Source organism: Dendrobates tinctorius, unplaced genomic scaffold, assembly GCF_039654945.1.
Source record: "Dendrobates tinctorius isolate UK_male_01 unplaced genomic scaffold, ASM3965494v1 ptg000158l, whole genome shotgun sequence".
NCBI lineage: Eukaryota > Metazoa > Chordata > Amphibia > Anura > Dendrobatidae > Dendrobates > Dendrobates tinctorius.
The window spans coordinates 36755027-36895000 of NW_027361825.1; the positions used below are offsets into that span (position 1 = coordinate 36755027).

A 139974-nucleotide genomic window follows, 5' to 3' on the forward strand; every position below is an offset into this window, starting at 1 on the left:
CCAAAAATACCCGGATGACCAGCCAATGCAGAGCAATGAACTTCAGACATCACTCTCTTCTTCCACTGGTCAGGAACATACAACTTTCCACTGGGGCAACGCTCAGGTTTGTCCTCCTGGAACTCTTGCAGAGCAAGTCTCAAATCGGGCGAGATGGCAGAAAGAACTACCCCTTCGCCTAAGATGGTAGCAGGCTTGGTCACCACAGGAGAATCAGCAAAGAAACTCCTAGAGAGGGCGTCTGCCTTGACATTCTTAGTTCCAGGAAGGAAAGAGACCACAAAATCAAAACGTGTAAAAAACAAGGCCCACCTAGCCTGTCTAGGGTTCAAGCGTTTAGCCGACTCTAGGTAAATCAAATTTTTGTGGTCAGTGAGGACCACAACTTGATGTTTGGCTCCCTCCAACCAATGTCTCCACTCCTCAAATGCCCATTACATGGCCAACAGTTCCCGATTCCCCACATCATAGTTACGTTCAGATGAAGAGAACTTTCGGGAAAAGAAAGCACAGGGATTCATTTTAGATGTTACCGGATCCTTTTGGGACAACACTGCTCCTGCACCAATCTCAGAAGCATCCACCTCTACCTGAAACGGGAGTGAGACATCAGGTTGCCGCAGAATCGGGACGGAGGTAAATCTACGCTTCAGCTCCTGAAAGGAAGCGACCGCCTCCGGAGACCAATTCAACACATCCGCACCCTTCCTGGTCAGGTCAGTCAATGGTTTGGCAATACTAGAAAATTTTGCTATAAATTTCCGATAAAAATTAGCAAAACCCAAAAACTTCTGGAGGGCCTTCAAAGAAGTGGGCTGAACCCAATCATAAATGGCCTGTACCTTGGCCGGGTCCATTTCAATAGTTGACGGAGACAAAATAAATCCCAAAAAAGAAATCCTCTGTACTCCAAAAAGGCATTTTGATCCTTTGACATACAGAGAATTCTCTCTCAAGATCCGGAACACAGTCCGAATATGTTCCACATGAGCATCCCAATCCTTGGAGAAGATCAAAATATCGTCCAGATAGATAATCAAAAATTTATCGACAAAGTCTCGGAACATATCGTGCATGAAGCACTGGAAGACAGAAGGGGCATTAGTGAGCCCAAAAGGCATCACCAGGTACTCAAAATGTCCCTCCGGAGTATTAAACGCCGTCTTCCATTCATCCCCCTGCTTAATGCGGATAAGATTATACGCCCCCCTGAGGTCAAGCTTGGTAAACCAGCAAGCACCTCTGACTCTAGAGAATAGATCCGAAATCAGGGGTAACGGATACTGATATTTAATAGTAATTTTATTGAGGGCACGATAATCAATACAAGGCCTTAAAGAACTATCCTTCTTGGCCACAAAAAAAAAACCGGCACCTAAGAGTGAAGAGGATGGTCTAATATGACCCTTCTCCAACACCTCCTTAATATAGGACCGCATAGCCTCGTGCTCGGGTACAGATAAATTGAAGAGCCGACCCTTAGGAAATTTATACCCCGGGCTTAGTTCAATAGCACAGTCATAACTCCTATGAGGAGGCAAGGACGCAGACTCATTCTCACTAAATACATCATAGTAGTCCGCCAAATAGTCAGGAACCTCATGCGACTGAGGAGAGGTGGAAAAAACCGGAGCCTCACTAAAGGTACACCAGCAACCCCAACTCACCACAGACACAGACTTCCAATCCAAAACTGGATTATGAATCTGCAACCAGGGAAACCCCAGAACAACGGCATCATGCAGACCATGCAACACCAAAAATCTGCAATTTTCTTGGTGGTCTGGGGCGACCCGCATGACCAACTGGGTCCAAAACTGAGGTTTATTTTTAGCCAGAGGGGTAGCATCAATCCCCCTCAAAGGGATAGGCGTCTGTAGAGGTGTCAACGGAAATCCACAACGTTTAGCAAAATCCAAGTCCATTAGGTTTAGCGCTGCTCCCGAATCCACAAAAGCCTTGGCGGAAAATGTGGACAGGGAACAGATCAGAGTAATCGCCAAAAGAAACTTAGGCTGAACCCCACCAACAGAAAACGTGTGTGCAAAGCGTTTCTCACGTTTAGGACAAACAGAAATAATATGTGAGGCATCTCCACAGAAAAAACACAGCTTATTGCGCCTTCTGAATTCCTGACGTTGCGCCTTAGACAAAGCTCTATCACATTGCATAGGTTCAGACGTCTGTTCAACCAGTGGCAACACCTCTCGTGTAATCCTGCGTTCACGTAAACGCCGATCAACCTGAATGGCTAAAGACATAGAATCGTCCAGACCAGAGGGAACAGGAAATCCCACCATAGTATCTTTTACGGCTTCTGACAAACCCTTCCGAAAGAGAGCAGCCAAGGCACTATCATTCCAGGTAGTAAGGACCGCCCACTTTCGGAACTTTTGACAGTACAACTCTGCAGATTCTCGACCCTGGTTCAATGCTAACAGGGTCTTTTCAGCCTGATCAATAGCATTAGGTTCGTCGTACAGCAACCCCAAGGCTTTAAAAAATGCGTTCACATTAGTCAGAATAGGGTCATCTGGTTTCAAAGAAAACGCCCAATCCTGGGGATCGCCGCGCAGTAAAGAAATGACAATTTTAACCTGCTGCGCGGGGCTCCCTGACGAGTTAGGCTTCAAAGCAAAAAATAATTTACAATTATTTTTGAAACTCAAAAATTTAGATCGATCCCCAAAAAATACATCAGGTGTGGGGATCTTTGGTTCAACCGCATGTGAACGAGCAAGATAGGCGGAAATTCCTCGCACTTCAGCAGCGAGCTGCTCCACACGATCAGACACTTGCTTTATCTCCATTGAGAGAAAAAAAAATTCCCCCTACGGCCTCAGAGATATAGAGGAAAGAATATACACACTCTTTTTTTTTTTTTTTAAACACAATTCTTTCCTGCTATTGAGTACCCCAGGATCTGCGGTTTGGCGGGTGATTCTGTTATGATTGAGTCACCGTTGGAGGCAAAAACAGAAATGCTAGCTAAGTCCAGAAAACCAGAGAAGTTGGCAACTATCAGATTGCAGACCCCTGAACCTATCAACACAACTAGCAGTAGCCGTGGGGGGTTCCTACGATGACCTAGACCCCTCGATCACAGCCGGAGAGATACATAGGCCTAAAGAAGGAAAGGGGAAATCTACCTGCCCCAGAGCAGACCCCAAAGCAATAGGCAGCCCCCCACATATAATGACGGTGAAGCAAGATGAAAACACTTAGGCTGGTTTCACATTAGCGCATTTTCAGCGCGCGCACGGCCGGGGGTAGCTCCGCCCCCGAGCCGGCTCTCTGCCCGGCGTGCCCGCCCCTTGCTTGTAGCGCCGCCTACTAGCGGACAGCGGCGCCTGCGATCGGCGCACCCTATCTTTAGCATAGGGTGCGCAGATCGTGCGCAGGCCGTGCGCTAGTTGCGCTTTGACCTGCGCTGCGCACTTTTGACGGTGCGCCGTGCGCGCCAAAATCCGAAAAGTTTGATTTTGGCGCGCACGGCGCACCGTCAAAAGTGCGCAGCACAGGTCAAAGCGCAACTAGCGCACGGCCTGCGCACGATCTGCGCACCCTATGCTAAAGATAGGGTGCGCCGATCGCAGGCGCCGCTGTCCGCTAGTAGGCGGCGCTACAAGCAAGGGGCGGGCACGCCGGGCAGAGAGCCGGCTCGGGGGCGGAGCCACCCCCGGCCGTGCGCGCGCTGAAAATGCGCTAATGTGAAACCGGCCTTACACAGACAGAAAGACAGGCTGAGCAAAGACGGGGCCCAAAAACTACCTAGATAGGAACGGATAGGAAGGCTGCTGTCTGCAATCTGCCAAAACCCTATGAAAGACAAAAGCCAACAAGCTGATATAAAAATGGCCCTGAAGCAACTAAGCTTCAAAAACTAAATCAGCACTCAGGTACTTTCAGAAGACAGAGCTAACGGAAGACTGCACACTCCAGCAGGGAGTGGCAGAATCCAAAAAGCAAGAAAAACAAAAACAAATCTTAAATGCAAAAAGGCAAAACAGAAAACTTAGCTTTAGGAGAGCAGGAATCAGACTGGTGTCCAAGAGTCCACAGAGAAATCACCCGCAGGGCAGAAAGGGCGTAGGCTGCCTTAAATCCAGTCAGTGACTCCACTCAGCCAATCGTCTTCATTAGTCCCAGGTGCCTGATAATCAGGCTCACTACCTTCCTTCACTAGAATAGGGAGTTCACCAGGCCTCAGTGACGGAGGGGAAAATGAACTCACAACAGTACCCCCCCCTTGAGGAGGGGTCACTGAACCCTCAACAACGCTACCAGGGCGATCAGGGTGAGCCCGATGAAAGGCACGCACCAATCTTTTGGCATGAATATCAGAGGCAGAGACCCAGGAATTATCCTCCTGACCATAACCCTTCCACTTAACCAAATACTGGAGTCTCCGTCTAGCCAGACGGGAATCCAGAATTTTCTCTACCTCATATTCCAAGTTACCTTTAACCAATACAGGGTCCGGATGTGCCACCTCAGGCACAACTGGCTCAACAAACCTCTTCAACAAGGACTTATGGAACACATTATGGATCTTAAATGTGACAGGAAGAGCCAAACGAAAAGAGACCGGATTAATAATCGTCTTCATTAGTCCCAGGTGCCTGATAATCAGGCTCACTACCTTCCTTCACTAGAATAGGGAGTTCACCAGGCCTCAGTGACGGAGGGGAAAATGAACTCACAACACATCCCCGTGCCAGCTACATCTACACTGCCCTGGGACTGCAGCTCCACCTGTGGGGAGCTTTACCATCTAAGCTGCACCTACCATCAGTCCCAGTGGATCTGTATGCAGCGTTGGCCTAAAACCATATTTGCCAAACACCACGGGTGGCGTCACGAACTATCCTACCATTAACTACATCTCCCCATTGCTTGGGCGCCCAGGGCCACGGGCCAGGTCACCGCTGCTGTGACACATCCCCCTGACCCCGGCCCGGTACCGAGTACCCCACAGCCCTGGGAGGGCGACTCAATAAACTCTCACAGTGATCAAAATAAAAGAAGTAAATCACCGCCACCCTTATCACCCCCATAGGCAGGCACATGTAATAAAATAAAGAAAATATTTTATTTTTCAGTTAGGGCTAGGGTTAGGGCTAGGGTTGGAATTAGGGTTAGGGTTGGAATGAGGGTTAGGGTTAGAAATAGGGTTAGGGTTGGTATTAGGGTTAGGGTTGGAATTAGGGTTAGGGTTGGAATTAAGGTTAGAATGAAATTAGGTTTGGAATTAGGGTTAGGGTTGGAATTAGGGTTAGGAATAGGTTTAGGGGTGGGTTGGGGTTGGGATTAGGGAAAGGCTTGTGGTTAGGGTTAGGGGTTTATTGGGGTTAGGGTTGTGGGTAGGGTTATGATTAGGGTTAGGGGTGTGTTGGGGTTAGGATTGGAGCTAGAATTGAGGGGTTTCCTCTGTTTAGGCACATCAGGGGGTCTCCAAATGCGACATGGAGCTACCATTTATTCCAGCCAATTTTGCGTTCAAAAAGTCAAACAGTGCTCCCTCCATTCCGAGCCCCAACGTGTGCCCAAACAGTGGTTTACCCCCACATATGGGGTATTAGCGTACTCAGGAAAAATTGCACAACAACTTTGTGGGTCTAATTTCTCCTGTTTCCCTTGGGAAAATAAAAAATAGGGGGCTAAAAAATTATTTTTGTGGAAAAAAAATGATTTTTTATTTCCACGCCTGGGCGTTCTAAAATTCTGTGAAGCACTTGGGGGTTCAAAGTGCTCACCACACATCTAGATAAGTTCCTTGGGCGGTCTAGTTTCCAAAATGAGGTTACTTGTGGGGGGTTTCCACTGTTTAGGCACATCAGGGGCTCTGCAAACGTAACATGACACCCACAGACCATTCCATCAAGTCGGCATTTCAAAACGTCACTACTTCCCTTCCGAGCCCCGACGTGTGCCCAAACATTGGTTTATCCCCACATATGGAGTACTATCGTACTCGAGACAAACTGGACAACAACTTTTGGGGTCGAATTTATCCTGTTACCCTTGTTAAAATAAAATATTGTGGCCTAAATAATAATTTTTTGAGGAAAAAAAAATATTTTTTATTTTCATGGCTCTGCGTTATAAACTGCTGTGAAGCAACTGGGGGTTCAAAATGCTCACCACACATCTAGATAAGTTCCTTGGGGGGGTCTAGTTTCCAGAATGGGGTCACTTGAGGGTTTCTACTGTTTAGGTACATCAGGGGCTTTGCAAGCGTAACATGACACCCGCAGACCTTTCCATCAAGTCAGCATTTCAAAACGTCACTACTTCCCTTCCAAGCCCCGACGTGTGCCCAAACAGTGGTTCCCCCCACATATGGGGTACCAGCGTACTCAGGACAAACTGGACAACAACTTTTGGGGTCCAATTTCTCCTGTTACCAATGTGAAAATAAAGATTAGTGGGCTAAAAAATCATTTTGTGAGGAAAAAAACATTTTTTTATTTTCACGACTCTGCGTTGTAAACTTCTGTGAAGCACCTGGAGGTTCAAAGTGCTCACTATGCATCTAGATAAGTTCCTTAGGGGTCTAGTTTCCAAAATGGGGTCATTTGTGGGGGAGCACCAAAGCTTAGGCACACTGGGGCTCTCCAAACAAGACATGGTGTCCGCTAACGATTGGAGCTAATTTTCCATTCAAAAAGTCAAATGGCGCTCCTTCCCTTCTGAGCCCTGATGTGCGCCCAAACAGTGGTTCCCCCCCACATACGGGGTACCAGCGTACTCCGGACAAACTGGAAAACAACTTTTGTGGTTCAATTTATCCTGTTTCCCTTGGGAAAATAAAAATTAGCTTGCTAAAATATAATTTTTGAAGAAACAAAATGATTTTTTATTTTCTCTGCTTTGTGTTATAATCTTCTGTGAAGCACTTGGGGGTTCAAAGTGCTCACCACACATCTAGATAAGTTCCTTTGGGGGTCTAGTTTCCAAAATGGGACTCTCCAAACACGACATGGCAACCGCTAAATATTCCAGCATATTTTCCATTCAAAAAGTCAAATGGTGCTCCTTCCATTCTGAGCCCTGCCGTGCACCCAAACAGTGGTTTATGACCACATATGAGCTATCGATGTACTCAGGAGAAATTGTCCAACAAATTTTAGGTTCCATTTTACCCTGTGGCCCACATGAAAATGAAAAAAACTGAGGCTAAAAGAAAATTTTTGTGAAAAAAAAAGTACTTTTTTTTTTACGGATCAATTTGTGAAGCACCTGGGGGTTCAAAGTGTTCACTATGCATCTAGATAAGTTCCTTGGAGGGTCTAGTTTCCAAAATGGGGTCACTTGTGGGGGCGCTCCAATGTTTAGGCACACAGGGACTCTCCAAACGCGACATGGCAACCGCTAAATATTCCAGCATATTTTCCATTCAAAAAGTCAAATGGTGCTCCTTCCATTCTGAGCTCTGCCGTGCGCCCAAACAGTGGTTTATGACCACATATGAGGCATCGGTGCATTCAGGAGAAATTGCCCAACAAATTTTAGGATCCATTTTATCCTGTTGCCCATGTGAAAATGAAAAAATTGATGCTAAAAGAAAATTTTTGTTGGAAAAATTAAAATATCCATTTTTTACTTCCATGTTGCTTTAGTCCCTATGAAGAACCTGAAGGGTTAATAATCTTCTTGACTGTAGTTTTGAGTAGCTTGAGGGGTGCAGTTTTTAGAATGGTGTCACTTTTGGGTATTTTCTGCCATATAGACCCCTCAAAGTGACTTCAAATGTAAGGTGGTCCCTAAAAAAAATGGTTTTGTAAATGTTGTTGTAAAAATGAGAAATCGCTGGTCAACTTTTATCCCTTATAACGTCCTAACAAAAAAAAATTTTGTTTCCAAAATTGTGCTGATGAAAAGTAGACATGTGGGAAATGTTACAGTCATATGTTAAAGTTTGGGCACCCCTATTAATGTTAACCTTTTTTCTTTATAACAATTTTGGTTTTTGCAACAGCTAGTTCAGTTTCATATATCTAATAACTAATGGACTCAGTTATATTTCTGGATTCAAAGTTGTCTCAGAGATTTAACCTGTCAGTTTCCACTGTGAGGAACATAGTAGGGAAATGGAAGAACACAGGTACAGTTCTTGTTAAGCCCAGAAGTGGCAGGCCAAGAAAAATATCAGAAAGGCAGAGAAGAAGAATGGAGAGAACAGTCAAGGACAATCCACAGACCACCTCCAAAGACCTGCAGCATCATCTTGCTGCAGATGGTGTCACTGTGCATCGGTCAACAATACAGCGCACTTTGCACAAGGAGAAGCTGTATGGGAGAGTGATGCGAAAGAAGCCGTTTCTGCAAGCACGCCACAAACCTAGTCGCCTGAGGTTTGCAAAAGCACATTTGGACAAGCCAGTTACATTTTGGAAGAAGGTCCTGTGGACTGATGAAACAAAGATTGAGTTGTTTGGTCATACAAAAAGGCGTTATGCATGGAGGCTAAAAAACACAGCATTCCAAGAAAAACACTTGCTACCCACAGTAACATTTGGTGGAGGTTCCATCATGCTTTGGGGCTGTGTGGCCAATGCCGGCACCGGGAATCTTGTTAAGGTTGAGGGTCGCATGGATTCAACTCAGTATCAGCAGATTCTTGACAATAATGTGCAAGAATCAGTAACGAAGTTGAAGTTACGCAGGGGATGGATATTTCAGCAAGACAATGATCCAAAACACCGCTCCAAATCTACTCAGGCATTCATGCAGAGGAACAATTACAATGTTCTGGAATGGCCTTAGGCTATGTGCACACGCTGCGGATTCTGCTGCGGATCCACAGCGGTTTTGGTACTGCGGATCCGCTGCAGTTCCGCAGACAGTGTACATTGCCATGTAAGCCTATGGGTTTGCAAAGCCGCTGTACACACGCTGCGGAAAAAAACGTGTGGAAAAACACCTTTTTTTTCCGCAGCATGTCAATTTTTTTAGCGGTTCTGCAGCGGTTTTGCACCCATTGACTTTCATTGAGTCACTGTATTCCGCAGCAAAACCGCAGATGAAAAAAATGCGGTTTTTGCTGCGGTTTGGGGTGTCGAAACCGCTGTAGAAGGAAGTGATGTCAGCGGGAGGAAGAGGAAGTGTGTGGGCGGAGTGTAGTATAGGGAAGAAGACGTCGCCATGGAATACCGTCACATGGACATTGACGTGGGGCGTCTGATAGATTTGGTATGTATGTTTGTGTGTACGTCTGTCTGTGTGTGTGTCTGTCTGTGCGTCAGTCGGTGTGCGTCCTGTGTGTCCATGCGACGGTAGGCCCCCTATTGTGCTCAATCGCCGCATGGGACTGCTGCTCCCATCCGCCTATAGGATGGGAGAGTAGTCCCTGGGGCGACTGAGCACAAAGTGTTAAAACATGTACTGTAACAAAACACAAACATGACATACAACATACAATACATGTATACATGACAGACATGACATACAACATAGAATACATACTCACCACATACAGCACATCTTGGTCCCCGAAGCCCTCGATCACCTAGGGAAAAAATAAAATAAAAAAGCACCAAAATACTCCCTGTCCACAGAAATCCCAAAAACGAGTGCCCGCGGCGATCTCTGCTGTCCTCGGGCGATACACAAGCAGGAGCGGTGCTCCTGCAGTGTATCGCCGAGTTTCCCGGAGTTCTGCCGCTCTGGGACCTCGCTTTCCGGCTCTGAGCTGCGTGAGAAAATTCCCACGCAGGAATGCCGTAAAGTGAGAGTACCGGAGTCAATGAACTCCGGTAAACTCTGGCGCATGCACAGTACACACTGGAGGAGCTTAGCTCCTGTCAGTGTGTTTGTGCAGCCATGGAGAATGGTCACATCTGCTGATGTGACTGTTCTCCATGGCAGATCGTCGTGCGACACTCGTTTAATGGACTACGACGGAACGGTAGGTATATAATTGTTTTTTTATTTTTTATTTTTCTCTAGGTGATCGAGGGCATCGAATTGGATTGAGAGTACAATAAAATATTGTCAAAAACCATGTTTTTTATTTCATTAAAAATATTTTTTTTTTGTGTCTGTTTTTTTTCAAACTTTTTTTATATAGGCTTAATAATGGATCGGCGTCTTATTGACGCTTCTCCATTATTAACCGTGGTTAATGTCACCTGTCAATCCAAGGTGGCATTAACCCCTTTATTACCCCACCTCCCGACGCCGCAGAGAGGGAGTGGGAAGAGAGGGGCTAAGTGCCAGAATTGGCGCTTCTTATAGATGCGCAATTTCAGGGGCGGCTGCGGGGTGATATTTGCTTTGCAGCCGGGGGGGGCAATATCCATGACCCCTTCCTAGGCTATGAATATCAGCCCGCAGCTGTCTGCGTAGCCTTTCTGGCCCTAAAAAATGGGGGACCCCCACGTCAAATTTTTTTTGGGGGTCCCCCTTTTTTTTAGAGCCAGAAAGGCTACGCAGACAGCTGCGGGCTGATATTCATAGCCTGGGAAAGGGGACATGGATATTAACCCCTTCCCAGGTTGGAAATATCAGCTCGCAGTTGTCTGCCTAGCCTTTCTGGCCCCAAAATATGGGGGACCCCCACGTCATTTTTTTTTTTTTTTGAGGTCCCCCTTTTTTTTAGAGCCAGAAAGGCTACGCAGACTGCTGCGGGCTGATATTCATAGCCTGGGAAAGGGGACATGGATATTAACCCCTTCCCAGGTTGGAAAGATCAGCTCGCAGTTGTCTGCTTAGCCTTTCTGGCCCAAAAATATGGGGGACCCCCACGTCATTTTTTTTGGGGTCCCCCTTTTTATTTAAAGGCAGAAAGGCTGCGCAGACAGCTGTGGCCTGATATGTACCACCTGGGAAAGGGGACATGAATATTAACCCCTTCCCAGATTGTACATATCAGGCGGCAGATTTCTGCTTAGCTTATCTGGCTCTAAGAAAAGGGGCACAAATAACAAAAGAATGACGTGGGGGTCCCCCATATTTTAGGGCCAGAAAGCCTATGCAGACCGCTGCGGCCTGATTTGTACAACCTGAGAAATGGGGTTAATATCCAGGTCCCCTTTCTCAGGTGGTACATATCAGGCCGGACCCCCACGTAATTATTTTGTTTTTTGCGGCCCTTTTTTTAGAGCCAGATAAGGTACGGGAAAGGGGACCTGGATATTAACCCTTTCCCAGGTAGGACATATCAGGCCGCAGCTGTCTAAAAGCAAGGGCCTCAAATAACAAAAGAATGACGTGGGGGTCCCCCCATATTTTAGGGCCAGAAAGCCTATGCAGACCGCTGCAGCATGATATGTACTACCTGGGCAAGGGGTTAATATCCATGTCCCCTTTCCCAGGCTAGGGATATTATGCCGCAGCTTTCAGCATAGCCTTTCTGACCCTTAAATATGAGGGGAACCCACGTCAAAATAATTTTTTTTTGGCCTACACTTTAACTTCATAAAGCTCAATGTGTTTGTATGTATGTGTGTGTGTATGTCCGGGATTGCCATCTGCACCGTCGCAGCTACAGCCACATAATTTAGCACAGTCACACGTCTGGACCCTGAGAGCGTCATAGGCTATGCTATAAGCTCATATTTAAACCCCTCAAGTTCAAATTCACCAACCAATTTTGACATTGATAATCAAACTGGGCTCTTTCCTTTCTGACCTCTGCATTTCTCCCATATAGTGATTTACACCACATATGAGGTATTCATGTACTCCATGCAAATTACCCAAAAAATTGCTTGGCTAAATTGTCCCTTTTGTGTTTGTAATGTGTACGAACATCAGGTTTGCACAAACGCAAACCTAACACCTGCATAACATTGCATTACAAAATGTCACTACTTCCCTCCCGAACCATGATGTGTGGCCATTAGGGTTACTTTAGGGTTATAAATGGCTGTATGGTTTGTGGCTGTATTATGAGTAGATTTTGAAATAGGTTTAGGAAATTAATTGTGGGTTTGATATAGTATGTAATAACATAATTCTATATATTGTAGGTCCGTGACTATCCCACAATACGGGACCAGGCCGAGGACAGTTTTAAAGATCGGTACTTTAAAGAAATCTGCTGGAACAAGATCTTTGTGGACCTGTATGGCATTCATTCCCAAGTTCCAAGCAGTTGCTAATCGGTAATTATAATGTTATTGTACACATTTGATTCCATTTGTTAAGAAAGGGATAGTGACTAAATTTATGTTTTCTTTTTCTCTTTTTGCAGAGAAAGATTTGAAGCAGAGGTGGCGGTCCATTAGGGATCGATTTCATAAATACATGGCAACCTTGCATAAAAGTGGATCTTCACCATCTATAAGGCACAATTTCCCTTTCTTTGAGGAGCTGCAGTTCCTTGTCACCAGCCGTACATTGCGGAGGTAACTATTTTTTTTTTAGGCTTATAAACTGTTGGCCATACACAGCGCTGAAACATTTCGTTTTTTGTTTTTTTTCAACAGGACTGACGGGAACATTTGTCCTGCAGAGGAAGAGTCCGAAGATGGGGCAGGTTCCTCTGGAGCTGTTGACAGATCTTCACCATCGGTAGCAACCGCTTCTGCTGGGGCCAATTCTTCATCAGCTGCTGGTCCATCTGAAGCTGCTGTCCCATCTGCAGCTGCTGTCCCATCTGCAGCTTCTGGAGTATCTGTCTCCGCAGAAGCGGTTGCTACCGAAAGGACTGCCTATCCAGTGGGAGGTGAGCCAAACAAGAAAAAACGAGAAAAACAAATTGAGGATAAAACGGTCAAAGCCGCAACAGAGACACTGGAGTTGCTCAAAAAAACAACTTCAGAGGATGTCTTTGACTTTTTGCCTTAACGATAGCTAATAAGGCTCGCTCACTGACGCCGGATAGGCAGTCTAGTCTTATGAGCCTGGAACAGATGAGTCTGACAGCTTTGGAGGACCCTGCCCCAATCGCACCATACAATCACATCCTCATGGGTCTTTTCGGACTCTTCCGGCCCACACAAGCACCCCAGCAGCCCTCAAACTTTGGACCAACCCAAAGGAATGGAGCATCAACACCAGCCCCATTAAATTCAGATCCGTCATCATATGCGTACGGATACTGCCCAGAGTATCAGTACTTATAATCTTATGTTTTGTATATACCGTTGGTTCTAGTTTAAATGTTAACATTTCTACCTCTGTTCTTTGAAAAATAGCCATATTTTGAATGCACGCTCAGCACTTTGGCAGGAGCGCTGATAATGTTGAATGCTCCAATGAGAGAAAATACTTGGTGATTACAATGACAATGTTAAAGAGGTCTCCCAACTTTCTTAAATGCCCTGTATGTATCAAAATATAAATCTATTGTATGATTGTACTCAAAAAATTTGTGATATTCACAAATATAAATTTTTTGTCCCCTAATTTATGTATCCATTTTGAATAAATGACTATGGTTTTCATGCTTTATAGCTTGTTAATAAAATTTTTTGATATGTTCTACTTTCTTGTCAGGGCTATGAGTGCATGACTATATTATGTTGGATAGGTGTGATTGTATATGTGCAAGTGACTATGTGATGGAGGATATGTGTCATGGCACTGACTTAGCTGTGTCTGCCTGTTGTGCCTCAGCCGTGCTTGCCTAATGTGTTTCCCTCCTTTCTGAGCCTCAGCCTGACCATCTAGCCAGTGCCCCATCCGTGCTCTGTGCTTTGTTGAACCCAAGCTGTCTCAGCACTGTGCATTGCGTGCCCTCTTGTTAGGCATAGGCCCTCGCCTGTACCCTGGCGTGCTGCCTACCATGCGCAGGCCCATGCCCTAGCCAGAACACTGGTGTATCCCTTATCACACTCCTTTACTTGGACCATGGTGTAAGCCCTACCACACACCCTGCCTGGAAACTTGCCTTGTACCTTGGCGTGTATTGTAACATGCACCCTGTGTTGAAATATGTCGTGCCTCCTTGCCTCAACCCTGGCTTGCCTTCCGGATGCCCGGAGCCTGCTGATCGCTGCCAGACCTCCCGAACCTGATGACTGCGGCCTGATGTCCGGAGCTGTTGGCCTCAATCTGATGTCCAGATACTGAAGATAGTTGCCAGATGTCCGGAAACCAATGCCATATAGCCCTTGTTGAAACACTTGTGTGCCACCTGGCACGTACCATGCCTTGGACCTAGTCATGCCCCTGCACTGTGTAAAGTTAAAAAACGGAACCAACCCAGTAAATTCAAAACGTAACACACCTGAAATTAAAATGTAAAAATTTTTATTACATCAAAAGACAAAGTGAGATTCAATTCAATTCAATTTTTCGTACTCTTATTCTTCTCTGCTGCTGCACCTAAAAAAAATATAGCGTTTAGTACACAACACAGTGATAAACCAAAGGCTGTGTTCACATTGCATTGGTGTGCATTTAACGCATCCATTGCATAGCGGCATTACCACTGTTACGGATGCGTGTACGCACCAATATCCTGCCATTGCTAACGCATGACATAATTTGGCTGGGTTCACATTGCATTATGGCAGTCCTTTCAACGCATGCGTTAAACTGACTGCGCTAACGCAACTTCTTTTATGATTGCATTATGCGATCGCGCTAGCAGCGACGGCCCATTGAACGCTGCAGCCCATGACAGCACATCGCTAACGCATGCCAATTCTGACATGCGTTAGCAATGCGCTTATCTACGGCAGTCTATGTGTGCGTTAATGTATACGTCGCAATGTAACTGATGCGTTAAACACACGACGCAATGTGAACCCAGCATTTGCAATGTTATGTCATTAAGTCAAGATGGAGATTGGCAGAAGAAGGGGCTGGACAAGGAAGTGACATCTTTTTTTTTTCTCCTGTCTAGTTTGTAAAAACTTTATAGGTCTCCATTCCTTCAAAAACCGCTGTCAAAACAGCAGAAAAAAACCACAGAAAGGAGAGACCAGCGGTTTCTGCCAAGAGCTGCGGTGTTTGGGCAGAAAAAATCTGCAGATAAACCTGCACTGTGTGCACATAGCCTTAATATGAATGGAAAATGGAAACCGCAGTGCAGATGGTGCGGATTTGCTGCGGTTTCAAAACCGCAGAAAGAATTGATGTCAGTTCTTTCTGCGGCTTCCGCTGCTGTTTGCCATCTCTTCCATTGTAGAGATGATAAACCGCAGGCTAATCCAGAAATCCGCAGAGCATTCAGCAGCGTGTGCACACACCCTCATACAGCAGCTGAGATTCAGGAAAATACTATGCGTCTTGGTAGAGGAGGAAAAAAAAAAGGAACTCCCTGCAGCGGGAAAAGGATAATGTCTATGGCACGGCGTCTGTATTGTATCTGTTCTCTCCCCGCCATTATTACACCCGCTGCCACGACAGCCGAACGTCGCTGACCCCACCGTACCGCAGCGTGACTGTATAGTCAGCAGCTGCTGCGCCCTCTTGGCCGGGTCATGTGACGTGTCCCTGTCGTGACGTCATTACGCCCCACCCCTGCCACATCACGACTGTCTACTTTCTCTTTTTTTTTCTACGACTCAACAAACTTTATCAACACGCCTTTTGGTTAACACGAAGCCCATGATTGGTTAAGAAGCGTGCTTACGTCACCATAGTAAGGAGGCGGTGAGGCCGCGTCAGCTAACCGGAGCCATGAACCGGGAGAGCAGCTTCAGGGCCCGTAAGTAATGGACGCGGGCTTATGGTACTGGTGGGAGGTGGAGTCTGGTTGCTATGGGACAGTGTGCAGTCTGGTTGCTATGGGCCATCATGAAGTGAGCTGCAGGGTATGAGTGTGGACGTGATAGGGGTACTGGGAGGCGAGTGCATTAGGGGCTTCAAAGACTGATGAGGGGGCTTGTGGCTGGCATTTGGGGGTCACCTCTGGCCTTGTGCACTATTGGGGTGGTCAGCTACTATTAAGGGTCTTTGTGCACACAAGGTTAACTATCTGGTGCTGTCTGTAATCTGTGCCATTTATTGACATCTCACCTGTCTGCCTGATCTGTACAGTACTACAACCGCTATAGGATGCTGCGACGATGATGGGAGTACTCCTCTATTCCCAGCACATATGTTACAGAGCATAAAGCACGGGGGCGCCTGTCAGATTGTGGGGGATATGCGGACATTGTGCTCTCCTGGTGATATTACGGAGCATAAAGCCCGGGGGGCGCCTGTCAGATTGGGGGGGATATGCGGACATTGTGCTCTCCTGGTGATATCACAGAGCATAAAGCCCGGGGGCGCCCGTCAGATTGGGGGGGGGGGATATGTGGACACCATGCTCTCCTGGTGTTACAGAGCATAAAATGGTGGGCCTCCGTCAGATTGGGTGGATACGCGGAGATCATGCGCGCCTGATGATATTACAGAGCATAAAGCTTGGGGGGGTCCGTCAGTTTGGGAGATACACAGAAATCGTGCTCTCCTGATGATGTTGCAGAGCATAAAGCCTGGGCATGCACGTCAAATTGGGGGACATGCAGGGATTGTGCTCTCCTGATGATGCTACAGAGCTTAAAGCCTGGGGATGCACGTCAAATTGGGGGACACGCTGACGTTTCACATTTGCACCATGTCACATACATAGTCCCATCATACATGCCACAAGCATCAGACCACCAGTCTTTTACTATAGGGGGAGATCCAGTTCTAAAGGGGGGTGTAATTTGTGTGTACCGCAATCCCCCATTATTACAGGAAGAAGTCCACTTATATAATGCATCAATCTGATCCCCAGAGGGACGTCATGACCTTCTCTACAGATCCCAGCTGTCATAAAGCTATATTCCCCCTCTATTACCTGACGTGTGACGTCCAGTAGGGTATAGGGCTGTGTGCACACTAAATGGATTTGCTTAAAAAAAAAATCCTTCTCGATAACCCTTCTAATGAAATTTTATTGGAAATCCACTTTATTGTTCATTTGAGGAGTTTTTGGAGATTTTTTCTTTTCCCTGAAGCAGGCTTCAAAAAAGACAGGTGGAGGAAAAAAGTGCACATTTGTGAAGGAAATCGCTCCAAACTAGGCGCTGTCCAGTCAAAAAGCAGTGAAATAAAACTTTTCAGGAAAAAGAGTTTCCTGAAGCCATTAGTTGTCTTTTTAAAAGCCTTAAAAAAAGCTCTTGTGTGCGCATAGTCCAAGGTTCCCGACACAGGCCTCAAAAAGACTACCTATAAATAAAGGATGTTCATTTATTGCTGCAAATGTTAAAAACAGATAAATGGCAGATAAATAGAAGTACTGGTATCTGAGGGACCTGCGACTCTGCACTGATGGTGAACGACAATGGATGAAGTGCTGTGTCCATGGGGCTTTTGTATTCATGATCTAAATTAAAGTTTTAGTACAAGCGGTCCATCAAAAATAAGTTAACCATATACTGTAATATACACTTTTTTTTTTTTTCCCCCAACGTGGACAAGCTATGGCAGTGATGGCGAACCTTTTAGAGACCGAGTTCACAAACTGCAATCCAAAACCCATTTATTTTTCGCAAAGTGCCCTGAATAATGAGGTTTTAGATTAGAAAGACAACTCGTACACTAGCGCTCTATAGAGCCAATATCAAAGAGCTTGTAAGTGCTGCACTCCAAGCCTAAGATACTAGCCACTGAATGCAGTGGAGGTCTGTTATTGAGAATGGAGAGGATTTTTAATCAAAAGTAAAATTGCAAAGTTGTTTGTTTTTACAACCTCTTTGCAATTGTAACCCTTTATCATGATGAGAACAAACCCTTTAAAGTAAGGATATCAAACTCAAATACACAGAGGGCCAAAGTCAAAAGCTTGCAGAAAGTTGCAGGCCAACCTGGATATTTGTTAAAAAAAAAATGTCTACAATTGAGGAAGTTTTTCCTTATCAAATAAAACTATTACCTTTGGAGTTATAGTGGAAAAATATAATATGTAAGATAACAGCATAAAAAGCATATGGCCCAATTGCCTAATTTACATTTGTAATAACAAAGGATAAAAAAACCCTTGAATAAAACAGGTAATAAAGTATGATGCACACAAAAGTGCTCCCAAACACAGTGATACCCCCACAGTGAACTCCATATGCACAGTATGATGACCCTACTCTTTCCCCCTCAGTTCCCCCAACAAAGAATGGTGACCCCATCACAATATGAATCTTCAAATGTAATCCCCACACAGTCCTCCATACAGTATAACAGGTACATAAAGTCGTCCATACAGTACAATGGCTCCACATAGTCCTCTATACAGTGTAATGGCCCCCACCTACTCCTGCATAAAGTGTAATGGGCCCCACATAGTGCTCCATGCAGTATAATGGCCCCACACGATGATCCATACTGTATAATTGCCCCACATAGTGTTTCATGCAGTGTAATGTGCCCACATAGTGCTCCATACAGTATAATGGTCTCACATTGGAAAAAATAAATACCACATGTACTCGTGTATAAGCCGACCCGAGTATAAGCCGTATGCATGGCTCCTCATCCCTGTATGCATGGCTCCTCATCCCTGTCCTGATATGTATATTCCCCATGAAAAAAGCATTAAAGAAAAAAAAAACCGTCCTACTTACTTTCCCTGCGCGCCTTCGCAGCATCTTGTTCCTGTGCCAGCAGCATCTGCTGCCAAGCAATCATGTATCCCTGCTCATCAAGGTACTGAATATTCACCTCTCTCCACGCCTATGGGAGTGGAGAGAGGTGAATATTCATTACCTTAATGAGCGAGCATCGGTGATAACCCTGTAGCTGCTGTAAACCTGCAGCTGTAACTGTGTGCCCTATAAGAGAAATGAATAATCAGTGCCAATGCAGTGAATATTCATTTATCTTAGCAAAAGGCACAGGCGTTAGCCGCAGCAGCCGGCTCTTGCCTCCTATGAACTGATGGGATGGCGCGCGTGCAGAGTAGAATCGCCACAGTGCTAGTGATTAGGGAGATGGCGAGTGGGATAAGAGTGGTGGCGGCACTAGTCTTGAGGAGATAGCGCATGTGCCCACCGGGTGCTCTGCGTGCCATAGGTTCGCCACCACTGATCTATGGCATGCAGGTGCTTATGTCTTGGCTGTAAGTTTGACACGTATGCCATAATTTTCCCAATGTAAGCGACAAACTGAATGGAAATAGTGGAAACGGAGCATACTTTGTGTAATTTGCTGATGTCAGTCCGCTGTTGGGTGCCACAGCAATATTAAAATCCTATAGTACAGCGGTCATTGAAGTCAGATCCATCTGTTAAAGAGAATTTTTGTATCAAAGCTTTTTGTAGACATATGGGAATACTGAAAAGACATCACTACAGCCGTTATCACTGCACCACCTTTCCATATGTGAATACCCGCATCTCTCCTACCGCTGTATATGCATTGGATATGTATAAGCAGTTCACCAACCTAATTTTGTCTTGTTTTTTTTAATAGCTTCAAAGCGGCGCCTTCGAGGTTCCAACCCAAATATGGCCAGTCCACATCAGTTATTCGATGACACAAGTGCCGGCCCCCCTGGACCTCACAGCATGGAGTACCACAACCATGGCTCCCCAGCTCTGGGCATCCCAACTCAAGCCTTCCTGTCAGAACCGATGTCCAACTTCGCCATGGCATATGGAAGCAGTTTGGCTACCCAGGGCAAGGAGATGGTGGACAAAAATGTGAGTACCTGGTATGGGGTGATTTATTAGGATGAGCATTTATTCTGTTGTCTTTTTTTATTTAATGCCAGGACACGATGTCTTGTGGGAAGTATTGAAGAATTTTCTAGTTGTAGATTTTTGGGGAATATGGATGATTAATGGTTTTCTTCTTTATCTTGCAGATTGACAGAATAATCCCAGTAAACAAGCTCAAGTATTATTTTGCAGTCGATACAGTGTATGTTGGAAAAAAGATCGGGCTGCTCCTCTTCCCCTACATGCATCGGGTAAGGTCGTTTTCTACCAGGGTTTTATAGGAGCCAGAGGAGGAGGCTGGCCTCTGTCCACAGTGTCGAATCTGAGGTCCACTCCACGATGGGCTAACATTGACCACAGATCTGTAGAGACTGGTGTTGTGGGGACTGGTCCATACAATTTGGCTACCATTACATATGCCAGTATGTGCCATCCCTTCTTAAATATGTCATGGTTGGTTGCTCACATGTATTTGGAACTTCAGTCACTGTGGAATCGAAGATCAGAAGACACCTATTCTGTTGCTACAGGTGGGGCCCACATCTATTAGACATTTATGGCATCTCCTGTGTTTTGTACTGTTTAGGACTGGGAGGTCAGGTACCAGCAAGACACCCCCGTAGCTCCACGATTTGATGTCAATGCACCAGACCTTTACATTCCAGGTGAGTAGTTGAAATATTGACTCAAAATTTCATAGCTATAAAATGTTTGCAAAAGGGGAAAAGTGTATCTTTATATATTGTAATGTGCGCTCTTCTTCTTGCAGTCATGGCTTTTATCACTTATATTCTGGTTGCCGGGCTGGCTCTGGGAACACAGAACAAGTGAGTAATGTGTGTGTTCTCTTTACTGTAGTGTAAAGGACATTATAATCTGTCACGGGTGGACCAGCGTTTCCAAGCATCTCTCTGGGAAAACGCCTCATGAGTATTGCCACATAAGTAAATAATTGTGGCACATGATGGCTGTATTATTCAACCATCATCTGCCTCTGAACAGCTGCGATTGGAACAGGGCACCAAACACAGTTGTTAACTTGTTAAATGCTGCTGTAATTCTCAGATGCCAGTATTTACAGTGCCTGGCTTGAGGGGTGCGCTGTTTTAAATGCCAATTGCCCCACCATCCCCCACATAGCATTCCCATGAAGCGATTGCAAAACACCAAGCTCCAGTGTGTGGCTGGTGTTCATGCGAGGCTGACTATATATAGATATAGATATTCCTACCCATTATGGCTTGATTGACATCACAAGCCTTTGTGTGAAACCCTGTGTGAGTGACATTGATGTCTACTTCTGGTGCATTCATGGTTTTCATCACTTATTGCTCAAGCCCCGGTGCATGGCTTCACTGCACATGCTTGAGGTATCGTAAATCCGTGGGATGAAATACCCTGTTGTTATCTACATCAGACAACTCATATTGGGCTGTATTCTTGAGTGACAGCCTGGAGTTATGAGCTTCACTTTTCCACCTCTACTTCAAGCTGGTAGATTGCGTATGGTGCACACAATCTTCCATTTCCCCCCTTTAATAAAGCAAAATTACTATGCAACCCTTTATGGTGGTTTGTGGGCACAAAACCTGACTTATTCAATTTTAATAGGACGTAGGAACACACTGTGTGATCATCCCCTGATCCCTTAGCCTTTGGTGCATGTTTTTGTAGTGATTACTCTCCACCACTAGGCGACATGTTAATGTTGGAAGAAAATTGTCCTCTCTGTTTTTGTGTTGTAATCCCGGCGTCTAATGTTGCTTGTCCTTTTCAGCTTTTCCCCTGAGATCCTGGGCATGCAGGCCAGCTCAGCCTTAGCCTGGCTCATAGTGGAGGTTTTTGCTGTCCTTCTCAGTCTCTACCTAGTGACTGTAAATACTGACCTCACCACAGTGGATCTTGTAGCGTTTTCAGGCTACAAATATGTGGGGTAAGTAGAAAGGTTGTGGAGCGTTTCTTGTTTTATATGTAGACTGCACAATAAGAAGTGCAGTATTCATTTGTGGGGGTAGGAGATTGCACAAGTGGCCACCCAAGAGTAAGCAGTCTGTGATGGGATAGAGCAGGGGGCTAGGAATTTTTTTTTCCTACTCTTTGATAGGCTGAAACCTACTTCCGCTGTATTCATGGTTTTGGCGCAGAACTTAACTACGGCAGAGAGAATTAAATCCAGATTCTTCCATGGAGCTTATAAATGTTCCTATTCTGATCCTTTTTAAAGGATGAACACAATCCATATAAGGAAACATGTGTAGAGGTGCCAAGCAGACCAAAATCTACGTAGTCAGGTCACATAGATAACACCTTAAGGGACACTCCTAGGTATCATGATATCGACAAAAAACAAATAGGCGTACGGAGTCCTGAGATGTACAGTAATAAAAAGGTATGAATTTATTTAAACACCCATAAATGACAATATTAACAGACTAGGATCAGGTAATGATGGCTATAGGGATCCTCCTATATAATTACATAAAGTGCTTAGTGCCAAAGTCCACATTAAGAATAAGCAAATATATATATATATATATATATATATATATATATATATATATATATATATATATATGCCAGAACAATCAAGTGCAAGTGCATACATAGAAACTGGGATATAATATATCACTCATTAATATGCTTACCCATAATGTATTAGGGCTGGACCCAAGCCACACCGCCACCGATGCTCGTTTCGCTGCACTTTCACATATATATTTGCTTATTCTTGATCCTAGTCTGTTAATATTATAATTTATGGATGTTTTGCACTTGCGTTCTTGCTATTATCTTTACTAGATCTACATTCTTAGAATAGTCCCAATTTCTAATTTATCTCAGGATGATCTCGGGAGTTCTCTCTGGCCTCCTTTTTGGGAAGACTGGATATTACATTGCCCTAAGCTGGTGTTGTGTCTCCATAGTATTTTTCATGGTAAGTGCTGATTACATCCTCTTTCCCAACATTATAAAGTAGTCCGACAATGGACATTTATTACAAATAGGTTGTGCTAAAATGTCTCCTACGTGTGGGTCTTGCTGCCAAGACCCTAGTGATGGAGAGAACTTTCCTTGCTTCTGTACCCCCTCCCCTTACCAATAGAGCAGATTTGGATGTGCATGTAAACAGCCCTATGTGGCTTTTGCTGGAATACCCCTTAATTACTACTTTGTACATTATTATTTTTCTAAATTCTATAAGCATTCCCTTCTTGTTTCGCCTACTCAGATTCGGACCTTGAGGTTAAAGATCCTGTCGGAAGCTGCAGCCGAGGGAGTTCTGGTACGTGGTGCCAGGAACCAGTTGCGTATGTACCTGACCATGGCAATCGCTGCCGTGCAGCCACTCTTCATGTACTGGCTGACGTACCACCTAGTGAGATGATCCCCCTACATATTAAAGGGTTTTCTGAAGACAAAGGTGCCATTTTGGAATTTCATCTTCAGCTTCCAACAGGCATCCTTCATTAACGATTTTTGTACTGTTTTTTTTTTTTTTTTTTTTGTGCACGGACCTCGTTGCTTGGATTATTATTTTATAGGGGTTCCTACCGCATCTCTTCCTTCAGAAACACCTCTAACTGTAACATCTCGATGACCTGGGCCACTGGATGACTTCCTCCTGAGATGATGGTGGGACCCTTGTACTTGCAGTCAGGAACAGGGAGGTACGGGCGGATCTTCAGCAACTGCTGATGACCCCATTTGTACAAAGCCCCATTTTATCTTTGTGCAGCTGCCTATTGTCTTAAGGATCCGTTAGATTTGGTGAATGAAGCCCAAAGGAAGGGCAATAAGTATTAGGAAACGGAAGCAACCAATAAAAAAGACTTCATTAGATTACGCTTTACGTTTAATCCCAAAGTCATTGACTGTCGCTTTTTGTCTGAAGAACTCTATTTATATCCTTGACTATACACACATCTGATGTGTCCGTATAATATGTACACCCTCAATATCTATGGCTCCTCGGTCCAGACACGTTCTCACCGAGAACCTGATAGAACTCCTGACCGCCCCCTGCGCTTTTCAAGTTAAATTATGATTTCACTAAAGTTTACTGAATCTACTAAAACTACAGGACATTTGCCTTATTAGCTAATTCGGCAGCTCGGGGAAGGTGTGGACGGTCCTAGTTTTTGTTTATACTTCCCCTTAGTGGTGCCTGGTCTTGCTATTATAGGATGTTGGGTCACTATATTGTCTGCGTAGAAGTCTACAGGTGTGATCTGCAATCTTGTATGACCTGGGAGTGTGGGCTTCGTAGTCTGTATCCATCATTAAAAGAAAACTTTTCAAGTGTCAAGTTTGACTTTTTTTTTTCTGCCCTCCTTTATCTTTTTAAAGTAGCATTTCCATATCTGCTATTCACAGCCTATCCAATGCTCTGAGATGGGAATACTCCTTTCAGCATTGATCCTAATGGTTGGGTGTCTTATCATCTTGACCTAACAAGATCTTAGTGGGTTAGGAACGTGCAGCACTTCTATTATTATTATTTATACAGCACCATTAATTCCATGGTGCTGTACATGAGACGGGGTTACATCAAAATACAAATATCACTTACAGTAAGCAAACGAACAATGACAGACTGATACAGAGGGAGGAGGACCCTGCCCTTGCGGTCTTGAATTCTACAGGATTATGAGGAAGGAGACAGTAGGTCGGGGGTTGCAGTAGCCCCGATGGTGTTGAGGTGGCCACTTGGTCATTACAGGTTGTAAGCTTTTTTGAAGATACGGGTTTTCAGGTTCCGTCTGAAGGATTCAAATATGGTGGATAACCGGACGTTTTGGGGCACAGAATTCCATAGGATGGGGGCTATCCGAGAGAAATCTTGGAGGCGATTGGGAGAGGAGCGAATAAGCTTGGAGGAGAGAAGGAGGTCTTGGGAGGACCGGAGATTTCAAGAAGGAAGATTAGTTCAGAAATATACGGAGAAAAAAGGTTATGGATGGCTTTGTAGGTCAGTGTTGGTAGTTTAAACTGGATACGCTGGAAAATTGGGAGCCAGTGAACAGATTTGCAAAGAAGGGAAGCAGGAGTGTAGCGAGGAGAGAGATTAATAAGTCAGGCAGCAAAGTTAAGGATGGACTGTAGGGGTGCAAGAGTGTTAGAAGGTAGGCCACAGAGGAGGATGTTGCATTAGTTGAGGCGGGAGCTGATTAGGGCATGCACAAGCATTTTGATAGAGTGTAGGTTGAGGAAAGGACTGATTCTGGAAATGTTCTTGAGGTGGAGGCGACAGATGGCAGCAAGAGCTTGGATGGGCAGAGTCAAGGTTTACTCCGAGGCAGAGGATTTCTGAAACAGGGGAAAAGTGTGATTTCATTTTTTGTGACAGATAGATCAGGTAGGGAAGATATGCGAGATGGAGGAAAGATAATTAGTTCAAATTTGTCCACATTGAGCGTGAGGAAGCAAGAGGAGAAGAAGGATATAGCTGATAGACACTCTGGAATTCTGGACAGCAGAGAGGTAGATCTGAGTGTCATCAGCATATAGATGGTACTGGAAGCCATTAAGACTTTGAGTTGTCCTAGGCAAAGGTATAGATTGAGAAGAGAAGGGGTCCTAGGACAGAGCTTAGAGGGACACCAACAGCAATGGAGAGGGGGCAAGATGAGGAGATAATGTGAGAGTAGGAAATGCTAAATGTGCAGTTGGTAAGGTATGAGGAGATCCAGGATAGGGCAAGGTCTTTGACACCAAAAGAAGAGAGGATCTGTAGTAGAAGGCAGAGGACAGGTCAAGAAGGAGTAGTATAGAGAATTGTCTTTTAGCTTTGGCTGTAAGTTAGTTGTTAGTAAGTTTGGTCAGGGCAGTTTCAGTAGAATGGTGGGGACGGAAGCCAAATTGTAGGTTGTCGAAGAGCAAGTTAGATGCAAAGTGAGAGGAAAGTTCAGCGTGGACGTGCTGCTCAAGGAGTTTTGACGCAAATGGGAGCAAAGACATGGGGCGATAGCTGGCATAGTGCTCGGGTCAAGGGATGGCTTTTTGAGGAAAGTGATTGTGGCATGTTTGAAAGCAGAGAGGAAGGTACCAGAAATTAGTGATAGGTTGAGGAGATTGGTTAGGGAATGAGATAAGTGTAGTTGTAAGTTTGGGGAGGAGATGGGATGGAGTCAAGTGCAAAAGTGGTGAGGTGTGATTTGGAGAGAAGATGAGCAAGCTCTCCTTCAGTGATTTTGGAGAGGGAAATTATGTGTTTTGGGCATTGGTCTGGCATACAAAGGGATTGCTGTGGTTGGACAACAAAGACTTGCCGTGTTTGGTCTATCTTATTTTTGAAGTGTGTGGCAAAGTCCTCCACAGAGATTGGGGAAGTCTGAGGGGGCAGTGGTGGGCGGAGGAGGGGGTTAAAAGTGTTGAACAACTGTTTGGGGTTGTGGGATAAGGAAGATACGAGAGATGTAAAGTAGGTCTGTTTAGCAGAGGTGAGAGCTGATTTGAATGTGAGTGTTGCTTGGTTGAATGAGGTGAAGTCGTCTTGTGAATGCGTTTTCTTCCAACGCCGCTCTGCAATTCTGGATAGTTGCCGAAGCTTTTTAGTGATGTTATTGTGCCAGGATTTTCTATTGATTCGTCGCACTCTGCTGTGCATGACAGGGGAGACCGAGTAGATGGCTGATGCAAGAGTGGCCTTGTAGAAACTAGTGGCAGTGTCTGTGTCTTGGAGTAAACCTATGGAGGACGGTGGTAGAATAGAGTCAGAGAGTGTGCGAGTGTCTAGATGTGCGAGGTTGCTGGACATGGGTGACAGGTGAGGAGGACAGGGATGAGAATGTGAGTAGATAGTGGAATCATTGTGGAACTACAACTCCCAATATATGCTAAGAGATGTAGTTTTACAACAGGTGGCATGCCACAGGTTGCTGACCCACAATTAAAGGGCTTTAATCATTAAGACCTATGTTCATGGAGGAGATGGGCTCATGCCTCTTCATGAATGAAGAACGCCGGACAAGCTGCATTTACATCAGTGTTTGCCTCACCACAAGTCCTACTCCAGCCCCTTTTTGACGAGTTGCAGTCTCCACATTCCCGTTCTGCAACAGCTCTGTCCACTTTGTCACAATTTTAGCACAACCACCAGTTGCACCAAAATTGTTTGACTTTTCTAAGTTTTTTTTGCGCAGGTATGCTGGCGCAAAATGTTTTAATTTTGTGTTTTTTCACTACTGTTGTGCAATAGTGATGCGCGAGCGTGTTCGGATATGGTCTTATCCAAGCATGCTCGGGTGCTAATTGAGTGTCTTCTGCTAACAAACGGACAATCCCCGTGCTGCATCTATTGAACAGCCGCGAGACATGCAGCTGCAGAGACTCATATTTTTCAGAGAGAACATATTTTTCGAGCACGACAAAGACACTTGGTTAGCACTTGAGTGTGCCCGCTCATCACTATTCTGCAATATTAGGACAATTGTTGCATGCCCTACATTATATGGACTCTGTTAGCACAACATAACTGTTCTAATCAAGCACAGTCATTCAGTACAACTTCCCACCTACTTGTTTTCCACCTACAGGTACTTCTCACAAAATTGATATCTTTAAAAATTTAATTTATTGGTGCATTTACTGAACATACAATTCAGTAGGCCACCATTTCTGATTTTAAAATCATTTTTCAAGCTGATGTTATAAAGTATTCTAATTCACTGAGATAATGACTATTGGGTTGTCATTGGCTGTACGCCATAGTCATCAACATTAACAGAAATAAACACGTGAAGTAGATCACTCTGTAATGACTCTATATAATGAGTTATACTTTTTGAATTGAAGTAACTTTACTTTTGATGATATTCTAATTTTGTGAGTAGCACCTGTAACTCTCCCCAATCTTTCTTGATTGACCTCTCTGGTATACAGGAGCCAGGGGAGGGTGGAGAGCTAGAGTTGGGCGGCTCTTTTCGCATGACTTTGGTCAGGTCAGTAGTATATGGTCGCTGGATGGGAGGCTCGTGAACCTCTTACCTTCTGGGAACCCCACTGTGGCTTTTGATTAGACAGGCTGACACAACATCATCATTGTGGCCGTCATGCGCAAGTATGTAGGGAAAATAATATTTTCATTTGGATTTCATTAAAATGTTGCACCATTTGCCTATTACAGGCTCTGTGTTTCATTTTTGGCTACAGAGTGAGCTAACGGAGATCTGTTAGTGAGCTCCTTGTGAGGGGGAGTAAGGCTGTGGCTACACAGTGACATTGGTTGCATGACTGCAATTCTGTGAATAGTTATGCAACAAAAATAATTGCATCTTGTCTGCGAGTTGCCGTGATGTGACCATTGTAGTCTTTGTTTATAGATCAGCAGAGGAGTTCAGGAAACCCTTCAGGATTTGCTCTCTGACAGATTCTCAGTGAACTCATTCAGCAGCCAGCAATATCCAAGAAGGCAAAATTCTCAGTAACAAAGAGATCAACATTTTTAATGAAACCCAAATGCAATTTTTTTTAGCCTAAGAAGCAAAAAAATTAAAAAAAAAAAAAAAACTTGTCCAAATTCTTAATCAATTCTTTATCCATTCACTGGTTTTAATTTAAAAAAAATATATAATTGCTACTATGTCTAGGTCCTGATTACAGGCAACACATGGATGCTGTATGTGGCACGGATCTCCGCAACGACTCCTGGCATCGTGCCTGACCGCTGTCTAGAGCCCAGGCTGGGAAAATGCTGCTGTATGCAATTGTCTGTCCTGGGTGGAAAAAAGAGAGCTTGTATCTCTGTAAGACCTCATTCACACATCAGTCTGTTTTTCTTGTGAAAAAAAAACCTAAGTTTCATCAGTTTTTTTTTTTTTTTTGTATGATTAGAAAGTTTTTCCACCTTGTATCTAACAGGTCGTGAAAATTGGAGCACGCTTGGACAGCATTAAAGTGCAGTCCAATTGTTTTTTTCCCCGCAGACTTGTATTGTTGATTCTGATCAAAATCATTCATGTCTTCGAGACTTTATTTGAAAAACGTGCCAAGCACTCTGTTAGTTAGCCATCCGTTTTTAATTTTTTTCATTTGTAAATGATCCGTTTTTTTTTGTTAACGTTTTTGCCAGCGGACTGCTGGATCCATTCTAACGGATGATTACTGGATATGTGAACAAAGCCTTAGTTTTTCTTGAATGAGAAACCATCGGGGGCAAAAAAAACCCTCTACTTTCTCCTATCAGTCCATGGAAAGAAGACCGCACTTGGACGACATCCAAGTTCTGTCCGACTTTTATTTTTTCATGAGTTGTTAGCTTTGCATTGCCTGTTTTCGAGCCAACGTGTCTCTGCGATTTTGTTTATTCAGCGAAAAATCATGGACATGTGAAAACGCAGACTGCACGTGAAAAACTGAGGTGTGAATGAGGCCTAATAGCCTGAAAAGTAATTTTGATTGTCACGATCCATTCTGGATTGTGACAGATAAAAGCATATGTAACCCTTTTTTTTTTTTTTTTTCCTTTAAGCTGTTTGCTTAAAGTTAGTTTTGCCCCCGGTGCCCATTAGGGTCATTACACAGTGGTGTCTTGTGTTCTAGTTTTGCCCCCGGTGGTGTCTAGCGTTATTGCACGGGAATCACTAGCAGATGTGATTACTCTGGCTCTTGTCTATAAAGGAGTGTCAGCTGCTATCACTCACTGTTGATGATATTGGTCATTTCCAACCATCCTTGGTGAAGGAAGGAGCTTGAGAGGAGTTCCTTGCAGCTTACTCTGAGTCCTCGTGTGGAAGGAGCTACAGAGTGGAGTTCCTTGCAGCTCTGACAAAGCCTTGGAGAGGTCAATCTTATATGGAATAAAATTCTTGGACTTATGTGCGCTGCTAGACAAAGTATCGAATCCAGGTTATGTAGAAAGATTAACCATTTATTTTCCAACACGTTTCAAAGTATATAACACTTCTTCCTGAGGACGAGTTTTTTGCGGCTTTGGCGCTAGTGTATGGGGATCCTGATGGCGTCGCCCTGTCGGAATCCCGACTCCGTAGGTCTAAACAGGGAGCCCGGGTTGCTGAGGAGTACTGCTCAGAGTTTAGTAGGTGGGCCGCTGACACTCAGTGGAGTGACGCTGCACTTAGGAGCCAATTTGTGCAGGGTCTGTCTTCAAAATTGCAGGATACTCTGGTGCAGTACGCCGCCCCCAGGTCGCTGGAGGCCGCCATGTCCCTTGCCATCCGGGTGGATAGACGCCCTAGGGAGAGACATACACAAAATGTGCCCCCCTGTTGTCCTCGCTAGGGAAGAGGACCCACCAGTGCGGACGGAGGAACCCAGATCGCCCGGTGTTGTTGGTACAAAAAAGGGGGTGTCTGCGGCTCGCCGTGGTTGGGGGGTTTGCTTTTCCTGTGGGAAGCTGAGCCATTTCATGGGAGCCTGCCCAGTACGTGCCAAGTCTCCAGACGAACCCATGCAAGTAGGCGTAGCTAGTTTGTGTACTGAGCTGCCTACGGTTCGGGGAGTGGTGTCTGCATGTTTTTACTGTGGGCGGACTGGTCATGTCCTGAAAGTTTGCCCAACCCGCACCAAATCATCTGTGCCGTCTCAGAAGCCGCATTCCCCTGGTCGCTTGGAGGGAGGCGACCAGGGAGTGTATATTTCCTCCATTTTGCACTCCCAAGGTAATATGTTAGCAGAGGTGTTGGCTGGCGGGGTACCGGAGGTGATATCGGTGCTTGTGGACAGCGGAGCAGCAGTCAGTCTGGTGGATGCTCGCTTTGTCCTGACTCATGGCCTGAGGTGTAGGACGCTAGCCCAACCTATAAGCGTCCAGGCCATAAAGTCTGTTCCACTGAGCCAGGGGAGCTTGACCCAAGTCGTAGAAAATATCCATCTACTTATAGGACATCCTGAGGAGTCCTTGTCATGCTACGTCTTGGAGGGAATGCCAGTACCTATCGTTTTAGGCCTCCCTTTGGAGAAAAAACACAACCCGGTAATAGATTGGCGGGCTAGGGAAGTAGTCAGCTGGGAGCAGTCGTGTGAGGGCTGCTGCCTAGGGGCTACGGTCTCTGCCGTCTCTACAAGCGTCCCCTTCCTCTCCTGCGGAAGCAGGAGAGTGGGGGCAAGTCTCAACCCTCGCCATTAGGCAACCCTGGGATTCGCAGACCTCGTTGTGGAAGGGGTTGGAGGGTGGTGTACCCCTTGGTGAATTGCGGGGGTGTGAGTGTGGTGACACGGGGATGCTTCTGTTGTAAGTTCCAGTAAGAGTTCACCGAATTGTGACAAACGAATGTGTGGCAATAAACGTTCAGGTCCGGGGGAGGATGTCTCAGCTATACGTAATTCATAGAGCTTACAGAACTCCTGATAGACTGTTCAAGATGGGTTTGAGGTCCGATTCCGAGTGTCCACGATGTTCGCAGGAACGGGCAGACATGCTGCACTTGCTGTGGCATTGCCCTAGATTGTCTACGTACTGGACAGTCGTATTGAGTCGGATTGAACTGATATATAGGTGTGCAATCCCCAGAGACTCTTTGGTTTGTATATTAGGGTATGTAGAGGAATTAGTAGCGGTATCCATGGTCAAACTGGCGATTGCTAGACTGTTGTTCATAGCAAGGAAGTTAATCGCTCGGTTCTGGATCAGAGAAGAGCCTCCGACTAGACGAGACTTTCTTACGCAGGTGGAGCATATAATTTCATTGGAAAAAAGTATTTATACTAAGAGAAATAAACTCGATGTATTTCATAAGATATGGCAGCCATGGGTAGAATGGAGTTAGATTTGTGGGGATGATGTATTATGATATAGATGTTCATAATAAACAATTATATATGGATGTGGGAAAGAGTATCGGAATAGAAAAGAGGAAGACACTGAAGGGGTCTCGGAGTGGGGGGGGGGGTTTGTTCATAAAAAATTTGATTATATGTGAACAACTGCTTCATGTCATATGATATAATTGTTATCATTTAATAAAATTTTATCTGATTTAAAAAAAAAAAAAAACGTTCAGGTCCGGGCCTGTGTGTGAACGAGCATGTATGAGTGGCCACCAAAAAAAACATCCAGTGGAAGTGTGTTGCGGAGTCTTGTTAGCTCAAGTTACCCCCAAACATGCACATACTCAACTCGTTCCCCAGGTCGGCGCTTTGGAGATGTGTGGTGCCTCCAGAACATACATTGCCAATACCAGCGGTGCTCGTTTGTCATAAACCTGAAGTTCAGGTACTGTCTGGGGTGAACTCTGGATCTGGGAGTCACCTCTGTAGGTGATTCCCTGATGAGGAGCGGTTTTGAGGGTCCAGAGGCCCCTCATTGAGGGAGGGTACTGTCACGATCCATTCTGGATTGTGACAGATAAAAGCATACGCAACCTTTTTTTTTTTTTTCCTTTAAGCTGTTTGCTTAAAGTTAGTTTTGCCCCCGGTGGCCATTAGGGTCATTACACAGTGGTGTCTTTTGTTCTAGTTTGCCCCCGGTGGTGGCTAGCATTATTGCACGGGAATCACTAGCAGGTGTGATTACTCTGGCTCTTGTCTGTAAAGGAGTGTCGCAGCTCTCACTCACTGTTGATGATATTGGTAATTTCCAACCATCCTTGGTGAAGGAAGGAGATTGAGAGGAGTTCCTTGCAGCTTACTCAGAGTCCTGGTGTGGAAGGAGCTACAGAGTGGAGTTCCTTGCAGCTCTGACAAAGCCTTGGAGAAGTACCAGCTATTCTGGAGGAAAGCTGTACTCAGGTGCTGGGCTCTGTTGCTGGGAGCGATAGCAACAGAGCAAAGCTAAGTGGTGTTTTCCCTGTTTGTGTATTTTTCCTTTGTGTATTAGTGCAGCGGTGGGATTAGTCTCTGCACCATCCAGCTCACTAGTAAGGGATAGGTGCAGGGTGAGCTAAGGTTTAAAGGTATCCTGCTCGGTGACAGGTGAGGAGCCTGTATAGGGAATGTGAGGAGTGCAGGGACACAGGCTCAAGGGAGTGCAGGAGGTCTGCACGTCCCCATTCCCTAGAGCAGGGACCACCGTTGTAAGGGTATGTGCACACACTGCAGATTCACCTGCGGGTTTTTTCCTGCGGAACCGCAGGTAAAACCGCAGGTAAAGTGACCTGCGGTTTTGCCCTGCGGTTTGACACCTGGACAATGGAATAGGTGGCAAACCGCAGCAGAATCCGCAGAAACAATTGACATGCTGCGGAAAAAAAACTGTAGCTTTTCCGCAGGTAAAAAAACGCAGCGTGAGCACTGCGGTTTTTAAAACCCATAGGCTAACATGGTAAAGTACCATGTTTGCGGAAATGCTGCAGATGCCTAACTGTTTTCCCCGGTGTTCCCCTTACTCTGTAAATTCGCCCTGCTGGAGGCAGTGTATCCAGCTACACATGTAATTATTGAAATTCGCCCTGCTGGAAGCGGTGTATCCAGGGTCACGAGTGTCTTAGAAATTCGCCCTGCTGGAGGCGGGGTATCCAGTCACACGTGACATCAGTGAGGTTTCTTTGGATTAACCTTGGTCTACTAGAAATGTTATAATGCAGCACTATCCTGATCTAATCATGTACAGTGGGATCGGTGTATCTGGCCTGGTAGCCCATAATTACTAGTTTGCGACCAAGGTTAATTTCCCAGGGGTTCTGACCTCATTAGCACAAGGTAGGGTTCAGGTTTGTTATGTGAGGTGTTATGGAAGCAGCCTGGGAATACTGCTGATCTTTAGATAATAGTGGAAATTGTGCAGAGACTTCAAACAAGCCCCCTGGGGAAAGTATGGGAACAGGTATCTGCACGAAGGAGCCCGAGGACATGTCCACAAATCCTGGCGCAGCTGAGTCATCGCCTTACTGCAAAAAGTACTCATGCAAGGACTAGCTTGCTGTGACTGCCGTTTTGCTCTTTTGGGTGTATGATGGGGGATCCCATCTGCTCCTGAATCCGGGCCGTGCAGTGCTGTGCTTTACCTGTAGTGCTAAAGAGGAAATGTGTGATAGGTGCAAGAGTCGCTGGAGATACCCGCTTATCTGCAAGAGTTTCCGAAGCCCCTAAGCCCGGTGATCCCGGCCCCCACTACTGTACTGCAGCTGGAGGGTCCGAACTCTTAAATCTCGAGGTAGCCATTTAGTTATATCTTTGAGCCCTGCAGGTTGGGGCGCACACACAAGACTGTATATGATGCAATAATCAGTATATTAGACGTTTCCTATGCTTTGAGGTACATTATATAAAACTTTATTGACGCCTCGGCTCTCAGGATATAGGATGACACCCAGTGCATTCCTGGCGGCTGAGACGCTGAATTATAAATTATTTTCGGATCAGTACAGTGAGTTTTGCTGGAGTAAGAAAACATAAAATATTTTTATTAATGTTTCTTCTCAGACTTTTCTTTTTTGTCTTTTTTCACTTTCTTATCTTTGGGTTTTTTCTCCTTATGTAATTTCTTTTCCTTCTTCTTATGCTCATGGCCTTCCCCGTGTGACTGTAGAGAGGGAACACACAGGTTAGGAGTGAATGTTGCGTACTGGATATACTGCGGTAATACATGTGGAATAGATTTTCTGCATCAATTCCTCCTAATTGTCAAGATCTCTGCTTGCTGTCATTACAGGTTTATTTACAAAAATATTACAAGTTCTCCCCTTAGAAGAGAAGTTGCTGATGATCTCTGGGGTCCAACTGCTGGTACATCCCAGTATTCTGGGAACCCTGGAACCAGGCTTTGCAGAGCCCCATCTGGAATGGAGCATATGTGTGATTGCTCGGCCTCCGTTGCATTAATTTTCCATGGGACCTGCTGGAAATCGTGGAGCACTGTACTCTGTTTTTCCGACAGTCCCATAGACTATGAATGGAGCAGGGGTCGATCGTGCAGATTATAAGACCGTTTGGGAATCTAAAGTTAAAGGATAATGGATGTCTTTAAGTGCATTTTATTGTTTAAAGGATTTGTATCAAGATTGTAAGTCACTCCCTATCCATAGGGTAGGGGATAACTTCCTGATTGCTAGGTGTCCGGCTGCACGGACCCCTACGAATTCCAAGAACAGAGCAGATGTTGATCATGAGAATCTGTGCTGCGCTCCATCTCCAGCAGTCCCATTGACATTGACTGTAGCAAACGTGCGCAAACTCAACCTCCTCTTTATTCAGAGCCCTGTTCTAGGTATTCCTAAGGAGTCCCAATAAATAATCCCCAATACCAGGGGTGGGGAACCTCGATGACCTTTTATCAGGCCCCCGAGCAGATTCTCAGGGACCGCATTCTTGGGCAGGGAGCTGTATTTTGATTGCCACAATCTCATTAATTTCTCTTTGCTCTGTTTGCACACCCTGCCCTATACTATGGGCAGGTGTTATCTTTTCATCCTGATTTAAGCTTTTTTTTGTCACATTTTTGTAAAGCAATTTATAATTGGATTTCAAGAAAAATATTGAATTGTTTAGCTGCTAAAGCCTGTATGCATTAACATACCTAACAGATTCTCAAAAAAAGTAGAACTTTTGATATGGTCATAAATAAGTTCAGGAGAAGAAATGGTTGCAAACCCTGTCATCAAATAAGCTTTCTGTGGGATTTACTAATGACTTATTCTGAAGTCTGCCATGTACAGTGATACATAGAGGCTGTGGAAGACAAGCAATACAATTTGTTTTTTCAAAAGGCTATATAGGTAAAAATATATGCATTTAGGTTTTAAAAAAAACAAAACAAAAAAAAACTCCCGAAGTTTCTATCTTGGTTACGGCAATAGGGAGCAGTGTATCAAAAAATGTTAGTACTGGATATATTATGAAATAAAACTGGACAGAATTCTAGACCTGCTTAGATTATAGATGACATTAATCCTGACGATAGGCATGAGGCCTGTTTTATATACTATCATGAGACCTGTTTTCCTTATGGCCAAATTATGGCAGTCGAAGGGTATGTGCACATGACGCCACCTTCAGGTGGATTTCTATTGAAAAAGTGCCAAAATAATGAGCATCATGCACAGCAATGTTGAAACAACTCACTGTGCACTTTTCCTGTATTTTACCCATTTTAGACTCCGAAAGCCATGATGCGGCTAACAAAAGTGACCGACCGCTCCATTCTTCTGGTGGCTTCGACTTGGAAGCTGCCACTATGCTATATAGGAAATAAAAAATAATAATGGCACAGAAGGCATCCAAAAGAAGTTTTGAGGAAAACCGCACCAACATTTTCCTTAAGCTTCTTATGCATCAAAAACACTGCAAGTACGCCAGTGTCTTAAAGGCGCCATGTGCACGTACCCCAAAGCAATCCATGTATTAACACATCTCCTTTGGGTACCCTCTTACCTTTCCTTTTTCGCAGTCACTTCCACTTGAGCTGCTGGAATCACTGGAGTCACTGGAATGGCCGTGCTCGCCCTATGAAGACAAAATCCTAGAATATCACCCTATGTTGTTACGTATATATGGCTGCAATTCCAGGACCATCTATCAGTCGCTGTACCTTGTGGCCTCCTCCATGGCCATGGTCTCCATGCTTATGGCCGTGCTTCACGTCACCATGTCCATGCTTTTTAGCTTCCTCGACTTTCTTTTGGTCGACTGCTACAAAGAGATAATGTAATATTATTTTAACTGATCAATCCTAACCAATTACATAGAGGGAAATATATAACTTCTTTACGTATGTGGAACATTCCTGTAAAACGCAGCTTTGCCTGTTCGTTCGAGGGTGTCATGGAAATTATTTACTGTGCAATAGCAGCAGGTTAGATATGGGTATCACTTCTTAAGATAAAGGGTGCAGAGATCGGCCATTTGTGGCTTCTTTTCAAGAAGAGCTGACAGATATTGATATGCGCTGGTCTGATCTGTAAGACGGGTCAAATTAGTGTGAGCTGCACCATGGGTCTGCGTGGATGAATGGCTTTGGTGCAACGGGCATGCAAGTTATTGGATCAGTGTGCGGTCCTTTGTTCACATGGACACCACACTGACCGAAAATACCGCCATCCGGACCCATATTATGCACCATATTTAAGTATTTCAGACACTTTGTGATGCTTGTGGTAAGTGGCTTTTTTCAGTATCTGGCATAAAACTCCTAAAAACGTTGCAGAATTTTAGACCAATTTGTACATTTTTATGATCGTCCCAGCCAGCTCTGCCAAAGTTGGCCAAGCTCACCCTACAAATTGATCGTAATTTATGCTGAAAAGTAGCTTAAACAACACCAGAAATGCTCTGGTGCACGTCGGTGGAAAGATACACCAAATTGACTGAAGAGCCGCCACACACCTGAATATGTGCATCTGCACTCCAGTGCTTCTTTCCTTAAGACTGCTGTGCAAAATGCCTGAGACTGACATGTAATATGTCTAAAGGGCATGTCACACTAAGCAATATCGCTAGCAATATCGCTATAACTTGTGACGTTATAGCGATATTGCTAGCAAGATCGCTGTGTGTGATACTTACCTACAACCCGCTCCCCCGCTGGTTATCGCTGATCGCGCGAGAACGTCCTGGACTGTTTCTCGTCATCAGCTTCCTGCGACGCTTCCTGCTGTGACGACGAGCGACGCGTGGAGCCGGGCGGGAGGACGCAGGATCGCCTCGTCTGACAGGTAAGTAGCGACCCCCGTCCCCAGCGATGTCGCTGGTGAGATCTGCCTGAGTGGCAGCTCACTAGCGACCACTTAGCGATGTACCAGCGATCCTGACCGTGTCATATCTCTGGTCGGGATCGCTGGTACATCGCTAAGTGTGACAGTACCCTTAGACTGTCATGCAAAATTCCCAAGACTGACCCTTAGACTGTCATGCAAAATGCCCAAGACTGGACCCTTAGACTGTCATGCAAAATGCCCAAGACTGGACCCTTAGACTGTCATGCAAAACGCCCAAGACTGGACCCTTAGACTGTCGTGCAAAATGCCCAAGACTGACCCAAAGATTGGCGTGCAAAACGCCCAAGACTGACCCTTAGACTGTCATGCAAAACGCCCAAGACTGACCCTTAGACTGTCGTGCAAAACGCCCAAGACTGACCCTTAGACTGTCGTGCAAAACGCCCAAGACTGACCCTTAGACTGTCGTGCAAAACGCCCAAGACTGACCCTTAGACTGTCGTGCAAAACTCCCAAGACTGACCCTTAGACTGTCGTGCAAAACTCCCAAGACTGACCCTTAGACTGTCGTGCAAAACTCCCAAGACTGACCCTTAGACTGTCGTGCAAAACGCCCAAGACTGACCCTTAGACTGTCGTGCAAAACGCCCAAGACTGACCCTTAGACTGTCGTGCAAAACGCCCAAGACTGACCATTAGACTGTCGTGCAAAACGCCCAAGACTGACCCAAAGATTGGTGTGCAAAACGCCCAAGACTGACCCAAAGACTGTCATATGAAAAGCTAGTCTTAAATTCCCCCTACAGGTGTGTGCAAACGCTGCGGATTCTGCTGCGGATCCGCAGCAGTTTCTGCTGTGGTGTAAAGTACCATTAAAATCAATGAAAAATGAAAACCGCTGCATGTCACTTCTTTGTGCAGATTCCGCTGTGGTTTGGTACCTGCCCCATGACAGGTGTCAAACCGCAGGGGAAAACCGCAGGCTAAACTGCAGAAAGTCTGCAGATAAACCGCAGATCTTTTGACCTGCGGATTTACCTGGGGTTTTAGACAAATCCGAGCGGAAAAATCCGCAGGACAATCCACAGTGTGTGCGCACACCTTAAAAGTTCACTGCCTACATATTAGGATTAGTAAATTCCTATGAGCCCCATGCACACCCTCTGGAGTAAGGAGTGTTCTCCTGTCATTTGCCCACATCACCCACCCTTTTTAACACTTATGTGTTCACCCAGCCCTACCTATTAGCCTCTAATCTAGCAATGATTATCTTCCAGGAAAACAACTGGGGGGGGGGAGGGGAGGAGGGCAGACAGAATACAGTTTTCTCTACACTCAAGATATCACTATAATTCCACTTTTGTTATATGGGAGTCATTATCTTTGGCATGTCTTGTGTTAAATTTATCACCGTCATAAAAGCATAAACATATTCAAAGTTCACGTTTCTGTCTAATTAAAGGAGTAAAGAAGCAGAAGTACCACACACAACCTGCTGATCAGAGTGGCGCTGTTTCTTTAGGAGATGCATGCATCTTTTCTAATTGCAAAAAAAAAATTTATTTAATAACAATATGACAGGGGTGCTAAAAGTTGAGAAATGAAGATTTTTTTTTTTTTATCTGAACAGATTCAAGATTTAGAGATAATTAATGTTTCTCTCTTTTTGACCTAAAATGTTTTCTGGTACAGAACGCCAACTCCTTGCAAAGTGTAACATTCTGGATGCCTGTAGCCACCTCCAGGTGGGGAATGTATGAGCTACAGTAACTGCATTGGAATGGACGCTATAACACAACAGTATGCCATAAGCTCTAAAGGGCCCCCTAGTGGTGGCTGCAGACGCACAGAATTTAATTGTTTGTTTCTATGTCCTGCAAAAAATTTGGAGCTCTGTATCAGATGAAAAAGCTAAGGAAATATTAAAAAAGAATTTTGAACATGGGCAGAACAGTGGCTCAGTGGTTAACACTGTAATTTTGCAGTGCTGGGGTTCTGGCTTCAAATCCCACCAAGGACAACATCTGCAAGGAGTTTGTATGTTCTCCCCGTGTTTGCGTGGGTTTCTCCCGGGTTCTCCAGTTTCCTCCCACACTCCAAAGACATACTGATAGGGAATGTAGATTATGAGCCCCAATGGGGACAGTGCTGATAATGTCTGTAAAGCGCTGTGAAATATGATAATTTTATATAAGCAATGCCAAATAATAAAAACAATGCATGTAGCCATCACTAGGGGGAACGTATGAGCTAACTGCATTAGCCTCTATAATACAACTTTATGCCATAAGCTCGAACGCTCACCCTAGTGGTGGCCACGGACAGAAAGAATTTAAATTATTTGTCTCTGTGTCCTGCAGAGAATCGAGTTCTGTATCAGATAAAAGAAACTCTGCACCAACTAAGGATATATTAAAAAATTAGTGGTGGCGTCCTTTTTCTTATTTCACTCCATCCTAAAAGGCAGATGGGAACAGAGCCTACCGCACGTATACATTATGCAGTACTGCTTCCCGGAGCGATCAGTGGATCTGGTGCATACTATAAGGTGTCTCTTACCTGCAGACAGATTGAAGTCCATTACTTGTGTGTAGCTCTGAGCGGTGGCACGGATACACAGCGCTAGGTGTGTCCTGGACTCTTTATCCTCTACTGCCTGGAGGAGGTGACTTGATGAAGAATGGAGGCGGCATCCATCCTGGCTAAAAATATCAGCTTACAGACCGAGTGTTGTGCAGCGCTGCCAGGCTAAATATTCTTGCTGGAGGGAACCTTGAATTATCTGGTTCTGGGGCATCATGAGGCTTGGAGCTGTGTACACAAGCTTGGGCTGGATAGTCCTGCCTGGCCGTGTGTTTATTTCTGTGCAAAAATAGCAAAGAAAAATCACATAATTTGGCCTAAAATAAGAGACGCATACTAGGGCAGCACTCCGCCACACTGTAGGCCGTTCTTGGCCGTAAGCGAAGTACACCATAGGTGTAATATGAAGTTTGGAGGGGATATTTTTTCTCAATAATCAAGTGGCATAAGACACTTAGTAACTTTCAGTATGTTTCTTCTAAATATTACAACTTTTATTGTAGCTCAGAGCTGCATTTACAAATCCTGTATACTTCAGAGCTGAAATCTTACAGCATTCACTGTCGGCTCAGTGTCAGGATAGAACTTCCTCTACTGAATCTGCCCTTTAAAATGTAGGAAAAACGGACTGAGTTTCACCCAAGTTTGGTCCGAGTGTCATCAGTTTTTCTCAGACATAAATAAAAAAAATTCCCTCTTCTTTTCGTATGTAGCAGTCTGCGAATCAGACTGCACTCAGATGCCATTCGAGTGCGGTCCTACTTTTTTTTCATGGACCCATAGACTTGCATTGCCGATTTTGATCCGACACTCGAATGAAAATCGGACATGTCTAAGCAAATATGAACTGATGATTACGTCCACAGAAAATCATGGATGTGTGAATGACCCCATTTACAATTGTAGTTGAGTGCTAGCCGTAAAAAACAAGGATAGTGTGCGAAAACGGACGTAGGAATGAGGCCGAACTCTCCACCTGCATGAGCAGAGCCGACTGGAGACAAACTTTTTGACTCTTTCAGATGACACTAGAAAAATTGTGACTTTAGCTGTGAAGTGGAGTGAGTAAAGGCTCTAACTGAGGATGAGTCCAAGATTTGTAAAATCAATGTAACAAATTTTGAATGAAACAATTTTGCAGGTAAAAATATATTTAAATTTACTTACATTAGTATATTACAGAATTTACTAAAAAATGCCACCTCTGAAAGCTGCCCCGATCTTCAGCTCCTGGGAGCTCTTCTTATGGTTTGTGTAGAGGGGGCTGGCTGACAACTGTCACAGCCGATGGGTAAATATACAAGGTGGCTGGCTTACCTATGGAAATGAGCAGTTGGCTAGTCTGGCCACATTCTGACACAGGAAACGCTGTCCTGTGTCTGAAACAAACCTGAAGAGGAGCATGTGGGGATCGGAACTTCTAAGCTGAAATTGAGGAACGTACATTGGTACGTTTGCGTAATTTACTAATTTAACCTCTTCCTAATATCTGCCATATGTGTACGATGCATTTCAAGTTCTACTGTATGCAGCTGGCTCAGGAGCGGAGCCTGCTCCACACATGGTGGGTAACGGTTGTGTATACATCCTCCCATATAGATGCAGCTAGGAGGCCATCAGTGTGCCTTTTCAAGTTTTTCAAAGACCTATAGAATTGCATTGGTGACTTTGATCCATGAGTTGGATCAATAATGGATTTTTTCCATTTTGTTTCATTCTGCAAAAAACACAGCTCCGTAGACTATAATGGGTACATGCTGTATCCATGGAAATAGATGTTTAAATAAGGTCCAGGCTGGTTTACAGTCCATGCTTGGATGCGGATACATGGCCTGACCGCCGAGTCTCTGACCTCAGTTCGAGCGCTTTTTTGGTCATATTTACATGGACCATTAACTGGGAACGAGCGGTATTCGACCCTTTCTTACAGTGCTGTACAAATTAATTGGGACAAAGCCTTTTTAAGTAAAATCATAAGTTGGTTACCAGCCAGTGATTCAAACCAGTTTTAACTGCTTTGAACAGGCACTCACACCTGATCAAAGCAGTTAAAACTGGTTTGAATCACTGACTGGTAACCAACTTACAATTTTGCTTAAAAAAAATGCTTTGTCCCAATTAATTTGCACAGCACTGTACTTTCGACTCTGCAAAAACTCTTACTGTTTCTCTTATTCATTCCCATCTGAACTATTGTAACTCTCTACTAATCGGTCTCCCTCTTACCAAACTCTCCCCTCTCTAATCTGTTCTGAATGCTGCAGCCAGGTCATATTCCTCACCAATCGTTACACCGATGCCTCTACCTTGTGCCAGTCATTACACTGGCTACCCATCCACTCCAGAATTCAGTATAAACTTATTACCCTCACCCACAAAGCACTCCCTACATCTCCTCCCTCGTCTCAGTCTACCACCCTACCCATGCCCTCCGTTCTGCTGATGACCTGAGGTTAACATCCTCAATCAGAAACTCCCACTCCCGTCTCCAAGACTATACACGTGCTGCGCCAATTCTTTGGAATGCACTACCTGGGATAATTCGATTAATCCCTAATCCCCACAGTTTTAAGAGTGCCCTAAAAACGCATTTGTTCAGACTGGCCTACCGTCTCAACGCATTAACCCAAATATCCCTGTGTGGCCCATTCAAAATGTTTTACCATAACCAGGTTCCCTGCATCATGTTCTCATATGCTTTATGCATTTAATAGCCCTCTGTGTCTGTACTGTTAACTGGTTCATGCAGCATCACAGGAAAACCCGATTCTTAAACTATGGCTGGTCCGAACAAGGAAAGCAATTGTTACCTTTGGTGCCTCCCCTTTTTCCTCATAGACTGTAAGCTTGCGAGCAGGACCCTCATTCCTCTTGGTATCTGTTATGATCTATGTGATTATTGTTATGCTGTAATGTCTATCGTCTGTACAAGTCCCCTCTGAAATGTAAAGTGCTGCGGAATATGTCGGCGCTATAGAAATAAAATTATTATTATTATATAGACTCGTTCTCCGATTCTCGCTCAGTCTAAATGTCCCTTTAAGTTTGGGTTATAAAACTATATTTCTACGTGTGGAGCTGTTGATATCTGATCAGGTCACACCCTTACATCGGGGCTTGTCAAATATTCATGGCTATTGTGTAAGTGCGAGCAAACAGTGACTCACGTCTCATCTCAGTAAGCTGTCACCAGTCACTGACCTTTCTTCTGTCCCGGCTACAGCGGGAAGAGCGTACAGTCCAAAGCTACAGCAGACACACCTTCCGGAAGTGGCTGCTACCTTAGGGCGTATTCACACTGCATTCCCATGTATGTCGGAGGGCTTCCCGAACTATCCCTCTGATGAATGACTCTTAGGTTACCTGTGTAGAAAAACTCAAAAATACATACCTTGTCTCTATACTTTATTTTTGTAACTTGTCTAGTGCAACCAATTACATTATTCCATAAAGCAAAAAAAAAAAAAGTACGTAATTGGATGGGTATAGGTAATGAGCTACAAATATATTTATGTCATAGAGAAAAATGAAAATCCATAAAGACATCTCTGGAGAGGGGACATATCACCCTCACATTGAATATATGGGGTTAATTATAACTGGGGAAGTGAGAGAGAACTTACACCTCAACCTACATTGTAGTAGGGACCTCCTGCAGTGACCAGGTGATTACAGCAAAGATCTGCTCTGAGAGCCAGACACTAAACCTGGGATTTGCTAAATCAAAGGCAGAGAAGTACACTTATGAGACAAGAGCTTCCTCTGTTCCACTGGTTCCCAGACTTTCTCCATCGTTTTGATATTTATGGTAGATATATTTTTGGCGCTGTAGAGATGGGAACCTGGAGCATTCACTCACATCATCGTAAGGCCTTTCTAATCCCTCCAACTTAATATCGCCCAATAGATGATGCTATTCATGCCATATTTCATCTCCATAACAAATCACAATAGGATATATATATAGTGTGTGTGTGTGTGTGTATATATATATATATATATATATATATATATATACACACACAGGTCCATCAGAGGTGTGTATTTAGGAGGTTCTGATTTTGTGGGATGCTTTTGTCATAATTTTTGCAAATTCTGATATAGCCCTGAAATTAGAGATGTTTTTTTAATAACCGGGGTAAATACTTTTTTAGACTCCATCATGCAGCAGATCCAGATGCGGTTCCGATAGTCACTGCTTCCTGACCTCACCAGGACAGAAATCTTGATGCAAACACAGAAATGACCAAAGCCTCATTATTTAAAAAGGGTTATTCTCAAAACCATAAAATTAAAAACAAGCTATTTTGCAATATATTAGTTTTAAAATATCTTTTCTATTCCTAAGAGGGATTTTTAAATCTATTGTGTGTTGCTTTTTTGCCAAGTTTACGGCTAACGCTGCAGTCTTATCAGAGGTGGTCGGTCTCCAAGGCAAGAAGTGAAACCCTTGCAAGCTCTTTGCTTTAAGCGCTGCTTAATCCGTTTAGTTTCTGTGCTGCTGTGAAGCTGCAGAGGAAAGGAGCTTTTTCGTGCAGCATCAGAGAATGCACAGTCCAGAACAGTGGCTCAACCATGGTGCTGGTCCGAACTGTAAATTATTACGGAGGGTACTGCTGTCCGGCAAGCTGGAAGAGGAGAGACAAGGGAGCGGTGCGCTTCTGATGAATGATCTTGCAACAACCCATTTAGTGGCCACTAGCCGTAAAGATGTGGCCAGGTATGAGCCTGCTCCTTATTGGGCAGCTGACAGTTACCTGGAACAGCAGTGATCGGACTTGCTGATGACAATCACTGACAGTGCCATTTAAATGGTTTGATTGAAAGCAAATCTACACTACAGCGAAGCAATCACAAGGTGCAGATGGGTAGCCATTAGTGATGAGTGAGTATACTCGTTGCTCGGATTTTCCCGAGCGTGCTCGGGTGTCCTCCGAGTATTCTGGCATGCTCGGGGATTTAAATTTCGTCGTCTCATCTGCATGATTTGCGACTTGAGAAAAAAAACTCAGCAAACAACAAGGTATCATTTATATTAAAAGTCAAATATCGTATCACATAGAATCACATATTGATACCCCAAATAATGGACAGAATAGAGGACTGATCGCTATATTACACAAGAACAACAACCAAGCAGAAAAAACGATCAGCAAGTCCAAAATAATCAAAATATGTAAATATTTTATTGAATAAATTACAAATATAATAGCAGGTACAGGGCGATAAACACCAAAGTGCTATGTGCAGTTCACAAACAAACAAACTGGACACAGGTGTGCTGCCTCAAATAACAAAAGCAATCCTTTTTTTTATGTAGAAAGTGGCAAATCACCACTTAAATTGGTATAATTCATATTTAGTCATTCCCTCAAATATGGTATCATAAGAAAGAAATTTATAATATCGCCCAAGCAGCAGTCATTAAGGCATAATGGCCGTATAGTATTACCAGGGATAAAGACATATAGCTCCCAGTACATACCCAGTTAGAATGGCCAAGCCACGAGGGAGATAACAGAGAGGGAATGAAGACAGCAGCACACCGGCGTCACCCCGACGCGCGTTTCGGTGAGCCTTCGTCAGGGGGATAACGCAAGTGAGTGTGACGAGTTTAAGAAGGAAATCGGAACCAATCGGCGAAGAACCAGAACTGATGAAGGTTGCTAAGGCAACCACCACAATGGATGCTCTCACTGTCTCAACCCAGGATGCACTGGGAGATCTCAACACAGCGCAAACACTGGGGAGACAGGAGGAGACAAACCGAGGGGGGGAGCCCATAAATAAGATGATGCCAAAGTTGACGCATGCGCCGTCATGCATACATCAACGCCGGCCGGCGTCCACGTCAGGGGAGGCGGTGCCAGTGCACATATCATGTGACCTGACGTCAGCCGCCCACAAAGACACCGAGAGCCGGCGGGCATGGAGGAAATAAAGCTCCTAAAAAAATGATGACAGGATTTTGTTTTGTTTTTTTTCTCACTATTTCACCCCACTTGGATTTTTTAACTGTTTTTTTCAGTACATTATATATAAATGATATTTATATGTTAATTTGTAATTTAGGTTTGATTGACGTTCCAGAAAAAAGAGGGTGAAATAAATTTTATGTCTGCATATAAATAACGTATATATATATATATATATTATTTTATTTACGTTCCCTATTGCTGTCCCTCAGGGAACTTGAACCTGAAGTAATGTAATATTGCAGTGTGTGGTAAAATTACCGGATGGGCTTTACATGGGGGGGAAAATTGAACATGGGGCAAAGCGGCTTTATGTTATAGGGTCAGGTCATGTGACGACAGCAGGCTAGCTGAGGTGACGTGTGCGGAGACTCCCGCTGACGTCACTGGCTGGCGCTACAGTTGGACGGAGGGGATGACGTCAGTGCGGAGAGGGGCGGAGCTAAACGCGGAAGAGTGAATCCAAACACGGCAGTGTCCTCAGCTGGGGCCCAGGAGCGGTATTCCCGGGGGCCCCTGCAGCCTGGTGAGCGGTATATCCAGGTATATATACTGTGTGCTGTGACGTAATGTGGGGTCCTCGGTATTTCCTGCTGCACACCTGTACGTGCGGTTCAGTGATCGACCATTGGGGGATTGATTAGCCTGGCCTGTGTAGTGGACAATGGTGGGGGATACAGATGTCCGGAGGGTGGAAGTAATTAGGGGGTGTCTGAGGCTAAGCGTTATATATATAAATCTCAATCATATAATTAACTCTTCAATGGGCCATAACTTTTTTTATTTTTCAGTTCAAGGTGTGTTTTATTTTTGTGGGAAAAATTTTATTTTTTTCTGTAATTTTTTAAAAGAGGTTTCATTTAATTTTTTTCTAAGTTTTAGTGTTTCTTTTTCTTTTTGTTATTGTTCAGTTCCATAAGGGGGATTTAACCCCTTAGTGACCACCGATACGCATTAAAAAGGCGGCCCGCTAAGGGTATTTATTCCCTTACTGCTAAAACAGCTTTCGGGAATAAGGCTGTAGTGCCCCCCCAAGGTTGGAAAATCTCCGGGGTCTGGGCTACCGAGGGTAGCGGAGACCCTGGAGAGCATGATCAGGGCCGGATTTTCCAGCGTCCAATCACTTGATCGCCGTTATTCACTGAAAAAAAGATAAAACTTGTGCGCACTGTTACAATGATTTCTCACTTCTGGCATGATATACATGTCAGAGGAGAGGGAAATGATGCCCCCCAAGACCGTCCGGTACCTCCATCATTCTCTCAGACCCTCCTGATCCAGACCCGGCGTCATCTTCCTGGAATGAAAAATGGCGGGTGCAGTGCACCTCCCGAGATCTGCTGGCTGGTACCCGGCAACAAAAGGGAATTTTTCCTATTCCTTTTGATCACGGTGATGGGGTCTATCACAGTGATCAAAATAAAAAAAATTATCAAATTCCCCCCTTGTCACCCCTTTAGTTAGCTAAAAATAAATACTTTTTTTTTTCCATTCTTTGCAGTTGGGGTTAGTGTGTTAAGGTTGGGGTTAGGGGTGTGTTGGAGTTAGAATTTTTTTTTTTTTCTTTTTCAAACGTAGAAAAAGAAATGACAGTATGACGACTAGTGTTGAGCGCAAATGCTCGCTACTCAGGTATGCACAGATCATCGCTGTTCACTGTATGGTTGCTTTTGGCTGTCTGACAGCCACAAAACATGCGGGGGCAGGGACTCTGACATGTCACTAGAGCACCCGCGATATTTGGTGCATACCCGAGCACCCAATGCAGGCTGGAGTAGCGAGCACTTGCGCTCAACACTAATGATGACCTAATGTTATCAAATTCTGTGTCGTGCCTGTGGGTTCAAAATGTTCACTATACGCCTGGATAAAATCTTTGAGGAGTCTAGTTTCTAAAATGGTGACACTAGTGGGGTGGTTTCCACTGTTTAGGCACATCAGGGGCTCTCCAAACGCGAGATTCCAGCAAATTTTACATTCAAAAAGTCAAATGGCGCGCCGTCCCTTCTGAGCTCTGCTGTGCACCTAAATAGTAGATTTGCCCCACAATTAAGGTATCGGTGTATTCAAGATAAGTTGCACAACATATTTTGGGGTCCTGTTTCTCCTGTTACCCTTGTGAAAATAAAAAAAGCTTGGATCTAAAGTAAATTTTTTGCGAAAAATTATCGTAAATTTTCATTTTTTTTCCTTCCACATTGCTTCAGTTCCTGTGAAGCACCTGAGGGTTAATAAACTTCTTGAATGTGGTTTTGAGCACCTTGAGGGGTGCAGTTTTTAGGAGAGGCTCCTGAGGAAGCCACACGTTAGTGGCACACTCGTTGGGTATCCTGCCCTGTCATGTGCGTTGACCTTCTTTTTGAACCAGTTCACCACACTTGTGTCTTGACATACACCATTGGCATCTTAACCAGTTGTATGTAGGTATTGCCCTTTTCTCATCTTATAAGTGGTCCCTTCTAGCACAACTAAGGCCGGGGTCACACTGGCGAGGAATACGGGCGAGTGAGAGGCGCTAAAAGCACGCATTAGACACGGACCAATGATTCTCTATGGGGTCCCTCCCAACAGCCGTATATTTCTCATCCGTATTCTACGCTCCGTGCCAATCGCAGCATGCTGCGATTGTCAGCGTACTACGGCCGTAGTACGCCAATGCAAGTCTATGAGTGCGCAAAAAATACGGATTACACACGGACCACACATGTGACTTGCGAGAAATACGCACCCGGTGTCTTTTAGCAAAGCCGGCAATTCAGTGCGCTATACAGTAATCTCACACTGACAGGTTTAATAAAGAAACGAAGGAATAGATATATACACATAGAATACATATATATATAAATATATATATATGCATTCTATGAGTATATATCTATTCTTTCATTTCTTTATTAAAACTGTCATAGGGCTCCATTATATGTCCATTTTGCAAGCCTGCGAGAAAATCTCGCCATACGGATTACATACAGATGCTGACATGCGCAAAATACGCGACCACACCTTGCTTACGGATGACATACGGAGCACTGTTTAGGGGTCATTCATCCGTATTACGCCTGTAAACTACGGACCGTATTTTGCGCAGGTTAGTGTGACCCCGGCCTAATACTTTCATGTGCAAACCTTGTTTTCCAGCAAATTCCCAGTGCACATGCTCGTTCAAGTGAATGTTACTTCTCCATTCACTAGCGTTACATATTTTATGTTTAATATCTTGCATGTTATTATTTTTGGGCATCTGAGCAGTGCAACCTTGTTATTGCCAATGCTGGGTACATTATCCCATGGTGGGAACTTCTGGGCATGGTGAACAGTACAGCTTTCATGTATTGTATATATCATCTAAGTTACCTGGGTCATACTTATTATTTATTGAGGTCATTTAAACTGTAAAGCGCTGCGGAATATGTTAGCGCTATATAAAGATTATCATTATTATTTTTATATGCTGCCTGACAGGGCTTGTCACCCTATTTTGGGTGATTGTTTGGAGTCATGTTATTGACTTTTTAATTGTTTTTTTTTAACCTTTTTGTGTAGTTCGCATCAATAAAAAAATACTTATTATTTCTGATGATCCCGCTATGTATAGCATGTCTTTTGTCTGTTTTGTGTACTAGTGTTTTCACTTGCTACAGGTGATACCATAGTTATTTATAGTGGTGCCCTCTGACCCCTTTTACACAGTTTTTAGAATGGTGTCACTTTTGGGTATTTTCTTTCATATAGGCCCCCAAAGTCACTTCGCATGTGATTGTGGTCCCTAAAATAAAAAAAAAGGGTTTTGTACATTTTGTTGTAAAAATGAGAAATCGCTGGTCAACTTTTAACCCTTTTAACTTCCTAGCAAAAAAAAAAGTGTAAAATATTTAGCTGTAAAGTGGACATGTGGGAAATATTATTTATTAACTATTTTAGGTGACATAGTTCTCTGGTTTAAGGGCAAAAGAATTAAAAGTTTGAAAATTGTGAAATTTTCACCAAATTTCAGTTTTTTTCACAAATAAAGTCATATCGAATAAATTTTACCACTATTATAAAGTACAATGTGTCACAAAAATCATTCTTAGAATCAGCAGGATCCGTTGAAGCGTTTCAGAGTTATTGCCTTATAAAGTGACACTGGTCAGAATTGTAAAATTTGGCCTACTCATTAAGGTTAGAATTGGTTCAGTCATTAAGGGGTTAAACCTGTGATCGTCTGGTCGCTTGTACTGTATACTATATTGGTTATTGCAGTATATTTTGATAATCTGGTCTTCTTTGAAGCTCGACCTGTGGTATCAGCAGGCCCTCAGCTGCCATGTAGCCCATTGTCACCCTGCAAATTTCTGTATCAACACCCCTTCCATGATCATGTCACTTAAATGCTGCTGTCAAACATCAAGAGTGGCATTTATATAGTTAAACAGCAGCGATCACAGCTAGCTCCATTCGCTGCTGTCAGAGGCAGGTTATGGCTGTATAACACAGCTGGTGCCTGCCTTGTGTTGCGCAGGCTCGGCTCCTGAACCCGCTCCTTAGGGCTCATACTCACTTGGGAGAGACTCGCACGAGTCTAGTGTGAGACTCTCGCATGAAAACCTGGCACTGCTGCCGGCACCCGGACCGGAGCGTGCGGCGGCATAGAAATACATGTAGCCGCACTCTCCGGTCTGAATGCTTGCCGCAGTGGCAGGTTACCATGCGAGTCTCTCCCAAGTGAGTATGAGCCCTTACACCTACATCATGACGTAATAGTCGTCATTGGACAGGATGGAGTAATAAGGTATGTTAAAACAATACATAACATTAGATAGGAAGGAAGTAAAAAGGCTTTATTAGAGGTTATCTAGGTGCAAAATATTGATGGCTTATTGTTGGGATGGGTCATCAGTATTAGATTAGTGGGTGTCCGACTATAGGCACATGTTACATTAGATAAATATACCAAGTATGACTAGGACACATGGTAATAATCATTACATATAATTAGTTTAAATCCCCATGTGTCCACTCGGATTGAATATGCCTATCATCAAATATAACATATCAAACGGAAAAAAACGATGATTAAAAGGCTTTTATCATTAATGTAAGAGAAACTTTATTGTTTAGAACCACAGATAAAACATTACATATCACCAATTGGGGGATAAAGGGGAAGTAAACATACACATATGTATAATGTGATTACACATCTAAAAAGACGCACATAACCAGCACCTGAGGTATAACCTATACACTTCCAATTATATAACTATCCACAATTAACAATTTTGCTGAAAAATAGTACATCAATCTCAGAATGGACACTATAATATTATGTCCTCATATCCTACAACCAATTTAGAAAATTCATATTGAATGACTATTATATCATGCCTCCACCACCGAGAAACTAACCACTGTATATATAACGGCCATAATTACTTGTAATAATAAACCTTATATGGTGTGGTACCTAGATATAGCCACTATCCTGGCCAATCACCCGTAATGTTATCTACAATACCGCCAACAAGTGGCCACTAAACATACCGTGGTGATTATCACCAGCAATAGCCACTGTGTACGACAAATCACTTCACACCATAATGGCCATTCTCAGCAATCGCCGCCACATATATAGGTAGCGGCCCATATTAAATCAGTGATTACCGGCAGTGGTGGTCAGGAGGTGAACAGGTGCCTGGGTAGCGCGTCCGCCCCGACGCGCGTTTCGGACCTGCCTTTTTCAAGGGGCCCCTTGAAAAAGGCAGGTCCGAAACGCGCGTCGGGGCGGACGCGCTACCCAGGCACCTGTTCACCTCCTGACCACCACTGCCGGTAATCACTGATTTAATATGGGCCGCTACCTATATATGTGGCGGCGATTGCTGAGAATGGCCATTATGGTGTGAAGTGATTTGTCGTACACAGTGGCTATTGCTGGTGATAATCACCACGGTATGTTTAGTGGCCACTTGTTGGCGGTATTGTAGATAACATTACGGGTGATTGGCCAGGATAGTGGCTATATCTAGGTACCACACCATATAAGGTTTATTATTACAAGTAATTATGGCCGTTATATATACAGTGGTTAGTTTCTCGGTGGTGGAGGCATGATATAATAGTCATTCAATATGAATTTTCTAAATTGGTTGTAGGATATGAGGACATAATATTATAGTGTCCATTCTGAGATTGATGTACTATTTTTCAGCAAAATTGTTAATTGTGGATAGTTATATAATTGGAAGTGTATAGGTTATACCTCAGGTGCTGGTTATGTGCGTCTTTTTAGATGTGTAATCACATTATACATATGTGTATGTTTACTTCCCCTTTATCCCCCAATTGGTGATATGTAATGTTTTATCTGTGGTTCTAAACAATAAAGTTTCTCTTACATTAATGATAAAAGCCTTTTAATCATCGTTTTTTTCCGTTTGACATGTTACATGAGGCAAGTATTGGGGCATATGACTGCTTGGGATCCCCTCTACTAGCAGATGGTGCTTTAAAAGACTCGTCGCAGCCAGGTAGTGTAATAATATAAAGGGTTATTCCAGTAGCATGAAGTGATCTCCTATAATTTCTATATTGGTGGCGGTCCACCCACAAGCCCCTCCTCACAGATCTCTAGAATGGGGCCCATGCTCGACCAATGCTCCATTCAGTCCCTGTGGTTGGAGCCCCACCGATGTAAGAGGTATCACCTTTCCTAAAGGCTAAAAAAAATAAAGTGAAAGAAAAAAAAAGGGAAGGGGAAATATTTGGGATCTCCATGTCCATAAACATCCAGTCGGAGTCCCCCTGTATTGGGTGCAGTGCAAGGCTCGGATTACCTCTGTGCCATTGTGTCCATTGGTAACAGCAGGTCTGATTGGTGCACGTCGGACCCCACTGATTACTTTGGGGTCCGGTGGAGTTCAGGGGTACTTTCTGTTACTTTCATAGTCCAGAATACTAATCCTTCCTCCAAAACAGCCAGAAAACGTGCTGGAATTTTCTTTAAAAAAAAACCAAACAAACATCTTGAGTAGCTGTGAACATCACCTCATCCAGCAGGGAACTGCGGATGGTAACAAGCATTTCTATTCATTCTCAGCAAACAGAGATCCTTGTGTACGGAAAATGGAAAGTTGCAGTGACTTATGAAGTTATAACTATGTTACTCTTCAGTTGGGTTATGTTCACTTCACACCTCACTTTTTTCCTATTAAAAGTGGCTGTTTTTGTATTTTTGGGGTCAGATTTACCCTTGGGACAGAATGTACAGAACACAGAAATTATGCAGTGCCGACTGACCTATATTTACTTATTTTTTTTGTGCAGTAGAAATCACTTGTAAAAGGATCCAACTGGGTAGATATCCTGTTTGCATCCATTTTTTTTTTCCAAAAAATAACAGTACCTTTGAACAGATTGTGAGGCTGGAAAACTAAGAATTTCTGCAGAGTTTCTAGCTGAGTCCCATTCACTGTAATGGTGCAATATTCAGGACAAGCCTTTACTACATAGAGGCTGCAAAGCTTGACGTCCCCCGACGCCTCCAAACAGCTGATTAAAGGGGGTGATGACATTTGCATCTTGTTGATTGAAAATCAGTGCCCATATTAACAATAAGCCATCAGTATTCTTAAAGGGATCCTGTCCCCTCAGAAAATGATATTTACCGCTCCTGAAACTGCAGCTGCAGGAAGAAAATGAGCAGCATTTTGGTGACAGCTCATGGTGTGGCACATTATTTATTTATAAATATTTTTTCATATTTTATACCATTTAAAAAAAAATAAAATACAACTTTTCAGTTGTTGATTTTTTTTAATGACGCAATGCTTTTAATAATATACTGTATATATTTTTTGCTGTTTTGAGTGGTGGTGGGTGATTAGGTATACATTTTTTTTTTTTTCCCCATATTCCTTCATAATAAATTGGAGCGATGTAGAGGTATTGTTTTTTCCTATAGATGTCTGAGGGTTCTGTATTGCAGTGTAACCAAACTTTAAAAGAAAAACTTTTTATGTTATGGCCATCGCTCAGTAGTTTTGATGATGGGAATCCAGGTCCTTAGACCAGCAGTGATTGATTAAAGGGGATCAGTGATCAGATATCACAGTGAAGACTGTATGTATTATTAAATAGATCTTACACCGGTGCACTTACTATGAAAATTCAAGTTAGACTGTCTTTATGATCCTTCTATTAAATGAGCATTTTTTTGTTAGGTCCATCTACAGAGTGCGAGAGATCATGAGTAGAGTTGACTGAATTTGTTCGGATTTGGTCGCGAATCTGAATTTTCCATATTGGTGCCCTATTCATGACGAATGTATGTTTGATGATCAGTTCCGAACATATTTGGTCATTTCTACTCCCATTGACTCTAATGACGTTCGGCTGTGTTTGACGATTATTGTAAAAACAATATTTGCTGCCGATCGTATTCAGAACCGAATCCGAACAAATTTACTCAACTCTACTCATGAGTCCCAGTGTTTTCAGTCTCCATACACTCAGCCTGTTGGAGAGTTGCAGCTTGTACCGCAGCAGGAAGGAGAAGCTGTCAATCAAACTAAGTGGGTGGAGATTGATATTAAGGATTAAACAACCTTTCTGACATGGATTGTCAAAGTAAGTACACCAGCCTCATCAGATCTAAGATAACTATTTGATAATATGTTCAGCTAACAGACTGGTGTGAGGCCCCATAGAAGATCTATCAGTCTGCACACTGCTATGAGGAGGTGACGTGTGCCGTCCTGTAACTCTCTATTTTCTTGCAGGGTCTGTGGGGGTATCAGCGCCCGCTTCAGGGTGGGACGGAGGCAGGATGGTGTGTGAGTTCTTTCTCCTCTCATCGATCTGGTTCGTGGTGGTCATATTTTGGATGGAGACCATCAGTATGTGGCTATTCCTTTGCCATTTGTTCCAAGACAGAGCCATGTACCAGTGGGGAGACAGGTATGTGTAGGGGTCCACACAGGAGACTTCTTAATACTGCGCCGTGCCAGGCGAGCGCCATGTAACACTCTTCTTCTGTTTCCTATTACAGGATTTATGTCACCCACCCTGACCAGATAATGTACATAATTATAAGGTGAGCGTGGAGCCCAGAGCCTGGAGCCCTGCACCACCGCTGCTGTATTTATGCCGCTCGCAGACGGAGCTGCCGTGTGTACACATCGGGGATGAGGCATACTTATACTGGGTTTAGCAAATACTGAGCACCGTCCTATGTATACAAGTGCAGCAGAGCCGAATATGTCATTTAACTGTTTGGGGACAGCATAAGTATAGCTTTCTGGTACATGTGCAGAACAGAGGAGACATTGAAGGGGGTTGTCTAGGATTAGAACCAGCACCACTCTTATCCATGGGTTGTGTCTGCTATTGCAACTTAATATCATTCAAGTAAAAGGAGCTGAGCTGCAATACCACACACACCCTCTGGACATGGGTGGCACTGTTTCTAAAAAAGCAAACATTTTCCTACCAATGATAAACACAAATCTGCTACATCAGCATATTAATATATGTTCATTCCAGATGGAAGTCTAGAAGCTGAATCTGAGGGGCAGTAATATTCAGCCCCCACCACCATTAAGGGCGATGGACGACATCCTAGTGTTGAGATAATCCTGTTTTAGATGTATACAGATACATTTCTCCACATAGTCATTAACCTGATGTATAACATCCGGCCCCCCGCCATGCCGTCTGCCTTTACTAATGTAGCAGAACGGCTGGTGGTGCGGAGCTCACTGATACCAGCACGGTCCTGTAATAGGAGCAACTGGGGTAACAAGTCCGTTCATTAAATTTCTTTCATCCTAAATCTTCCCCCATCACCTGTGAGTGATATTATTGAGAAGTGGAAGGAAGCACAGCAACTCAGCCATGAAGTGGAGACCTCGTAACAATACAGGACAGGGGCCTGACTGCTGAGGAGCAGAGGGCAGAAAAGACACCACTGCTCTGCTGACCCCATAACTGCACAGAGTCCAGACCTCCGCTGGTATTATCATCAGCACAAACACAGCGCCCCCATCAGGAGCTTTTGTGGCCGAGCAGCTGCATTCAACCGTACATCACCAAAGACAATCCATGTGTGGATGGAGTGGTGTAAAGCCGCCACCACTGGACTCTGGAGGAAAAATGATCTGTGCAGTGACGGGACACACTTCTCTATCTGATGGAGGAGTCTTGGTTTAGTGACTGGCAGGAGAAGGCTGCCCCCTGATTGCATTATGCCCGCTGTATATTTTGGTGGAGGAGGATAATACTATGGGCTTGTTTTCCAGGGTCAGCCCCTTAGCTCCAGTGAAGGAAAATCTTTACACTTTAGCACAAGACATTTTGGAAAATTGTAGATTCCAGTGTTATTATTACGTAGACCTGCGGTAACATATGGACAGCGACACAACCTAAAAAGTTGTGTGCATATCTTTAGGTCTGCTGTACTTGCGCAACATGGTTTTGTAGACATCTGCATACATGGGAAGCTTTTCTTAAGGCCACTGCCCTACAGAGGATAAATCCTATACAATGGATCCATCTGCCACTGTCATAAAAGTGCAGTCGAGATTTTTAAAACGCAATGATGCAAAAGATGATTTTGTTCTTGTTTTGTTATTACAGAGATGATATATTTGGTGTAACCGTGACCCCCCCCCCCCCAGTGATCTGTTGTAATATATGGGGGAGCCTGGCATTAAAAGCAGAGGGCAAATAAGGCGCTACCCCAGAAAATGGCCCTTAGAGCAGTTGTCCCAGTAATCCGGAACTTTGCAGTCTATAAAGAGTTAAGCCTTTAGTATGACCTGACCCCCAGGCCAGTAGGTGATAAGCGCAGGGTTATAGATTTTATCAAACCCCTGGTAGCAAAGACCAAATCTCTTATTGGACCATTATGGTGACCTGTCTGTCCTTTAGGATTTTCTAGGAGTCAGGGATAGCCAATTATTATGTAAGATTATATCGCCCTCGGATGTCCAAAATAGATATTGCACCATGTATTCATTGGGTTGTATTTTCTCTTCCAGAGTTGATTCGATGAGGTAACAAAACCACGATGTTGCCAGGATTTACAGAGGAGATTGGCGAGTATCGGACATTTACTCATATCAAGAAGGGAAAAGATGCAATTTTAATGATCAGTATTTTGTAGATTTGCTTTTATAATGACTGTTAATAGCTGGGATCCAGGAGGTGTCGGTACAGGAGTGGTGCTGGAATGGTGGCTCTCGTTCTGTGCTTGGCAATGGACAGTCTGGGATTCTCTCCCATTAGATCTGGGGTTTGATGGTCACCTTGGCGCCTTCTTATACACAGCGGCTGAACCTTTCAGCAGAGGAAGCCGAGCTCCGGGAAACCCTCTTGGAACGGGGTCTTGGATTTTTTTTCGTTACAAGAAATGTGCTTTGCGCTAATTAAATCAATTTTCTTTTAGCGGTCTCCATTGATTTCTGGATTTTCTTCATTTTTTTTTTAAATAAATCTAATTTTCAATTAAATGTCAGTCTTTTCTTCTTTATTGTTGTGTGCAATTAGCCAATTTCATTCCCGTTTTGCTTTAAGTTAAATTGTTTGTTTCATGTATAATCTTTGTTCACTACTCCTCTGCCTACCAACCTTCTTCTCCGAGGGGGCAGTGTGCTTTTGAAGATCGACCATTCGGATCATGGTTGTGCCGCTGACCTGAACTATGTGCTCTCTGAAGGAGCAAGCATAGAAGAGCTTTCTGCTTCAGCATCGAAGGAGCACAGGGAACTTTACCCATTTAACAAGATGGGACAACACCTTTATTTTTTTTGTTTAAAGATCTATTTTGGTTAGCTAAGGGCTCATGCATATGGCCATATTAACCTCCAATTTACAAGGAGCTATGAGCCTGTATAATAACCTTGTATCTGCAGGTTAGTAGCATTATTTTACATTACAGGTTCCCTTTAATACTACACTTGCAAAATCCTAGTAGTGTGTAATGTATAAACTATTAAGATTTGACTCTGCTTTTCTGGTTTGAGTGTTCACCACGTGACTGTAATTTTGTGACTTGCGTAGAACAGCCACGGCCAAAAGTTTTAAGACTTGACGCAAACTTTGATTTTCACAAAGTTTGCTGCTTCAGTGTTTTTAAATCTTTTAGGGTGCATTCACGCAACAGTCTGAATGTCTATAAGCGTCTTGATTTTTTTATAAAACCGCACACCTTTTTTTTTTTTTTTTCTTTTTAAATCAGACAGCCCTGAGTATGGCCTATTCTTCTCCTCAACATCAGAATGGTATAGGACATGGTTGGAGTTTCATAAATCTTACTCTCAGATCTGTGATGAACACAGATGTGTGAATGGATTTGTGACACAGAGTGCTGTCCACAAAATGGACAACACTCAAACATTTCACACAGATGTCAGGAAAATATGAACATTTTCCATGGTTTTGATTACACACATAGAGCTATCAGCTGCAGCTCCTTGGTTTTTGAATGACACGCTGTCCCTCCCCCATTAGGTTGTGCAGTGTCACACTGAGCTCATGTACAGGCTCGTTGCTGCCTCCCCCTCTCCCTGTTGGAATGACCACTCACACCTCCCTCCTGCTATACAAGCTGATGTAATGTGAGACCTTGCTATGTCCGGCCCAAGCCGGAAGTAAAGACGAAGCACATGTTCTTTTGTCTAATCAAACTAGAATATAATAACGCAGATTAGGCATAGAGGCAGGAAACATATTTTTGGCATCTGCATAAATAGAGCTATCCACAGCAACATTTACTGGCTTATGTGCCCATCTGGAATTGAGAAAAGGGTTCCCGCCGTCCACTATCCCGCAGGTAGTTCTTGTTTGGGACCGATAGATACATTTGCAAGAGATAACGTGATACTTCTGTCAACACATTGTGAGCCTCGCAGCCACAGTTATGGCACTCATAAGTTTTCTAGTAACTTTCAAAAGGGGAGTACATTCCCTAGGTCCACCCACCCAGTGAAGTCAGCCAGAAGAAAGTATTAAGGCTAGGATGCCCAATTGGGAAGTTGTCTTTTTGCCAGGGGATCAGCTAGGGAAGCTGTGCGTTTTGACCTGTTACTCTGGGACGGTCCCCTCCTCCACATAGTGTGCCATTGACTGATATTCGTAAGTTTCATATTTTATTCCATTTTATTTTGTAATTGTATATACTGTATCTTGTCTCGTAACATCTTTTATATTTTTATAAACACTGCCTATATTTTCTGGAGTGAATCTATAAAGTTTACTAGTTTCATTTCCTTGCCCTATAATGTACCGCCACGACCTCCGTGCTAAAAATCATGCTACCGTGTGGGTTGGCTCCTGACCCGAAATTAATTTTAAAACAGAACGAGATGCTGGTGGCAGCAAAGTGTTCTGGGGTATTGGGGAGACCCTGGCAGTGACGGAACTGAGGCTTTGTGTGTGTATTTCCTGCCCGAGACTGGGGATATACATACTGCCCTCACTGCAGAGTGCCCAATAGCCAGTACACACAAGGTAGCTTTTCTCGCGACTACTTATCCTAGGTATAGTTCCCTGACTGTCCTAAGGGTAAGGGGGGGCCCCATGCTGCGATTGTCACAGATTTTCGGATTGGACTCGCCAATGCAAGTCTATGGGGGCGATAAAAAATCGGATTACAAACGGACCAGATATGGTATGTGAGTTGCGATAAAATCGCACCTGGTGTCCTTTACAAGAAGCCGGCAATTCATTTAGCAATACAGTAAAATCACACTGACAGGTTAAATAAAGAAACGAAAGAATAGATATTGACACATAGAATACTCTATAATATATATATATATATATATATATATATATATATATTATATTTATAATTCATGCAGTTCTTCATAGCAGAATAGCCACTGTAACATTTGCCGGCTTCTGTAAATTCATTCCCCTACCTGACATGAAATGACACATGGTTTACATATAGTTAACCATTTCATTTCATGGTTTTTTATATATATCTATCACTAGATGAGGGTTTTTGTGTAAAATGTTGGAGTTGTAGGTGTTAATTTAAGGGGTTAATTTGTTGTAAAAAATTGCAGGGAATTCCGCTGACGTCACCGAGGCTGCAGGGAGTCCCCGCAATTTTTTACAACGAATTAACCCCTTAAATTAATACCTACAACTCCAAAATTTTACAAAAAAACCCTCATCTAATTACTAGTGATAGACATAAAAAAACACATGAAACGATGTTACCATATGTAAACCATGTGTCATTTCATGTCGGGTAGGGGAATGAATTTACAAAAGCCGGCAAATGTTACAGTGGCTATTCTGCAATGAAGAACTGCATGAATTATAAATATATATATATATATATGTATTCTATGTGTCTATATCTATTCTTTCCTTTGTGTTTGAAAACCTGTCAGGGCTCCAATAGATGTCCATTTTGCAAGTCTGCAAGAAAATCTCGGCAGATGGATGTCAAACGGATGCTTACATGCGAATAAAATCGGTTCTACGCTGGAAAATCGGATCACAGACGGAGCCATGGTGAAGAAACCTTTGTGCGATTTCGGACCGTTAAAATCGGACCGATTTTTTAATCGTGTGTGACTCCAGCCTAACAAGTAATCCCTGCAAGTGTTGCGGCTGTGAAACAGCCACGAGACATGCAGCTGCGGGGACTCTGGTCATACACTGCTCAAAAAAAATAAAGGGATCACTTAAGCAACGCAATGTAACTCCAAGTCAATCACACTTCTGTGAAATCAACCTGTCCAGTAATGAAGCAACAACGAGTGTGAATCAATTTCTCCTGCTGTTGTGCAAATGGAACAGACAACAGGTATAAATAATAGGGAATTAGCAAAACAACCCCTATAAAGGAGTGGTTCTGCAGAGGGTGACTACAGACCATTACTCTGTCCTCATCCTTTTTAGCTGTTATGTTGGTCACTTTTGCATTTTTTCATTGCTGTCACCCCTCGAGGTACTGTACAGTAGCATGAGGCGGTGTCTACAACTCACAGACGTTGATATGGTAGTGCAGCTCATCCAGGATGGCACATCAATGTGAGCTGTGCAAGAAGGGTGTCTGTCAGCACAGTGTCCAGAGCATGGAGCAGATGCCAGGAGACAAGCCAGTACACCTGGAGTCATGGAGGGGGCCGTAGGAGGGCAACAACACAGCAGCACATTGGCTACCCCCTCCTTTGCACAAGGAGAAACAGGAGGAGTGCCAGAGCCCTACAAAATGACCTCCAGCAGGCCACTAACATCCATGGGTCTGCTCAAACTGTCAGAAACAGACTCCATGAGGGTGGGATGAGGGCCCGACTTCCACAACTGAGTGTTGTGCTTACAGCCCAATACCATGCAGGGCGATTGGTATTTGCCAGAGAACACAAAGATTGGCAGATTCAACATTGTGCTCTTCACTGCGGATGAGGGCAGGTTCACACTGAGCACATGTGACAGACATGACAGAGTCTGGAGAATGTTCTTCGGCCTGCAACATCCTCCAGCATGACCGGTTTGGCAGTGGGTTAGTAATGGTGTGAGGAGGCATTTTTTTTAGATGGCCGCACAGCCCTCCATGTGCTCGCCAGAGGTATCCTGACTGTTATTAGGTACTGGGATGAGAGCCTCAGACCCCTTGTGAGACCATATGCTGATGTGGTTGGGCCTGGGTTCCTTCTAATGCATGAGAATGCTAGGCCTCGTGGTTGAAGTGTGTCAACAGTTCTTGCATGATGAAGGCATTGATGCTATGGACTAGCCCGCCCGTTCCCCAGACCTGAATCTGATTGAGCACATCTGGGACATCATGTCTCGCTCCATCCGCCAACACCAAGTTGCACCACAGACTGTCCAGGAGTTGGCAGATGCTTTAATCCAGGTCTGGGAGGAGATCCCTCAAGAGACCATCTGCCGCAATATGAGGAGCATGCCCAGGTGTTGTAGGGAGGTCATACAGGCACGTGGAGGCCACACACAATACTGATCATCATTTCCTTGTCTTGAGGAGTTTCCACTGAAGTTGGATCAGCCTGTAATTTGATTTTCCACTTTGATTTTGAGTATCATTCCAAATGCAGACCTCCATTAATAATTATTAATAATTATTAAGATTGATTTCCATTGATATTTTTTTTGTTTTACTGTTCTCAACGCATTCCACTATGTTTACATTTCATTCAGAGATTTCTAGGATGTGGGATGTTAGTGTTTCCTTTATTTTTTTTGAGCAGTGTATTTTTCAAGCACGACGAAGTCACTGGATTAGCACCTGAGCATGCTCGGATAACACCTTATTCTAGCACGTTCGCTCCTCACTAATACAGACTCAATATTTACAGCATTGTCCCTTTTTAAAATAAAACAACATCGTCCTGGCAGCTGAATATCAACTTACTGATTTGATGCACTTAACTGATTTTTTTTCTGGGTTTTTAAACACAATGGGCAGAAATATTCATGAAGTTGCATCCACTTTGCTTTAGCAAAGTGTAGATTATTTGCACAAAAGAAAACTTGTGGAAGATGGTCTGAAACACCACTAAAGTACATTACTGGCAAATTGAGTAGAAGACAAAACAAGAGGCTCCATGGTAAAGTCCTGGTGATAAGAAACGGAAGAGAAGATGGAATCTGGTTTCCTGGTGGAGTTGTGCAGGTCAGGCACAACTCTGATGAGAGTAGTAGTGAACTGGTATTCCTTGTATACAGGGTCAGACTGGGGTGTCTGGGGCCCACCCAACATCTATATGCAAATATCTGTAAGCCGTTATCCCCATTATAGTGAAGCATCGACTGTAAAACATAGGCAGCTCCTGCACATCTACTGTGCATACACTATAACTGGGATGTACAATTATGATAGTTTGCAGTAGTTAGTTAACCCCTTCCTGACCTTCGCCGTACTAGTACTGCTGTGTGTGAACTGTATTTCTGCCCGCAGCAGTACTAGCATGGCGGCACGATCACCGCGGCCTCACGCTGAGCGCCTCGGTGATCGGGTGCAGGTGTCAGCTGTATGTGACAGCTGCCCCCTCGCAGCAACGCCCACGATCAGTGCTATTGTGGCGCCCCTGAGGATCCAGTCGCCACAGAGGTACTGTGTAGCAAGGAAACGAACTGTGCACGTTATCCGATAAGGTCCGCAGCTGTGACACAGTCCCTTTAAGAAAGCGGCCCGGTACCGAGTATCCCCACTGCCCTGGCGGGGGCTCCACTAGCACCAATCGTGGGCTTTTAACCCCTCTGATGCCGCTGTCAGAATCGCGCAGGGGCTCTCTGTGCGCTCCCAACGGAACAACGAGATGCAATCACGTTGTTCCGGTAGTCTCCATCAAGACCCCAGGCTCCAACATGGCTGCGGAGTCCTTCCGAGTCCTTTAGTGAGGTGGTTTCTCAGCACCTGCTGAGAGCAGGACCTGAGAAACCTCCTTCCCTGCCTGTCAGATCGCTGATCTGATACTCAAGAGTGGTGTCAGATCAGCAATCTGACATTATTACATTGTCCCTACTGGGACATTACTATATAAAGTAAAAAAAATAATAATAATGTGTAAAAATAGTTTTTAAAAATCCCCAAATAAAGAAAAAAAAATATTTTCCCAATAAATACGTTTATTTATGTAAACAAAAAAAAACAATAAAAGTACACATATTTGGTATCGCCGCATCCGTAACCACACACTCTATAAAACTGTCCCAATAGTTAACCCTTTCAGTGAACACCGTAAAAAAAAAAAAAAAAAAACGAGGCAAAAAACAATGCTTTATCATCATACCGCCGAACAAAAAGTGCAATAACGTGCGATCTAAGACGGATCTAAATAAAAATGGTACCTCTGAAAACGTCATCTTGTCCCGCAAAAAACAATCCACCATACAGTTCCATCAGCAGAAAAATAAAAAAAAGATTTAGCTATCAGAATAAAGCGATGCAAAAATAATTTTTTCTATAAAATAGTTTTTATTGTGTAAAAGCGTCAAAACATAAAAAAATTATATAAATGAGGTATCGCTGTAATCATACTGACCCGAAGAATAAAGCTGCCTTACCAATTTTACCACATGCGGATATTAAAAAAAAAAAAAATTCTGAATTGCTGGTTTTTGTTCATTCTGTCTCCCAAAAATTGGAATAGAAAGCGATGAAAAAATGTCATGTGCCTGAAAATGGTACCAATAAAAATGTCAGCTTGGCCCGCAAAATACAAGCCCTCACATGACTGTCAGCCGAAATATGAAAAAATTATAGCTCTCAAAATATGGTGATACGTTTTTGCAATAAAAAGCCCTGCCATGTGCCGAAACAGTGTTTTTTCCCCACATATGGGGTATCGGCGTACTCAGGAGAAATCGCAGAACAAATTGTTTGAAGCAATTTCTTCTGTTACCCTTATGAAAATGCAAAATATGAAGCCAAAAAAGGCTTATTTGGGAAAAATTTGATTTTTTTTATTTCCACGGCTCTGCACTATAAACTTCTGTGAAGTACCTGTGGGTTCAAGGTGCTCAATACACATCTAGATAAGTTCCATAAGTGGATTAAAAACACATGTGACATGCACAAGTGTGAACAAGTCGGTAAGACAACGTTCACACCACCCACTAACTGAGACACAACAAGAAAACAGATTTGCAAAAATACTCTGCAGTAAAATATATGACAGTAATCAGCAAGTGCTGGATAACAAATACAGGGTATTTAGTCGATACTTTTTTTGCAAAAAAAAATGTATACCAAGCTGCTTCACCGTGTCAAGGTAACCCGTAATTGACGCAGTCCCTATCTAATGTATTTAAAACCTGAACATCTGAACAGTGTCTAAAATGAACAGGATTATCGACTTGTTCACACTTGTGCATGTCACATGTGTTTTTAATCCATTTTTTCCTTGCCTAGCATGGTTTGAGAGACCCCACCCCTCTCTTGTGTGGCATGCACAAAAGAGCTGTCTTGCACCACAAGCCTATACTAAGAAGTGCCTGTCCGAATCCTGTTCATTTTAGACACTGTTCAGATGTTCAGGTTTTAAATACATTAGATAGGGACTGCTTCAATTACGGGTTACCTTGACGCGGTGAAGCAGCTTGGTATACATTTTTTTTGTAAAAAAAAAGTATCGAATAAATACCCTGTATTTGTTATCCAGCACTTGCTGATTACAGTCATATATTTTACTGCAGAGTATTTTTGCAAATCTGTTTTCTTGTGTCTAAGTTCCATAAGTGGTCTGGTTTCCAAAATGGTGTCACTTGTCGGGAGTTTCCACTATTTAGGCGCATCAGGGGTTCTTCAAACGCTACATTGCATCCACTAAGGGTATGTGCACACTCTCCGGATTCTGCTGCGGATCCAATATCCATGGCCCCTTCCTAGGCTATGAATATCAGCCCGCAGCTGTCTGCATAGCCTTTCTGGCTATAAAATATAAGGGGACCCCATGTCATTTTTTGGGGGGGTCCCCCCCTCTTAATAGCCAGTAAAGGCTATGCAGACAGCTGCGGGATGATATTCATAGCCTGGGAAGGGGCCATGGGTATTACCCCATTCTCAGGCTACAAATATTGGCCCCCGGCCGTCGGCTTTCCCCCTCTGGCGCAGAAAATTGCACGGGAGCCCACGCCATTTTTTTTCCCTTTTTTAAAAATATATAAGGCTATATATCTATGGATATGTCTATAGATATATCTATTGAAATATCTATAGATATAGCTATCTATCCCATATTTATCTATCCATCTATCTCTGTCTATGTGTGTAATGGAGTGTGGGTTGGACAAATGTAAAAGAGAAGAAATGACATCACAAATCTTTTTTTTTTGTTAAATAACATATCTTTATTTAGCATTGAAAAACGCATACAATTCCGTAGGCAAAACCGCACTCAAAAAATGCATCAAATCCACGTAAAAAAAATGCACCTGTGCTTTCTGCCAAGAGCTGTGTTTTTTCTGCGGAAAAATCCGCTGCAGAATCCACACTGTGTGCACGTACCATAAAAGTATGCCCCCTCTGCATCCTGCTCGGTGACCCGCCAAAGCCCCAGGACCCACCGGAGAATCCTTCGGTGTCCCTGTGGGCCAGTCGACCCTGCTTGTATAGACTGAGGTTACACCCGTTGAAGCCAACAGAGTGACTCCTTAACACCTTCATGACCGGAGATATTTTTGTTTTTGCGTTTTCGTTTTTTGCTCCCCTTCTTCCCAGAACCATAACTTTTTTATTTTTATGTAAAAATGGCCATGTCAGGGCTTGTTTTTTTGCAGGACAGTTGTACTTTTGAAAGACACTATTGATTTAACATATCGTGTACTGGACAATGGGAAAAAAAATCCAAGTGCGGTGAAACTGCAAAAAAAGGGGTACCGTATTTTTCGGACTATAAGACGCACCGGACCATAAGACGCACCCCAATTTTCAGAAGGAAAATAGGGAAAAAAAATATGTGTCAAATGGGGGTCCGTCTTACAGTCCGAATTCAGCTTACCTGGGAAGGGATCCGGCACAGGTGGAGGAGTAGTCACAGGGGTCATTCAGTGGTCCAGACTTGTGCGGTGGCGGCGGCTCTGTGCTGGGGCAGCTGCGCTGGGGCTGGGGCGGGTGGGCTGTGCTGGGGCAGGGGCAGCTGTGCTGGGGCAGGTGGGCTGGGGCAGGGGCAGCTGTGGCAGGGGCAGCTGTGCTGGGGAAGGTGGGCTGGGGCAGGGGCAGCTGAGCTGGGGCAGGTGGGCTGGGGCAGGGGCAGCTGTGCAGGGGCAGCTGTGCTAGGTGGGCTCTGCAGTGGTGGCAGTGGGCGGCGCTCTGCGGTGCGGTGGTGGCAGCGGGCTGTGCTCCAGTGCAGGGGCGGCGGCTCCGCCGGCGTTTCTTCGCAGCCCGGAGGCCCCCCGCACACCCCTTGCTGGGCGCCGCCATGTTGCGGTGGCCTCCGGGAGCATGGACGCCGGCAAGATGGCCGCCGGTCCGGGGACGGCGCATGCGCAGCTTCAGATCTCGTGCCGAGATCTCGGGGGACGAGATTCAAATCTCTCTCGGGACAAGATCTGAAGATCTGCGAGATCTGAAGCTGCGCATGCGCCGTCCCCGGACCGGCGGCCATCTTGCCAGCGTCCATGCTCCCGGAGGCCACTGCAACATGGCGGCGCCCAGCAAGGGGTGTGCAGGGGGCCTCCGGGCTGCGAAGAAACGCCGGCGGAGCCGCCGCCCCTGCACCGGAGCACAGCCCGCTGCCACCACCGCACCGCAGAGCGCCGCCCGCTGCCATCACCGCACCGCAGAGCCTCGCCCGCTGCCACCACCGCACCAGGTACCGTGCATTGCGACCATAAGACGCACCCCCCACTTTCCCCCAAAATTTGGGGGGAAAAAAGTGCATCTTATGGTCCGAAAAATACGGTAATTCCACAATTGTTTTTTGTTTTGCTTTTTTACTATGCTAAAACTGACCTGCCATTATGATTCTCCAGGTCATTATAATTACATAGACACCAAACACATCTAGGTTCTTTTTTTATCTAAGTGGTGAAAAAAAATTCCAAAGTTTGTTGAAAAAAAAAAACCGTAGCGTCTCCATTTTTCATTATCTCAGGTTGGGTGAGGGCTTATTTTTTGCGCGCCGAGCTGACGTTTTTAATTGTACCATTATGGTGCAGATATGATCTTTTGATCGCCTGTTATTGCATTTTAATGCAATGTGGTGACCAGAAACCGTAATTCTGGCGTTTTGACTCTTATCTCTTTACGCCGTTTAGCAATTAGGTAAATTTTTTTATATTGATAGATGGGGCGAATCTGAATGCAGCGATACACATATTTCGTATGTTGGATTTTTTTTTTTTTATTTTGAAAGGGGGGAAAGGGGGGTGATTTCAACTTCTATATATTTTTTAAAAACTTTTTTTTTTCTTTTGGCATACTTCAATATTCTCCATGGGAGACTAAAAGCTGACACAACCCAATCGGCTCTGCTACATCATAGGCCATATAGATCAGATCGCCTGTATGTAGCAGAATTGCTAACTTGCTAGGAGCAACCAAAGACGTCTGGTTGTCATGCCAACCCATTGGTGAACTGAGATCACGTGACGGGAATCACTGATGGGCGGGATTTCGGGCATGCTTGCCGGAAGCGCGAGTTAGGCTAGGTACACATTTCATTAGGGGCATCCGTTTCAGGTTTGCTGTGTCTGTCAGCGTAGTGTCCAGAGGCACTACCAGGAGACATGCCAGTACACCAGGAGAAGTGGAGGGGGCTGTAGGAGGGCAACAACCCAGCAGCAGGACCGCTACCTCCGCCTTTGTGCAAGGAGGAACAGGAGCACTGCCAGAGCCCTGCAAAATGACCTCCAGCAGGCCACAAATGTGCATGTGTCTGCACAAACTGTTAGAAACCGACTCCATGAGGATGGTCTGAGTGCCCGATGTCCATAGATGGGGGTTGTGCTCACAGCCCAACACCGTGCAGGAAGCTTGGCATTTGCCACAGAACAGCAGGATTGGCAAATTTACCACTGGCGCCCTGTGCTCTTCATAGATGAAAGCAAGTTCACACTGAGCACATGTGACAGACATGACAGAGTCTGGAGATGCCGTGGAGAGTGATTTGCTACCTGCAACATCCTTCAGCATGACCTGTTTGGCAGTGGGTCAGTAATGGTGTGGGGTGGCATTTCTTGGGATGGCCACACAGCCCTCCATGTGCTCGCCAGAGGTAGTCTGAATGCCATTAGGTACCAAGATGAGATCCTCAGACCCCTTGAGAGACCATATGCTGGTGCGGTTGGCCCTGGGTTCCTCCTAATTCAGGACAATGCCAGACCTCATGTGGCTGGAATGTGTCAGCAGTTCGTGCAAGATGAAGGCATTGAAGCTATGGACTGGCCCGCCCGTTCCCCAGACCTGAATCCGATTGAGCACATCATGTCTCGCTCCATCCACCAACGTCACATTGCACCACAGACTGTTCAGGAGTTGGCGGATGCTTTAGTCCAGGTCTGGAAGGAGATCCCTCAGGAGACCATCCGCCGCCTCATCAGGAGCATGCCCAGGCATTGTAGGGAGGTCATACAGGCACGTGGAGGCCACACACAATACTGAGCATCTTTTCCGTGTCAGGGGGCATTTCCACTGAAGTTGGATCAGCCTGTAATTTGATTTTCCACTTGATTTGTGAGTATCATTCTAAATCCAGACCTCCATGAGATATTAATTTTAATTTACATTGATAATTGTTATGTTTTATTGTTCTGAACACATTCCACTATGCAATGAATAAAACTGGAATATTTCAGAGGTATCTAGGATGTGGTATTTTAGTGTTCCCTTTATTTTTTTGAGCAGTATATATACATACACACCCCAGTATGATCACTGCCAACTTCACAATAACAAAAAAGGGATCTACTAGCTGCCACCACCAATCATTTATACAGGCCAATTGGACACCCATTACAGGTAGCGTATGGCTTCCTGGGTGCCATTTACAGAGCAAGAGGAAAAAAAAAAATTATTAAATTTTATATATTTAAAAGAGAACCTGTCAGCAAGATTATGCACAGTAACCTACAATGTCAGATCAGCACCATTATACTGATTAAAATGATACCTTGGTTGATGAAATCCATCTTGTGGTTGTTGTTTAATCTTTACTTGCAGTTTTCAGTTAATGAGATTCTCATGCTCTGGGGCAGGCTATATGATGTGGTGCTGTGCTTACATATGCATCTGTATGGGCTTTTGACAGATAACTGATCCTTCACTGGCCTGCTCCCTATTTTACATAATGCATCTAAATTGTAAGCTTATAATTTTTTTTTTTTTCTTACATCCAGCAAAATGGCAGCGGTACCTACGATGTAGCTTACTGATAGATGCTAATGCGCAGGTGCCACCATTTGTTTTTCCTAAGCCCACTCTATTATATGCAATATGTAAAATAGGGGGCAGATCAGTAAAGGATCAGTGACCTGTCATAAACCCATACAGATGCATATGTAAGCAGAGCACAACAAAGCCCCGCCCACAGTCCACCCCGAAGCACAAAATCTCATTAACTGAAAATTGCAAATTAAGATCATCACCCAGGTATCATTTTAATCAGTATAACAGCTCCAACCAGTCTGTAGTTTACCGAGCACAATCCTGCCAACAGGTTCCCGTTAATCTGAAAAGGTATACAGGGTTTATAAAAATATACAAAGATTATACAATATGGGAAAAACATGATACGGTATATATAATTACAAGGAACAAAAGAAGTACTAAATTATGAGATCCCCAACTTACAGGATATCTTCACTCTTGGAAGTCCATAGTCATGATGTTTATCATGATTATCCCTTTGTATATAGAGATAAAACATGGCATGGATCTCACCATCCATTGGACCAATATTAAGTTAGAGGGTTTAAAATGGCCTTATGGTGATGTAAGTGAATGCGTTGTTTGTCCCTTCGCTTTGACGCCAAAAGTATATCTCCAATAAATATAGAATGGATGCAAACCTCAATATTAATCACTGGCTCCAAAAAGTCTGGAGCCTTCTTTGGTCGTGAACTCGCAGGACCTGTCAGATGGCACCACGAGCAGAACTTTCTCACAGTGCCGTCAGATAGGCAATAGGAGTTCAGAGAAAGACACTGAGCACACGGTGCTGTTTCTCTGCTGGATGACAGGCTGCATGGTCGCATCATGCAACCATACAGCCTGCCAGCTAGATGCAGCAGAGCTAGACCCGTCGTGGGACAAATGGATTAAAAGCATCTCTGGGGAAAGGTGAGGAATTTTGTTTCTTTTGCAGATGAGGGTATCAGGCGAGTGGGCGAGGTTATAAGTATGGTTTAATTAGGAATATTAAAAAGGAGTCTATCATTCTTTCAATTCAATAACGTTTTTCTGGGTGTCTGTTTTCTTACAATGTGACTATGGGGTTAGTAATGGGGGCGTCTTATTGACGTCTCTCCATTACTAACCTCAGGGCTTGATGTCATCTGACAATACAAAGGTGACATCAAACCACCACTCCCAATCACCCCACTTGCCTCCGCCACAGGGCAAGTGGGAAGAGTAAGGCTAAGTGCCAGAATTGGCGCATCTTAGAGATGTGCCTTTTCTGGGGTGGCTGAAAGCTGATGTTTTTAGCCTGGGGGGGAGGGGGGGACAGTACCCATGGCCCCTTCCTGGGCTATTAATATCAGCCCACAGCTGTCTGCATAACCTTTGCTGGTTATTATAGATGGATCATGTATTTTGTTTTTTTTTTTGGGGGGGACCCCCATTTTAAATAGCCAGTAAAGGCCAAGTATACAGTAATGAGCTGATCTTAATAGCCTGGGAAGCTCCATGGATATTACCCCCTTCCCAGGCTATAAACATCAGCCCCCAACTTTCCCTCTGCTGGTTACGGAAATTGAGGGGTAGCCAATCCCATTTTTTCCCCAAAAATTATCTTTTAATACATGTACAGTAAGCTACACACTGTACTAATAGATGTCTGTGACAAATTCTATATATCTACCTATTCTGTGTATTTACTGTATGTAATCCATCTCTTCCATCATGTCTGCTCCTGCAGTGATTTTACAGTACGCGGCTGCTGAATTGCCCGCTTTTCTTGTATCCATGTAGTATATATACACATACATGTGTCACTGACCTCTGTATATTCTATGTGTATATATCTATTTTAACCTGTCCGTGTGATTACTGTACGTGGCACATCGGTGTTAGTAGTTAAAAAAAAAAAATGCAGAGGAACACATAATAGATTAACAATGAATTCTGAACAATCCGATTTTTTTATCGGATTGCATTTATCCGATTTCATCGCAAGTAGGAATGAGCGCTTAATGTCTGGCTCCCAGGGAAGATTGCTGCTGTAATGACCTGGTCACTGCAGGAGGTTGCTACGGACGTTGAAATGCCAGCTCTGTGGGGGCGTGGCCTGCATGCAGACCAGAAAGGCCACATAACTCACAGGCTCCTGCTTCTCCGGACTTAAACCGGCTAATAGCAGCACTCTATATTACCTCTCCTCCTCCCTGTGCACAGCAACGGCGCCTGGAACGTCCTGGGCACATGATGACCCGAGGGAGAGCGCAGAAACGCAGTTCCCCGCCGAAGCTCCCGGACTTCTTCCCCCGAGGACAAACTGCACATGCTGCAGGTAAAATGGCTGCGGCTTCCCCCTCAGCTTCCTCCCACTCATCGGGTGGCTCTGGGGGGAGGGGGGCTTCTGAGACTCACAGCAACCTGTCTCCTATTACTAAAGGAGACATGAGAGACTTTCTGGCCTCCATTTGTGCTTCCCTAAAGGAAGATATGCAGTCCATGCTGCAAGAGATTAGAGGGGAAGTCTCGTCCCTGGGGGAGAGAACTGCTCATGTCGAGAGCAAGATGGCTGAATATGCCAAGACTATAAATGCACTAGTGGATGAGAACGAAGCTTTGAGATAGGATATGGCAGTGGTCCAGGATAAGATGTATGATCTGGAAGATAGATCACGGAGGAATAATGTGCGTGTCAGGGGCATACCGGAGGACATTCCAGATAAGGATCTGGCTGACTTTTTGCTTAAATTCATGCAAACTGTACTCCCAATCTTGCTCCCCAGGGATTTCCTGATTGACAGGATACATAGACTCCCCAAACCTCGGCATGTGGACCCAGCCTTGCCCAGAGACACTTTGGCGCTCGTCCACTTCTATACTACCAAAGACGCCTTCATGCAGGGGATGAGGAAACCCCCTGAGCTCCCTGCTGAATACCACGGCTTACAGGTGTTCCCAGATTTATCAGCGTCCACGCTGGCAAGGAGGCGAGAATTCGCTCATGTTTGTAAAGCACTACGTGATGTTCATATCCGATACAAATGGGGATTCAATCTTGTCAGGCTGATAATATCTTATGAAGGTCGTGATGTGGTCTGCCAATCTCCCAAACAGGCTGAGAACAAGCTAACCGATTGGAAGATTTCCTTTGCTCCCTGCCAGAACCCGATGGGAAAGAAAATTGTTCAGGACTGGATTCAAACTTGAAGAGGAGGATTAGATGCTGTCCGGATGCAGGACTCTGCTGTGAGGGTGCTACGGATTTTGTCACCGGTTTTTTTTTTCTTTTTGCTCCAGCACCCCGTCCAAGATAACTCTAGGTTATTTTCCATCTTTTTGGGAGTGAACCTTGGAACTACCCTGAGCTGGCATTTACCTGCGGTCTAGGACTGACCATTCAGGCGTTTCACTGCCTGACTAGCCTGGCCTTTGGCCTAGTGGCTGCATGACTTTGTGTTTAGAATTTTTTTTACTTTTCTGTGTTTTGTTTCCCTTGTCTCCAGTTTTTTAGGTGCACCTCCGAGATGGGTCTTTTTAATGTGGTTACTGTGGTTCTGTATGTTGCCAACACACGAGCCCAGATGCGGATGATGTGGGTTCATGAAGATGTATGTGTGATAGCAAGTTTTATAATGTATAATTATGAGTGTTACCATTATGTCTTTAAATGTTAGGGGGTTGAATTCCTGTAAGAGGTCCATCCTATGGAAAGAGGTGAAAAAATCAGGTGCAGAGATTATCTGCCTGCAGGAGACGCATCTGATAATTTTAGGCTGCGTCACCCACAGTTCTCTAATATTTACTTTGCTAATAATAACACTAAAAAGGCTGGGGTGTGCATCATCTTTAAAAATACATTAGCCATCAATTGTATTCGGAAGGTAGCGGATCCTGCGGGCAGATTTCTGTCCCTCATGTGCACATTGAAAGGCGAGTTGCACACTATCACAGTCAGCTACGCCCCAAATCATTCGCAACAGACATTTATCCGCAAAGTACTACATAGAGTGGATGGTCTGGCGCAGGGTGAAAAGATATACTGTGGAGACTTTAATCTTCCCATGGACAGGGATCTAGACTGCTCACGAGGTGGCATTCGGCCTAGGGGGGTGTTAAAAGGCATAGCCAAAGAATATTACCTACACGATTTCTGGAGGTACTCCCACGCGAGTGAAAAAGATTACACCTTTTATTCCTTCCGACACCGTACATATACTCGGATAGACCATATTCTGGTGGATACTTCGGTTCTTCCTAGGTGCGTCTCCTCCAGCATAGGACTAATTACCTGGTCTGACCATGCTCCCATTGTGTTACAGTTAGCGTTAAAACATCATGCGAACCCTGTTTTTCGGTGGCGTCTGAACCCGTCTCTTTTACTAAATGAGAAGGTGACGTGTGGTATCTCTACTGAGTTGACTCACTACTTCCATGTTAACGATAATGGGGAAGTTTCAGATGAAACGCTATGGGCTGCGCATAAAGTGGTTATACGGGGATATCTCATACAACAAGCCTCCATACTGAAGCGTAATAGAGGGATACGGGATGACCTTAGCTAGACTTGACCAGTTGGAATCACTGAATAAAACCTCACCCTCGCAGGCGGTGTCGGATGAGATATACGGGGTTTGCTTTCAGTTGCGGGAGGTTTTGCTTTCTGTCTATGCCCGTAATTTACGTAAGCTTAAAACTCACTTTTACGCCACTGGAGATAGGGCGGGAGCAATACTGGCACGTAGGGTACGTAAACGAGAGGCTAAATCCAGAATAGATGGTTTACAAGATCAGAATGGGTGTCTGGTTAGGAATCCGATTGACATCGCGGAGACATTTGTAAAGTACTACTCCCATTTATATAACTTACATTCTGACCCACAGACCCGTCAACCTACTCAGGTAGCAATCGATTCATATCTGCAATCAGTTAATTTTCCGCATATATCCCAAGAACAATTATTATTGTTAAACGCCCCATTTACAGAAGAGGAGATCAAAAAAACTATTAAAAGCAGTAAGCTACACACCGTGCCTGGTCCGGATGGACTTTCAAATGAATATTATCGCACTTTTCAGGAACTTCTGGCCCCATATCTATTGAGGTTGTTTTCAAGTTGGCGGGATTCAGGCAAAGTTGCTGCCCCTAATTTGGAAGCTACTATTACCACTCTCCTTAAGCCAGGTAAGACCCCTGATAGTCCTGGGAATTTTAGACCCATTGCTTTATTGAACTGCGATTTAAAGATATATACCAAATTGTTAGCCTCCCACCTTCATTTGATAATCCCCTCTCCTGACCAGGTCAGTTTTGTGGCTGGCCGGGAAACCAAGGATGGTACCCGCCGAATGTTGAATCTCATTAGGAGGCCTTTGATAGGGTGCACTGGGGATATTTGGGAAGTGTTCTTAGGAAGTTTGGTTTGGAGGGCCCCATTCTTTTGGCGATTTTAGCCATATATTCCACCCCATCAGCCAGAGTCCTAGCCTCTGGGTTTGTATCTACCCCCTTTTTGATCACTAACAGGACGCGACAGGGATGCCCACTATCCCCCATTATATTTGCATTATGCATGGAGCCACTGGCAGAGAAAATCCGTCTTAACTCGGATATCTCAGGTCTGATGGTGGGCCAGGCTGCTCACAAGATCGGTCTTTACGCGGACGACGTTATCATAGCCTGTGTGGACCTGGAGCGGTCGTTTTCGGCCGTCATGGTTGAACTAGAGGAGTTTGCGTCAGTATCCCATTACAAATTGAATGCATCCAAATCACTGGTATTCCCTGTCGCGGTCCCTTTGGTCACCAAAGCTGAATAAGAGAATAAGTTTCCCTTTCGTTGGACTGATCAGGGTATCCCTTACCTTGGTATAAAGCTTAAACTCTCAACATATCATAGAGGCGAACTATACTGCTTTATTCAGAGAGATAGAGACCGAGCTGGACACCTTACATCTGTTTATGACCTCCTGGGTGGCTAGAATTAATATTTTCACGATGAAAATTCTCCCCAAGATATTATATTATTTCAGATGTCTCCCTTTGAGGGTCCCAAGCAAAATTATAACAAACCTTCAGCGCTTAACAAACAAATACATATGGGCCCACAAACATAGATGGTTGCAAATCGAAAATTTCTATGCGACTAGAGGCTCCACCCGATTTATGTTAGAGGTTGAAGCCTTTGGGATGCGGCCTTGTAATCTCCCTCTACCAACCATGTCTACTGCACTGCATTTTTGGAGACAGACGGTCCCAACTCTTATTAAAATCCCGTTAACTGAAGTGTCATTGAAGGCGCTAGAATTACATATCCCGTATATAGATTTACAGCCATGGGTACTGGCTGGGGTAAAATCACTTCATCAGCTGTGTGACGGCACAGCGATTAAGCCGTTTGACCTCCTAGTTGCAAAACACCCAGATCTTCGACATAGATTTTATCAGTTTTTGCAACTAAGACATCTTATACACACTACACAACAGTCATACTTCTTTAATTCTAACCTACACCGTACAGTAAATAGCCTCTTCCTGATGCCTGGACCTAGTACTCACAATGTATCTATCTTGTATAAAGCCCTGAATGATCCTGACCCAGAGGTTAAACTGTATTTCACGAGACAATGGGAGGATGACTTGCAGGTCACCCTAGCACCTGATGGGTGGCGGGAGGCGGTGTTAGAGGTTCGGAGAGTTTCCTCATGTTTAAACCATCTGGAACAATTGAAAAAAGTCCACTTACGCTGGTACTATTACCCAGCTAAGGTTGCTCACTTTGGCCCTCAGTGCTCCCCATTGTGTTGGAGAGGCTGCAGTATGTTGGGGACACTTAGCCACATGTGGTGGTCGTGCCCGAAATTACTAAATTTTTGGGCTAGCCTAGTGGACGTGATAGCTGAGGTAACTGGGATCCGGATGGCCTTACAACCCAGTATGGTTTTATTGCATATCGGTTTGGATGAGATCCCGTATGTGTTGAGAGGAGTGTTCTCACATTTGTTTATAGCCGCTAGACTGGCAGTGGCATCAAAATGGAGAGTGGCCAGTGCTCCGACCATACAATTTCTGATTGGCAATGAAGGTTCATCCTATCAATACGAAAGGGCTCTGGTATTATCTGCGTCATCTAAAAAGAAAAAGTCCCAGATTTGGGAACCATGGCTTGGTAGCCGTCTCTCCTTCAATCCACCGTGATGATGCTTGTGCTACTTCGATTCAGGGTCTGATATTCCCTGCCCGTGAGGAACCCTGCGATGTGTCTAGCTTATATGCCACTTTGATATTCAGGAACCTGCACTTTAGCAGGTCAGTTTCTGTTAAGACCTTTGATCTAAGTACTTTACAGCCGTATACTTAGGTGTACCTACCCACTTTTCACCCCTTATTCCTTGCCTTCTACATTTGTCTGTTTTCTTGATGTATTATTAATCTACTCTGCACTGTTTGCGGAATTGATGTGTTTTCCTGTTTAACTATGTAAAATTTCAATAAATATGATTTTGCAAAAAAAAAAAACCTGTCTCAGTTCCCCCCAGTTATAATTAATCTCATATGTTCTCTGTGAGGATGATAGGTCCCCACTTCGGAGATGTCTCTATAGATTTTAGTTTACTGTGCCCGCACCCATCACAACTTTTTTCTTTTTTTTTTTGTCTCGCAGCTTTCAAGCGAGTAAGATTTATCTGGTTACAATGGCACCTGACAAGCTCACTGGGAATAATCCTACATGTTCAAAATATGCATTTTGATCAGTAAATCAGAGCCAAAAGAAAAACAATTTTGTATGTAAAGATTTTATTCAAACCTTATAAAGAAGGTCTCAGAAAACAGACATCCGATTTATTAAAAAAAATAAGGCACTCCGTGTGCAGAAGAAACAACTACTATAAAATACATTGACATTTAAAGAAACCAATGAGAACTACAGCACAGATTTACCTGGGGAAAAGTCAGTAGTAGAGACAGGAAGGAGTGGATACCAGAGGTAGCGTCCTACTTTAAGCCATGATCACCTACAGTTTACCGTACAGAGGTCAGGAGTATAGGATATAAGGACAGGGCACGGGTGACCCTTTAAGTATGGTTATAACACGCTGTAGCGCTATATACAATGGGTCAGCAGATCACAGGTTAGAAATGTACCATTCCCTTAAGTAAGTGTATAGGCCACAGGTGGAAAGTGTGGCTTGTCCATGAATACACATCCCCGACTTCTCTGCACAAAAACCTTAATAATTGTTCATTAGTAGAAAACTTAGTGCAAACATAAAACTGTTCAGGCTTACCCGGTCAGCACCAAACGGGATCTTTCCAGTACCAAAAGTTGGAGTTAACCTTATCAGACATTATTCAGGGATCAGAGGACCACCAAAGCAATCCCCATTCTCAAGGCCAAACCGTGGGTTTCCTTCCTCCAGCTAAAAGTGTCAGGTACGATTATGATGCAGTTAGTTCAGGTGACAAAACCCACAACTGGGCCAGAAAGAGCGGCTGTAATATGGATGAGCCACATGAAAGTCAAGTACATCCTCACATGAGAGATTCTGCCTTAAGGATATGGCCTCCTCCTAAGTCTTAAGTGTATGCATATAGGGAGTAAAACAATTTTTTGCAATTAGGTTTCATTCAGATTTTTGCACAGTTTGTGTTCCACAGACTTTGTTTCCCTGTACATTGCTGGATGCAGTATAAGTGAACTGAGAATCCATCTGTGAGCTCGAAACTCATCTGACTATCCATGAGCTCTTCTCTGCTAATGAATGACCACCTCAAAAGTTCAGCTCAACTTTAATGTGGTCTGTAGTTTTAAAGTCAGCAGAGAAGCTCAGGAAAACACTCCATGAAGAATCACATTTGGGTCAGAACTAGATCGCTGACGGATATTCAGTTGAATCATTCTGCAAGCAGCAATTTGCAGAGAAACAAACCAGTAAAAAGACAAAACTGCAAAAAAATTTAAGTGAAATTTGCATTACATGCACTTAAAACATTGATAAGAAATTGTTCCTGAAGGTGTCCATATCCTTTAGACAGTGCCAGAAGTGGTTAATACATACATGAGCTCCTGGGCCGGATTTCCTATGATATAAACTCTTAAGTGGCATCACTGTTTGGATGATGCAAGTCTCTTCTGTTCAGAATTGCTAATTTTTTGAGACCACATTTACATCTAATGCCAACCTGAAAAATAAAAGACATGGGATTTTACCCAAATGACTGTCACAGTACCAACTCACTAGATATTCTTACAGGACCCTGCAGTTAATCCTTCTCTGGACGTACGAGGCTTAAATCGCTCTTCCGGTATCGTGTGTGATGAGAGAAGATCCGTCTAATCAAGCCTTAAGAAGCCACACACTAATCTCAATAGCGTTTCGGAAACTTACAAATCAATTATGTTAAAATACAAATTCATTCTTGTGATTAAAAACTACTGATAACTTCAATAAAATGAAATATATCGCCGTTTGCTGCTCAGTCCACTCCAAGACATAGCCCCTGACTTTAGTATGGCGGAGGAAGGGAGGAATGTTAATGTCCTGATGGAAATCTTGGAACCTCAGGAGTTACAATTAGAGCCCAGTGAGATCTGTTACCAGTAGGATAGGATTTTTATTATAGGCCTTGGTATAAACTGGAGTGTTTTGTACTTTCCCTCCATTTCTCCTCTCTACAGAGTATATGCACTGTTCATGAGACACTCTTTGTCATCAATGGGGTTCCACATGGCGCGGAATCCTGCAGTCTCCTGATTCCTCTTCGTCACCTTCACAAAGAACAGGATCATGACGCCAATCAGGATGGCAGCAAGGAGGGCAAGAAGGATGGGCAACACCACAGCTAGGAGAGGGAAAAAAAAAATTATATAGTACAGCTATTAACGGCACATCAGGTCAGACCCATGTTATAATCAGGGCTGTGGAGTCGGAAGAAATGTACCGACTCAGACTCCAGCTTTAAAAAAAATGTATTACCATTTCATAATTGAACTTTCATATGAATTTTATAAATGTTACTCATATATATGTTCTATCAAACTATGAACAACAGTGATAAGCAGTTCTGCTGGAGATAGAGACATTTCTTACTTCTTGTGTGTCACTGTTCTCCACTGCCCTTATCTAATCTTATACTTGGTTAACCTCATGCTGCCCCAACCCCCTTACTTACAATGTATGAAAATGAAAGTGAAAATGTGTTGCAAATTCTTAGTAGTAAAGCTCCTCCTCTAGACTAGATCATACTAGGTGTGAGTCTTCCAAGCATCTCACAGCTGCCTGCTACTCAGAAGAGGAAGACTGTAAGAAGTATTATCCTTTCAACAAACTTTGCATCAGTTAACTGTGAGTACATGAGGAATAATAACAGTATTACTGACCACTATATCAGTTGTACGACCTGGCAATAATTTTGTACAATTGTTTTTAGGAAAAACAATTGTCATTTGGATTGTGAATGCAGAATTAAAAACCTGAGAATGTCAAAGAAGCATCACATTAAATCAGCTGTATTTGAACATTTCACCATCACTCAAGATAGAAAACATTATGTCTGTCAGTGTATGACAAATGATCCAGACGAAAACAAATGCTGTGAAGCCAAGATGAGTGCATATTCAGGCAAAGATAAAAATGCTCCTACCAGAGCTTCTAATCTAAAGAGACATTTACAGCGCTTTCATCCAGAAGTACTGAAAGCAGTGGATGAGAAAGACTGCATCCAAACCAATGAACCAGTGCCCAGCTCTTCCAGCCAAACAAAGGAGCAGAGAACTTTGCAGCCATCAGTTGCAAGATATTTTGTCAGTGACAAAGTTACTGTGACAATGACAGTAGATACATTTAAAAAACAGATCATAGAGCTTGTTGTAAAGGATAGTGTGCCTATTTCATTATTTTCACGACCAGCTTTTATGTGTCTGAATGGGGAAATGGCCCGCAAGCTTGGTGTTTCTCTGGAGAGAGAGAGTATTAGAAAATTAGTAATCGAAGAAGCTTTTAAACAAAAGGAAGAACTTAAAAAAACTCTCAAGGGACGCTTTCTGTTTCTTAAAATGGATGCCTGCACACGTCACAGAGTGAACTATTTTGCCATCAATGTCCGATTTGTTTGTGACAAAAATGAAATAGTTACCAAGACATTGGCAGTAAAAGACACCAAAGCTCATCACACCAGTGAGTTTCTCCAGGTCTTGGTGGAAAAGGTTCTGCAAGACTATGAACTTAAAAAAGAGCAAGTTCTTTCTGTCGTAACTGACAATGCTTCAAATATGATAAGTACTATTAAGCTAATGAATGAGAGTAATGATGGTGACCAGCAGCTAGAAGAACATTCTGGGTCCACAGACACAGAAATGTTTGAAATAGAGGAACACAGTATTGTAACTGAGGAGCAAACTGAAGTTGCTTCAGATGAACAGCAACATGATAGTTTAGATGATCTTGTTGAAACTGTGTCAATATGTTCTTTCATTCATCACATGCGCTGTGTTGTGCATACGCTACAGCTGGCTATAAGAGACAGTCTGCAAGAAGGACATGCTGCTGCACTGATTGGCACGGTGAGAAAATTGGCTACTTTTGCCAGAACCCCTAAAGTTGACTCAATTTTGAAGAGACGTGCTGGAAAAGGGGCAATTATTGATCAAGCCACACGATGGGGCAGTACTTACTTAATGATTCTGCGCTTGGTTGAACTGAAAACCTTTCTTGTAGACATGGCTAACCCTCAACTGACGCTAAATGAAAGTCAGTGGAATCAGGTGACTGAGCTGGAAAAATTGCTAGAGCACCCATTTACAGTGACTAAAAAATTACAAGCAGAGGACTTAACTCCAGGTATTTTCTTAAAGGAGTGGAAGAACCTGATGTTTCGCCTGTCCCAAAGAGGAGGGTTAATTGCAAGTGGCATTGCTACATCAATGAAATGGAGAGAGGAGCTACTATTACAAAATAACATTCTTTTGGCAGCTGTTTATGTAGACCCAATGCATCGGATTCTTCTAAATGATCAACAGCTAAGTAAAGGAAAAGAAGCTCTGTTTGAAATAGCAGTAAGGATGAAAGGGTTGCAGAACAGTCAGGAGGAACAAGAAGAATTTGGTCGTCCTGCCACATCTTCACCCTCATCATCAACTGATGAAGAATTTAATTTCGAAAAATATTTGGATCACAAGGACCGTGCAAAGCGTTCCCGCATAGAAGAGTCATCCCCATCAAGGAACACAGCCAGTACATTTCAGCAGAATTCTTCATGTGCACTAAAAGAAATTGAGAAATTTGACCGTTCATCAAAAATAACAGTGCAACAAGCGATTCCTCTGTATCCTGACATTGTCAGAGATGTTGCCCGAGTGGTTACTGCTTTGCCACCAACACAAGTTAGTGTAGTGTAGAGAGGTTGTTCTCTGCTCTCAAAATAATTAGATCAGATTTGAGGGCATCCATGAAGGAGGATCTGACAGAGGCAATACTTTTTCTGAGGACAAATTTATAGATTTCTTCTTATTAACTGCATAAAAGTGTTTATTGCATATTTACTTACAGTTTAGAAAAGTTTATAAAAGTTATTTGCTATATTCTAATTGTATTCTAATAAATGTAGTTTTTGCTCTAAGTGGTCTAATTACTTATATGATGGTGAGAAACTGAATAAGCACGATGTTTAATATTTTACAACAGTAAATTTGTTGTTATGAATTGGCCATTTATGAAGGAGCCGGAGCCGGAGTCGGAGCCTGATAAAATCCAGGAGTCGGAGTCGCAACTGTGGCTTACCGACTCCACAGCCCTGGTTATAATATTTCCAAAAAAATTCACCTTTATGAACGAGAAGTGTTGCCAGGTCAAAAGTGACCGGATATTGCCATTTTATTCCCACTGCTTCTTTGAGGATTAAAATTTCTTTTAATATCAACCCGCCATATGGTTTTAGCGATATGGGCCTTTTTTATTTAGTGCTAATTTTTATTTTCTTTCCAAAGGGGGAGTGGATCACGGAAAATTCTATAGAGCAGCCCAAGAACACGCCCCATAGGATCTCATGAGCCACGCCCCTTGTAAAAGACCATATAAATTAGTATATATATATATATATATATATATATATATATATATATATAATATATACACACACACACACACACACATCCTCATTATATACGGTGGTGGTGAATTGCTGCATTAATTGCCTGTTGTGGGGTACCACATAACGTAACACTCACCAGGAATGGAGCGATGCCCAAAACTGTGGTCTGCAGAGTCATTATCATCATCATCCTCTGAAATACAAAGAAGCAAAGAGTTAACAAGCCGATCTTCCAATCCAGTTAATGAATCCGACCAAAGGCTGAATACGCCACCAGTACCTGTGCGTCCGGAGCACATATTCTTACATTCCGCCTCAGTCATGTAGTTGTTTCTCTTGGGTTTGCAGCCGCCGAACACGAAAGTTTGGCATGTGCCTGTTGCAGCATCATAGTACCATCGCTTGAAGGCAGCACGACACGGTCCGGTATAGGAGGGAGCAGCGCAGTACTCTGGGGGTACAGAAGGAAGGGAGAGGGAGGATGCATCAGCCATATTCTAAATGCATTAAATGTAGCAAAGCTCAGGCGGTAAGTGGCTTGTGCGCTAAATGTGACACTGCCAAAAAAACAAAAAAAACAAAAAAAAACAAAAAAAAAAACCCACGCACAAAATTGATCTGAGGAAAAGCAAAAACTTGCTGGAGCAAGATGATTTACCCTGGCTCACGTTCTCGACAGCACACTGCCCCATGTAAAATAGGATGTGTGCTGCCATTATTATAGAGTTTTACATGCACAGAGTTATCAGATTACCCTTCGTCCTGTGCGCATAGAATGGCGGCTGACCGGTTTACTTTGGCCATTGAAAGAATGCCAAGTGGCTACGTGCAGTTCAGTAGGCTGTGATGGTGCCATCTTAGGCTAGACGGCCTAAAGATGCACTACACTTACCAAACAGCTTCGATAATTTAGGTGCATTTTAATACGGTTTTAAGTTAATGCCATCTAAAAATTTAGACAGCTTTATCTGGGAATTTAATACACCGATCATTGCGAGACATTACGTTTATACTGAAGATATTTCTTGTACGGGGCATAAGTGAATAATTCGATATAGTCTGGCACAACTACAAGTATTCCTTTGAAGATAGTGTACCTTTAAAGTCTCCTTTTTCGGGAGAGTGGACTTTGGCAGGCTCTGGCTTTGGTGCTAGAAGAAAGAAAAAAGATCAATATCCAGTAGTGATAGAATAGGCAGTAATTATAGACAATGCATTACTCGGAGGACCCACCGTCTGCGGTACACTTGGTCATACAGTCCTGCTCAGACATATGGTTGTTGGTAGAGCCGCCACAGCCGCCGTAGGTGAAAGTCTGGCAGGACTGTGACTCCGCATCATAATACCAACGAGGGAAAGCAGCTCTGCAGTTGCCAGTCACACCGGGCCCTGAGCAGTATTCTGTGTGAGAATCATCATTTAGAAAGAAATTTTAAGTGGTGTATAAAGGCAAGAAAAAACAAAAAACTAACAAAAAAAACCAAAAAAAACCCCACTTACCTGGAATGGTTGCAGCTGACCGCATAGGCTCACTGCGGGGGGCTTCTGTGTCATTGTGCTGCACCCCTACAGAATATTGAAAACAAAATTATCGGTGGACAGAAATTCTATAAGGGGGGGGGGGGGGGGGGGCGGTAATAGGCAGGTCTGAAAGGGTTACAATAAACAGTGCTTTATCCACCCTCCCCACAGAAACATCACTGCTCATTTATGGGCAGGTATCAACCGTAGTAGTACGGGTCACATCAAAACGGAAGAACTGCAGATTGCAGGAGTAGCCAATTTACACTGTGTTCCAAATTATTATGCAAATTGGATTTAAAATGTCATAAAGATGTAATTTTTTGTTTTTCAAATAAACTCATAGATGGTATTGTGTATCAGGGCTCTTTGGATCACTGAAATCAATCTCAAACGCCTGTGATAATTAGTTTACCAGGTGAGCCCAATTAAAGAAAAACTACTTAAGAATGATGTTCCACATTATTAAGCAAGGCACAGGTTTCAAGGAATTTAGGAAAGAAAAAGGATCTCTCTGCTGCTGAAAAGCATCAAATAGTGCAATGCCTTGGTCAAGAGATGAAAACATTAGATATTTTCCAAAAATTTAAACGTGATCATCGTACTGTTAAGAGATTTGTGGTTGATTCTGAGCACAGACATGTTTGTGCTGATAAAGGCAGAATGATGAAGGTTTCTGCCAGGCAAGTTCATCGGATTAAGAGAGCGGCTGCTAAAAAGCCTTTACAAACCAGCAAACAGATATTTAAAGCTGCTAGTGCCTCTGGAGTCCCTCGAACCTCAAGGTGTAGGATCCTTCAAAGGCTTGCTGTGGTGCATAAACCTACTATTCAGCCACCCCTAAACAGTGTTCACAAGCAGAAATGGTTGCAGTGGGCCCAGACATACATGAAGACTAATTTTCATACACAGTCTTGTTTACTGATGAGTGTCGAGCAACCCTGGATGGTCCAAATGGATGGAGTAGTGGATGGTTGGTGGATGGCCACCATGTCCCAACAAGGCTATGACATCAGCAAGGAGGTGGAAGAGTCATGTTTTGGGCCAGAATCATGGGGGAAACAGCTGGTAGGGCTCTTTAAGGTTCTTGAAGGTGTGAAAATGACCTCTGCAAAGTATATATCGAGTTTCTGACTGACAGCTGTCTTCCATGGTATAAGAAGCAGAAACGTGCCGTCAGGAGCAAAATCATTTTCATGCATGACAATGCACCATCTCATGCTGCAAAGAATACCTCTGAGTCATTGGCTGCTATGGGCATAAAAGGAGATAAACTCATGGTGTGGCCACCATCTTCCCCTGACATCTACCCAATAGAGAACCTTTGGAGTATCATCAAGCAAAAGATCTATGGGGTGGGAGGCAGTTCACATCAAAACAGCAGCTCTGGGAGGCTATTCCGACTTCATGCAAAGAAATACAAGCAGAAACTCTCCAAAAACTCACAAGTTCAATGGATGCAAGAATTGTGAAGGTGATATCAAAGCAGGGTTCCTATGTTAACATGTAACTAGGCCTGTTAGGATGTTTTGGAGTTAAATAGCTTTTTTGTTCAGTGAATGACCTCCAAATGCTGCAAATTCCACAAATGAGCATTTTCAGTTCTTTAAAACATATCAAATGTTTAGAAATTCTACTGTGCTTAATAATTTGGAACAGTGCAATTTGAGTTTTTATTCATTTTGGAGATTATACTGTTATCATTGGGAGGTTTCTTCAATGAAATTCGATGTATACTCTAACGGGTGATGACTTTTATTAGACTGACTGTCATTTGTACCGACTATTTAGGAAAATCATAGAAAAATATCATTTGCATAATTTGGAACACAGTGTATATTGCAGATGATTGCAATATAAAAGTGTAGTGCAGGAGATGAGAAATTGATGGCATGCAGATAGGATGTGCCATCACTTTATGATCAGTAGGGTCAATTGACTGAGACCTGCAATGATTCAGAGAATAAAACACAGTGGCGGTCTAGCACTGCTTCCTCTTCTAAATTTTCCCTGCAAAGTGGTGAGAACCAAATGAAGCCGGCGAGGTCCTAGAGGTTGGACCAGCAAAAGACAACGGTGATGGCACATCCTAGCGACGTGCCACACTATAAGGTTAGACAATGCCTTTAATTACCAGTTTAAGCTCCAATAGACTTATGATCAGTAGAGGACACAGAAGGGGCCCCTGTGCAAATCCAGAATATGGGCCCTTTGCAGTCTGATAGCACCTCATAATTTACAATTCCTCAAGCGTTGGAGATGGTAGTTGTCATAGAATCGTAGAGTTGGAAGGGACCTCCTGGGCCATCTGGTCCAACCCCCTGCTCAAAGCAGGATTCGCTAAATCATCCCAGTCAGATGTCTGTCCAGCCTCTGTTTCAAGACTTCCATTGAAGGAGAACTCACCACTTCTCGTGGTAGCCTGTTCCACTCATTGATCACTCTGTCAAAAAGTTTTTTCTAATATCTAATCTGTGTCTCCTCCCATTCAGTTTCATCCCATTGCTTGTAGTCTTTCCTTGTGTAAAATGAGAATAAAGTTGATCCTTCTACAATGTGACAGCCCTTTAGATATTTGTAGACAGCTATTAAGTCTCCTCTCAGTCTTCTCTTTTGCAAACTAAACATTCCCAAATCCTGCAACCTTTCCTCATAAGACAGGGTTTGCAGACCGGTCACCATTCTGGTCGCTCTTTTCTGAACTTGCTCCAGTTTGTTGGTGTCTTTTTTAAAATGTGGTGCCCAAAACTGGACACAATATTCCAGATGAGGTCTGACCAAAGAGGAGTAGAGGGAAATAATGACTTCACGTGATCTAGACTGTATGCTTCTGTTAATACATCGTAGAATTGCATTTGCCTTTTTTGCTGCTGCATCACACTGTTGACTCATATTCAGTCTGTGATCTATTCGTATACCCAAGTCTTTTTCACATGTGCTGTCACTTAGCCCTATTCCTCTCATTCTGTATATGCTTTTTTCATTTTTATTGCCCAGATGTAGTACTTTGCATTTCTCCCTGTTAAAAACCCATTCTGTTAGTTGCTGCCCACTTCTCCAGTTTATTTATATCTTTTTGAATCCTCTCACTTCTCTAGTATTAACTATCCCTCCTAGCTTTGTGTCATCAGCAAATTTAATCAGTTTACCCTCAATTCCTTCATCTAAATCGTTGATAAAGATGTTGAACAATACAGGGCCCAGGACAGAGCCCTGTGGTACCCCACTTGAGACATTCTTCCAACTGGATGTGCAGCCATTTACGACCACTCTTTGGGTCCGATCACTAAGCCAGTTATGAATCCACCTAACAGTTGCCTTGTCCATTCCATACTTAGTCATTTTTTCAATAAGGATTGTATGAGAGACTTTGTCAAATGCTTTGCTGAAGTCAAGATATACTATATCTACAGCATTTCCTTGATCCACCCAATCAGTGATTCCGTCATAGAAGGAAATTAAGTTAGTCTGACATGACTTATTAGATACAAACCCATGCTGACTCTGTTTAATCACTTCATTCTTATCCAGGTACTGACATACATGTTTAATAATTTGTTCAAAGATCTTTCCTGGTATAGAAGTCAGACTCACTGGCCTATAGTTGCCTGGGTCCACCTTCTTCCCCTTTTTGAAGATAGGAACAACATTTGCTCTTCTCCAGTCTTCTGGCACTTCTGTTCTCCAAGAATTTTCAAAGATTATGGAGAGGGGTTCAAAAATTTCTTCTATCTCCTTCAGTACTCTGGGGTGTAATTCATCTGGACCTGGAGACTTGAATTCATTTAGGTTAGCTAAGTGTTTCCTCACTATCTTTCTGTTTATAGATATCCTGGATTCTTCTATTCCCTTAATAGGACAGTGAAGAACAGTTGATGTTACATTTCCTTTCTGAGAGAAAACAGATGCAAAATAGGAAAAGTTTGGCCTTCTCAACATCCTGTCTTACCATTTCATCATTTTCATCCTGTAAAAATCCTATAGCATCTTTGACTTTTCTTTTACTTTTGACATATCCCCAAAATCCTTTATTATTGATTTTGACATCTCTTGCAAGCCTCAATTCATTTTCAGCTTCAGTTAATCTGATTTGTGCCCTGCAGGTTCTGCAGACAGCATTATAGTCTTCTTTAGATATGCCTCCCTCTTTCCATTTTATAAACATTTTTTTCTTCCTTTTTAGCATGTGCTTAAGTTCTGTGTTCATCCATCCTAGTTTCCTTAAATGCTTCCTATTCTTCCCTCTTTTCGGAATTGTTAACAACTGTGCTTTGAGAATTTCATTTTTCAAGATTTCCCATCCTTCCTGGACATTTTTGTCTTTAAGGATATCCAACCATTGGATCCCTCCAATTCTTTCCGAATCCCTTAAAATCTGCCTTTCTGAAATCTATCCTTGAAGTCTGAGTCTTCACAGGTCTTCCTCCTCTAGTTATCCAAAATTCTAAAATGGCATGGTCGCTACCTCCTAGGGTCCCAGCCACTTTTACCTCCTCAACCATTTCCTCCCTGTTTAGAAGGATTAGATCCAAGGTAGCAGGTCCCCTTGTTTTCTCCCCTACCTTTTGGAAGATAAAGTTGTCAGCAAGAGAGGATAAGAATTTCCTTGACCTGTTAGTTTTGCCTGAGAGATTCCCAACAAATGTCTGGATAGTTGAAATCTCCCATGACAACTATGTCATATTTTTTGGAGAACTTGGCCATTTGATGCATAAAGAGTTCATCCATATCTTCAGCTTGCACAGGCGGCCTGTAGTAAATGCCTACAATGGTGTCCTTTCCATTGTTCTGTCCTTGTATTCTTACCCAAACAGTTTCCACAGAACTCCCAGTCTCAAGCTTCAATCTCTGTGCAGATATACGCGTTTCTAACATACAATGCGACACCTCCTCGTTTATCAAGTCTGTTTCTGTTAAATATTATTAGTTATGGATTTATATATATTAGTTATGGAGTTGTATTCTTATCACACTCAGTTCTGTACATTGCTTTAGCTGACACAACATAGGCTATTTTTGTAAGCTAGGCTCATGGTACAGGACAACTCCATATATACCTGGATCACGTGCTTTAAGAGACGTATATAATTCATGGCTCACTCTAGAGGTCGCTCGATCCTTCCCTCACCATCATGAGACACAGACGCAAGATGTCATCTCTGCACGGACATAACTGAACAGCTGGTATGTTAATCCAACTCACATCCAGAGGAGCTACGCACTACAGGACACATGTCTTTTCAGAGTTCCAGGAAAGGTTACAAGCTTAGCTATGAACTAATGGACAATCTCTTTTTCTCCTATTTTTATGTTTTTCTGTAATAATCTTTTCTTTGATGGAAGAATCCAAATAAACCACTATATTTTTATCTGGTAACTAGTCCTGAGTATTTTACAAGAATACGCATTATTTTACATTGGAGAGCCAGCCAGATCTGAATTTTTGTATTTTTTTTTGCGGATTTCCCTCAACTTGTCCAAAAGGGGATTGAACTTTGCTAACGTCAGTCATGTGTGCAAGTTATCAGGAACTCCACTACTCACAAGAATCAGACAGAACCTAGAAGTGAAGACTAAGAAGTGCCAGATAGATTGAGAAGTACTACAAGTGCCAGACGTGCTGAAGCCAGACGTGTGAAGACAAGTGCCCAGCTTTGTCCATCAAAGGAACAAGCTGAGACATTTCAAGGTAAGAGAAATAAAATGGATGTCATTAATTCTCTTGCTAAGCAGAGTAAATTGAAATTTAAGTCTGTAGACAAGTCTAATTCAGAAGTATGATGGCTTAGCTTATATGCAGAGTGTGAAATGGAGAATCAGAAGTTAGATTCTAAGTTTTTCAATAAAGAAAGATTAAAAAATATTCTACAGATATATATATCATAGATCTGTGTCAGAGAAATCCAAAAATGATTGTGTGAAGGAAAATAGTGATGTTCCCAAGATTGGCTGTAAAGCTAGGGAGATTGACTGTAATCAAGTGTCTGTAGCGGCCATTGAAGGTGACCTTGCAGACGTGGAACAAGATGGAGGAGTAGGAGGAGACTTCAGAACTGACGTAGAGGACGTACAAGGGACAGACGTACCACTAAAAATAGATCACTCAGACCCAACTCCGAAGTAAAGTAAGGAAAAGTTTGCTAAAAATATGCAAAATCATTCCTGCATATGATAACAAAATCCATGTTTGTAGAAACTGAGGTTTTTGAAAGCTGTGTTGACAAATTTGATTTATCTAACGAGGAGAAGAATCAGTTGTTCAAAATGTGGATCCCTGTAAACTTTGCTAGGAGATTGACTTTAAAGTTATCTGGTGAAACACATGAGAATTTAACTGATAAGGACAGATTAAAAATTCTTATTTTTTGTTCATCAAATGAAAATCATCCAGATATTGATATTCTTCAAAAATTAAGGATTGGTCGGAAGGAATGTACTTTTACGTTTATGTCCATATATGAACGTCTGTACAAAATGCTGAGTGAGAATGTCAAAACACAGTCCCTCATAAGGAGTTTTGTAAGCAAATTTGGGTTTTTAAATCCTGCATCTCGTGTTATTGCGTCACAAAAAGATTCTTTATTTGAATGTGCGCAATCCCTTGATTTTGCCAGAAAACACGAGAATCGTGAAAGGAAAGTAAATCGTGCTAATTTTGTGAAGACAGGCAGAGTAAAATCTCATCAGAAGCCTGTATTAGCAAAGCCTTCTAAAATGAGGTTTTCCCAAAATCAAATCTATGAAGAACGAAGAAAATCACGTTTGTTTTAAGCCCTATGGAATGATGCAAAGGATCACCGAAAAGACACAGATTGAATTAAGAAAAATGAGTTTTGATCTTCTTTCTGTAAAAAAGATGGCCAAATTTGACAGACAGAAGCAGGTGGTGAGTGACATCATTGACTTTGAGCTGAAGGGTCCATCGGAGCAGCTCAGAAAATCCGTTAACTTCAAAGTAGCAAGAATATTTAAAGACATCTTTTACAGGGAAAGACTGGGTGTAGGAATTGGCTAGAAAAAGTAATTACATGTGTAAAAGTGTTATACAATGTATTAGTCAGTTATATGTAATTATTTTATAGAATATAATTCTGTAGTTCTATAGTTTGGTAGATAGATACATATTCATACAGTATATATAGAGTGTTTGTAGGAGTAGAGATTGTAGAACTGTATTTTCTAGTGAAAATTAAAATCTACATCAGTAATAATATTTAGAATTATGAATATGATATTAACCTTCTCTTATTTTGCCTTAGAATTTTCATTTCAAAGCAGGGCTTAATCGGGAAAAATTCTCTTACAAGGATTTATGCCTTTATTTACACAGGAAGTTGCAATAATTGCATGATTTCATATATTTAACACTTAAAAGGAAATAACTGCATTTTAAAATGTGTTCTGTGTGTGCCTTTACTGCATGGCATGAATGACTACCATAGCATGTGAAATTTGAACTTTGTTCTAATAATAAGTATACCAGTATACATACTATGTCCCTGTTCTTTAGGAAAATAATTTTTAGGGGGTCTCAACTTTTGCAAACCAATGGAATTTTTTTCCAGGCCTAAATGTCAAGTATAGCTATACATATATTTATGTCATGTGTGTTTGGGGAATATTCAAAGAAATATTAAGACTAAATTTAAATAGTTTACAATGCATTATTAGGATAATTTGGGTTAAAATACGTGTATTCATCACACCTCTGTATGTGAGGTATTTGGTTTAAACTTAAATATATTACACAGTCTGAATGACAGCGACAGATGCGTGTATGAGCAGCTGCTTAGGAGTGATGTGATACGTTTGGTGTGTGTGAGGCCTCAGGATTCTGAATGCAATGAGGAAAAAAAAAAAAAAAAAAACCTTTATCTTTAGAATATGCAGATCAGTTAAATTATTAGAATATTAGGATATATAATGAAATATCTACACAACATATATTTCTGTATTTCTATAGTAATTATTATTTCTTGATTTAGTTAATTGTGATAAGTGCAATCGCACAACAAAATGGTTTATGAAGAAAATCTACATTTAAATTAATTTTTCCAAATGAAAATTTTATGATATTCAAATTAATTTTAAATGGTTACACGTCTTCAGACAAATAAATTGTAAAGCAAGTATAAATTCACACAACTTATAAATTAATTTTAATTTTGGTTTTGCTAAATGAATTATTTCATAAAACAATATTTTTTGGTATTAAGGGGGAAAATGTTTTTGATCCTGACTACATCACATTTGATTAATACCTCTTCTTCACACATTTTAATAAAAAAGAAATATTAATAAGGTACAATGGTATAAGTATTGGGAATAACATTAAGTATTATAAAGAGTCATTTCTTTACACTAAGAAGAGTATTACATGCAAAGTTGCATAATTTGAATATTTTGGTAACACAAGTTTATGACAATTATGAAATATTAAGGGTATATGTTACTGAAGACATAACTACTCTGCATCAACATAAAGGCCTTATTTTTATTCTTAATTTTCAATTTTTTACAAGAAGAAGAAAGTTCGTTCAGCACACCGGCATAAATTAAAAAAAAACTTTATTAGGCTAATATGCCATATTAAAATGCAAAAAACACCCGACGCGTTTCTGGTGCACAAAGGCACCCTTAGTCATAGGTAAATAAAAGCAATATGCATAGAAAAATATATACAGGTTACAAACCAATCACAAAGCTTGCAATTAATTACAAAAAGTGGCAACACATGAAAGGAAGAGTGAGCGGTTCCTTGCAATGATACAGATCACTCCAGGATTGAAGTTCCCAAGGAAAAAAAAAAAAAAAAAAATAATGTTCAATAATATAAATGGATATATCTAAAATTAATTAAATAACTCCAAAATGATCTTCCCAATGGAAAATGGATTTTCTGCGCAGAAATAAATAATTCCATGCGAAAGGTGTGAATGAGTGCCTACGGACAATATATAGAGTTAGTCAGAATCAAAAGGAATTTTTTCACACCTCAAAAATAATTTATAGATGCGCAGGAATGAGTGGTTCCATGCAAAAGGTGTGAATAGGTACCTACAAAGAATAAATGGAATTAATAACAATCAGATGGAGTTTTTTGCACGTGTAATAAAATATTTCAAGCAAAGGGTATGAATGAGTGCTTGCGAACAATATATAGAATTAGTCAAAAAAAAAAAAAAAAAGTTTTTTTGGACTTGAAAAATAAGTTATAGATACGCAGGAATAAAAAGTTCCATGCAAGATGTGTGAATGAGTGCCTGCAAACAATATATAAACTTGGTGACAATCAAATGGAATTTTTAGCACATAAATAAAAAATAAGTTATAAACACATAGCAATCAATGGTGGAACTATTGCAGAATGCTTGTTAAACATATGAATAAAATAGGAGCTATGAGATAAATTCTATGCTTTCCTACTATAACAAAATAAATACGCAAAATAAACTAAATACGGATCACTGTAAAATTATTTTTGACAGAAAAAACTAATAAGTACATAAATTTCATTAATATAGAACAAATCGTTCCTGAAATTCATACCGTTTGGAGATTGTGTCTAATTTTAATATCCAAAAAGCTTCACGTATATTTAATAGCTTGTATCTATCACCACCTCGTGCAGGAGTTTTAACCTTTTCTAGACCATAGAAGGCAAATGAATCCATATTGCTATGATGAGCATGAACTAAGTGTTTTACCGCTCCTGAATAGGAAGCGTTTCTTTGTTCTATGTTTCTGATATGTTCGGCTATTCTTTTTTTTAGTTTGCGTATAGTACAGCCGATATACTGAATCTTACACTCTGTGCAACACACCGAGTTCTGTTCTCAGTGTGTTAAATGACACCTGCACATATTCCACATTGAGCCGTGATCCTTCCTCCACTTTCAAGGGTGAATTAACCAACTTGGTACAGGATGGTCTAAAAATGAACATATTTTGTTCAAAAACAGCTAAATGGTTGTTACCGGACCATCCAGTAATTCCTATTTTCCATGGGTTACCCAAAATCCACAAAAATCAATTCCCTCCTCCACTCCGTCCTATCATTTCTAGTATTGGTTCACTAAATGAAAATTTAAGTGTTTGGGTAGATACATTTTTTCAACCTTTAACCCTTCGCATTCCAGGGTATTTGAAAAATTCTGCATCTGTGATTCATGCGTTTGATAATTTTATCTGGCAGAAAAATTTTCAGCTTTTTCACTTGTGATGTAACCAACTTATACTCCTCGATTCCTCATTCTCTTGCTTTACAGGCTTTATCGCACCATATGGATAATTATAGCAATTATTCGGATGAACTAAAATCTTTCATTATCAGATCGTCCGCATATCTACTGAGTCACAATTATTTTATGTTTAATAAATCATTTTTTCTTCAAATTTTGGGTGCCCCTATGGAGTTAAATTTCTCACCTTCTTTAGCCATATTATATATGGCTTGGTGGGAAGAGCAATTTCTTTTTTATGATCTCAACCCATTCTTCAATGACATTTTTTGGTTTTGTAGATATGTGGACGATCTGATGTTCGTTTGGAAGGGTAATTCCACAGACTTGTCCCTTTTTCATTCTTATCTCAATTCTAACAATCTAAATTTAATATTCACCATCAGTGGCACAGGGAATCAAGTTTCCTTTTTGGATTTATTGCTCACAGGTGATTCTATCAATGGCAAAGTTCACACTACCATTTATAGAAAGGAAACTGCAGGTAATTCACTTTTACTTTCTTCTTCATGTCATCCCCAACATACCATCCAGTCCATCCCTTATGGGGAATTCAATAGGGCTAAACGTTTATGTTCAGACAATGCCTTGTTTTTACAAGAAAGTAAAGTCATAAAAAAACGTCTTTTTGATACAATAATCAAATTGTCAGCAATGCATTCCACAAAGTGATGAACAAACCAAGATTTACCAGTTTAAAGGAAAAATCCTCAGCTTGTGCTGATCATATGGTGACTTTTTCAACGCCATTCAGCCCCCAATTCAATCAAATTAAAGAAATTGTGAAAAAATATCTGCCCGTCACAAACCAAGACACTAAATTAAGACAAATCATACAATCTGGCTGCCGTTATGTTGCCCGAAGGGGAACCAGTTTGGCGAATTATCTTTCTCCCAGTCTTAAAATCGCCAGAAAAAATTTGGACTTGGATTACTTCCACTGGATTTTACAAATGCGCTGGTTCCAGGTGCAATGTTTGCACACATGCAATAGACAAATCTAAATTTATTTTTTCATACCAAGGTTTTTCTCAACAAATTACATCTTATCAATTGTGACAGTCAGTTTGTCGTTCATTGCATTTGTTGCACAGAGTGTAAGATTCAGTATATCGGCTGTACTATACGCAAACTAACAAAAAGAATAGCCGAACATATCAGAACTATAGAACAAAGAAACGCTTCCTATTCAGGAGTGGTAAAACACTTAGTTCATGCTCATCATAGCAATATGGATTCATTTGCCTTCTATGGTCTAGAAAAGGTTAAAACTCCTGCACGAGGTGGTGATAGACACAAGCTATTAAATATACGTGAAGCTTTTTGGATATTAAAATTAGACACAATCTCCAAACGGTATGAATTTCAGGAACGATTTGTTCTATATTTATTAATGAAATTTATGTACTTAGTTTTTTCTGTCAAAAATAATTTTACAGTGATCCGTATTTAGTTTATTTTGCGTATTTATTTTGTTATAGTAGGAAAGCATAGAATTTATCTCATAGCTCCTATTTTATTCATATGTTTATCAAGCATTCTGCAATAGTTCCACCATTGATTGCTATGTGTCTATAACTTATTTTTCATTTTTCTGTGCTAAAAATTCCATTTGATTGTCACCAAGTTTATATATTGTTTGTAGGCACTCATTCACACATCTTGCATGGAACTTTTTATTCCTGCGTATCTATAACTTATTTTTCAAGTCCAAAAAAATTTTTTTTTTTTTTTTTTTTGTTGACTAATTCTATATATTGTTCGCAAGCACTCATTCATACCCTTTGCATGAAATATTTTATTACACGTGCAAAAAACTCCATCTGATTGTTATTAATTCCATATATTGTTTGTAGGTACCTATTCACACCTTTTGCATGGAACCACTCATTCCTGCGCATCTATAAATTTTTGAGGTGTAAAAAATAGGTATTAGACCTACCGGTAATGATGTTTCCAGGAGTCCATCCTGACAGCACCATGGAGGACGTCCTCCTCCTCCTTACAGGGACAGGAAGCACACGAGAGGTTAAAGGTCACGTCACACCCCCTCTCCCTCAGTGATTTAACAAGTACCGCAAGGTGGATGATGCTAGTAACAGTTTAATGAAACAATCATATTACAGCATATGACATATCAAAATACAACATAGCATAACATAACAGGGAGGGAAGTACCCGTGCTGTCAGGATGGACTCCTGGAAACATCATTACCGGTAGGTCTAATACCTATTTTCCAGGACGTCCACCTGACAGCACCATGGAGAGTACCAAAGCACCTCCTCAGGGTGGGATTACTGCCTGGAGAACTTTTCTCCCGAATGCGGTCTGCTGACCAGCCAACACGTCAAGCTTGTAGTGCTTGCAGAATGTATTCAGATTGGCCCAGGTTGCTGCTCTACAGATTTGGTCAACCGAGGCCCCCGCCCGTTCAGCCCATGAGGCTGATACCGCCCTCGTAGAGTGGGCTTTTATGGACCCTGGCGGGCTAACGCCTTCGGCTTGGTAGGCGTCAAGAGATTACTGAGGTAATCCAGCACGCGATAGACGCCTTAGAGGCTTTCTTCCCCTTATTTTTACCCCCAAAAAGGATGAACAAGTTTGGGTCAATGCGCCAGCTATTGGTGGCTTCTAGATAGTCTAGCACCGCGCACCTCACATCCAGCGAGTGAAGACGCTGTTCTTTTTTATTACGGGGATTGTCGCAGAACGATGGTAACACTACCTCTTGGTTTAGATTCTTTGAGGAGACTACCTTCGGGGTAAATGCCAGGTCTAACCTTAGGATTATACTATCCTCTCTTATCTGTAGATATGGGTCCTTAGTGGACAGGGCCTGGATCTCCCCTATCCTTTTGGCCGTGGTAATGGCTACTAGGAAGGCCGTTTTACGGGTGAGGGCAGAGATGGTTATTTTCTCCCCTAGAGCATAGTGGTCTGTACAGAGGGACCTGAGTACCAGACCCAGATCCCACGGCGGGGTGAGCTGCCTAATTGTGGGGCGCAGGAGCTGCATGGCCTTTATAAATCTTATTACCCAGGGATGAGCAGCTAGCTGGTAATCGAAGAAGGCGCTTAAGGCTGAAATCTGGACCTTTAGCGTGCTAGGCTTAAAGCCTTTATTAAAACCTGCCTGCAAAAAACTTAGTATGCTAGGGAGGTCTGGGGTGCCTGCCACGAGATCGGACCTGCCACCCTCCAGACAGAATCTTTTCCATATCTTCCTATAGATTGCGGATGTCACCGGTTTCCTACTGGCCAGTAGGGTGGATATGACCTGGTCCGACAATCCCTTTGTCTTCAGGATGTCCCTCTCAGGATCCAAGCCGATAGATGAAGTCTTGCTGGGTTTGGATGGTAGATCGGGCCCTGGTGGATGATGTCCTTCCACAGGGGTAGCTCGACTGGATTTCCGACTGCCATGGCTCCTAGAAGGGGAAACCAGCTTCTCTTCGGCCAGTATGGAGCGATCAACATCACTCGTGCGTGGTCCTCGCGTATTTTCCTGAGCACTGCCGGTATAAGGGCCAGTGGCGGGAATGCGTAGGAGAGGGATTCTCCCCAGGTCTGACTCAGGGCATCCACACCTTCTGGGTGGTCCGTCGGATTCAGGGAATAGAATCTGGGGACCTTCGAATGCTTTCGGCTTGCAAAGAGATCTATACTGGGGGTCCCCCAACGCTGACAGAGATGGTTGAAGATTTCTTCGTTCAGTTCCCATTCTGTCGGGCTGATCCGTTGTCTGCTCAAGTAGTCTGCTACTTCATTCTGGGAACCCTCTAGGTGTACTGCGGTCACTGATCGCACTGTTCTTTCTGCCCAAGCGAATATTTTTCATGCTAGGTCCTGTAGTGGTTGATGTCTGGGCCCTCCCTGGTGCTTCAGGAATGCCACTGTCGTCATATTGTCGGATAGTATACGGACATGACGATTCTCTAGTATCGACTGGTTCCGCCGTAGCGCTTCCCAGACCGCGTAGAGTTCTCTGAAATTGGAGGATCTGGTCTTGATGTCTACTGGCCATCTCCCCTGGAAGATTTTCCCTTCTATGTGGGCTCCCCAACCCCACACACTGGCGTCCGTGGTGACTACCACGTATGGAGAGGCTGTCCAAAATACGCCCACCTGAAGGTTTCTGGACCGTGTCCACCACCGAAGGGACTCTCTTACTCGTTCTGGCAGCCTTAGGGGTCTGTCTAGCGACGCCTGACTTCTGTCCCACCTCGCAAGGATCTCTTTCTGCAGTGATCTTGAGTGGAATTGGGCCCATCGGACGCACTGGATGCAGGCCGTCATGAGGCCCAGGACCTCCATTGCCTCTCTTATGGAGCACTGACGTCTCAACAGGTCTCTGGTTCTGGTCTGAATAGTCCTCTGCTTCTGTTCGGGTAGCCAGGATATTCTGTCGGTTGAGTCTAGGAGGACCCCGAGAAATATTTTCCTGGTTTCTGGCCTGATGTTCGACTTCTCCCAATTGATCACCCATCCAAGGAACTCCATTACCGCAGTTGCTCGGTTTCTGTCGCGAACGAGCGCTTCCCTGGATCTTGCCACCAGTAGGAAGTCGTCTAAATAGGGTATGATCACAATACCCTGATCTCTCAGGTAGGCCACTACTTCTCCCACCAGCTTTGTAAAGATTCTGGGAGCTGAGGCCAACCCGAATGGAAGACACTGGAACTGGAAGTGGCAGGTCCGGGCTGGTAAACTGACCGCAAACCTTAGCAGTCTCTGGGATGAGGGATGGATAGGGACCTGGTAGGCCTTCTTTAGGTCTAGGGTGCACATGACGGCGTCCCAATCTATCAGGAGGGTTGCGTATCGGACCGATTCCATCCGGAATCTCTTGTACTTGACCCAGGCATTTAGTGGTTTCAGGTTTATGATGGTACGGGCCTCGCCAGACGGTTTTGTGATTGAGAACAGGGATGAATAGTGCCCTTTCCCTCTTTCTGACGGGGGAACTGGTACTATGACCTTTGATTTTACCATGATCCGTCCACATTGCGGAGTCCTCCAGGACGACAGTGGGGGTAATATCTTTCGGGGGAGGTGAATAAAGCTCTATATTGTAGCCCTCCGTCATGGTTCTGAGGACCCACTGATTGTGGGTGACTCGGGACCAGTTTGTTGCGAAGTGGCGAAGTCTCCCCCCAATACCTATGGCGTCATTGCCTCCTCGATCTAGAGGTTGATGTGAATGGAGGACCTCTGTCCCTCCTGGTCTGGCTGAAGGAGCCCTTATAGGAGCCTCTACTGGACCTTGCCCGACCCCTGAACTCGGTCTGCCTCCTAGAAAAGGAGCCTCTCCGAAAGGACTGGGGCCGTCTGGGTTTTTCCTCCGGGAATCCCTTCTTTTTATCGGACACCAGCTCTAGAATGTTATCTAGGGCTGGCCCGAATACCCTCAGGCCCGAGAAGGGGATGGCGCATAACTTAGTTTTTGAAGCGTTGTCCCCCGACCAGGATTTGAGCCAGACTGCTCTTCGGGCCGCGTTGGAGAGGGAGCTGTTTCTGGCTGCAAATCTTACCGATTCGGCCGACGTATCTGATAGGAACGCTGTAGCCGATTTCATGAGCGGAAGGGATGCTAGGATGTCTGATCTAGGGGTCTTGTTGGTTAGGTGTTCTTCCAACTGCCCCATCCACAAAAACATAGACCTGGCCACCGAGGTGGCTGCTATGTTGGCCCTAATAAGAGCCGCCGACGTCTCCCATGCTCTTTTTAATAAGACGTCTGCCTTCCTATCCATCGGGTCTCGAAGACCTGATGAGTCCTCGAATGGGATAGCCGTCTTTTTGGTAACCTTAGCGACTGGGACATCTATTTTAGGAATTTCCTCCCATGCCCGGGTTTCCTCAGGATCAAAAGGCAGTCTGCTTCTAAAGTCTCGGGAGAGTGTCAGTCGACGCTCTGCCTCCTTCCACTCCTCCTGGACCATCGTTTTGATGTGTTCACTTACAGGGAACACTACCTGTCTCCGGGCCTCCAGTCCTCCGAACATTAAGTCCTGCCTGGACTGTGGTTTAGGGACCTCCTCTATCTGCATAGTATTTCTGACTGCTTGGACCAACTCGTCCGTGTCCTCCAGTCTAAATAGGTATTTCCTGCTCTGATCTTGTCTATCCCCCCCAGATCTCGCCTTCTTCCTGATCCGAATCCCGGAATTCGGACTCCTCACTAGGGCTTTCTTCCAACTCTGGGTCCGCTTCCCACCTTGGACGTTTGCGACTCGGCCCTGGGCTGGGGGACTGACACCGTGCGAGGCTGGATGTAGAGGCCCGAACTTCCTCCCTTATCAGCGATCTCATTTCAGCTAGGAGGGATGGCTGTTCCTCGCCTACGACCCTTGAGGTACAGGGTCCGCATAGGGTCTTGTTATATGCGTCTGGCAGCTTTACCCTGCATACTGGGCATCTGACCGATTTGGAGGTGGCCTTTGCCGGGTCCTTCGCCCCGAGGGGGATTCTGTTGTGGCTCCCTTCTCCTAATAATACAGAAGGGGCACCTACTCAGATCTGGGTTGGGGTAATGGGTGGGGGAGGGTGGTCTGCGCTATGCGCACTTACCCCTCCACCTGCTGGAGCGACCCCTTCCATCCTGGCGCGGTCCGCAGGGCGCTATGGACCTCCGAAGCGTGCTCCCTGGATCTCCAGAAGCGCGCTCTGTGCCTTAGGAGCGCGCGCTGTGGACCCCAGAGGCGAGCGCTGTGTGGCTCCGGTAGCGAGCGCTGTGTGGCTCCGGTAGCGAGCGCTGGGATTCAAAGGCCGGCGTCTGACGTCACCGGATGTGACGCGCGGCCTCTCGCGCTAGGCCGCCTCCTCCACTTCCTGCTCTGCGCGCGACTATGGTGGCCTCCTCCAGCCTGCCGCCGTGGGGGAGCCAACCCCCATCCATCTGCGGCAGACTGCCACTACGGCCTCTTCGCCTGCTATGGCGGACTGCGGAGACCTCATTCCTGCCTCCCAGCGCCGGCTGCGCCAGTCATCAGTCGGTGCCCGCCCGGCCAGCCGCCTGCGGGGAGCCGACCATCACCTGCCGTGGCGGTGAGTTTTTGGAGCCGAGAGCCTCCCATAGGGAGGAACGGCTCCCTCCAGGAGCGTCGTCCTGCTCCTGGCCTTTGGGGCAGAGGGACTCCCCACTGGAGAGTTTCGGCCCCGGGACCTCTTGACAGGGGAAGGCTTGGACTAGCCGTACGATCCCCTGAGCCCCTCCGGTAAGCTTCTCGTGTGTCCCTCCGTGCAGGGACAGGAAAAACACTGAGGGAGAGGGGGTGGGACGTGACCTTTAACCTCTCGTGTGCTTCCTGTCCCTGTAAGGAGGAGGAGGAGGAGGACGTCCTCCATGGTGCTGTCAGGTGGACGTCCTGGAAAAATTCCTTTTGATTCTGACTAACTCTATATATTGTCCGTAGGCACTCATTCACATCTTTCGCATGGAATCATTTATTTCTGCGCAGAAAATCCATTTTCCATTGGAAGATCATTTTGGAGTTATTTAATTATTTTTAGATATATCCATTTATATTATTGTACATTTTTTTTTTTTTTCCTTGGGAACTTCAATCCTGGAGTGATCTGCATCATTGCAAGGAACCGCTCACTCTTCCTTTCATGTGTTGCCACTTTTTGTAATTAATTGCAAGCTTTGTGATTGGTTTGTAACCTGTATATATTTTTCTATGCATTTTGTTTTTATTTACCTATGACTAAGGGTGCCTTTGTGCACTAGAAACGTGTCAGGAGTTTTTTGCATTTTAATATGGCATATTAGCCTAATAAAGTTTTTTTCATTTATGCCGGTGTGCTGAACGAACTTTCTTCTTCTTGTGGACATCTGCTTTGCTCACCAGCGTATTCGTGCACCCACCTGTGGATTAATGAACTCAGCCCAAAGTGGTTTTCATTTGGATGCGATGCAAGCTCCCAGTCCTCCCTCTCCTTTCAGTTTTTTAATCTATTTTTATTCTTACATTTTTATTTTTTCTTTCATCAATATTTAGTAAGGTAATATCTACTATAACTATAGAATATTGCTTCATTAACTATATCGATGATATGGTTCTATTACAAAGGAAAATGTTTCACTTCTGAGTTATATGCAACAATTTTTTATTCATTCATTCGCTCACTCATATATTCTTATTTTGGTTCATGGCTATACATTCCTACATATTATCAGTATAATAAATATATTCCTTATTAATAAAGATGAAAACACTTGTTACATAAAACACAGTGATACCTATGGGTTGAAAAAGGTAATTACACCTATGACATAAAAAAATGTTCTATCACATGAAGAATATGGATAATAATGTATTATCACTTATTATTGTTTTATTATTTCAATCATTGAAATCCATATACGGTACAAAGTCTGATAATAATTATATGGATATTACTGACTGCTATGGTACGCTGTGATATTATAGGATAGGAAAATTACCAGATTTGGTATAAGAATAGGGAATGAAGACTTCAAGCAAGATACTGAAATTACGTTAATAAGCCGGATTACTTACCGGTAATGCTCTTTTAATGAGTCCACGACAGCACCCACTGGAGGTATCGGATCCGCCCCATTTGGAACAGGAAACCCTACAGGAAAGATAAAAGGGGCGGTCCGCCTTTCCTCCTCAGTTTTGCATTTCAGAGTACCAGGAGGACCGCCAAGGATTAGGCAATGTCTTGTACTTGTATCTTTACTTATCCAACTTTAGCAGATATACTTTTAACATTGATATTTGTAGCAGGGAGGGAAGTGAGCGGGTGCTGTCGTGGACTCATTAAAAGAGCATTACCAGTAAGTAATCCGGCTTTTTACCCTTCGCCACGACAGCACCCACTGGAGAGATTCCAGAGACCATCACCTGGGTGGGACCACCGTGCCAAGGACAGTCCTGCCAAAGTTTAGGTCAGAGGTAGACGAAAGATCAAGTCTATAGTGTCTATAGAAGGTAGAAGGGGATGACCAGATTGCCGCCTTACATATGGTTTCAATTGGAACGTCTCCCCTTTCCGCCCAGGAAGCCGCCATTGCTCTGGTGGAATGTGCTCTGATGTTTCCCGGAGGTTCTTCATTTTTTGCAGAGTAGGCTAAACGAATGGCATCCCTGATCCATCGGGAAATGGTGCTCTTTGTGACTCCATACCCTTTTTTACGGCCCTGAAAAGAAATGAAGAGAGCCCTACACTGCCTCCAGCTCTCGGACCTATCAATATACTTTAGGACAGTTCTTCTGACGTCCAAAGTGTGGAATTTCTGTTCTTCCGGAGTGGAGGGATCTTCAAAGAAGGTTGGGAGGAGTATCTCCTGAGACCTATGGTACCTTGTTGATACCTTAGGCAGGTATGAGGGGTCTGGCTTTAATATTAATCTATCCCGATATACCTGCAAAAAGGGTGGATCTATGGACAGGGCCTGGATATCACCCACTCTCCTAGCTGATGTCAGTGCTACCAAGAGGGCCGTCTTAAATGATAAATATTTAAGGGATATCGTATCTATCGGTTCAAAAGGTTCTTCTGTAAGGGCGTCTAACACCAAGTTTAAGTCCCATGTAGGGATTGTGGGTATGTGAACCGGAGTTATTCTTTCACATGCCGTAATGAATCGTGATATCCACTTATTCCCTGCTATATTATGGCCATACAGCGCCCCCAACGCAGACACCTGTACTTTCAGTGTGTTTACTGACAAGCCCAATTCCTTCCCCTTTTGTAGGAACTCTAAGATAGGGACTATCGGGACTTCTGCTGTATGAGATGCTGTATGAAACTCTAGGAATTTCTTCCATATTCTTTTATAAATTTGGGTTGTGGACTGCTTCCTGCTCTGCAGGAGCGTAGTAATTAATGATTGCGAAAACCCTCTTGATCTTAATAGGTGCCTTTCAAGTTCCACGCCGTCAAGTGTAAGTTGTCCACTTGAGGGTGGAAAAAAGGGCCTTGGGAGAGTAGGTTGGGGTTTGAGGGGAGAACCCAAGGATCTGTCACTGACATAATTCGTAGCCACGAGAACCACGGTCTCTTGGGCCAGAATGGTGCTATCAGGATTACTCTCGCCTTTTCCTCTCTGATTTTCTGAATCACTTGTGGCAGGAGAATCAATGGAGGGAAGGCGTATGCCAGCTTGAATCTCCATGGGGCCTGGAGGGCATCCACTATGTCTGGGTAATCTGCTGGAGACAGGGAAGCAAAGGTCTTTGTTTGTCTGTTTTCCCTTGTGGCAAAGAGGTCCACTTGAGGATGCCCCCATAGAGCCACTATGTTCTGAAAGATCTGGTGATTGAGGCACCACTCTCCTTGCCGAAGTGTGTGTCGGCTTAAGAAATCTGCTTCTTGATTGTCCTCTCCTCTGATATGAAGAGCTGAGAGGGACAACAAATTGCTTTCGGCTAAGTCTAAAGATTCTTGCCGCAGAAGACATCAGAGTCTCTGATCGAGTACCTCCTTGTCTGTTTATGTAGGCCACTGTGGTGGTGTTGTCCGACAGGATCCTGACATGTTTCTGTTGGAGCTGTGGAAGGAAATAATGTAGAGCATAGTATACTGCTGTCAGTTCTTTTAAATTAGACGAGTATTCTCTTTCCTCTCTATTCCATCTTCCTTGACAAAAGCTATTCCCCATATGGGCTCCCCAGCCTTGGGGGCTAGCGTCGGTGGTTAGTATACTAGATGGTACTATGACCCATGGGATTCCCGAGGATAGATGGTCATCCTCTAACCACCATTCCAGAGAAGTCAAGACCTCCTGCGTTAGAGTTATCTTGCTCTCGAGGTGACCACCATGTCGCCTCTCCTCCTGGAGGATCTGATGCTGGAGTGTGCGGACATGATAATGGGCCCACCGGACTGCAGGGGCACAGGAATCTAGCGACCCCAATAGCGACATTGCCCCTCTCAGAGACATGCGTGGTCTATCTATGGCTGCCTCTACTTTTTCTTTTGTTAGTGCAATCTTTACCTGCGGAAGTAGACATTTCTGGGTTATGGAGTTCAATTGGAACCCCAAAAACATCTGGAGGGATTGCGGAACGAGCCTGGACTTCTGTATATTGATGATCCAGCCTAGGTCCTGTAAAGACGAGATTGCATCAGCCACTCTTTCGGTACATTGGGTATCTGAGTTCCCGATTATTAGGAAGTCGTCTAAGTAAGGTACGATTAAAGTATCTTTTTGACGAACATAGGCCATCACCTCTGCCATCACCTTGGTGAAGATTCTTGGTGCTGTTGAGAGGCCGAAAGGCATGGCTGTGTATTGAAAATGACGGACCTTGCCATCGAATACCATTGCGACCCTTAGATATTTTTGGTATCTATTATGGATAGGAAGAGGATAATAAGCATCTTTTAAGTCAATCCCCGCCATCACACAATTTGGAAAGAGAAGCTTTATGGTGGATCTGATTGATTCCATCTTAAACTTATAATTTTTAATAAACGTATTAAGCTTCCTTAAATTAATAATTGTTCTAAATGTACCATCTGGTTTGGAAATTAAAAATAAGGGAGAGTAGAAGCCTCTACCTTCCTGTCCCTCTGGGACCTCTACTAAAACCCCTTTGCATAGTAGGCTCCGAATCTCTTCTTAGAGGGCCTTTTGTTGGGTCATAGAGTTAAGGCGGGTTAGGACAAAGAAATCATAAGGATTTTGAAGGAATTCTATCTTCATTCCTTCTTTAATAATACTCAAGATCCATGGGTTTGAGGATATTTGTTCCCATTTTAGATAAAAGAACCGTAATCTACCCCCTACAGGTGGGGCTGATTTTTTAATTTCTATTTTCCCTTCGGAACGTTGGGCCCCTGAACATGGTACCCTTTTGTTTCTCTTCTTTTGTGGCCCATCTATTTGGTCTTTCCGTTTGCCTCCTTCTTCCAAACGGTCGCCTCTTAAAGGTTCTCCTATAGAAAGGGATAGAAGAGTCAGGGAACGCCTTCTTCCTTTCCTTTGGCGAGTATCTCGTCTAGGGCTTTCCCGAAGAGAAACTCACCCTCACACGGGGTTGCACAGATCTTAGCCTTTGATTGCGCGTCCCCCTTCCAGCTCTTCATCCACAACGCCCTTCTGGCGTTGTTCACTAGAGCTGCTGATCTTGCTGCCAGCCGTAGAGTGTCTGCCGACGCATCAGCCATAAAGGCAGCTGCCCCCCTTATCAATGGGATAGCGGCCCTTAATTTTTCTCTGGACACCTTTTGCTCGATTTGTTGATCCAGCTGGTCCAACCACACGAGCATGGATCTAGTGGTGCATGTGGTGGCTACCGCTGGCTTAAATATACCCGTGGTAGACTCCCAAGACCTCTTCAATGATGATTCCGCCTTGCGGTCTAACGGGTCTGCCAACAAGCCTGCGTCCTCTACTGGAATAGCCGATTGTCTCGAAGTAGAGGATATAACGGCATCCACTTTTGGCACTTTGGTCCATTTTAATAGTTCCTCATCGCTGAAAGGATACTTTCTTTTTGAGGCTGATGGGAGAAAACTTCTTTGGTCATTTTTTTCCCATTCCCTCTTTATTAGGGCCTTAATTGCCGGTATTACCGGGAACGCTCTCCTTTTCTTTTCAGCCAATCCCGCAAACATTATGTCCTGTGCGGTTTGGGCACCCCTTGGTTCCTCACACCCCATAGTGCTTCTCACCGACTTGACTAGGTTGTCCACACTATCTAGGGGGAAACATGACTGTCCCTCCATGTCTGATGATGACGAGGATGTTAGTGAGGAGTCAGAGACTAACCCCCCTTCTTCTTCTGACTCTGAGATAAGGGTTAACTGCTTCTTGCTGCCAGTCTCTGAGGGAGTTTTGGCGCGGTTAATAGCCTGTATCTCCTCCCTGATTATAGCTCTAATGTCCTTTGTCGACAATGCGGACCCTTGCTTTGTCTCTTTGGTGCACTGTTTACAGAGCTTCTTAGGGTAGGAGTCAGGGAGAGGTTCCGAGCATAGCGCACATTCTTTATGCTTGGATTTATCCTTTTTCTTGGTCTAGAAGGGGACACCAAGGCGGGGGGGGGGTAGGAGAGGTCAGCTTAGTAGGCAGAGTATATACTTTGCACACTCACCCAGTGAAGCCTTATATTACCGGATCAGATGGCTGAGACGTCCTAGGCCTTGATTCTCCTGCTTCATTCCTGCGGCCGGTGTTGCGGTCCCTGGTGGAGCTACCTCCTGCAGAATCCCCCGCTGGAGCGTGTGCTTCCGTTGGGGACGACATTGCTGCATTGCCGCTCAGCTGCGCCGCTGTTTAAATAACCTGCCTTTTTTTTTTCCTTCTGCCGTCCCCCCGGAAGTGGCTCCTCCTCCCAGGGATCACCGCGCGCGCGCCCGACGCTCTCTCAGCCATCCCGCCCCGGAAGTTCAACCATTACTTCCGGGGGGGTCAGGAGACAGTGCGCCGGCCGGCTACCGCGCCGCTTTACCGCGCGGCCCCGCTCTCCACGCGGTCCCCTTCTCCATGCACCGCCACCGCCGCTGGCGCCTCCATCCAAAAGGAGACTTCCATACTCTTTTTCTTCTGCGCCACTGGCGCTCTTACCGCTCCCAGCAGCGGTGTGTCCCGATGCCTGCCGGCGCTCTCCTGGGTGAGACGGGGCGGCCCTCCCCGGACCCAGTCATCACCCTTCGCTCACCAGACGAGGGGGGAGCCGTCTAACGGAATCTCCCCCGACGCTGCCTCTGGACCGCAGCCCCTGCCGTTCCCAAGGAGACTGCACAGGCGGCATGCCTGGCCCAGGTAATTTTTCCTGAAGCATATCGTGGCTCCGTTTGGAACAGGAAACCAAAACTGAGGAGGAAAGGCGGACCGCCCCTTTTATCTTTCCTGTAGGGTTTCCTGTTCCAAATGGGGCAGATCCGATACTTCCAGTGGGTGCTGTCGTGGCGAAGGGTAAAAAAGACTTTTCATATTTCTAAACTTTATTGATTCTTACCAGTTGCAAGAAGAATGCCGCTATCCAGAAGTCCCAGAAGGTAACAAAGCTATGATTACTGAGTAATAGACTGTGTTACTTACAAGTGCAGTATCCACCACTGACAACCAGAGGACGATGATCCTATGATGCTGAGATGAACTGTGTTATCACGTTCTTACCAAGTTCCAGAGGTTTGCAATCACCTGTAAAGCTTCGATGAAGGCTGGTGAACAATAAGGTAATTGTCAGGAAGCTACAACCCTGACATATGTCCTGTGTATTAGGACTGAGGACTGGTTATGGTGCTATGTTTAGCAAGGAAGAGTCATTTTAACCCTTGCTTTACTGACCAAAGACGTCACACCTGTTCAAAGACGAGTGCCGATGGAGGATTCCAGAATATCCAAGCCCAGGTTTTTTAAAGGTGAGACTGCACAGATATTAAAGCTGCATTTCATCTATAGACTTTGTTTTCTTATCAACATTTGAATTTATGGACTTTGATTTTATACACGACACGATTTCTACAACATCTATATGCTAGAGAAAAACTGTATTTTTAAAAGAACCAGGAAGAAAGACAGAAGACATCAAAATGAAGACCAGATGACATCAGATGATGACTGGACCAGAGATGCTTCAATTTAGACTTAGGGAAGTATAATTATACATATTTTATATGAATATTGTTCACGGCTTACCATAACATGAATTCACATCAACTGTCATTAAGTGCGTATAACAATAATCTGTTATTGATATTAAATTATTTTGTCAAAGAAGAAGAAAAAAAAGATCTCATTATATTTTGAGGGTTCCAATTAATGTCTGTCTCCCTCAAAAGGGGGAATTGTTAAATATTAGTTATGGATTTATATATATAAGTTATGGAGTTGTATTATCACACTCAGTTCTGTACATTGCTTTAGCTGACATGACATAGGCTATTTTTGTAAGCTAGGCTCATGGTACAGGACCACTCCATATATACCTGGATCACGTGCTTTAAGAGACGTATATAATTCATGGCTCACTCTAGAGGTCGCTCGATCCTTCCCTCACCATCATGAGACACAGACGCAAGAGGTCATCTCTGCACGGACATAACTGAACAGCTGGTATGTTAATCCAACTCACATCCAGAGGAGCTACGCACTACAGGACACATGTCTTTTCAGAGTTCCAGGAAAGAAGGTTACACGCTTAGCTATGAACTAATGGACAATCTCTTTTTCTCCTATTTTTATGTTTTTCTGTAATAATCTTTTCTTTGATGGAAGAATCCAAATAAACCACTATATTTTTTATCTGGTAACTAGTCCTGAGTATTTTACAAGAATACGCATTATTTTACAGTTTCTTGCAAATAAGTTGGATCCTTCTAGTCTTGTATTCCAATCATGTGTATTGTCCCACCAAGTTTCAGTGATTCCAATGACATCATATTTCTTTTCCTGTGTTAGTAGTTCCAGTTCTCCTTGTTTGTTGCCCATGCTTTGTGCATTAGTATAGAAACATTTTAGTTTGTGATTGGTTTCTCTTTCTCCAATATTTTTATTAATTAGATTCTTTTGTCTTTGTCCTTCCTTTCCACTTCTAATAGCAGAGTTCTCAATAGCATTTGTCAGGTGTATGGCTTTTTCTGGTCTTTTGCTTCCCTTCCCACATTGTTCTAGTTTAAAGCTCTCCTTACAAGTGTAGCAAGGCGACTTCCAAATACCTGCTTTCCAGTCTTCGTCCCCTTACCTCTTGGGCCCGTCAAGAATTCTGCATCCTGTAGCAGAATTTTTGTCTGGATTTGGGAACGGAAAAAAGATCTGCAGTTGATTAAATAAGCAGTAAGAAAAAAACAAAAAAAAAAACAAAGAAAAAAAAAAAAAAAGACAAGTTTGGATAATTTCCATGGAAAACGGACCTTCATTGTAGTTTTTCAAATTTGCAGCATCTCAATGTTAATTCTGCAGTTTGAAAACCGCAGGAAAACCACGCGGAAAAATCCGCACCGTCTGCACTGCGTTTTTTTTATTCCCATAGGGAATAATGGTACTGTACACCGCAGCAAAAACTGCTGCGGATCCGCAGCGGCCAAATCCGCCGCGGAACCGCAGCAAAATCCGCGGCGTGTGCACACACCCTTAAAGCGTTTTTTCTGCAGCCATTTCATGGGACAGCACCTAGTTTGAAGCAGATTTCACCAGTATCAGCTTCAAAAGCCAAATATACTTTTGTTCCACATCCCCTCCCCAAAATCTCTTAAAGGGAATCTGTCACCCTTTTTTGGCCTATTAGCTGCCGGCATAGACATCGGGGGCTTATCTACAGCATTTTGTAATGCTATAGATAAGCCCCCGATGTAACCTGAAAGAGAAGAAAAACATGTTATATTATACTCACCGAGTATCCGGTCCAGTGCCTCCCTTCTTCATGCGATGACACCCTCTTCTCCCGTCCTGAAATGGCTCCGGCGCAGGCGCATTGCTCTGCCCTGTTGAGGGCAGAGCAGAATTCTCCAGTGCGCAGGCGCCAGACCTCTCCCGACGCCTGCGCACTGCAGGACTCTCCTCTGCCCTCAACAGGGCAGAGCAATGCGCCTGCGCCATTTCAGGACGGGAGAAGAGGGCGTCATCGCATGAAGAAGGGAGGCGCCGGACCGGACTGCAACACCCATCGGACCGGACCGCCCACCTCGGTGAGTATAGTATAACGTGTTTTTCTTCTCTTTCAGGTTACATCGGGGGCTTATCTACAGCATTACAGAATGCTGCAGATAAGCCCCCGATGTCTATGCCGGCAGCTAATAGGCCATAAAAAAAAAAAAAAAAAAAAAAAAGTGACGCACCCCCCTAGGAGATCGCGGAAGACGCAACCCCCCCCCGGAGATCGTGGTAGACGAACCCCCCCCGCCGGCACGACACCTTACCGATTCAGTGTGGCCGCAGTGTCTTGCTGTGATGACAGGAGAGGGCGGGTTGTTTCTCTGGAAGCGGCGCATGCGCAGTCCGCACTTTCCGGCGCCATTTTGGGGAAGACACACTGCAGTGTGTCTTCAAGACAATGGAGCCGGAAAAAGAGGAATGCGCAGGCGCCGATTCCGGAGCAACACCCCGCCCTCTCCTGTCATCACAGCAGGCACAAAAGATTACCGGGGTATTCGCCGTGAAGTCAGGAGACGGCGGGTTGTGGCGCCGAAATTGGGCGCCAATTACGGCCGCACAATCCCACACTCAGACCTGGATAGGGGGGATGAGGGAGATCATGCATACCAGGATAAGGGGACCATACATATCAGGATAGGGGGTGAGGGGACCATACATATCAGGATAGGGGGTGAGGGGACCATACATATCAGGATAGGGGGTGAGGGGACCATACATATCAGGATAGGGGGTGAGGGGACCATACATATCAGGATAGGGGGTGAGGGGACCATACATATCAGGATAGGGGGTGAGGGGACCATACATAACAGGATAGGGGGTGAGGGGACCATACATATCAGGATAGGGGGTGAGGGGACCATACATATCAGGATAGGGGGTGAGGGGACCATACATAACAGGATAGGGGGTGAGGGGACCATACATAACAGGATAGGGGGTGAGGGGACCATACATAACAGGATAGGGGGTGAGGGGACCATACATAACAGGATAGGGGGTGAGGGGACCATACATAACAGGATAGGGGGTGAGGGGACCATACATAACAGGATAGGGGGTGAGGGGACCATACATAACAGGATAGGGGGTGAGGGGACCATACATAACAGGATAGGGGGTGAGGGGACCATACATAACAGGATAGGGGGTGAGGGGACCATACATAACAGGATAGGGGGTGAGGGGACCATACATAACAGGATAGGGGGTGAGGGGACCATACATAACAGGATAGGGGGTGAGGGGACCATACATAACAGGATAGGGGGTGAGGGGACCATACATAACAGGATAGGGGGTGAGGGGACCATACATAACAGGATAGGGGGTGAGGGGACCATACATAACAGGATAGGGGGTGAGGGGACCATACATAACAGGATAGGGGGTGAGGGGACCATACATAACAGGATAGGGGGTGAGGGGACCATACATAACAGGATAGGGGGTGAGGGGACCATACATAACAGGATAGGGGGTGAGGGGACCATACATAACAGGATAGGGGGTGAGGGGACCATACATAACAGGATAGGGGGTGAGGGGACCATACATAACAGGATAGGGGGTGAGGGGACCATACATAACAGGATAGGGGGTGAGGGGACCATACATAACAGGATAGGGGGTGAGGGGACCATACATAACAGGATAGGGGGTGAGGGGACCATACATAACAGGATAGGGGGTGAGGGGACCATACATAACAGGATAGGGGGTGAGGGGACCATACATAACAGGATAGGGGGTGAGGGGACCATACATAACAGGATAGGGGGTGAGGGGACCATACATAACAGGATAGGGGGTGAGGGGACCATACATAACAGGATAGGGGGTGAGGGGACCATACATAACAGGATAGGGGGTGAGGGGACCATACATAACAGGATAGGGGGTGAGGGGACCATACATAACAGGATAGGGGGTGAGGGGACCATACATAACAGGATAGGGGGTGAGGGGACCATACATAACAGGATAGGGGGTGAGGGGACCATACATAACAGGATAGGGGGTGAGGGGACCATACATAACAGGATAGGGGGTGAGGGGACCATACATAACAGGATAGGGGGTGAGGGGACCATACATAACAGGATAGGGGGTGAGGGGACCATACATAACAGGATAGGGGGTGAGGGGACCATACATAACAGGATAGGGGGTGAGGGGACCATACATAACAGGATAGGGGGTGAGGGGACCATACATAACAGGATAGGGGGTGAGGGGACCATACATAACAGGATAGGGGGTGAGGGGACCATACATAACAGGATAGGGGGTGAGGGGACCATACATAACAGGATAGGGGGTGAGGGGACCATACATAACAGGATAGGGGGTGAGGGGACCATACATAACAGGATAGGGGGTGAGGGGACCATACATAACAGGATAGGGGGTGAGGGGACCATACATAACAGGATAGGGGGTGAGGGGACCATACATAACAGGATAGGGGGTGAGGGGACCATACATAACAGGATAGGGGGTGAGGGGACCATACATAACAGGATAGGGGGTGAGGGGACCATACATAACAGGATTGAGGGGACCTTGCATACCAGGATGAAGAATGGGGTGCCATGCATACCAGGATAGGAGGGTGGCAGCACATACCAGGATGGGAGACCATATACCAATAAAAATGCTTGCCACCCGGGTGTAGAACGTGTACATAGCTAGTTATAATATATAGAGAAAAATCAGGCCATCAGCAGGTCCAAGCTGCCATGGAAACGTCGCTTTCAGAGACTGATACCAGCAACTAAAAGGTCAACAGCTGCTGCCACAAATGTGCTCTTGACGCTGCTGTTAGACACTGATGGGGAGAGATCAGTTCCTTATCCCCCTCCAATTGTGGACACGTGCCGGGAAATTTGCGCCCTAATGAGGGAAAGGGTTAAACAAGGGAGGTTAACACTGGTACGTGTATACTCCTAAAAAAAATTTTTTTTTGCTAAAAATTAAGTGTTCGATCTTCAATTGTGAAAAAAAAATAAAAAATAAATAAATATTAGAATAAGAAGTGATATTTAATTGGGAATGTTACACACTAGTAATCATGTCATAAGTCAATCCACTGCGAGCACGCACAGCTCACTGCTGTGGAAATATCTGCATGCCCCATAAAGGGCGAGGCCACAGCATGACCGATCTGTGGAGCACCTCATTAATACTTCAGAGTGTCGCTCACCTTTTACACCCTGACATTTATTCATGCATTCTTCCTCCCCGGCATGGTTGTTCAGGTTAACAGGACAGCCTCCATAGGTGAAGTTTTTGCAGGTCTCTGACTCGGCGTCATACCACCATCTGACAAAGTATGCCCGACACGGCCCAGTTTCCTTTTGTGGCAGGCAGAAATCTAATGCAGGGGCGAAATAATGAGCAGCGTGGTTAGATCATGAACTCCTCATGTATAAGACCTCAGATGTCTATTCACATAGTAGACTATGGAAATAAACCATAGAGTCGTAAAGCCTTAGCACCTAAAAGGGGATGTCTGGTGCTACTCCCTAAGCATCTGAGGGCGAGTAGCATTGATGACATTGCAATGAACAGCACTTTCTATCTGGTATCTGGAGGTGTAAAGTTATCAGCGCTGATCACGTCCTTATGGGAAAGGGAGGAGACTATTCATTTTACCACGATGTAGAACACAACACTGTATGGTGCTGGCTCTGGAGTCGAGCCTGCGCTGTACACAGCAGATATGAGATGTACAGTTGGCATCTGTCTGTAACAGCAGCAACCAGAGATCGCTCCAGATGCTGCCATTTACCTATTTATATTTGCAAGGGACACAATAGTATTATCCCAGCATACAGAATAGATACACAACATGTGATTGCTGGGTCAAGTCTCCTAATAAAACTTTAAAGCTAAAAAAAAATTTAAAAAAAAGACCGTACATACACATGTACAGTTGAAACCAGAAGCTTTCCCGTTGTAGGTCAATTAGGATTACCATAATTACTAATATTTGCCAAGTGCCAGAATAATGAGAGAGAATGTTTTAAGGCATTTTTTATTACTTACTGCAAAGTCAAAAGTTTACATACCCTAAGATTACTAAGCCGTCTTTTTTTTTTTTTTTTTTTTTTTGCAACATCCGAGTTAAGCCCCCCGTCACACATAGCGACGCACCAGCGATCCCGACAACAATACGACCTTGTCAGGATCGCTGGTGCATCGTTACATCATCATTGGTGAGCTGCCAAAAAGGCAGCTTCACCAGCAGTCAGCACCAGCTGGTCTCTAAGGTAAATATCGGGTTACTAAGCGGTGCGCATCACTTAGTTACCCGATGTGTACCTTAGAAACCTGCGCGCTCGCACCGGGAGCTGCCAGCACGCAGGTTTCTAAGGTACACATCGGGTAACTAAGTGAAGAGCGCCGTTTAGTAGCCCGATATTTACCTTAGAGACCAGCTCCCAGCGCCTGCTTAGAGCGCTGGGAGCCTCGCTGATCGCTGGCTCCAGCTGCCACACGCAGCAATGCGCGCTGACCAGTGATCAAAAAATGGCCCAGGCCGATCGAGCACGATCAGTGATACCCGGTGGGGAGGCCGGTCGCTGATCCCTGTCACACATCGATCTCATTGGCGAGATCGCTGTGGCATCACAAGATCGCTGTGTGTGACGGGGCCTATAGAGACATCTGGGGATGTATTTTAATGCACACCTGAAACATACTGCTTTGTGTAGCATCATCATGGGAAAGTCCAAAGAAATCAGCCAAGATATCAAGAAGAGAATTGTGGACTTGCACAAGTCTGGCTCATCCTTGGGTACAATTTCAAGATAACCAAAGGTGCCTCGTTCATCTGTACAAACAAGATGGGAATGTCCATCCATCATACCGCTCAGGAAGGAGACTGAGTTCTGTATCCCAGAGATGAACGTGCTTTGGTCCGACATGTGCAGATCAACCCAAGGACAAAAGCAAAACACCTTGTGAAGATGATGGCCGAAGCTGGTAAGATTGTGTCAAGATCCACAGTGAAATGAGTACTGTATCAACATGGGCTGAAAGGCCAAGAAGCCATTACTCCAGAAGAAATTAACCCCTGTGGTATTTTTGCTTTTGTGCTTTCGTTTTTTGCTCCTCTTCTTTCCAGAGCCATAACTTTTTTATTTTTCCGTCAATAAGGCCATGTGAGGGCTTGTTTTTTGTGGGACTAGTTGGATTTTTGAACGACACCATTTGTTTTAACATATCGTGTACTGGAAAACGAGAAAAAAAAAAATTCCAACTGTGGTGAAATTGCAAAAAAAAAAAAAAAAAAAAAAAAAGAAGTGCCATTTTCAGATACCCGTAGCGTCTCCATTTTTTGTGATCTCGAGTGCTTATTTTTTTGAGCGCTGAGCTGATTGTTTTTAACGATACCATTTTAGTGCAGATGCGATCTTTTGATCGCCCGTTATTAGATTTTAATGCAATGTTGCGGAGACCAAAAAAAAGGAATTCTGGCGTTTTTACTTTTTTTTCTTGCTACGCCGTTTAGCGATCAGGTTAATTTTTTTTATTGATAGATTGGGCGATTCTGAATGAGGCGATACTAGCATGAGTATGCTTGATTTTTTTTTTATTTTTTTTTAAAATTTTTCAAGGGGGGTGATTTGAACTTTTATAGACGGTACTTTTTTTTTTTTACGTTTGACATGCTTCAATAGTCTCCATGGAAGACTAGAAACTGCCATAATCCGATCGGCTCTGCTACGTACGGGCGATGATCAGATCCGCCTGTATGTGGCAAAATTACTCACTTGCTAGCAATCCGGCAGTGACAACCATAGAGGTCTGCAGGAGACCTCTGGTTGTCATGCCAACCCATCGGTGACCCGCGATCAGGTGATGGGGGTCACTGATAAGCGGATTTCCGTGGCCTTTGCCGGACGCGCATGATAAGTGCTGCTGTCAGTGTTTGACAGCGGCATTTAACGGGTTAATAGCCACAGGTGGAACGAGTTTTCACCTGCAGCTGTTCCGGGCACAAGTCAGCTGTTCAAAACAGCTGACTTGTGCCCGGAAAGATGTGGGCTCAGCGCCGGAGCTCACATCAAAGGAAGGGTGTCTGACATGAGCGTACTATTACACTCGATGTCGGAAAGGGGTTAATGTTTGCAAATGCACACAGGAACAAAGACCTTAATTTTTGGAGACATGTCCTGAGGTCTGATGAAACTAAAATTGAACTTATTGGGCATAATGACCATCGTTACGTTTGGAGGAAAAAGGGAGAAGTTGGGAAGCCCAAGAACACCATACCAACTGTGAAACACGGGAGTGGCAGCATCATGTTGTGGGGTTGTTTTGCTGCAGGAGGGACTGGTGCACTTCACAAAATCGATGGCATCAGAGGAAAGAAGATTATGTGGCAATACTGAAGCAACATCTCAAGACATCAGCCAGGAAGTCAAAGCTTGGGCAGAAATGAGTCTTCCAAATGAACAATGACCCGAATGATTTGCAGCGGCCATCACAAAACCCTGATCTCAATGCAATTGGGCAAAGCTGAAAAGGCTGGTGGGAGCAAGGCGACCTACAATCCTTGATCAGTTACACCAGTTTTGTCAGGAGGAATGGGCCCAAGTTCTGACCAACTATTGGGAGAAGCTTGTGGAAGGATATCCCAAACGTCTGACCCAAGCTATTCAGTTTAAGGGCAATGGTAGCAAATACTAATGAAAATGTATGGAAACTTTTGACTTTGTTTTAAGGCATTTTTATTGGTTACTGCAAACATTATCTCTCACTCATTCTGGCATTTGGAAAATAACTATGGTAATCCTAATTGACCTAAAATGGGAAAGGTTTATTCTGATTTTATGTCAGATATTGAGAACAACATACAGATGTGTCTTTTTATATGTCCACAAACACACAGCATACAAGTGTTTGGCAGCACGGTCACTGCTGAGCTGGTGGATCAGCCCAACCTACAATTTGTGCCACAATAATAAAACCCCAAATGTCTACATTGATAGTGAAAAGAAAAAAAAATAAATAAATGGTGCCTCTTGCAATTGTATTCTTTTCCTTGTATTGCCCCAAAGCATAACAGCTCATCATTTGCCCCTCCGAGTACACAGATCTTCTGAAGACCTCTGGACAGCTGTATAGAGGAGCCTGGCTTCTGGGGTACATTGCAGGATCGGCACCAACAAGCCAGTCCACCCCTGCATACAAGACGAGGGCAGCAAACTGAAGATTCAATCTACAGACAACCAGAGGGGAGCTACAGAAACTGCAGGATCAGGCTACAGGGTTTCTAAGTAGAGCATAACCGTGCCGACACTTTGGCCTGCATAGGTGCTGCATACACAAAAATGGATAACATAGCACATGCTTATTACCGATTTAACAGAGTATTGGTAGTAGTAGTGCTATCTCCTGAAAGCTTCACTAAATTACACTTTCAGAACTCTACAAGTGTTAAGTACTAGCACAACAAGGTTTCGCAGGGGGCTGGGATGTGCCCCAAGTGGAATGGTACAAGGAAAAAGGAACAAGACAAAAAAAAAGCCAAAACCTCTTATTCTTCCTACACAAACTGGACAAACGGGTTTCATCTCTGTGCTGAATAGATACCTGCAAAAAGAAGGGCCGGGTGCAGCAAGAATGGAGACATATGCAGATTTATCCCGGGGACAACAAGGACCACAGGGGGCAGACATTGGGGGCACCAACTGAGGACCACACCCTGTACAGAACACATTCCCTGCTGGTGGAATTTCTGAAGCTTCGTCCCCCTCCCGCCCCACAGTCCCCTGGCATTTAATGGGAGGGCATTTTTCCCCCCAGAATCTATCAGAGTTAAAGGGTCTATGCGCTTCGTCTCCACCAACCATCGTGGGAACTGTAGTCATTGGACTCATGGCCACCCACGACGTATGAGGAGGACATCCCTGAGGGGACCAGTTTCTTCCACCACATTTCACAGCCCTATCGAATGGGACGTCCAGAAGAACAATGTACACCTTTTTCTTCAAATCATTGCATTAGATGTCAGTTTGTTTCTGATTTTTTTTGTAAGGCCAAGGTAACCAATAGTGCCAAAAGAGCCCCCCGTGGCTCCAAAAGCCAGAATCATAATGGTCCGTGCCCCCAAACAGTTGGATTACAGAATTCTCTGCTGGTACAATGTGGTATTGTTGGGTGCGTCTGACAAAAACCCTGCAAGTCTGGTATGAAAAAGTCACAATATGGGGGCCATAATAAGCCTAGGGGTGTACAGATGAGAACTGGCCCAAAATCTGGGGGCAAAAGAAAAAAAGTAGGCACTAAAATGTGTTCATGGTGGTCCAATGGAATAGGCAGTAGACTATAATCTATCCGAATGTTTAAGCCATCAATATCGAAATATTGAAGGAGCCCTTTTAGGTTTGGTGGAATGAACCCTACGATTTTAAACCATTATTAGCAATGAGCGACATATGGCCACCACGTCTATGGATCGCCTTTATAGGATAAGTCCCATCTCGTACATTTATGGCATACCCACAGCACATGAAGTGTACAGTAGACGTGGATCCCACCGACACGACAGCCTCAAGGAAGGGACCCCCTCTGCACTGCCATCAGAATCCATGGTACTTAAATCACTTATGCACTGACAGCGGTGTGCAGGTGGGGGCCTGTATAGCCTATGGATAGGAATACGCCACATTGATACACCAGTTGGACCCCCTGCTGCGGACTATGCCTAATCCTCCAACACAAAACACTTGACAAGTAATAGACTGTCTATACCCCACCACCCCAAGGGAGCTTAAAAACAGGAAAAAAAATGGCTAAACGTTTCACAATAAGTGGTCACTAGATGGCGCTGCTCCATGGATCCGGCACCACAGCAGAGGAACAAAGTAGTCACACAGGTCAGAGGTATGCAGCTCTGCCCATCATTAACCAAGGTACAAAGAAAGAAAAAAACAAGGCAAGGTCGTCATAGTTCTCATACCAGTTCAGGGCTGATCTTGTGTAATTTCCTGTACTACACAAAGTATACAGAGTCCCCCTATAAACAGAAGAATAGTGACTGCTCAAGCCAATCAGGCTTCAGCTCTCATTCCCCAAAAGGATAAAGAAACCTGCACTCTGATTGGCTGCTACTGGTAACTTCTAAGAGTTCTGCAAGTGATGGGGCCCTACCAATCTCTAGGAAGGGGGTCTCTGCTGACAAAGGGGTCATACTTAGCTAAGATCATGGCCGCTGCCCTACAATACTAAAGGGAGATGTGCGATGTGAATTGGGTCTGGATTAAGCCAAGAAAACCTTTCAGAAACCCTTTAAAACTTAAAGACCCCCGGTGACCATAGGACAATCCCTGTAGATTCATATTTGAGCACCAAAATGACTAGTATCACTACAATTTGTTTTAGCGCCACTTAAAGGGCTTTTCCAGGATTTGTAACCAATATCGTCACAAGGAGGGAATGTGTGTGACGTCATCTCCAGACACCACAGAGGGCTCAAAAAGTGTTTAGAAAACGTGGAAAAAAAATGAAAGCTTTAAAAGTTACATCCCCCCCCCCCCATAGTAGGAATGGAAGCTTCCATTACCGTCCAGTGTGGGCTGCGCCCCGGCGTCCAGCCTCCTGTAGGTCCTAGTGCCCTCCTGCTTGCTCAGCTCGCACATATTGTAGCCTATGACGTTACACCGGACCAGGGAACACCTCCCGGCGGAGAGGACAGCCAGGTCACAGCCTTCATTGCCACAGCAGAGGCTCCAGCACACCTGCTCGTGCGTCACATCCTCAATGTGCTCCAGCACATTCACCCCAAACTGAGATGGAAGCTCCACATTCTCCAAGCCGTACCCCTCTACCAGCTCGTAACCGGCACAAGGCAGCTCGGTGTCGGCTAAAGCCAACGGTATTAAGAGGACGAAGAGTCCGCGGAACCAGGCCCTCATCGTGGGGGTCACCGTAAGTGCGTCACTCGGGGGCTATCACGTGACCCACAGATCCGCTCGCTATCCTGCGCCGCGGTCACTACAAGTATCTAACCGGGGGTTACTGTGTTTCCTCACTAAGCTCCGCCTCCCCAATGACGTCTCCAGGTAAAAACAAATATTCGACCAATCCAGTTCCTGACCACGCCCCTCTACAAGCGGCTCAAGGTGAGAAAAGCGTCCAACCCCGCCCTCTAATTTAATTAACCCCGCCCCCGTCAGGAGATGCTCACAGGTAGTTTGGACACGCCCATTCCATACCAGCCCTCAGGTGAGGAGGAGGGAGAGGCCGCCATGTTGCCTTCCTGTTTACCTCACTGCTCCTCCTCTTTGCGAGTGAAACTGGTTTGAAGATGGGAGGCAGTTTCAGTTCTCAACAGGACTGCTGGTGCCGTGATAAGCCAGCATGTGGCCTGTGGGCAATCACACAGCAGTCATTGTGCAGACAGGAATCAGACTGCTCTGTCAGCAGGACGCAGTGGGGGTGTATTAGGAGCAATGTCTGTACAGTGTCACACATAGGGGTTTATTACCACGGACTGCCATGTCTGGACCGGCTGTGGGGTCTTCTGACCCAAAATCACACATCATCAATCACGGCATATAGATATCTCTCCTGAGTTTGGGGCAGGAGATGCGCGGCCGCTCTGTGTATGCCTCAAATTACACACAAAGGGGCACCACTGACATGAGTAGGGATCCTGCCGGACCTATACAAAAGTTAATGCCACTATCAAGGAGAAAAAAGGAATAGGCCACACTTTGGGGATCACCCAATATAGGATTTAGCAAAAATGTACAAAATCTTTATTTGGACACAAAAAACAAAACACTCACGTTAAAAACATTAAAAAGTCATACAAATGACATACATAACCCAGTTCTGAATAGAACAAAAACCCTCAAGGCTCCACAATTCATAAGACATACCTCATTGACATATCAAATATGTATATATAAAGCATACCACAATAAAGGATTATACATATAAATAGAGAACTATCATAGTAGAAAAAGACAGCAGACTCAACGTTCTCTTGAAATGATTCACTTTATTTCATGTTAATAAAGCACAGGCAATGGCACGGGAGAAATGCAAAAAGACGGACGACAGCCGTTTCGTGCACAATGCACTTCAACAGGTCCCATGTGTTACATTTGAGGAGCATATTTTGGTAGTGCGATGTACATGGTACTTTTTTTCAACCGTAGCCCATTTTCACACGTCCTACATTCACTGCTGTAATCGGGTCAGGAGACCCCGAGGGCCGGTCCAGATATCCTGGTTTGTATTCAGACCGTGACCTAAAAGTGGTTGTTCCCTTTCTGCTAATTTTCATCTCCGGCTGCAGTTTGTTACAAAAAAACAAACAAACCATGCAGTAATCACCTTCCCTGGGTCCATCGGTGAGTCTCCACCGCTGCTCCTAGTGTCTGTCATTGGCTGTAACGCTAATGTCGACAGTGCGGGAACCAATCAGTGAACTCAGCGGCGCTGCCAGTGTAGACAGGATGCCCCTTTGGAGCCATGAGCTCACTGATTAGCACCCACAACCAGCAGCAGTGGAGACTCACCGATGGACCCAGGGAAGGTGAGGACAGCATGTTTGTTATGTTTTAACATACTGCAGCCTTTTAAGCTTCACTGGCACTACAAGATTATTTTGAACCAGCGTTTCTAGAACACTTATTTCCCGATAACAGTGCAGTGTAAACAGGCCGCCGATCACCCAACCAAAGAGCAAAACGCTTGTTCGTCAGGTGAAATGATCTTTTCTGCTGTCGTTCTTGGCAGCCTATGCACACTGATCGATCTATTGTAGACCCATTTCTGATGGTTCACAGTACGTCGTTTACTGTGGTTAGCCTGTATAAACTGACCCTTAAAGTGACTGCCCAGATTTGGGGTACAAGTCTGCAGTCACTCTATGTGACTGTAGACTTGTGATTCCTCACAGCACGCGTCAGGCTTCGCTGGTGCCACATTCCGACTAGACATATCCGGTTTTGCTCAAGTCACATGGATTACGTGAGGCCACACACATCTAGTCGGCACATGACTGAATGTATGCATATCGCATACTTGTGGTCACGTGCCTGCCAGCTTCCCACAGCGGTGAATCCTGATGGCATGTACAATGCGCTCTGTGAGGATTCACAAGTCTGAACGCTCATAGCACGACTTCAGACTTGTACCCCAAGCCTGGACAACCCCTATAATCTAAAATTCACGATGGGCCACAGAACACGTCTACAACTTGATGCTACATGTGCCGGTATACACCACGATTAGACACCAAGGTCTCGCCATAAACACGTTGCTAGACGTGCCCCTTTGTCTTCACTTCTGCAGTTTCAGGTAAGGGATGATTAGTGACTGATTAGATTACATGCGGCTAATGAATGGGTCCAATGATCTCATCATGATGGAACAGGTAATCAGCATATCCTCTGATTGTTACTTCATCCCCATTCACTGATAGGTGATGAAACTTAGACCCTAACCAATGCACAACTATAAAAACATGGCTGCTGTCTACTACAAACAGTGCCATACTTGTCCGCAGGTTGCATGTGGTATTGCAGCTGAGCCCCATTTGCTTCCTTGGAATTGAGCTGCAATACCAGACACAACCCATAGAAACGTGGCACTGTTTCTATACGAAAAATGCATAAATGTAATATTTAGCGCCGGATTCCTTTCTTTCTTCCTTCCGTTTTAGGCCGTTTTCCTGTATGCACCGTCTACCTGTTTCTTAGCTCTTCTTTGTTGTTTGTTTCCAGCCACTGTTGCAGTTTCGCCAAGTTTCATACATGTGAACGTGCCAATAAAATATAAAGCAGTCATTATATAAATCTATTAACCCTCTTATTTGTACCCGCGGTTATATTCATGTTCCGCTTTCAGAGGCGCTGATTAATAATTGCAGAAACTCAGTTACAGGTGCAGCGTGACAAGGCCGCCAGCACATTCCCAGGTACGCAGTCTGGAAAAACTGGTCGATCAGTGTATTACTGCGGCACAGCATAGCACAGAGTGATCAAATCACATTGCAACGAAGGCTTCTGCTCTGGAAACACGTGACCTGTATGCATTTCAAGCAAAACGTCACTATAAACAGCACAGCAGGCTCATCCCAGCGTTATATTGTGGCTGATAACAGAGAACAATGGTAGAAATGGACCTGTATAAGGACGGGTTATTATGTACTGGGAATTGCGTGTCAATATTTAAAGGGATTTTTCAAAAATATCACATTAGCCCCTATCCAAAAAATAGCTGCTAACTTGCTGATTTCTGGGGGTCCGACCGGAGTGGAGATGTACATGCTCCATTTAAGACAGGGTTCTGGAAGTCCCAGCCGTGAGACCCCCAGCAATCAGCAACTAATATCCTATCCCTGCATAGGGAAAATTTACAATTTGGGGAAAACCTTTTAACACCAAGACCAATTTTTATTTTTGCACTTTTGTTTTTTTTCTTTCCTACAATTATTCCAAGAGCCATATTTTTTATTTTCCCCTCCACCTAGCCGTATGAGGACTTTTTGCGGGACGAGTTGTAGTTTTGAATAACACTTTTTATTTTACCGTATAATGTCCTGGAAACCTGGAAAAAAATTGTTAAAAAAAAAAAACAACAAAAAACATTGTTTTTTCAGTGTTCATTTTATGGTAAAAATGACTGGACAACAACAGACTTCACATCAGTGTGGTTATGGTGATACTAAGCTTGTTTATTTATTTCTGTTTTATATTTTAATGGTTAAAAAATATTCAGAAATTTTGTAAAAAAAAAACAAACTTGGATTATTTCTTTATTTTCTGCAATCTGTTATTTTTTTAATGTTTCCATGTTTGAAGCCTTGTGAGTATGAGCTGTTATTATTAATCTCATGTGTTATCTATCATATTTTGATTTCTTTTTATTGCATTTTATGCTGGAGAAGTGGTGAGGTGACAGAAAAATGGCAATTCGGGGATTTCTGGGTTTTTTTTTGCATTTCTATGGGTTTATATGTTTATTGTTTAATTTTCTTTAGATTTAATTGGCAAAAAAGGGGATGGGGTTTCAAATACTTTTGTTTTTCATTTTTGTAATTTTTTTTAAATTGTTTTGTTTTCCTTTTTAGTTTTCTTTTAGTCTTCCTTGGGTGCTCATACCTACAATTGCTTGTGCAATATATTGCAGTGTATAGACAAAATGACAATCTCCTACGAAGTCACAGGCTGGGTTTGATAGGAGCACAAAGATGTTAGCCATGTCTACCCATCATGCCATCTCTACCGCAGACCTTGAAATCCATGATGGTACCACCATTTCCCTCTGTGGATTTCAAACAGACTGCAGATTTCAAATCTTCAAAATCTGTAGATTTTTTTAATGTTTTTTTGCAATACGCAAAAATGTTAAAACCTCATGCACAATGTTGGTACCTTACAACAGAGGGGACTTTTTGTCCGGAAATTCCAGAAAATTTCTACATGGGAAAGTTGCGTTTCACTAGAAGATTTGCAAACTTTTTTTTTTTTTTTTTAAATAGTCAACCTTTAAGTTATCCCCCGGATTTTGGCAGCGGTCTCTGACCCTAGGAATGTGAGTGTTTGTTGTGCTCCCTGTATTTGCACTGATGTCACCCCCTCTCTGTTAGCAGCCTGTGACCAGGTCTGCAGTCACAACCGGTGTGTCATAGTGAGTGTTCCTGTCTGTTTTCATGGAGGCGCTTGTGTGAGTCAGATATGATGTCATCTATTCTGAAGACTGTTTGCATAATGTAATCCACAATAAAAGATGAGGTCAGGGACCTGGAAATGAGCTGGTACAGGAGATGGCACATTACTGGCATACAATGAGCCTTGTATATAGCACCGGAATTCATTATAGACATAGAAGGTGTACAATGCTAAGGCTTACTGCACTGTACTTAAAGACTATTGGAATAGCGTAATCCCAAAAAGGTAAGGTGAGGACGCGATCTAAAATGATCTCCTGACATTCCTACTGTTCCTTTTATTTATCTGTATGGAACCAGTTCAAAGCCTCTTCCAGAAGATAGGATGGGTTCATTAGTTCTGTTCCTTTTAGTACATTCTTGGATTAAGTATAAAATGGATCTGTAGAACTCTGGATTCTACATTTTCCTCTGTTATTTCTTCTATTGGGAAGGGTTCATTTAATGGTTCTACCACTTCTTGACTTAGTCTTGGTATCAGGTTATGCTTGGTGCAAGGCTACATTACTACAGTGAGTATGGAAAGTATTCAGACCCCTTGAAATGTTTCACTCTTTGTTTCATTGCAGCCATTTGGTAAATTCAAAAAAGTTCATTTTTTTCTCATTAATGTACACTCTGCACCCCATCTTGACTGAAAAAAAACAGGAATGTAGAATTTTTTGCAAATGATTTAAAAAGGCAAAACTGGAATATCACATGGTCATAAGTATTCAGACCCTTTGCTCAGACACTCATATTTAAGTCACATGCTGTCCATTTCCTTGTGATCCTCCTTGAGATGGTTCTACTCCTTCATTGGAGTCCAGCTGTGTATAATTAAACTGATAGGACTTGATTTGTAAAGGCACACACCTGTCTATATAAGACGTCACAGCTCACAGTGCATGTCAGATCAAATGAGAATCATGAGGTCAAAGGAACTGGCCAAGGAGTTCAGAGACAGAATTGTGGCAAGGCACAGATCTGGCCAAGGATACAAAAGAATTTCTGCAGTACTCAAGGTTCCTAAGAGCACAGTGGCCCCATAATCCTTAAATAGAAGACGTTTGGGACCACCAGAAGTCTTCCTAGACCTGGCCGTCCAGCCAAACTGAGCAATCGTGGGAGAAGAGCCTTGGTAAGAGAGGTAAAGAAGAACCCCAAGATCACTGTGGCTGAGCTCCACAGATGCAGTAGGGAGATGGGAGAAAGTTCCACAAAGTCAATCACTGCAGCCCTCCACCAGTCAGGCCTTTATGGCAGAGTGGCCCGACGGAAGCCTCTTCTCAGTGCAAGACATATGACAGCACTCATAGAGTTTGCTAAAAAACACATGAAGGACTCCAAGACTATGAGAAATAAGATTCTCTGGTCTGACGAGATGAAGATAGAACTTTTTGGTGATAATTCTAAGCGGTATGTGTGGAGAAAACCAGGCACTGCTCATCACCTTCCCAATACAATCCCAACAGTGAAACAAGGTGGTGGCAGCATCATGCTATGTGGGTGTTTTTCAGCTGCAGGGACAGAACGACTTGCAATTGAAGGAAACATGAATGCGGCCAAGTACAGAGATATCCTGGATGAAAACCTCTTCCAGAGTGTTCTGGACCTCAGACTTGGCTGAAGGTGCACCTTCCAACAAGTCAATGACCCTAAGCACAAAGGTAAAATAACAAAGGAGTGGCTTCAGATCAACTCTGTGATCATTCTTGACTGGCCCAGCCAGAGCCCTGACCTAAACCCAAATGAGCATCTCTGGAGAGACCTGAAAATGGCTGTCCACCGACATTCACCATCCAACCTGACGGAACTGGAGAGAATCTGCAAGGAAGAATGGCAGAGGATCCCCAAATCCAGGTGTGAAATACTTGTCTCATCATTACCAAGAAGACTCATGGCTGTACTAGCTCAAAAGGGTGCTTCTACTCAGTACTGAGCAAAGGATCTGAATACTTATGACCATGTGATGTTTCAGTTTTTCTTTTTAATACATTAGCAAAAATTTCTACATTTCTGTTTTTTTTCAGTCAAGATGGGGTGCAGAGTGTACATTAATGAGGAGAATAAATTCTTTTTTGAATTTACCAAATGGCTGCAATGAAACAAAGAATGAAAAATTTAAAGGGGTCTGAATACTTTCCATACCCACTGTAACTAGCTATTTTAAGACTTGCACTTTACACAGTTTTGGATCTACAAAGGTCTGCCCACAGACATCAAGGTGGTTGAGATATAAAAGTTATAATTAGACAAAGAACAGTTTAGTCCAAAGTCGTTGATCGGCTGTAGCGTACACATTTCTTCCAAGCGGAGTTTTGCCAGTTCGGCAGGTATCAATTTTATTTTTACTCTTTTCACCTTCCAGTAGTGGACAACCCTTTTAAGTTGCTATATACTTACTTTTTGCTGCTCTACTTGCACCTCAAGACTTCCCTATCCTTGCCAACTCTTTTGGAACATCCTTGAGGCTCCGGTAAAAAAAAGGAAATTATCCAGAAGAGTTGCAAAATCTCTTGATCTTCCACAGTATATTCCAGGAAAGTTACACACCCTATGTTTTTTTATATGTGACGCTGGGATGTTGTATCATTAGATTTAGCCCAGGCATCTAAACATTCAGGGTACAGGGAATTGGTCACAGCCTGCAAAATGGCTGGCATTTATACTTTTAAAAATTAGATGGTGCGATTTACGCTCTGCACTAAAAATTATCCTGAAGGATAATGTGAGAAAGTAAAATCATATAAACTCTCATGTCTTAAGCAGCAGCGCATTCTAGGAAATATGTAATAGTGTTCCAGGTGGATGTTCTCATGTATAGGAACGGTTTCACACAGGACGTACGGCAAAATCAGCACCACTCTGTTATGAAAGGGACAAAGGATCCATGTGCATCACATAAGTTCATCATAGAAGTGTGAGCTATTAATTAAACGGAGTCTCTCACCTCATTTTTCACATATAAGCTGCGGCCACCGCCATTAGGGACTTATCTACGGCATTCTGTAGTGCTGCAGATAATCCGCCTATGTAACCCGAAGGATAAGAAAAACAAGTTATATTATACTCACCAATGGGCGGTCCGGGTCCGATGGGTGTCGCAGGTCTGGGTCCGGCGCCTCCCATCTTCATGTGATGATGTCCTCTTCCTTGCTTCTGTCACAGCTCCTGCGCAGGCGTGATTTTCTGCCCTGCTGAGGGCAGAGTAAAGTACTGCAGTGCGCTGGTGCCGGGAAAGGTCAGAGAGGCCCAGTGCCTGCGCACTGCAGTACTTTACTCTGCCTTTAACAGGGCAAATCAGTACGCCTGAGCAGGAGCCGCGACAGAAGCAAGGAAGAGGACGTCATCGCATGAAGATGGGAGGACCCGGACCCGCGACATCCATCGGACCGGACCACCCCCCCAGGTGAGTATAATTTAACTTGTTTTTCTTATCTTTCAGGTTACATCGGGGGCTTCATTATAGAATGCTGTAGATAAGTCCCTAATGGCCGTGGCTGCAGCTTATATGCGAAAAATGAGGTGACAGACTCCCTTTAATCCAGAATTTAATATGATGTATACAGACTGCACCCTGCCATCTGCCACCATCGCACTCTATTCAGCATGTCCATTTATCTATTCTCCCTACAGGTACGTCACCCATCTTTCCACACTGAATTTTCCCTACGGCTATGTGCACACGTTGCAGATTTTGATGCGTTTCCGCAGGGTTTTTGGACTTACGGAACTGCATCAAATCCGCAGTGTAGTGCACCACCAATGTTAATCTATGGGAAATTGAGAATTGGTGTGCACATGCTGCGGAAAAATACGCCCGGATTTGCAGCGTTTTATTTTCCGCAGAATGTCAATTCTTTTTGCGGATCTGCAGCGTTTCTGCACCCATTGACTTCCACTGAGTCAGGCAAATCCCCAGCAAAACCGCAGGTTTAAAAAAATCTGTGGTTTTGCTGCGGAGTTGCATGCGAGAAACACTGCAGATCGGGAGGAGGAAGAGTGTGTGGGTGGAGACTGTGTGTGCGGAGAAGATGTGCATTTCTGTGTGCCGGTGTATGTGTGTGTGTGTGTGTGGGGGTCTGCAGGTGTGTGCAGGGCTGTGTGTGTGTGTGGGTCTGTATGTAGGCAGGCATCATTCGATGGGACTACTAGTCACATCCGGCTATGCCTGCTACAGTGATAGCTAGCCAATGATGGGACAGTAGTAGTCCCATCATCCGGCTAGATATACAGATATACAGTACATACTCACCATACAGCTAATCCCCGATGCCCTCGATCACGAGTAAAAAAAATAAACCAATAGTATACTCCCTGTACCGACGTAATCCATGTAATAACAATTGTCCCTCGACAATCTCCTGTGGAGAGCTGTCACATCGGCAGATACAATGATGGCAGGTATTCTCCCACAGTATTTCACTCCGCCGTCAGAGGTCAATGGTGTTCAGGCTGTCACATGCGGCACCACTGTGTGGGAAAATTTTCACGCAGCAGTGCCGTAAAGTGAGAACATGAAGTCCAGTGAACCGTCAGTGATAACACTGCAGGAGCCATTATCTCCTGTCAGTGTGTCACTGGAGGCCCTGATGTGACAGCTCTGTAGGGGAGATCGTCATGGGACACTCGTTATTAAATGGATTACGTCCGAACAGAAAGTATACTGTTGGTTTATTATTATTATTTTTTTTTTGCAGGTGATCGAGGGCGTTGCAGGAATTAGGAGTAATAATAAATTATTACAATAAAATACTTTATTCTGAGTGTGTTTATTTAACCCTTTACCAACTATAGGATTAGTAATGGATAGGTATCTTATTGATGCCTCTCCATTAAGCTGGAGTCACACATAGCGACTCACCAGCGATCCCGACAACGATATCAACGTGTCAGGATCGCTGGTGAGTCGCTATGTGATCGCTGGTGAGCTGTCAGACAGACAGCTTCACCAGCGATCAGCACAGCGACGCCGAGCGCGCGGCGTCGCTGTGTTCGTTAGTTACCAGCACGCTGATGCAGGGAGCTGGTAACTAATGTACACATCGGGTATCCAAGGGACGTGCGTTTCCTTAGATACCCGATGTGTACGTTAGTTACCAGCTCCCTGCATCAGCGCCCTGGTAACTAACGTACACATCGGTATCTAAGGGACGCACGTCCCTTGGATACCCGATGTGTACGTTAGTTACCAGCAGATCTCTGGTCTCCTGCCTGTCACGCAGCGATGCGTGCTGGCCAGCGGGAGACCAGCGACAAAAGAAATGTCCAGCGGTTTCCTACAGCGATACCGGCAGGGGGGCCGGTCGCTAATCGCTGTCACACATAGCGTTCTCACTGGTGAGATTGCTGTTGTGTCACGAAACTTGTTACTCAGCAGCGATCTCGCTAGCGAGATCGCTATGTGTGACGGGGCCCTTACTTAGCCGGGCTTGACGTCACCTTACAATAAAAAGGTGACAACAACCCCACAAATATTACCCCATATGCTACATGGCAGTGGGAAGAAGGAGGCTAAACGCCAGAATTGGCACATCTTAGAGATGCGCTATTTCTGGGGCGGCTGTGAGCTGGTGTTTGTAGCCAGGGAGGCCAATATCCATGGCCCCTTCCTAGGCTATTAATATCAGCCCGCAGCTGTCTGCATAGCCTTTTCTGGCTATTAATTATAGGGGAACCCAACATCGTTTTTTTGGGGAGGTATTTTAATAGCCAGTAAAGGCTAAATATACAGCTGCGGGCTGATATTCATAGCCTATGAAGATCTATGGGTATTAACCCCTTCTTAGGCTATAAACATTGGCCCCCAGTCACTGGTTTTCCCTCTCTGGTGCAGAAAATGGCGCGGGAGCCAACGCCATTTGTTTTAAAAAAAATTTTAAATTGACCCCTTCCTGCCATCCGACGTACTATCCCGTCCATGGGACCCGGGCCCCTATGCCCATGGACGGGATAGTACGTCTCAGCGATCAGCGGCGCCCACGTGGTGAGCGCCGCTGATCGCGGCCGGGTGTCAGCTGATTATCACAGCTGACACCCGGCACAATGTGTCAGGGGCGGTCACGGACCGCCCCCGACACGTTAACCCCTTGCACACCGCGATCAAACATGATCGCGGTGTACCGGGGGTTAAAGGGAAGCATCGGCAGGGAGGGGGCTCCCTCCGTGCTTCCCTGAGCCCCCCACGGCAGCGCAATGAGCAACGCTGCTGCGGGGGGCTCCTTTCCTGCAGGCCCCCGAATCCAAGATGGCGACGGGGGCCTTCAGGGGCCTGCAGGAAGCTGGCTTCCTCAGTGCCTGCAAAGCGCAGGCATGAGGAAGCCTTCTGCACTGCCTGTGACAGATCGCTGATCTGTCAGTGATCTGTGATGTGACAGATCAGCGATCTGTCACAGGACAGTGATGTCCCACCTGGGACTATTTAATAAAGTTAAAAAAAATAAAAAAAGTGTTAAAATAATTTAAAAAAAATCGCCAAATAAATTAGAAAAAAAAAAAAATATTCCCCCAATAAATCCATTTTTTGGAAATAATAAAAAAAAACAATAAAAGTACACATATTAGGTATCGCCGCATCCGTAACGACCCGCCCTATAAAACTGTCCCATTAGTTAACCCCTTTAGCGAACCCCTTAAAAAATAAAAAACGAAGCAAAAAATAATGATTTATTATCATACTGCCAAACAAAAAGTGTAATAACGCGCGATCAAAAAGACGCATATAAATATCCATGGTACCGCTGAAAACGTCATCTTGTCCCGCAAAAAACGAGCCGCCATACAGCATCATCAGCGAAAAAATATAAAAGCTATAGCTCGCAGAATAAAGCGATGCAAAAATAATTATTTTTTATATAAAATAGTTTTCATTGCATAAAACCGACAAAACATAAAAAAACGACCTAAATGAGGTATCGCTGTTACCGTACTGACCCGAAGAATAAAACCGCTTTATCAATTTTACCGCACGCGGAACGGTGTAAACGCACCCCCCCAAAAGAAATTCATGAAACGCTGGTTTTTGTTCATTCTGCGTCCCAAAAATCGGAATAAAAAGCGATCAAAAAATGTCACGTGCCCGAAAATGGTACCAATAAAAACGTCAACTCGTCCCGCAAAAAATAAGACCTCACATGACTCGGTGTGTCAAAATACGGAAAAATTATAGCTCTCAATATGTGGTGATGCAAAAACTATTTTTACAATAAAAAGCGTCTTTTAGCGTGCGACAGCTGCCAAACATAAAAACCGCCATAAATAGTAAATCAAACCCCCCCGTTATCACCCCCTTAGGCTGGTTTCACATTTGCGTTTTTTAGCGCTGGAAAATAACGCATACCTGCGCATGCGTTTTTCCCCCTATATTTAACATGGGTGCGCATACCTGCGCGCTGCCATGCGCATGTATGCGATTTTCATGCGCTGCGTTTTTTTGGGGTATGCGTTGGTATTTTCCAGACGCAGCATGTTGCATTTTTTGGCCCTGCAAAAAAGCGCATGCGCACATATGCGCACGTTTTGCGCTAAAATTGGCCATTATAGCCTATGGGTGCGCATATGTGCGCATTGGCATGCTTATGTATGCGCTTTTTTGCACAAGCGTTTTTTTTTTTTAACCATGGAATTTAGGGGTTTGGGTTAGAGTTAGGGTTAGTTAAAGGGGTTTAGGGTCAGGGTCAGGGTTGGGGTTAGGGTCAGGGTTAGGGTTAAGTATGGTTTGGTTAAGGGTTAGGGTCAGGGTTAGGGTTAGGGTCAGGGTTAGGGTTAGGTAAGGTTTGGTTAAGGGTCAGGGTTAGGGTCAGGGTTAGGGTCAGGGTTAGGGTTAAGTAAGGTTTGGTTAAGGGTTAGGGTCAGGGTTAAGTATGGTTTGGTTAAGGGTTAGGGTTAGGGTCAGGGTTAGGGTTAGTTAGGGTTAGGGTCAGGGTTAGTTAGGGTTTGGGTTAGGGTTAAGTATGGTTTGGTTAAGGGTTAGGGTCAGGGTTAGGGTTTGGGTTAGGGTTAGTTAGGGTTAGGGTTAGGGTCAGGGTTAGGGTTAGGGAGGGATCGTTACAGAAACGATATGGATGATCCTCAACCGTATAGGCGCCACCGCTTGGGATGTGTCAACCGCCGTGATGCCACGGAAGTGATCATGACAGACGGCTCGAAGCTGAGATCTTTGCCCCAGCACTATTGGTGCTCGGCATCCGTAGAGGCGTCAACCATGTGGCTGGTTCACCCCCCGTGATGAGGTATGCGGATTTCCGGCAAGTTATTTCCGATCACCTCCGCTGGCGTCTTTCACGTGTGGCTGACTCACACCCCGAGGTGCGCACGGGTTACCGGACTGTTATGCTGGACACTTCAAAATGGAGCGGTGAGTAGAAGACATTCGTCCACCACATATAGACATATGACATACGTGCAGGGAAGGTGACCGGTTCTATTGCTTGTATCCCCGCAGTCACCCCCGGACTCCACTTACATGTCCCGTATGCCACAGAGCAACGAAATACCTATCCACACATCTTAGGAGGACATGTCTGAGGACCCAGATTGATTCTGATATAAAAGCTGCCCTTGCATCAGCCAAGTTTCAGCTCAAATGCATTGCAGAAAGAGGTACAACTATCCGCTTCAATGACCTCAAGCCTCTCCAGTCCTTGGAGGAGACTGTATCCTTCTTAGAAGGTCGCGGATTTTTAATAGCCAACAAGCCTAGGTTTGAGCATCAAATCCCGCCACTGAGCTCTGAAGAGCCCGCTCAGGTACCACCAGCCATTTTGGAGCTCTGCCCAGGCACTATGCCCCTGACGGAGCTAGATTCGGATGAGATCGATATCCCTTTGCTTTTACGGCCTGCAGAAAGCCCCCTGCCCCTGGCAGAGCTAGCTTCAGATGAGATCGATATCCCTTTGCTTTTACGGCCTGCAGACAGCCCCCTGCCCCTGGCAGAGCCAGATGCATCGGATGAGGCTTCACTTTTACAGCCTGTGGAAAGTTTTCAAGAAAGCCCTCGCTCAGAGACTGCCCACACAGGGGCCTGTTCTGACCCCATGGAAGATGAGGAGGTCACTGACGGTAGCGATTTAAGAATTCAGAAAAGGCAGTGGAAGGACAAAAATCGCACCGCTACAAAGATGGCCGGCTTGTATAAGCGACACTCAATGAACGACGCTATGTTCAAAGGTTTCCGCTCATACCTAACCATTACACACGGGGTGCCAAACTGCCAACAGGAGGTCTCAAATGTTTCCAGGTTCCTCTTCTTTGTGAACCCGAGAAGAGTAACCCTGGAGTACCTACTGAAGCCAAATAAAATCAATGAATTTTTTGAAAAACTCGGAAACCTCCAGCTATCGAAACAGACCTCCCTCAGAATGCTGAAGCATATACGGAGATTCACTGTCTATCAGATGAGGGCCACGGGACTGAGAATAGAAAAGCCAGAACTCTACAAGGCCTGTGAGGTATTCATGAATCACACTGAGGACCTACAGAAGACATTGTACAAGGGCGCCTGCAAGGAGTCTGTTAGTAAGCGGTACACACCCTTCAAAGTATCGCATATGCGGCTTGATTTTTGCCATGTATGTTCAATAATTCCTCTTATTTTTCCCCAGGTACGATCTACTGAGGAAGCCGCTAAAATCGCCCGTGGACTGCCAGATTATTCTGGAGGAGGCAAGGCCAACTTTTCTAGCCAGCATAGCCTCTGTGGAAGAGGGCGGATCAAATGAAGAACGCCGGGAAATTGCACTCTACCTCCAGGCCCTGCTGGTTCTGAAAAATCTCCAGAGACCAGGTGTCATCCGTAACATGACGGTAAGTAGTCAGACCCTGTGGGTCAGCGGTCTCCCATGCACCAGTTCAATAACTTTCCACATCAGGTTTCAGAGTGGACCGAGAGGATCCATCACGTGTACCACGACAGACAGATGACAGTTGTCGGTGTGAAGACTCACAAATGTTCCACCACTCAGGTCGCAGTGTTCGTACTTTCAGAGGAAGAAGAATCGGTAAGGGACTCAACCAGTCAGGGAGCCCAGGCAACACCACTCCACATGGGGAGCAAACCCCTCTCTTTTTCCTTTTTCAGTGGTTCAAAGTGTATGCAGAACATGTCCGACCTGTCTATACCGCTGGCCGAAGGAAGGTCACTAATTTCTTTGTGACGTGTACGGGGAAGGCCATAGCAAATCCATCCGTGGGCCTCAGGCAATACCATTCGAGGTAAGACGGCCACGAGCCGAATGATGCATGGGCATGTGTAGAAACAGGTACTGACATTATGATTTCCTCCATAGCTACAACCTCCCGAACATCACTAGCCACCTAGTGCGACGGGTATGTGAAACCTGGACAACTTCACAATACACGGACTGTGAAAAGCGACTGTTTGCACGGTACTTGGCACATACAAATGACATGGCTGAGAGAGTGTACCGGGAGAAGACTCTGACAGATATGTGTCATGCCCACGAGCTGGTGGTAAATGCAGGAAAGAAGGATGAAGCCGACAATCAGTCACCAGTGATGCCTTCAAGCAGTGCATCAGAGAATGAGCAGGGAGGCAGTATGGAAATCGATCCGGAGGGTAACAAATCATACTACCTAAGAACCATCAAGCCTGCTCTGAGGTGACATAGGCAGAAAGGGCGTCCGCCTACCAGAGTCCCCCTTCCCACAAGGACTCCAGATTTGCCCCCACTGACATCCATCACCTCCAGAGAACCAGGGACCACCGAGGGAGGGTCTGGTCAAGCTCAGGTACCCCATGATCACTTCTCATGCTTGGGCATGGACCACCAGCCATTGCCGGGGACTGAGAACCATCGAGCCTGCTCTGAGGGGACATAGGCAGAAGGGGCATCCGCCTTCCAGAGCCCAAGCTCGGCTATGGACTCCAGATTTGCCCCCCTGACAGCGATCACCTCCAGAGAACCAGGGACCACCGAGGGAGGGTCTGGTCAAGCTCAGGTACCCCATGATCACTTCTCATGCTTGGGCATGGACCACCAGCCAATGCCAGGGACTGAGAACCATCGAGCCTGCTCTGAGGGGACATAGGCAGAAGGGACGTCCGCCTACCAGAGTCCCCCTTCCCATAAGGACTCCAGATTTGCCCCCACTGACATCCATCACCTCCAGAGAACCAGGGACCACCGAGGGAGGGTCTGGTCAAGCTCAGGTACCCCATGATCACTTCTCATGCTTGGGCATGGACCACCAGCCAATGCCGGGGACTGAGAACCATCGAGCCTGCTCTGAGGGGACATAGGCAGAAGGGGCGTCTGCCTACCAGAGTCCCCCTTCCCACAAGGACTCCAGATTTGCCCCCACTGACATCCATCACCTCAAGAGAACCAGGGACCACTGAGGGAGGGTCTTGTCAAGCTCAGGTACCCCAGGATCACTTCTCATGCTTGGGCATGGACCACCAGCCAATGCCGGGGACTGAGAACCATCGAGCCTGCTCTGAGGGGACATAGGCAGAAGGGGCGTCCACCTACCAGAGTCCCCCTTCCCACAAGGACTCCAGATTTGCCCCCACTGACATCCATCACCTCAAGAGAACCAGGGACCACCGAGGGAGGGTCTTGTCAAGCTCAGGTACCCCAGGATCGCTTCTCATGCTTGGGCATGGACCACCAGCCAATGCCGGGGACTGAGAACCAACAAGCCTGCTCTGAGGGGACATAGGCAGAAGGGGCATCCGCCTACCAGAGTCCCCCTTCCCACAAGGACTCCAGATTTGCCCCCACTGACATCCATCACCTCCAGAGAACCAGGGACCACCGAGGGAGGGTCTGGTCAAGCTCAGGTACCCCATGATCACTTCTCATGCTTGGGCATGGACCACCAGCCAATGCCGGGGACTGAGAACCAACAAGCCTGCTCTGAGGGGACATAGGCAGAAGGGGCATCCGCCTACCAGAGTCCCCCTTCCCACAAGGACTCCAGATTTGCCCCCACTGACATCCATCACCTCCAGAGAACCAGGGACCACCGAGGGAGGGTCTGGTCAAGCTCAGGTACCCCATGATCACTTCTCATGCTTGGGCATGGACCACCAGCCAATGCCAGGGACTGAGAACCATCGAGCCTGCTCTGAGGGGACATAGGCAGAAGGGGCGTCCGCCTTCCAGAGCCCAAGCTCGGCTATGGACTCCAGATTTGCCCCCCTACAGCGATCACCCTTCAGAGGACCAGGGACCACCGGGGAGGGTCTGGTCAGGCTCAGGTACCCCGAGATTGCTTCTCTCACTTGGGACTCACGACCAGCAAAAGTCCCTCCTGGAGCTGTGGAAGTTCAGTCTCGGCCGTATTTTGCAACTTCCACAACAAGAGGGACCACCTTCTAAAGTCGCCTACCCGAGCCGGAGAACCAGAGAAACAATCGCCATCCATCGGGGTAGAGAGAGCACTCTCTCCTGTATTCTGCCGCAGGTGCGCATTCCTATGTATATGCATTGCGGGACAACGTCCCCACTTTAAGGGGATGAAGTCGGAACTGTACCCGGCCTCCAGTCACTGTAGGGCGGATGCGGCACCCAGAAAATTCCTCATTCCGGTTCTTTTTCACTTAGTCGTTTTTTTTTTTGCAAGAATGTACCCCAGGGATGGCCCACAAGCCAAAGCCAGGGACTGAGAACCATCGAGCACGCTCTGAGGGGACATAGTCAGAGGGGGCGTCCGCCTTCCAGAGCCCTCCTTCCCACGAGGACTCCAGATTTGCCCCCCTGACGACAGCCATCGCCTCCAGAGAACCAGGGACCACCGAGGGAGGGTCTGGTCAAGCTCAGGTACCCCAGGATCGCTTCTCCAGCTTGGGCATGGACTACCAGCCAATGCCGGGGACTGAGAACCATCGAGCCTGCTCTGAGGGGACATAGGCAGAAGGGGCGTCCGCCTACCAGAGTCCACCTTCCCATAAGGACTCCAGATTTGCCCCCACTGACATCCATCACCTCCAGAGAACCAGGGACCACCGAGGGAGGGTCTGGTCAAGCTCAGGTACCCCAGGATCGCTTCTCCAGCTTGGGCATGGACCACCAGCCAATGCCGGGGACTGAGAACCATCGAGCCTGCTCTGAGGGGACATAGGCAGAAGGGGCGTCCGCCTACCAGAGTCCCCCTTCCCACAAGAACTCCAGATTTGCCCCCACTGACATCCATCACCTCCAGAGAACCAGGGACCACCGGGGAGGGTCTGGTCAAGCTCAGGTACCCCAGGATCGCTTCTCATGCTTGGGCATGGACCACCAGCCAATGCCGGGGACTGAGAACCATCGAGCCTGCTCTGAGGGGACATAGGCAGAAGGGGCGTCCGCCTACCAGAGTCCACCTTCCCATAAGGACTCCAGATTTGCCCCCACTGACATCCATCACCTCCAGAGAACCAGGGACCACCGAGGGAGGGTCTGGTCAAGCTCAGGTACCCCAGGATCGCTTCTCCAGCTTGGGCATGGACTACCAGCCAATGCCGGGGACTGAGAACCATCGAGCCTGCTCTGAGGGGACATAGGCAGAAGGGGCGTCCGCCTACCAGAGTCCACCTTCCCATAAGGACTCCAGATTTGCCCCCACTGACATCCATCACCTCCAGAGAACCAGGGACCACCGAGGGAGGGTCTGGTCAAGCTCAGGTACCCCAGGATCGCTTCTCCAGCTTGGGCATGGACCACCAGCCAATGCCGGGGACTGAGAACCATCGAGCCTGCTCTGAGGGGACATAGGCAGAAGGGGCGTCCACCTTCCAGAGCCCAAGCTCGGCTATGGACTCCAGATTTGCCCCCCTGACAGCGATCACCCTTCAGAGGACCAGGGACCACCGGGGAGGGTCTGGTCAGGCTCAGGTACCCCGAGATTGCTTCTCTCACTTGGGACTCACGACCAGCAAAAGTCCCTCCTGGAGCTGTGGAAGTTCAGTCTCGGCCGTATTTTGCAACTTCCACAACAAGAGGGACCACCTTCTAAAGTCGCCTACCCGAGCCGGAGAACCAGAGAAACAATCGCCATCCATCGGGGTAGAGAGAGCACTCTCTCCTGTATTCTGCTGCAGGTGCGCATTCCTATGTATATGCATTGCGGGACAACGTCCCCACTTTAAGGGGACGAAGTCGGAAATGTACCCGATCTCCAGTCACTGTAGGGCGGATGCGGCAGCCAGAAAATTCCTCATTCCGGTTCTTTTTCACTTTACACCTTTTTCTTTTTACACCTCCCGAGGCGCCCCCTTCCTGGAAGTCTGACACATCTCGAAATTTTTCTAAGTCCCAAAAATTGGTTTTTGCTCCATAATTCGACTTTCCCCCCAAAAGTCACACATTCTACCCTCATGGGAGGCACTCTCCCTCGGGTCCCCACATCATATTGACGCCCCAGAGCGGT

At 44.4% G+C, this 139974-nt stretch overlaps 2 protein-coding genes and 1 long non-coding RNA gene across 4 annotated transcripts; 2 read left to right on the plus strand and 1 right to left on the minus strand.

Annotated features, from left to right (window-relative positions):
• Positions 1 to 15449: 15449 nt before the first annotated feature.
• Positions 15450 to 23892, plus strand: YIF1B (Yip1 interacting factor homolog B, membrane trafficking protein). Of its 2 annotated transcripts, none has more exons than XM_073549329.1 (8): positions 15450 to 15607; positions 19339 to 19568; positions 19733 to 19837; positions 20173 to 20251; positions 20356 to 20413; positions 21364 to 21519; positions 22428 to 22521; positions 22816 to 23892. In XM_073549329.1, exons 1-8 carry the CDS (start codon positions 15580 to 15582, stop codon positions 22969 to 22971), a joined length of 906 nt encoding a protein of 301 aa, XP_073405430.1. In that variant the 5' UTR covers positions 15450 to 15579; the 3' UTR covers positions 22972 to 23892. The 2 variants fall into 2 exon arrangements, with proteins under 2 accessions (XP_073405430.1, XP_073405431.1); XM_073549330.1 differs by lacking the exon at positions 15450 to 15607 and adding an exon at positions 15696 to 15713.
• A 22187-nt stretch (positions 23893 to 46079) lies between these two features.
• Positions 46080 to 57182, plus strand: LOC141052108 (uncharacterized). The gene is made up of 4 exons (XR_012220744.1): positions 46080 to 46236; positions 54453 to 54630; positions 54722 to 54766; positions 56712 to 57182. It is a non-coding gene; the product is annotated as an uncharacterized lncRNA (long non-coding RNA).
• Positions 57183 to 77267: 20085 nt separating this feature from the next.
• On the minus strand, positions 77268 to 120977 carry LOC141052109 (putative Kunitz-type serine protease inhibitor). The gene is made up of 8 exons (XM_073549331.1): positions 120496 to 120977; positions 114124 to 114294; positions 84077 to 84142; positions 83810 to 83977; positions 83674 to 83727; positions 82857 to 83027; positions 82713 to 82769; positions 77268 to 79330 (listed from the first exon to the last, which is right to left on the minus strand). Exons 1-8 carry the CDS (start codon positions 120845 to 120847, stop codon positions 79161 to 79163), a joined length of 1209 nt encoding a protein of 402 aa, XP_073405432.1. The 5' UTR covers positions 120848 to 120977; the 3' UTR covers positions 77268 to 79160.
• Between the last annotated feature and the right edge of the window lie 18997 nt (positions 120978 to 139974).

Excerpts from the sequence above, each read along its gene's own strand:
- YIF1B (XM_073549329.1), top strand. The coding sequence starts at position 15,580 with ATGAACCGGGAGAGCAGCTTCAGGGCCC. Across the intron at positions 15,608-19,338 it reads GGAGAGCAGCTTCAGGGCCC|CTTCAAAGCGGCGCCTTCGA; the intron begins GTAAGTAATGGA and ends TTTTTTTAATAG. Across the intron at positions 21,520-22,427 it reads TCAGGCTACAAATATGTGGG|GATGATCTCGGGAGTTCTCT; the intron begins GTAAGTAGAAAG and ends AATTTATCTCAG.
- LOC141052109 (XM_073549331.1), bottom strand. The coding sequence starts at position 120,847 with ATGAGGGCCTGGTTCCGCGGACTCTTCGTCCTCTTAATACCGTTGGCT. Across the intron at positions 83,728-83,809 it reads GACCAAGTGTACCGCAGACG|CACCAAAGCCAGAGCCTGCC; the intron begins GTGGGTCCTCCG and ends TCTTTCTTCTAG. Across the intron at positions 79,331-82,712 it reads TGGGCATCGCTCCATTCCTG|CTGTGGTGTTGCCCATCCTT; the intron begins GTGAGTGTTACG and ends TCCCTCTCCTAG.